The sequence below is a fragment of the Lonchura striata genome, chromosome 25 (genome assembly GCF_050655825.1).
Source record: "Lonchura striata isolate lonStrDom1 chromosome 25, ASM5065582v1, whole genome shotgun sequence".
Taxonomy (NCBI): domain Eukaryota; kingdom Metazoa; phylum Chordata; class Aves; order Passeriformes; family Estrildidae; genus Lonchura; species Lonchura striata.
Genome location: NC_140727.1, coordinates 5,029,242 through 5,160,177, shown reverse-complemented (window position 1 = coordinate 5,160,177; position 130,936 = coordinate 5,029,242). Strand labels below are relative to the sequence as shown.

Here is a 130,936-nt window from a genome sequence, read left to right as displayed (position 1 = left end):
TTTGGGAATTTCGGGAGTTCGGGATTTCAGTTTTGGGGTTTCTGGAGTAATTTCGGGATTTCGGGAATTTTTCGGGGTTTGGGGATTTCAGGAGTTTCGGGATTTCGGGAATTTTTCGGGATTTCGGGACCAGCGGGGACGGGGCGGGTCCCTCCCGGGTCCCTCCCGCCGTGGGGACATTCCCGGTGTCCCCTCCCGGTCCTGTCCCGATCCTGTCCCGGTCCTGTCCCGGTCCTGTCCCGATCCTGTCCCGATCCTGTCCCGGTCCTGTCCCGGTCCTGTCCCGGTCCTGTCCCGGTCCTGTCCCGATCCTGTCCCGATCCTGTCCCGGTCCTGTCCCGGTCCTGTCCCGGTCCTGTCCCGGTCCTGTCCCGATCCTGTCCCGATCCTGTCCCGGTCCTGTCCCGGTCCTGTCCCGGTCCTGTCCCGGTCCTGTCCCGGTTCCACCCGGGCGGCGCTCGCTGCGAGCCCCGCTTGGCCCGGGCTCCATTCCCGCTTTTCTCGGGTTTAATTCCCGCTTTTCCCGGGCTCCATTCCCGGTTTTCCCAGGTTTGATTCCTGCTTTTCCCAGGTTTAATTCCTGCTTTTCCTGAGTTTCATTCCCGCTTTTCCCAGGTTTCATTCCCGCTTTTCCCTGGCTTGAGGTTTGCTTTTCCTGAGTTTGATCCCTGCTTTTCCAGGATTGGATTCCTGCTTATCCCAGGTTTCATTCCCACTTTTCCCTGGTTTGATTCCTGCTTTTCCCAGGTTTCATTCCCACTTTTCCCTGATTTGATTCCTGCTTTTCCAGGATTGGATTCCTGCTTATCCCAGGTTTCATTCCCACTTTTCCCTGGTTTGATTCCTGCTTATCCCAGGTTTCATTCCCACTTTTCCCTGGTTTGATTCCTGCTTTTCCAGGATTGGATTCCTGCTCATCCCGGGTTTCATTACCACTTTTCCCAGGTTTCATTCCCGCTTTTCCCTGGTTTGATTCCTGCTTTTTCCCAGGTTTCATTCCCGCTTTTCCCAGGTTTCATTCCCGCTCATCCTGGCTTTGATTCCCGTTTTTCCCGGCTTTCATTCCCACTTCTCCGGGATTTGAGTCCTGCTCATCCCGGGATCGATCCCTGCTCACCCCGGGATCGATCCCTGCTCATCCAGCTTTTATCCCTGCTTTTCCCGGCTTTCACTCCTGCTTTTCCAGGGTTTGATTCCCGCTTTTCCACCTTAGATCTGAGGGGATTTTTCGGCGCTCGGTGAAGTTTTTTGGGGGTGAAGCACCCCCCGACCCCGGGGGGGGATGCTGAGAGCGGGGAGGGGCTGGGGAGGGGCTTCCCAAAATCCCCAAATCCCCCCGCAATTCCAAAATCGGCGCCCTCGCTCCCCCTCGGGGATCGTCTCCGGCGCTCCCGGAGCCTTTCCCGGGATTTTCCCTTTTCCCAGGCCGGGAAAAGCGGCCGGGGGGGTCCGGGCCCCTCCCGCTGCAAGCGCCTCCCCGCTCAGGCTGTTTATCCCAGATTTTGATGGTTTTTGGGAGCACGGGGAGGAGGGAGGAGGAGCAGCGGGATCCATCCCTGCTCCCGCTGCCTCCCAGAGCGCCCCGCATTCCCAAATTCCCAACTCCAGCCTCGCTCTCAGCCCCGCGCCTCGTCCCCCCCGGCCGGGTTCTGCTTTTCCTCGCTTCCCACGCTCCGGGCTGCGATCCCGGCGCTCCAAATCCCGGGAATTCGCGCTTTTCCCACCTCTCCCGGCCTGATTTGGGGGCATCACCTGGCGGCAGCATCGGCGCCCGGCCCCGCGAGGCCGATTAATCGCCGAGGCTAATGAACCCTTAATTAACCTGCCCGGCCGGCGGGACGCTTTGCCCGCAGGAATCCCGCCGGAGGGGATTTGCGGGAATTCAGGAATGCTTGGGAATTCCGGGAGGGGATCCCTCGCTCCCGGGCTTTACGTAAGGAGCCGCTTCGCAACCCCGGGCGAGGGGAGGAAAAAAAAATCGCAGCGCCCCCCAAATCCAATGAAACCCCCCCAAAATCCGCGTCGGGAGGGGCGGCGGGAGGAATTCCAGAGGTTTCCCGGGATCGGGGCTCCCCGCACTCACCTGGGCCGAGCCCCAGCAGCGCCAGGAGCAGCGGGGGCAGCCGCGCTCGGCCCCGCCGCTCCCGCCCCATCCCGGCTGCTGCTCGGCTCGGCTCGGCTCGGCTCGGCTCGGCTCGGCTCGGCTCGGCTCGGCTCGGAGCGGGAATCAGCGGCCGGAGCGGCGAGGAGGAGGAGGAGGAGGAGGAGGAGGAGGAAGGAGGAGCGACCACCCCGGGGCGCGGAGCATCGCGGGGCTCAGAGCGAGCGGCTCCCCATGGGGAAACCCGGGAACGGGGGGGGAAAAACGGGAACGGGGGGCGGAAAAAACCGGGAATGGGGGGGGGGATAACGATGGGAAGGGGGGAAAAATCCGGGAATGAGGGGGAAAATCCGGGAATGGGGAAGAAAATCCGGGCTCGCGGGCGGGCGGAGCGCGCTGACCCCCGACCCCGCCCGGAGCGGAGCCCGGATCAGCGGCGGCCGCGCCGGGCACGGCCCGCGGAGATTCCCGGATTCCCGATTCCCGATCCCGATTCCCGATTCCCGCGGCTCCAGAGCCCCCGGGGCCGCGGGAGGTTTGGGGGGAGAGAAGCCGGAATCCATCCCTGCCCCCCTCCCTCCCTCCCTGCTGCCGCTTTTCCAGCCGGGAATGCGCGGAGAGCGCGGCCAGCCGGATTTGGGAATCCCGTTTGTCCCGGCTGGAATTCCCGGTGGGGCTGGAAAATAGGGAATGGGTTTGGGAATCCTGTTTGTCCCGCCTGGAATTCCCGGTGGGAATGGAAAATAGGGAATGGGCTTGGGAATCCCATTGATACTGCCTGGAAGCCGGATTTGGGAATCCCGTTTGTCCCGGCTGGAATTCCCGGTGGGGAGGGAAGACAGGGAATGGGTTTGGGAATCCCATTGATCCTGCCTGGAATTCCCGGTGGGAATGGAAAATAGGGAATGGGTTTGGGAATCCCGTTTGTCCCGCCTGGAATTCCCGGTGGGAATGGAAAATAGGGAATGGGCTTGGGAATCCCGTTTGTCCCGCCTGGAATTCCCGCTGGGACTGGAAAATAGGGAATGGGTTTGGGAATCCCATTGATCCTGCCTGGAAGCCGGATTTGGGAATCCCGTTTGTCCCCGCTGGAATTCCCGGTGGGACTGGAAAATAGGGAATGGGTTTGGGAATCCCGTTTGTCCCGGCTGGAATTCCCGGTGGGGAGGGAAGATAGGGAATGGGCTTGGGAATCCCATTGATCCTGCCTGGAATTCCCGGTGGGAATAGAAAATAGGGAATGGGTTTGGGAATCCCATTGATCCTGCCTGGAATTCCCGCTGGGAATAGGAAACAGGGAATGGGTTTGGGAATCCCATTGATCCTGCCTGGAATTCCCGGTGGGAATAGAAAATAGGGAATGGGTCTGGGAATCCCATTGATCCTGCCTGGAATTCCCGCTGGGAATGGAAAATAGGGAATGGGTCTGGGAATCCCATTGATCCTGGGTAGAATTCCCGCTGAGGGGTTTGGGAATCCCATTGATCCTGCCTGGAATTCCCGCTGGGAATGGAAAATAGGGAATGGGTTTGGGAATCCCATTGATCCTGCCTGGAATTCCCGCTGGGACTGGAAAATAGGGAATGGGTTTGGGAATCCCGTTTGTCCCGCCTGGAATTCCCGCTGGGGGATTTGGGAATCCCATTGATCCTGCCTGGAATTCCCGGTGGGGGATTTGGGAATCCCATTTATCCTGGGTAGAATTCCCGGTGGGGGATTTGGGAATCCCATTGATCCTGCCTGGAATTCCCAGCGGGAATGGAAAATAGGGAATCGCGGGCTTGGCACCCAAGGGGTTAATCCCATCCGTCTTTTTCCTTTTTTCCCGGATTTTTTTGAGGAATTCCCACGGGAGCATCCAGGGCTGCCAAAAAGTCGATTTTTGGCGCCTTTGGGTGCCCCAATCCCTGCGGGATTCCCCTTTTCCGCCTCTCATCCCCAAAAAAAACTCCGGGAAAACGGGAAAAATCTCCGGGAAAACGGGCCCGAGGGGTCCTGCCTTAATGAGCGGGTTAATTAACAGCAATTAAGGGTTAATGAAGGGGGAATAAAACCTCTGGAATTAAAGGGAAGGGTTTGGAGCCAAACCCAGCCTGGGAAATTCGGGATGCGGAGAATTCCTGGAAGGAAAATTGAAATTTTTCCCAAAAAATTTGCAGGGATCTTGTGGTGGAAGGACGCAGGAAATTGGGAATTCTTTGGGATTTTATTGGATCAGAGCCGGAAAAAAACAGGGAAACCAGAAAAGGATCCAGGGAAAAGTTCCCTCCCAGGGCCAGGAGTATCCCGGATTTTTAGGGAATGCTGGAATAATTTGGGTTGGAAGGAGCCGCAATTCCATGGGCAGGGAGAGTCCCGGCGGCCCGGGATGCTCCCAGCTGGAATTCTGAGGAATTCTGAGAAATTTTGAGGAATTTTGAGGAATTCTGAGGAATTTTGAGGAATTCTGAGGAATTTTGAGGAATTCCCGATTTTTTCCAGCCCCGTTTCCTTGGATCACGCTGGTGGGCGATCCGGTCATGTGGAAATGAGGGGATTTTCAGGGATTTTCAGGGATTTTCAGGGATTTTCAGGGATTTTCAGGGATTTTCGGGAGTTCTAAGGGATTTTAGGGGATTTTATGGAATTCGGAGGCATTTAAAAGAATTTCGGGAAATTTTAAGGGTTTTTCAGGAGTTTTCAGGGATTTCAAGGAATTTTCAGGAATTCTAAAGGATTTTAGGGAAATTTCAAGAGTTTCCAGGTATTTTAGGGAATTTTCAGGGATTTTAGGGAATTCTCAGGTGTTTTCAGGAATTCTAAGGGATTTTAGGAAATTTTCAGGAGTTTTCAGGGATTTTAGGGAATTTTCAGGGATTTTAGGGAATTCTCAGGTGTTTTCAGGAATTCTAAGGGATTTTAGGGAATTTTCAGGGATTTTAGGGAATTTTCAGGAGTTTTCAGGGATTTTAGGGAATTTTCAGGTGTTTTCAGGAATTCCAAGGGGTTTTAGGGAATTTTCAGGGATTCTAAGGGATTTTTGGGAACTTTCAGGGACTTTCAGGGATTTTCAGGAATTTTCAGGTGTTTTCAGGAATTTTCAGGTGTTTTCAGGAATTCTAAGGGATTTTTAGGGAACCCAAATCGAGGGTTTGGGACCCAAATCCAGAGTTTGGGAATCCCAAACCCAGGGAACGGGGACCCCAAATTTAGGGATGGGGATCCCAAATCCAGGAGCGGGAACCCCAAATCCAAGAATGGGGGACCCCATATTTCGGGATGGGGACCCCAAATTTAGGTTTTGGAACCCGGGACCAGGAGTGGCCCCCAAACCCCGGGAAGGGGGGGACACCCCCAAACCCCCAGAATTTGGGGGGACCCCCAAACCCCCCCGGGGCCGCTCCCCGAGGCCGCGGCGCTGCCGGGGCCGCACGCGGGGGTCCCAAGGGGGACAAAAAGGGAATTTTTGGTGTTTTTTGGTTTTTTTTGTCACCCCCGGCCCCTCCCGGGGTCCCCAAATCCCCTCGGGACCCCAAACCCCCGATGACGTCACGGGGCGGAGCCACGCCCACGACGCGCCGGCGGGCCGGGAAATCTCGCGAGATCCGCGGGGTCGCCGAGGTTATAAATAGCCCCGCCTGAGGCCGCGGCGCTCAGAGCCCGCCCAGCCGGGGGCGGGCGCGGGGGGGGGGAGGTGCTGCGCTGCGGGGCCGGGCAGGCCCCTCATGGCGGCCAAATCCCGGGAATTCGCTCCGGGAATTCGGGAATTCGCTCCGGGAATTCGGGAATTCCTCCTCGGAGCCACCCCGCTGTGCCCCTGTCCCGCCGTGCCCCGCCTCGGGGGTCGCTGGCCGGGGGAAACTGAGGCACGGTGGATCCCGCTTTTCCATTCTTTCGATGAAATCCGGGACAAATCCCGCCCGATTCCTCCTTGTCCCCTTCCAGCAGCTCCCGGCTGGAGGAGGATTCCAATAAAATTAATGAATTTGTCTCCAAGGCGGGGAATGGAAGGGCTGGAAGGTGAAATTCCAGCGGGATGGGGGGGGAAAAAAAAAAGGGAATTTTGCTTCTTAAGCCAAATTCCGGATTCCGTGAGGGAATCCCGATTTAATTTTTGGATTAAAACTGTTTTTGTATAAAAGGAAGCGCAAGGAAGGATGAGGCGAGGGATTTGTGGTGAAAATTCCCGGGGAATAAATCGGGATAAAGGCAGGAATAAATCAGATAAATCCCTGGAATAAATGGAAATCTGTTTGTTTGGAAATGTGGTTGCCACCAAAACCCCTCCAGGGATTTGGGAATGCTGGAATTGTGGGAATTACGGATGGAAAAGGAAAATATTCCTCCCTCCCTCCATCCGTTCCTCAATTCTCCCAGAAAAACTATTGAGGGATGACAAAAATCCCCCTTCTTTAGGTAAAAATCCCCCAAAAAGTTAAAAGGAAAACTCTGAGCTGCTGTAATTTCTTTTTTTTAACCATTTATATTTATATATATATATATAAAAAAATTAAATATATATAATATATCATGTTTAAGACTAAAAATATAGTACAGAATATTTAAAAAAACAAAAAAGGAAAATGCAACATAAAAAAAAAAAAATCGGGGAGAAATGGCGGAATTTTGGGGGGAAAGGGACGGGGGAGGGTCTCTAAACCAACCTGTGCTAAAAAACAAAAGGGGGAAATTCCATTTTCCAGCCCCAAAGTGGGGTTGGAATGTTAAAGCTTCCCGTGGCCGGGCGGGGCTCCCCCTTTTCCCGCGGGATATTGCTCTGGAATTTGGGGTGCAGCACCTGGAGCGGGAATTCCCTCCCCCCTCGGGGCTTTTGGGGTGAATTCAGGCACCTTTGGGCCTTTCGGGACCTTCTGTGTTGGTTTTGGGGAATTTCGGCAGAGGGAAATGAGATCCCACGGCTCGTACCGGGATTGGCCACTGGGAATTCGGGAATTTGGGGATTTGGGGGATTTTGGGGAAGATCCTGATCCCGAGGCAGCCCCCGGAGGGGTGGGCAGGGGTCTCGTACCAAATCCTTGAGGGGTTTTTGGGAATCAGCCAGGAATTCATCCCCCCAAAATTCATCCTCCCCAAATTCCCCCATCCCGAATTGGGACCCCTTCAGGAATTTGGGAATTGGGGCTGGGAATTCCCTCCAAAATTCATCCCCCCAAAATTGTTCCTCCCCAGATTCCCCCACGCCGAATTGGGGCTGGGAATCCTCTGGGAATTCCCCCAAAAATTCATCCCCCAAAAATTCCCCCATCCCAAACTGGGACCCCTTTGGGAATTTGGGAATTGGGGCTGGGAATTCCCTCCAAAACTCATCCCCCAAATTCCCCCACGCCACGCTGGGGTCCCCGGTTCCCCCCGGTGCCCGGAACTGGGATTCGGGGCAGGGCCGAGCTCCCGATCCCAAAGTTTCGGTCGGAATTCCCGGAATTCCCGGGAACGCGGGGGTTCAGGGGGGACCCCGATCCCAGCTCTGGGATCCCGTGCTGCCTCTCCCGAGGGATCGCTGTGCGTGCGGGGCGGCTCCGAAAACCCCAAATTCCCGGCGCCGAGGGAAAACGGGGGGAGCCGGCCCTGAGCCAGGGGCGGCCCCAAAATCAAGGCACAGGGAATGGGAATGGTGCGGGATGGGTTGTTTTGGAATTGGTGTGCCCCTCTGGATTTGGGAACACACGGATCCCAGTGGGAATGGTTCGGGATGGGTTTTTTTGGAATTGGTGTGCCCCTCTGGATTTGGGAACACACGGATCCCAGTGGGAATGGTTCAGGATAGGGCTGGTTTTGGGGTTCACGTGCCCCTCTGGATTTGGGAACACACGGATCCCAGTGGGAATGGTTCGGGATGGGGCTGGTTCTGGGATTGGCGCATCCCTCGGGATTTGGGAATGCATGGATCCCAATGGGAATGGTTTGGGATGGGGCTGGTTCTGGGATTGGCGCATCCCTCGGGATTTGGGAGTGCACGGATCCCAACGGGAATGGTTCGGGTTGGGATTTTTTGGGATTTGTGTCTCCCCTGTGGATCTGGGAACACACAGATCCCAGTGGGAATGGTTCGGGATCGGGCTGGTTCTGGGATTGGTGTGCCCCTCTGGATTTGGGAATGCACGGATCCCAGTGGGAATGGTTTGGGATGGGGCTGGTTCTGGGATTTGCACATCCCTCTGGATTTGGGAGCATGCTGATCCCAGTGGGAATGCTTTGAGGAATGGGAATGATTCGAGATGGGTTTTTTAGGGATTTGTGTCTCCCCTGTGGATCTGGGAACACGTGGATCCCAACGGGAATGGTTCAGGATAGGGCTGGTTTTGGGGTTCATGTGCCCCTCTGGATCTGGGAACACACGGATCCCAACGGGAATGGTTCAGGATGGAACTGGTTTTGGGGTTCACACACCCCTCTGGATCTGGGAACACACAGATCCCAACGGGAATGGTTCAGGTTGGGTTTTTTTGGGATTTGTGTCTCCCCTGTGGATCTGGGAACACACAGATCCCAACGGGAATGGTTCGGGTTGGGCTGGTTTTGGGGTTCACGTGCCCCTCTGGATTTGGGAACACACGGATCCCAACGGGAATGGTTTGGATGGAACTGGTTTTGGGATTGGTGTGCCCCTCGGGATTTGAGAACACGCAGATCCCAACGGGAATGGTTTGGGGAATGGTTTGAGGAATTGGAATGGTTCGGGATGGGGCCGTTTTTGGGATTGGCGTGCCCCTCTGGATTTGGGAACACACGGATCCCAACGGGAATGGTTCGGGTTGGGCTGGTTTTGGGGTTCATGTGCCCCTCTGGATTTGGGAACACACGGATCCCAACGGGAATGGTTCGGGTTGGGTTTTTTTGGGATTTGTGTCTCCCCTCTGGATCTGGGAACACGTGGATCCCAATGGGAATGGTTCAAGATGGGTTTTTTTGGGATTTGTGTCTCCCCTGTGGATCTGGGAACACACGGATCCCAATGGGAATGGTTTGGGATGGGCTGGTTTTGGGGTTCACGCGCCCCTCTGGATTTGGGAACACACGGATCCCAATGGGAATGGTTTGGGTTGGGCTGGTTTTGGGATTGGCGCATCCCTCTGGATCTGGGAACACATGGATCCCAATGGGAATGGTTCGGGTTGGGCTGGTTTTGGGGTTCACGCGCCCCTCTGGATCTGGGAACACACGGATCCCAGTGGGAATGGTTCGGGTTGGGCTGGTTTTGGGGTTCACGCGCCCCTCTGGATTTGGGAACACACGGATCCCAATGGGAATGGTTCGGGATGGGGCTGGTTTTGGGGTTCACGCGCCCCTCTGGATTTGGGAACACACGGATCCCAACGGGAATGGTTTGGGTTGGGCTGGTTTTGGGGTTCACGCGCCCCTCTGGATCTGGGAACACACGGATCCCAACGGGAATGGTTCAGGGTTGGGCTGGTTTTGGGGTTCACGCGCCCCTCTGGATCTGGGAACACACGGATCCCAATGGGAATGGTTCGGGTTGGGCTGGTTTTGGGGTTCACGCGCCCCTCTGGATCTGGCACAGAGCTGCTCCCTGGGAAAGCTCCGGGAACGGCGCCGGGGCCGCAAGGGGCACGAGGAGCGCGGCGCCGACCCCTGCCCGCGCCCCGCGGGGACGGGAACGTACCGGCGAGAGAACCGGGGCGACGAACGGAAGCTCCGAGGAGAGGCCGGGGGGGAAATCGGGGCGAACCCCTGAATATCAGGGGGACGCTCGTGAGGTACCCGCGGAGCCCTCCCCGCCCTAAACGTGCGTCTGCATGCGCTGCTGGAAGCGCTGCCCGTAGTCCGAGTGCTGCGAGGTGTACGAGAAGCGCGCCGCGCCGCCGAACTTGCCCGCCACGTCGAAGGGCTCGTAGGCGCCGCGCTCCAGCCCCGCGGCCGCGCCGCCGAAGCCCAGCCGGTAGGGCGGGAACGCGGCGCCGCCCGCGAAGCCGCCGCCGCCGCCCGCGAAGTTCTCGTAGGAGAGCTGGCTGGCCGTGTCCGCCGGTGCCGGTGCCGGTGCCGGTGCCGCCGCCTCGGCCGGGAATTCGGGGCCGCCGCGGGGGTAGGAGCTGAGCTGGGCGTAGCCGCTGGAGTGCGAGAGCCGCGAGGGCGGCCGCGCCTCGAAGCGGCCGGGGCCCGGCACGCGGTAGTCGCCGTAGAGGACGGAGCGCGAGGCCGGCCGCTCCTCGTGGGCGCGGACGTTGTAGTAGCCGTTGGTGGGGTCCTGCGAGGAGACGGGGGAAAGGTCCGGCGGGATCCGGGAATTCTGGGGTTGGACTCGGGAGAGGACGTGGAGGCGCGTGGGGCGGCGGGAATGGAGGGTGGGAATTCCTCGGCATTCCCTGGGAGGGTGGGAATTCCTTGGGAGGGTGGGAATTCCTCGGCATTCCTTGGGAGGGTGGGAATTGGGATTCCTTGGGAGGGTGGGAATTCCTTAGGATTCCTTGGGAAGGTGGGAATTCCTCGGCATTCCCTGGGAGGGTGGGAATTCCTTAGGATTCCTTGGGAAGGTGGGAATTCCTCGGCATTCCCTGGGAGGGTGGGAATTCCTTAGGATTCCTTGGGAAGGTGGGAATTGGGATTCCTTGGGAGGGTGGGAATTCCTTAGGATTCCTTGGGAAGGTGGGAATTCCTCGGCATTCCCTGGGAGGGTGGGAATTCCTTAGGATTCCTTGGGAAGGTGGGAATTCCTCGGCATTCCCTGGGAGGGTGGGAATTCCTTAGGATTCCTTGGGAGGGTGGGAATTCCTTGACATTTCTTGGGAGGGTGGGAATTCCTTGGGAGGGTAGGAATTCCTTGGCATTCCCTGGGAGGGTGGGAATTCCTCGACATTCCCTGGGAGGGTGGGAATTGGGATTCCCTGGGAGGGTGGGAATTGGGATTCCTTGGGAGGGTGGGAATTGGGATTCCTTGGGAGGGTGGGAATTCCTTGGCATTCCTTGGGAGGATGGGAATTCCTTAGGATTCCTTGGGAGGGTGGGAATTCCTTGGGAGGGTGGGAATTCCTTGGCATTCCTTGGGAATCCTTGGGGATTTCCTGGGAGGCAGCACTAGGGCAGGGCTGGATTTCATGGAATTCCGGATCTCTTGGAATCCCGGAATATCGAGGTTGGAACGGACACACCAAGACCATCCAAGTCCAAAGTCCCACCCTGTCCCTTGGGAGCCTTGTCCAAACGCTCCCGGAATTTTTGGGGCCGTGCCCATTCCCCTGGGAGCTGCTCCAGAGCCCGACCGCGCTTTTTTCCCTAAAATCCATCCCAAATCCCTCCCTGGAACATCTCCATCTGATGAGATCCCTGCGATCTCATCCCTGATCCCGGAGATCCAAGCTGCACATTCCCAAAATCTCCTCTCCATCCCAACAATTCCAGCTCCCCACGCCTGAAATCCCAGGAGTTTTCCACCCATTCTAGGGGGAAAAAAGAAAAATTTGGGATCTGCCCCTCTTTTCCCACCCTCAAACCCCGGCGGGACCGGACCTTGAGCTCGTACTCCTCGCGGGTGTCGATGGTGTCGCAGCGCAGGTCCTGCTTCAGGTCCACGTCGTCCTTGAACGACTGCAAAACCCGTGGGATTATGGAATTATGGAGTTATGGAATTACGGAGTTATGGAATTACGGAGTTATGGAATTATGGAATTACGGAATGGGATGGGTGGGGAGGAACCTTGAGAGCCATCCCGTGGTGGGAAGGGGCGGCTCCCGCTAGCCCAGGTGGACCCAAGGTGGAGTTGGGCGCTCCCAGGGATGGGGAATCTGTGGGATCAGGGACACTGGAATTCCTTGGGATGGGAAAAACCCCAAAGATCCGGGGCAGGGACGTTCCCACCATCCCAGGTGCCTCCAGCCAGTCCCTGGGGACACTCCCAGGGCTGGGGACAACCTCTGCCAGCAGCTCCCGGCCGTCCCAGGTGACAATTCCCTGGCCTGGTCCAGGTGACAGTTCCCTCCCAGGTCCCATCCCGGCTGTCCCAGGTGACAATTCCCTCCCAGGTCCCATCCCGGCCGTCCCAGGTGACAATTCCCTGGCCTGGCCCAGGTGACAATTCCCTCCCAGGTCCCATCCCGGCTGTCCCAGGTGACAATTCCCTCCCAGGTCCCATCCCGGCCATCCCAGGTGACAATTCCCCGGCCATCCCAGGTGACAATTCCCTCCCAGGTCCCATCCCGGCTGTCCCAGGTGACAATTCCCTGGCCTGGCCCAGGTGACAATTCCCTCTCCAGGTCCCATCCCGGCTGTCCCAGGTGACAATTCCCTCCCAGGTCCCATCCTGGCCATCCCAGGTGACAATTCCCTCCCAGGTCCCATCCCGGCTGTCCCAGGTGACAATTCCCTGGCCTGGCCCAGGTGACAATTCCCTCCCAGGTCCCATCCCGGCCGTCCCAGGTGACAATTCCCTCTCCAGGTGCCATCCCGGCCATCCCAGGTGACAATTCCCTCTCCAGGTCCCATCCCGGCCATCCCAGGTCCCATCCCGGCCATCCCAGGTGACAATTCCCTCTCCAGGTCCCATCCCGGCTGTCCCAGGTGACAATTCCCTCCCAGGTCCCATCCTGGCCTGGCCCAGGTGACAATTCCCTCCCAGGTCCCATCCCGGCCATCCCAGGTGACAATTCCCTCCCAGGTCCCATCCTGACCATCCCAGGTCCCATCCCGGCCATCCCAGGTGACAATTCCCTCCCAGGTCCCATCCCGGCCATCCCAGGTCCCATCCCGGCCATCCCAGGTGACAATTCCCTCCCAGGTCCCATCCCGGCCATCCCAGGTCCCATCCTGGCTGTCCCAGGTGACAATTCCCTCCCAGGTCCCATCCCGGCCATCCCAGGTGACAATTCCCTCCCAGGTCCCCGGCCGCTGTCCCCGCTGTCCCTCACCGAGTAGATGGCCTTCATGACGCGGGTGGCCGTGGACACGCTGGCCGTGTCCTCCTCCCTGTCCGCGTGCAGCGTCAGCGGCTCCCGGTTGACCGTCTCCACCTTGATGTCCAGCTTGCGCAGCGTGACGTCCTTGCGGCCTGCCAGGCGACCACAGAGTGACCACTGAGTGACCACTGAGTGACCAGTGAGTGACACCCATAGAGACACCCAGAGTGACCATGGAGGGACCCCCATAGAGACACCCTGAGTGACCCCTGAGTGACCCCAGAGTGACCAGTGAGTGAGCACAGAGTGACCACAGAATGACCATGAAGTGACCCCCACAGAGACACCCTGAGTGACCACAGAGTGACCATGGAGTGACCACTGGGTGAGCACAGAGTGACCATGAAGTGACCCCCATAGAGGCACCCAAGGTGACCAATGAGTGACCATGAAGTGATGCCCACAGAGACCCCCAGAGTGACCACAGAGTGACCATGAAGTGACCACAGAATGATCATGAAGTGACCCCCACAGAGACACCCTGAGTGACCACAGAGTGACCATGGAGTGATCCCCACAGAAACCCCCAGAGTGACCATGGAGTGATCCCCACAGAGATCTCCAGAGTGACCATGGAGTGATGCCCACAGAGACCCCCAGAGTGACCACAGAGTGACCATGAAGTGACCACAGAATAACGATGAAGTGACCCCCACAGAGACACCCAAGGTGACCAGTGAGTGACCATGGAGTGATCCCCACAGAAACCCCCAGAGTGACCATGGAGTGACCCCCACAGAGACCCCCAGAGTGACCATGGAGTGATCCCCACAGAAACCCCCAGAGTGACCATGGAGTGACCATGAAGTGACCACAGAATAACAATGAAGTGACCCCCACAGAGACACCCAAGGTGACCAGTGAGTGACCATGGAGTGATCCCCACAGAGATCCCCAGAGTGACCATGGAGTGATGCCCACAGAGACCCCCAGAGTGACCACAGAGTGACCATGAAGTGACCACAGAATAACGATGAAGTGACCCCCACAGAGACACCCAAGGTGACCAATGAGTGACCATGAAGTGATGCCCACAGAGACCCCCAGAGTGACCATGAAGTGATGCCCACAGAAACCCCCAGAGTGACCACAGAGTGACCACGGAGTGACCGCGGAGTGACCGCCAGGCCACCCGCTGTCCCTCACTCACTTCCTTTGCGGCGCCGGTAGAGGAAGCAGGCGAGGGCCACCAGGCAGCAGATGAGGAGGACGCTGGCGCCGATGGTGGCCCCGGCGATGATGCCCACGGGCAGGACCTCTGCGGGGACACGGGAGCTTGGGGTGGCGCCGGGGCCCTCGTCCCGGCACCCCCACAGAGCGGCCCCGAGGAGATTTGTGGGGTCACCAAGAGGGGCCCGTCCCCAGGTGGTCACCCGGAATTCCGGGAATTCCTCGGACACTCCGGGGATGGAGAACCCAACCCCTTCTGAGCCTGACCGCCCTTCCCAGAGGAATTCCTGCAAACTTCCAGCTCGAGGCCACCCAGACTGTCCCCAAGCTGTGTCCCGGGTCACCTTTCTCCTCCAGCTGGATGATGGCCATGATCAGTGTCCTAACGCAACCCAACCCAAGGTGTCCCAAGCTCCCTTCCATTGTCACCTTTCTCCTCGAGATGGATGATGGCCGTGCCAGGCCTGAAGCTGTCCCATCCCACCCCAAGCTGTCCCCAAGCTCCGTGCTGGTGTCACCTTTCTCCTCGAGCTGGATGATGGCCGTGCCCAACCCAGAGCTGTCCCATCCCAACCCAACCCAAGGCCACCCCAAGGTGTCCCCAAGCTCCCTTTTGGTGTCACCTTTCTCCTCGAGCTGGATGACGGCCGTTCCCAACCCAAAGCTGTCCCATCCCACCCCAAGCTGTCCCCAAGGTCCCTTTTGGTGTCACCTTTCTCCTCGAGCTGGATGATGGCCATGCCCAACCCAAAGCTGTCCCATCCCAACCCAAGCTGTCCCCAAGGTCCATTTTGGTGTCACCTTTCTCCTCGAGCTGGATGATGGCCATGCCCAACCCAAAGCTGTCCCATCCCACCCCAAGCTGTCCCCAAGGTCCATTTTGGTGTCACCTTTCTCCTCGAGCTGGATGATGGCCGTGCCGGGCCCGAAGCTGTTCCATCCCAACCCAAGGCCACCCAAGATGTCCCCAAGCTCCATTTTGGTGTCACCTTTCTCCTCGAGCTGGATGATGGCCATGCCCAACCCAAAGCTGTCCCATCCCAACCCAAGGCCACCCCAAGCTGTCCCCAAGGTCCCTTTTGGTGTCACCTTTCTCCTCGAGCTGGATGATGGCCATGCCCAACCCAAAGCTGTCCCCAAGGTCCCTTTTGGTGTCACCTTTCTCCTCGAGCTGGATGATGGCCATGCCCAACCCAAAGCTGTCCCATCCCAACCCAAGGCCACCCCAAGATGTCCCCAAGCTGTCCCCAAGCTCCGTTTTGGTGTCACCTTTCTCCTCGAGCTGGATGATGGCCATGCCCAACCCAAAGCTGTTCCATCCCAACCCAAAGCCACCCCAAGCTGTCCCCAAGCTCCATTTTGGTGTCACCTTTCTCCTCGAGCTGGATGATGGCCGTGCCAGGCCCGAAGCTGTCCCATCCCAACCGAAAGCCACCCCAAGATGTCCCCAAGGTCCATTTTGGTGTCACCTTTCTCCTCGAGCTGGATGATGGCCGTGCCCAACCCAAGGCCACCCCAAGCTGTCCCCAAGCTCCGTGCTGGTGTCACCTTTCTCCTCGAGCTGGATGATGGCCGTGCCCAACCCAAAGCTGTCCCATCCCACCCCAAGCTGTCCCCAAGGTCCCTTTTGGTGTCACCTTACTCCTCGAGCTGGATGATGGCCGTTCCCAACCCAAAGCTGTCCCATCCCACCCCAAGCTGTCCCCAAGGTCCATTTTGGTGTCACCTTTCTCCTCGAGCTGGATGATGGCCGTGCCCAACCCAAAGCTGTCCCCAAGCTCCATTTTGGTGTCACCTTTCTCCTCGAGCTGGATGATGGCCGTGCCGGGCCCGAAGCTGTCCCATCCCAACCCAAGCTGTCCCCAAGGTCCCTTTTGGCGTCACCTTTCTCCTCGAGCTGGATGATGGCCATGCCCAACCCAAAGCTGTTCCATCCCAACCCAAGCTGTCCCCAAGCTCCATTTTGGTGTCACCTTTCTCCTCGAGCTGGATGATGGCCGTGCCGGGCCCGAAGCTGTTCCAGGCCGTGCAGTTGTAGCGCGTCTGGAAGTCGGCGTCCACCACGTTGTTGATGGTCAGCGTGGACAGGACGCCGCTGCCCGTGCTGCTCCTCTCCACCGTGTAGCGCTCCAGCGTGCCGGCTTCCAGAACGTTCTCCTGCCACGCCCAGGCCTGCGGGGCGGGGCCGCGTCAGGGGCGGGGCCTGGGCGGGTCATTAACGATTCCGGGCCCTGGCCTTTGATTGGCTCTTGGGGATTGATTTGGTGCTGCTACGGCGATTATTGGTGTTTTGTTTTCTATTAGCGTGATTGTTTATTTATCATTTCAGTTGATAATGTTTGTAGTCAATATTTATTTTATTTAATTTTTGTACTATTATTATTAGATATTTATGTCATTGAATGTGATTTTTATTATGTCTTTCTTATTTTATTTTATATTATTTTTATTAAATATGATTTTTATTATTTATTTCTTTTACTTTTATCTTTATTATTTATTTATTATATTTTTTATACGTTATATATTATGTATTCTATATTATGTATTCTATATTGTATATTATTTATATTTTAATTTTTAATTTTTAATTTTTAATTTTTAATTTTTATATTTTTAATTTTTTAATTTTTAATTTTTATAATTTTATATTTTTAAATTTTAAATTTTAAATTTTTATTTTTATATTTTATATTTTTAATTTTTATATTTTTATTTTTATTTTTATTTTTATTTGTATTTTATTATTTTTAATTTGTAATTTTTAGTTTTTATATTTTTAATTTTTAATTTTTAATTTTTAATTTTTATATTTTTAATTTTTAATTTTTATAATTTTATATTTTTAAATTTTAAATTTTAAATGTTTATTTCTATATTTTATATTTTTAATTTTTATATTTTTATTTTTATTTTTATTTTTATTTTATTATTTTGAATTTTTAATTTTAAATTTTTATATTTTTAATTTTTAATTTTTTATTTTTATTTTTAATTTTTCCATTTTTAATTTTTAATTTTTATATTGTTATATTTTTAATTTTTAATTTTTATCTTTTTAATTTTTAATGTTTAATTTTTAATTATGTTTAATTTTTAATTATGTTTAATTTTTGATTTTTAATTTTTAATTTTTTAACTTTTATTTTTAATATTTAATTTTTAATATTTAATTTTTAATGTTTAATTTTTAATTATGTTTAATTTTTAATTTTTAATTTTTAATTTTTGATTTTTAATTTTTAATTTTTTAACTTTTATTTTTAATATTTAATTTTTAATATTTAATTTTTAATGTTTAATGTTTAATGTTTAATGTTTAATGTTTAATGTTTAATTTTTAATGGTTAATTTTTAATGGTTAATTTTTAATGTTTAATTTTTAGTTTTTAATGTCGAATGTTGAATGTCTGTATTTTGGATTGGAACCGTCAGTTTTGGGTTCCCGTGGCGGTGCCCGGGCGGGACTCACGATGCGGTCGGGCGGCGGCGTGCTGCCGATGAAACACTCGACCGAACCGCGGCCGCCGCGCGCCGCGAACTGCACCGGCCGGCTCGAGATGATGGGCGGCCCTGCGGGGACACGGGAACGGGATTTGGGATGGGGAATAATCGGGAATGGGAATGGGGAATAATGGGGAATGGGGATGGGGAATAATCGGGAATTGGGAATGGGGAATGGGGAATGGGGAATAATCGGGAATGGGAATGGGGAATGGGGAATGGGGAATAATCGGGAATGGGAATGGGGAATAATCGGGAATGGGGAATAATCGGGAATGGGAATGGGGAATAATCGGGAATGGGGATGGGGAATGGGAATGGGGAATGGGGAATAATCGGGAATGGGGAATGGGGAATAATCGGGAATGGGGAATGGGGAATGGGGATGGGAATGGGGAATGGGAATGGGAATGGGGAATGGGAATGGGGAATGGGAATGGGGAATAATCGGGAATGGGGAATGGGGAATAATCGGGAATGGGGAATGGGGAATAATCGGGAATGGGGATTGGGAATGGCGGCCCTGCGGGGAGACAGGCGGGATTTGGGATGGGGAATAATCGGGAATGGGGAATGGGGAATAATCGGGATGGGGAATGGGGAATAATCGGGAATGGGGAATGGGGAATGGGGAATGGGGAATGGGGAATGGGAATGGGGAATGGGGAATAATCGGGAATTGGGAATGGGGAATGGGGAATGGGAATGGGGATTGGGGAATGGGAATGGGGAATGGGGAATGGGAATGGGAATGGGAATGGGAATGGGAATGGGGGAATGGGGATTGGGAATGGGGATGGGGAATGGGGAATGGGGAATGGGGAATGGGGATTGGGAATGGGAATGGGGATTGGGGAATGGGAATGGGGAATGGGAATGGGGAATGGGGAATGGGGAATGGGGAATGGGGAATGGGAATGGGGAATGGGGAATGGGAAATGGGGAATGGGAATGGGGAATGGGGAATGGGAAATGGGGAATGGGGAATGGGAATGGGGAATGGGGAATGGGAATGGGGAATGGGGAATGGGGAATGGGAATGGGGAATGGGGAATGGGGAATGGGGAATGGGAATGGGGAATGGGAATGGGGATTGGGAATGGGGAATGGGGAATGGGAATGGGGAATGGGAATGGGGGAATTGGGAATGGGGGCCCTGTGGGGAGACAGGAGGGGATTTGGGGTTTTTGGGGGGGATTTGGGATTTTTGGGGGGGATTTGGGGATTTTTGGGGAGGATTTGGGATTTTTTTGGGAGGATTTGGGGTTTTTGGGGGGATTTGGGGTTTTTGGGGAGGATTTTGGGATTTTTGGGGTTTTTTTGGGGGGGATTTGGGTTTTTTGGGGGGGATTTGGGGTTTTTCGGGGGATTTGGGGTTTTTGGGGAGGATTTTGGGATTTTTGGGGTTTTTTTGGGGGGGATTTGGGTTTTTTGGGGGGGATTTGGGTTTTTTGGGGGGATTTGGGGTTTTTTGGGAGGATTTGGGTTTTTTGGGGGGATTTGGGGTTTTTTTGGTAGAATTTGGGGTTTTTGGGGGGATTTGGGTTTTTTTGGGAGGATTTGCGGTTTTTGGGGGGATTGGGGGTTTCTGGGGGGCTGACCGTTGACGAAGAGGGTGACCTCCCTCTCGCCCACGCCGATCCGTGGCACGATGGCCTTGCACACGTACTGGCCGGCGTCGGCCTGCGTCACCGACTTGAGGTACAGCTGGTTGCTGTTGCTCAGGACCTGGGGGACACGGGGACATGGGGGACACCCCTGGGGGACACTGGGGACACCCCGAGGGGACATTGGGGACACTGGGGACACCCGGGGGACACTGGGGACATTGGGACACTGGGGACACCCGGGGGATATTGGGGACATTGGGGACACCTGGGGGACACCGGGGGACATTGGGGACACCCCTGGGGACACTGGGGACACCCGGGGGACACCCGGGGGACACCCCGAGGGGACATTGGGGACATTGGGACACTGGGGACACCCGGGGGACATCCGGGGGACACCCCGAGGGGACATTGGGGACATTGGGACACTGGGGACACCCGGGGGATATTGGGGACACCCGGGGGACACCCGAGGGACACTGGGGACACCCCAAGGGGACACTGGGGACATTGGGGACACCCGGGGGGCACGGGGACACTGGGGACACCCCAAGGGGACACTGGGGACACCCGGGGGACACCCCTGGGGACACCCGGGGGACACCCGACGGACACTGGGGACACCCCGAGGGGACACTGGGGACACCCGAAGGGGACACTGGGGACATTGGGGACACCCAGGGGACACTGGGGACACCCGGGGGACACTGGGGGCACCCCGAGGGGACATTGGGGACACCCGGGGGACATTGGGGACACCCCAGGGAACACCTGGGGCACATTGGGGACACCCGGGGGACACTGGGGACACCCCTGGGGGACATTGGGGACACCCGGGGGACACTGGGGACACTGGGGACACCCCGGGGGACACCCGGGGGACACCCAAGGGACACTGGGGACACCCCAGAGACATTGGGGACACCCCAGGGAACACCTGGGGGACACCGGGGACATTGGGGACACCCAGGGGACACTGGGGACACCCCGAGGGGACATTGGGGACACCCGGGGGACACTGGGGACACCCCAACGCCCGGCAGCCCGCCCGGAGTCGTTCCCGGGGGAATCCCAGTCCCGGGCCCGGCTTTGGGGGGATTTGGGGTGCGGAGGGGGCACGGAGGAACGGTGGGGAACTTCTGGGGTCACGTTTGACCCCAATCCCAAACCGAACCCCAATGCAAATCCCGAATCCCAATCCCAAACCGAACCCCAATCCCAAATCCCAACCCCAAACAATCCCCAATCCCAATCCCCAATCCCCAATCCCCAATCCCAAACCCAATCCCCAATCCCCAATCCCCAATCCCCAATCCCCAATCCCAAACCCAATCCCCAATCCCCAATCCTGAATCCCAACCCCAAACCCAATCCCCAATCCCCAATCCCCAATCTCCAATCTCCAATCCCCAATCCCCAATCCCAACCCCAATCCCGAATCCCAATCTCAACCCCAACCCCAATCCCGAATCCCAACCCCAATCCTGAATCCCAACCCCAACCCCAAACCCAATCCCCAATCCCCAATCCCCAATCCCAAACCCAAACCCCAATCCCCAATCCCCAATCCCAACCCAATCCCAACACCAATCTTGAATCCCAATCCCCATTCCAACTCCAATCCCAACCCCAACCCCAACCCCAAACCCAATCCCCAATCCCCAATCCCCAATCCCCAATCCCAAATCCCCAATCCCCAATCCCCAATCCCCAATCCCAATCCCAATCCCAACCCCAACCCCAAACCCAACCCCAAACCCAATCCCCAATCCCCAATCCCCAATCCCCAATCCCCAATCCCCAATCCCAACCCAATCCCAACAGCAATCTTGAATCCCAACCCCAACCCCAACCCCAACCCCAAACCCAATCCCCAATCCCCAATCCCAACCCCAATCCCGAATCCCAATCCCAACCCCAACCCCAACCCCAAACCCAAACCCCAATCCCCAATCCCAACCCCAACCCCAATCCCAACCCCAACCCCAAACCCAAACCCCAATCCCCAATCCCAACCCCAATCCTGAATCCCAACCCCAATCCCAACCCCAATCCCCAATCCCCAATCCCCAATCCCCAATCCCCAATCCCAACCCAATCCCAACAGCAATCTTGAATCCCAATCCCCATTCCAACTCCAATCCCAACCCCAACCCCAACCCCAAACCCAATCCCCAATCCCCAATCCCAACCCAATCCCAACACCAATCTTGAATCCCAATCCCCATTCCAACCCCAATCCTGAATCCCAACCCCAATCCCAATCCGGGATTTCTTTGGGGATTTCTTTTGGAATTTCTTTTCCGATAGTTCTGTGGATTTCTTTTGGGATTTTTTTTTTGGGATTTCGGGACACGCGGAGTGCCCCTGACCCCGAGGGGATGGGGAACGTTCCGGAATCCCCGGGAAGGGGGTCCTACCATGTTGGATTCCTTCTTGGTCCAGGTGAGGGTCAGCGGGGGGTTCCCCGACCACACGCAGGTCAGGGTGACGTCGGAGCCGATGTCGGTCACCGTGGGCTTGGGGTCCACCACGATCCGGGGGGCGACTGCGGGACACCCGAGGAGCGGGTGGGAGGGGTTCGGGGTCACTTTTGGGGGTTTGGGGTCAGTTTTGGGGCCAGTTTCGGGGTTTGGGGCCGGTTTTGGGGCCGGTTTCAGGGTTTGGGGCCGGTTTTGGGGTTTGGGGCCAGTTTTGGGGCCAGTTTTAGGGTTTGGGGCCATTTTTAGGTTTGGGGCCAGTTTTGGGGCCAGTTTTAGGGTTTGGGGCCATTTTTAGGTTTGGGGCCAGTTTTGGGGTTTGGGGCCGGTTTTGGGGCCAGTTTCGGGGTTTGGGGCCAGTTTTGGGGTTTGGGGCCGGTTTTGGGGCCAGTTTTGGGGTTTGGGGCCGGTTTGGGGGAATTTGGGTCACTTTTGGGGTTTGGGGCCGGTTTTGGGGCCGGTTTTGGGGCCGGTTTTGGGGTTTGGGCCCAGTTTTGGGGTTTGGGGCCGGTTTTGGGGCCGGTTTTGGGGCCGGTTTTGGAGTTTGGGCCGGTTTGGGGTCACTTTTGGGGCCGGTTTTGGGGTTTGGGCCCAGTTTTGGGATTTGGGGCCGGTTTTGGGGCCGGTTTCGGGGTTTGGGGCCGGTTTTGGGGTCACTTTTGGGGTTTGGGGCCGGTTTCGGGGTTTGGGGCCGGTTTTGGGGTTTGGGGCCGGTTTGGGGGGATTTGGGTCACTTTTGGGGTTTGGGGCCGGTTTTGGGGCCGGTTTCGGGGTTCGGGGCGCTTTGGGGGATTTGGGCCGGTTTTGGGGCCGGTTTTGGGGCCGGTTTTGGGGCCGGTTTTGGGGCCGGTTTTGGGGCCGGTTTTGGGGTTTGGGGCCGGTTTTGGGGCCGGTTTCAGGGTTCGGGGCGCTTTGGGGGATTTGGGCCGGTTTTGGGGCCGGTTTTGGGGCCGGTTTCGGGGTTCGGGGCGCTTTGGGGGATTTGGGCCGGTTTTGGGGCCGGTTTTGGGGCCGGTTTCGGGGTTCGGGGCGCTTTGGGGGATTTGGGCCGGTTTTGGGGCCGGTTTTGGGGCCGGTTTCGGGGTTCGGGGCGCTTCGGGCTCACTCACAGTGCACGTCCACCAGCGTGCTGACGTTGGTGCTGCCGATGTCGTTGTGCACCTCGCAGGACACGGGCTCCGTGAAGAAGGTGTAGTCCACCTGCGTGTCGTACCTGTTCTCCTTGGCCTCCTCGATGATCACCCCCCCTTTGGCCCACCTGGGACAGCCGGGACACCGTGGCACCCCGGCCCCCGTCCGAGATCCCGATCGGCATCCGAAATCCCGATCCGCATCCGAAATCCCGATCCCCATCCGAAATCCCGATCCGCATCCTAAATCCCGATCCTGATCCTAAATCCCAATCCCCATCCGAAATCCCGATCCCCATCCTAAATCCCGATCCTGATCCTAAATCCCAATCCCCATCCGAAATCCCGATCCCCGTCCGAAATCCCGATCCCCATCCGAAATCCCGATCCGCATCCTAAATCCCGATCCTGATCCTAAATCCCAATCCCCATCCGAAATCCCGATCCCCATCCTAAATCCCGATCCTGATCCTAAATCCCAATCCCCATCCGAAATCCCGATCCCCGTCCGAAATCCCGATCCGCATCCGAAATCCCGATCCCCATCCGAAATCCTGATCCCCATCCTAAATCCCGATCCCCATCCGAAATCCCGATCCCCATCCGAAATCCCAATCCTGATCCGAAATCCCAGTCCCCATCCGAAATCCCGATCCGCATCCGAAATCCCGATCCCCATCCGAAATCCCAATCTTGGTCCTAATTCCCAATCCCCATCCTAAATCCCGATCCCCATCCGAAATCCCGATCCCCATCCGAAATCCCAATCTTGGTCCTAATTCCCAATCCTGATCCTAAATCCCGATCCCCATCCGAAATCCCGATCCCCATCCGAAATCCTGATCCGCATCCGAAATCCCGATCACCATCCGAAATCCCGATCCCCATCCGAAATCCCAATCTTGGTCCTAATTCCCAATCCTGATCCTAAATCCCGATCCGCATCCGAAATCCCAATCCCCATCCGAAATCCCAATCCCCATCCGAAATCCCGATCCTAAATCCCGATCCCCATCCGAAATCCCGATCCCCATCCGAAATCCCGATCCCCATCCGAAATCCCGATCCCCATCCAAAATCCCAATCCCAATCCGAAATCCCGATCCCCATCCGAAATCCTGATCCCCATCCTAAATCCCAATCCTGATCCTAATTCCCAATCCCCATTGCCATTTCCAGGGGGTTTTGGGGAGGGGACTCAGAGCCATGGTGGGGACCTTTGACCCCAATCCCAATCCCAATTCCCAATCCCAATTCCCAATCCCAATTCCCAATCCCAATTCCCAGTCCCAGGAGGTTTGGGGTGGGGAGGGGACGCAGAGCCATGGGGGGACACTGAGTGACCCCAGGTGATCCCAGGTGACCCCAGGTGGCCCCAGGTGACCCCAGGTGGCCCCAGGTGACCCCGAGTGATCCCGGGTGACCCCAGGTGACCCCCGGTGGCCCCAGGAGACCCCAGGTGATCCCAGGTGATCCCAGGTGACCCCAGGTGACCCCCGGTGGCCCCAGGTGACCCCAGGTGATCCCAGGAGACCCCAGGGGACCCCAGGTGACCCCAGGAGGCCCCAGGTGATCCCAGGTGATCCCAGGTGGCCCCAGGTGACCCCCGGTGGCCCCGGCGCGGTCGCGGCGGTTTCGGGGTCACCTGTATCCCTTGATCTCGGGGTTGGCCGTGGCCATGCAGGTGAACACGACCCTCTCGCCCTCCTGCACCGTCTGCGGCTGGATGGACAGCGTGACCGTCGGGGGATCTGCGGGCACCGGCCGGGCTCAGGGGGGCGCGGGGGGTCCCCAAAACTCCGGGCTGGGGCAGCGCCCGCCCCGGGGCTGTCACCCGCTGGGGGCCGCCCCTGCCGCAGCAGCCAGCGAGTCCCGGCCCTGCCTCCTCCTCCTCCTCCTCGTCCTCCTCCTCCTCCTCCTCCTCCTCCTCCTCCTCCTCCTCCTCCTCCTCCTCCTCCTGCTCCAGCAAATCCCTTCCACCAGCACCGCTCCCGCCTGCAGCACCCCGAAAATCCCCCCAAAGTCCCCAAAAATCCCCCAAAATCTCCATCCAGCCCTGGTGTCCTCTGTCCCTGTCCGCATTTACAGTGGACATTGAGCCTGTCCCCAATGTCCCCGTGTCCCTGTCCCTGTCCCTGTCCCCTGTCCCTGTCCCTGTCCCTGTCCCCGTCCCCACTGACGGTGCACATTCAGCCGGACGAAGGTCTCCCATCTCCCATGTCCCCCTGTCCCTGTCCCCCTGTCCCTGTCCCATGTCCCTGTCCCTGTCCCTGTCCCTGTCCCCATGTCCCTGTCCCTGTCCCTGTCCCTGTCCCCCTGTCCCTGTCCCATGTCCCTGTCCCTGTCCCTGTCCCATGTCCCTGCCCCTGTCCCTGTCCCCCTGTCCCTGTCCCCGTCCCCACTGACGGTGCACGTTCAGCCGGACGAAGGTCTCCCATGTCCCCCTGTCCCTGTCCCTGTCCCTGTCCCCGTGTCCCCCTGTCCCTGTCCCCGTCCCCGTCCCCGTCCCCACTGACGGTGCACGTTCAGCCGGACGAAGGTCTCCCATGTCCCTGTCCCTGTCCCATGTCCCTGCCCCTGTCCCTGTCCCCGTCCCTGTCCCTGTCCCCACTGACGGTGCACGTTCAGCCGGACGAAGGTCTCCCATGTCCCCCTGTCCCTGTCCCTGTCCCTGTCCCTGTCCCCGTGTCCCCCTGTCCCTGTCCCTGTCCCCTGTCCCCGTCCCCATCCCCACTGACGGTGCACGTTCAGCCGGACGAAGGTCTCCCATCTCCCATGTCCCTGTCCCTGTCCCCGTGTCCCTGTCCCTGTCCCCTGTCCCTGTCCATGTCCCTGTCCCCCTGTCCCCTGTCCCCTGTCCCCCTGTCCCCTGTCCCCGTCCCCGTCCCCACTGACGGTGCACGTTCAGCCGGACGAAGGTCTCCCATGTCCCCATGTCCCTGTCCCCCTGTCCCCCTGTCCCTGTCCCTGTCCCTGTCCCCCTGTCCCTGTCCCCCTGTCCCCTGTCCCCGTCCCCGTCCCCACTGACGGTGCACGTTCAGCCGGACGAAGGTCTCCTTGCCGGCCGGCGCGGCCTCGTTGGAGCTGCGGCAGGAGAAGACGCGGCCGATGTCCAGGTCCGTGGGGTTGATGGCCAGCAGGCTCGTGGTGCTCTCGCGCTTCCCATCGGCCAGCAGCTCCTGCGGGGGGGACACGGGAGTGGACACGGGGAGGGGACAGCTCCAGCGGGGCTGGGGACAGCTCCAGCGGGGCTGGGAACATGGGGAGGGGGACAGAGGGGCTGGGGACACGGGGACAGCTCCAGAGGGACTGGGGACACGGGGAGCGGGACAGAGGGACATGGGGACAGCTCCAGACGGGCTGGGGACACGGGGACAGCTCCAGAGGGGCTGGGGACATGGGGACAGGTCCAGAGGGACTGGGGACAGCACGGGGTGGGGGACAGAGGGACAGCACGGGGCGGGTGGCAGCGGGCACAGGGACAGGGTGGTGGCAGCAGGGACAGCACAGGGTGGTGGCAGTGGGCACAGGGACGGGGTGGCAGCAGGCACAGGGACAGGGTGGTGGCAGGCACAGGGATGGGGTGGTGGCAGCGGGCACAGGGTGGTGGCAGTGGGCACAGGGACGGGTGGTGGCAGCGGGCACAGGGAAGGGGTGACAGCAGGGACAGCACAGGGTGGTGGCAGCGGGCACAGGGTGGTGGCAGCGGGCACAGGGACAGGGTGGCAGTGGGCAGAGGGATGGGGTGGCAGCAGGGACAGCACAGGGTGGTGGCACCGGGCACAGAGACGGGGTGGCCGCAGGGACAGCACAGGGTGGTGGCACCGGGCACAGAGACGGGGTGGCAGCAGGGACAGCACAGGGTGGTGGCAGCGGGCACAGAGACGGGGTGGCAGTGGGCACAGGGTGGTGGCAGCGGGCACAGGGACGGGTGGCAGTGGGCACAGGGTGGTGGCAGCAGGCACAGGGACAGGGTGGCAGTGGGCACAGGGACGCGTGGCCGCAGGGACAGCACAGGGTGGTGGCAGCGGGCACAGGGACGGGGTGGCAGCAGGCACAGGGACAGGGTGGTGGCAGCGGGCACAGGGACGGGTGGCACCGGGCACAGGGACGGGGTGGTGGCAGAGGGCACAGGGATGGGGTGGTGGCAGCGGGCACAGGGATGGGGTGGTGGCAGCGGGCACAGGGTGGTGGCAGTGGGCACAGGGACGGGGTGGCAGCAGGGACAGAGACGGGGTGGCAGTGGGCACAGAGACGGGGTGGCAGTGGGCACAGGGACAGGGTGGTGGCAGCGGGCACAGGGACAGGGTGGCAGCGGGCACAGGGTGGTGGCAGCGGGCACAGAGACGGGGTGGCAGCGGGCACAGGGACGGGTGGCAGCGGGCACAGGCACAGGGTGGTGGCAGCAGGCACAGGGTGGTGGCAGTGGGCACAGGGACGGGTGGCAGCGGGCACAGGGTGGTGGCACCGGGCACAGGGTGGTGGCAGCGGGCACAGGGACAGGGTGGCAGCAGGCACAGGGACAGGGTGGCAGCAGGGACAGCACAGGGTGGTGGCAGCAGGCACAGGGACGGGTGGCACCGGGCACAGGGATGGGTGGCAGCGGGCACAGGTTGGTGGCAGCGGGCACAGGGACGGGGTGGTGGCAGTGGGCACAGGGACGGGTGGCACCGGGCACAGGGTGGTGGCAGCAGGCACAGGGACGGGGTGGTGGCAGCGAGCACAGAGACGGGGTGGCAGTGGGCACAGGGATGGGGTGGTGGCAGCGGGCACAGGGTGGTGGCAGCGGGCACAGGGACAGGGTGGCAGCGGGCACAGGGACGCGTGCCCGCGGGGACAGCACAGGTTGGTGGCACCGGGCACAGGGACGCGTGCCCGCGGGCACAGCGCGGGGACGCCGTACCGTGCTGGTGACGGCGCCGTCCTGCTGCAGCCCGTCGCGGAACCAGGCGATGGTGGCCGCGGGCTTGGCGCTGCGGGCGCGGCACGTCAGGTTGTAGGGGGTCCCTGCCCGCAGCAGGATCTCGGGGGCGCCGTCGATGGTGGGGTCCTCCGGGGGGACTGCGGGGGGACAGAGGGGACACCGGCTCGGGGGCACGGCCTGGGGGCGGGGAGGGGGCACTGGGGACCGTGTGGGGCACTGGGGAGAGTGTGGGGCATTGGGGACAGTGTGGGGCACCGGGGACAGTGTGGGGCATTGGGGACAGTGTGGGGCACCGGGGACAGTGTGGGGCATTGGGGACAGTGTGGGGCACCGGGGACTGTGTGGGGCACTGGGGAGAGTGTGGGGCACCGGGAACCGTGTGGGGCACCGGGAATCGTGTGGGGCACCGGGGACCGTGTGGGGCACTGGGAATCGTGTGGGGCACCGGGGAGAGTGTGGGGCACCGGGAACCGTGTGGGGCACTGGGAATCGTGTGGGGCACTGGGGAGAGTGTGGGGCACCGGGGACCGTGTGGGGCACCGGGGACCGTGTGGGGCACTGGGGAGAGTGTGGGGCACTGGGGAGAGTGTGGGGCACCGGGGACTGTGTGGGGCACCGGGGAGAGTGTGGGGCACCGGGGACTTTGTGGGGCACTGGGAAGTGCGTGGGGCACTGGGAACCGTGTGGGGCACCGGGAATCGTGTGGGGCACTGGGAACCGTGTGGGGCACCGGGGACTTTGTGGGGCACCGGGGACCGTGTGGGGCACTGGGGAGAGTGTGGGGCACCGGGGACTTTGTGGGGCACTGGGAAGTGTGTGGGGCACTGGGCACTGTGTGGGGCACTGGGCACTGTGTGGGGCACTGGGAACCGTGTGGGGCACCGGGGACCGTGTGGGGCACCGGGGACTGTGTGGGGCACCGGGAATCGTGTGGGGCACCAGGGATTGTGTGGGGCACCGGGAACCATGTAGGGCACCGGGGAGCACATGCGTGGGGCACCGGGCACCGCGTGGGGCACCGGGAACCGTGTGGGGCACCGGGAACCATGTAGGGCACCGGGAACTGTGTGGGGCACTGGGCACCGCGTGGGGCACCGGGAACTGTGTGGGGCACCGGGAACCGTGTGGGGCACCGGGCACCATGTAGGGCACCGGGGAGCACATGCGTGGGGCACCGGGCACCATGTAGGGCACCGGGAGCACATGGGGCACCGGGCACCGTGTAGGGCACCGGGAACCGTGTGGGGCACCGGGAACCATGTAGGGCACCGGGAGCACGTGGGGCACCGGGCAGCGCGTGGGGCACCGGGAGCACATGGGGCACCGGGCACCGCGTGGGGCACCGGGCACCGTGTAGGGCACCGGGAGCACATGCGTGGGGCACCGGGCACCATGTAGGGCACCGGGCACCGCGTGGGGCACCGGGAACCGTGTCGGGCACCAGGAGCACATGCGTGGGGCACCGGGCACCGCGTGGGGCACCGGGAACCGTGTGGGGCACCGGGGAGCACATGCGTGGGGCACCGGGAACCATGTAGGGCACCGGGGAGCACATGCGTGGGGCACCGGGCAGCGCGTGGGGCACCGGGAGCCGCGGGGCCGGCGGGGCAGGCTCACTGAGCACGGTGAGCTTGGCGCGGCGCGAGCGCAGCGCGGCCTCGGTGGCCTGGCACTCGTAGACGGCGTCATCGGAGAGCTCGGCGTCGCGGATCTCCAGGTTGTACTGGCCCGAGTCGGCCGTGCCCACGATGCGGTACCGCGGCCACGCTGCGGGGACACGGCGCGTCACCGGGGACAGCCCGGCCCCACCGGGACACCGCGGGCACGGGGGGACGGCCCAAACCCACCGGGACACCGCGGGCACGGAGGGACATCCCAAACCCACCGGGACACGGCGGGCACGGAGGGACACCAGGGGCTCAGAGGGACAGCCCGGCCCCACCGGGACATCGCGGGCACGGGGGGACACCATGGGCACGGAGGGACAGCCCAAACCCACAGGGACACCATGGACCCAGAGGGACACCACAGGCACGGAGGGACACCACGGGCACGGAGGGACAGCCCAAACCCACAGGGACACTGCGGGCACAAAGGGACACCGCGGGCGTGGAGGGACACCATGAACCCAGAGGGACACCGCGGGCACGGAGGGACATTCCAAACCCACTGGGATACCATGGACCCAGAGGGACACCGCGGGCACGGAGGGACACCAGGGGCTCAGAGGGACACCAGGGGCACAGAGGGACACCAGGGGCTCAGAGGGACACCGCAGGTGCGGAGGGACAGCCCAAACCCAGAGGGACACCACAGGCACGGAGGGACACCATGGGCATGGACAGACACCGTGGGCACGGAGGGACAGCCCAAACCCACAGGGACACCCCAGTCCCATGGGTCACACAGGGGGACACCCCCATCCCACAGGGACACCCCAATCTCACAGGGACACCCCAATCCCATGGGTCACACAGGGGGACACCCCCATCCCACAGGGACACCCCAATCCCATGGGTCACCCATGGGACACCCCAACGACACAGAGACACCCCAATCCCACGCCCAGGCTGTGGGGACAGCACTGGGGAGTCACACGAGGACACCCCCAGGGCCACCCTCCCTTTCCCGGGTACCTTTCAGCCCCTGCCCTGGGGTGCCACCCCCAAAGCCACCCGTCCCCAGTGGTGTTCCCCAGGGCCACCCGTCCCCAGTGGTGTCCCCAGAAGCCACCCGTCCCCAGTGGTGTCCCCCAGGGCCACCCGTCCCCAGTGGTGTCCCCAGAAGCCACCCGTCCCCAGTGGTGTCCCCCAAGCCACCCGTCCCCACCGCAGCCCCCAGCCCCCGTGGCACCTTTGAGGCCCTGGCCCATGCCCAGGGCCAGCCCGTCCTTGGTCCATTGCACGATGCCGGAGTAGTTGAGCACCACGCAGGACAGGACGATTCTCTGCCCGGCCACCACCGTCCGGTCCTCGGGCTCCTCCACGAAGCGCGTCTGCACCGCTGCGGCCACGGCGCCGCCGTCACCGCCCGGCGCCCGGCACCGCGGCGCCGCGTGCCCCGCCATCCCGGGAACCCCGGGATCCCCCCGAGAACCCCCGGGATCCCCCTGAGATCCCCCCAAGAACCCCCTGAGAACGCCCAGGACCTCCCTGAAATCCCCCAAGATCCCCCCCAGGACCTCCTGAGATCCACTGAGATCCCCCTGGAATCCCCCAAGATCCCCTGAGATCTCCCCAAGACCCCCCAGGACCCCCTGAGACCCCCCAAGGATCCCCTGGAATCCCCACAGGACCCCCACAGGACCCCCTGAGACCCCTCAGGATCCCCTGGAATCCCCCCAGGACCCCCTGAGACCCCCAAGGATCCGCTGGGATCCCCCCAGGACCCCCCCAGGACCCCCTGAGACCCCTCAGGATCCCCCAGGGTCTCCTGGAGCTTCTCAGGATCCTGCGGAGCTGCCCGGATCCTCCTGGAGGTGCCCAGGATCCTCTCCGGGTCCCCCCGGAGCTCCCGGGACCCCGGGATCTGCCCAGGATCCCCCCAGGATCCCCCCGAGACCCCCCCAGGACCCCCCGAGACCCCTCAGGATCCCCCAGGATCTCCTGGAGCTTCTCAGGATCCTGCAGAGCTGCCCGGATCCTCCTGGAGGTGCCCAGGATCCCCCCGGGATCCCCCCGGGACCCCGGGATCTGCCCAGGATCCCCCCAGGATCCCCCCGGGACCCCCGGAGCCGCCCCAGCCCGGCCCCGCCGCTGCTGCCGGCGGCTCCCGGGGATCGATCGGTGCCGGTCGGGGATCGATACCGGCCCCGCTCCGCTGTCACGCGGCCCGCGGGGATCGAGCGGGACGTGACCGGGACAGGGACGGGGGGAGGGACGGGGAGGGGACAGCGCGACCCCCGCCCCCCCCGCTCCCAGCCCAGGCTTTAGTTCTGGAATAACGGCAATAAATATTCACGGGACGGCACGGAACGGCACGGAACGGCACAGAACGGCACGGGAATGGCACGGGAATGGCACGGGAATGGCACGGAATGGCACGGGAATGGCACGGAAGGGAATGGGAATGGCACGGGAATGGCACGGAATGGCACGGAAGGGAACGGGAATGGCACGGAACGGCACGGGAATGGCATGGGAATGGCACGGGAATGGCACGGAAGGGAATGGGAATGGCACGGGAATGGCACGGAATGGCACGGAAGGGAACGGGAATGGCACGGAACGGCACGGGAATGGCACGGAATGGCATGGGAATGGCATGGGAATGGCACGGAAGGGAATGGGAATGGCACGGGAATGGCATGGGAATGGCACGGGAATGGCACAGAATGGCATGGGAATGGCACGGGAATTTCGGGGAGACCGAGGGGAAACGGGCACCGGGCTGGCACCGGGATTTTGGGGACATCGAGGGGAAAACGGGCACAGCTCGGGAAGTCGTGCCCTGCGCCACCCGTGCCACCATTCCCCGTGTCACCGTCCCCTGCCCGGCCAAATTCCAACCCGAACTGGCACTGGTGGCACCCGCCCGGCGTGCCACCATCCCTTTGTCCCCACACATTGTCCCCAACCCCGGAACGGCAGCGCCGGGTCCCCGCAGTGCCAGTGCCACCCCCGGTGCCACCATCCAGTGCCACCATCCAGTGCCACCCCCGGTGCCACCCCCGGTGCCACCATCAGTGCCACCATCCAGTGCCACCATCCAGTGCCACCCCCAGTGCCACCATTCAGTGCCACAATCCAGTGCCACCATCCAGTGCCACCCCCGGTGCCACCATCAGTGCCACCATCCAGTGCCACCATCCAGTGCCACCCCCAGTGCCACCATTCAGTGCCACAATCCAGTGCCACCATCCAGTGCCACCCCCGGTGCCACCTCCAGTACCACCCCCGGTGCCACCATCCAGTGCCACAATCCAGTGCCACCATCCAGTGCCACCCCCGGTGCCACCCCCAGTGCCACCATCCAGTGCCACCCCCAGTGCCACCTCCAGTACCACCCCCGGTGCCACCATCCAGTGCCACCATCCAGTGCCACCATCCAGTGCCACCATCAGTGCCACCATCCAGTGCCACCCCCCCGTGTCCCCCCGTGTCCCTCCCGTGTCTGTCCCCGTGTCCCCGTGTCCCCCCGTGTCCCCGTGTCCCCCCGTGTCCCCGTGTCCCCCGTGTCCCCGTTTCCCCCCGTGTCCCCCCGTGTCCCCGTGTCTCCCCGTGTCTGTCCCCGTGTCCCCCCGTGTCCCCGTTTCCCCGTGTCCCCGTGTCCCCGTGTCCCCCCATGTCCCTCCCCGTGTCCCCGTGTCCCCCCGTGTCCCCGTTTCCCCGTTTCCCCGTGTCCCCGTGTCCCCGTGTCCCCCCATGTCCCTCCCTGTGTCCCCCCGTGTCCCCGTGTCCCCCCGTGTCTGTCCCCGTGTCCCCGTGCCCCCGTGTCCCCCCGTGTCCCCCCGTGTCCCCGTGTCCCCCCGTGTCCCCCGGCCCGTCGGAGCTCTCGCTTCCCGCATTCCTCCCCCTTTTCTCCCTGTTTTTTCCCTTTTCCCCCCATTTTTCCCCATTTTCCCCATTCTCTTCCCCCCTTTTTCCCATCCTCCCATCCTTATTTTATCCCTCCCTCGTCCCTCCCCTCTCCTTTCAGATCTGAATCCTTTCCCCTCTTCCCTTCCCGAGTTCTTCGCTGCTATTTTTACGTGAAACAACAACAAAAAAATTCAAATAAAACCCAACTCAACCCAAACCCCGAAGCAGGCGAGGAGGGAGGGGAGCGCTAAAAAATCCAATCATGAAATAAAAAATCCAGGTTTTTCCCCCTTTCTGCGGGGAAGGAAAGAGGATTTGGGAAGGGAAGAGGCCGGGGCTGCTGCGGGTGCCGCCGCTGTCCCCTCGAGTCACTCGTGTCCCCTCGTGTCCCCTCGTGTCCATCGTGTCCCCTCGAGTCCCCTCGTGTCCCCAGGGGACACCGGGGGCACCTCCGGGGGTGGCACCGCGGGGCGGGGACAGCGAGGGGATGGGGCGGGATCGGTGGGATCCATGGGGTGGGATTTATGGGATTTATGGGATTTATGGGATGGGATTTATGGGATGGGATCAGTGGGATCCATGGGATGGGATTTATGGGATTTATGGGATCCATGGGGTGGGATTTATGGGATCCAGGGGATGGGATTTATGGGATCCATGGGGTGGGATTTATGGGATCCATGGGGTGGGATTTATGGGATCCAGGGGATGGGATTTATGGGATTTATGGGATCCATGGGATGGGATTTATGGGATCCATGGGGTGGGATTTATGGGGTGGGATTGATGGGATGGGATCAGTGAGATCCATGGGGTGGGATTTATGGGATTTATGGGATTCATGGGATGGGATTTATGGGATGGGATCAGTGAGATCCATGGGGTGGGATTTATGGGATTTATGGGATCCATGGGGTGGGATTTATGGGATTTATGGGATCCAGGGGATGGGATTTATGGGATGGGATCAGTGGGATCCATGGGATGGGATTTATGGGATGGGATTGATGGGATGGGATCAGTGAGATCCATGGGATGGGATTTATGGGATGGGATCCATGGGATGGGATTTATGGGATCCATGGGGTGGGATTTATGGGATCCATGGGGTGGGATTTATGGGATGCATGGGATCGGATTGATGGGATGGGATCAGTGGGATCCATGGGGTGGGATTTATGGGATTTATGGGATCCATGGGGTGGGATTTATGGGATCCGTGGGGTGGGATTTATGGGATGCATGGGGTGGGATTTATGGGATCCAGGGGATGGGATTTATGGGATCCAGGGGATGGGATTTATGGGATGGGATCAGTGGGATCCATGGGATGGGATTTATGGGATCCATGGGGTGGGATTTATGGGATCCATGGGGTGGGATTTATGGGATCCATGGGGTGGGATTTATGGGATCCAGGGGATGGGATTTATGGGATCCATGGGGTGGGATTTATGGGATCCAGGGGATGGGATTTATGGGATCCATGGGGTGGGATTTATGGGATCCAAGGGATGGGGTGGGATCAGTGGGATCCATGGGATGGGATGGGATGGGATTTATGGGATCCATGGGATTGATGGGATGCGGAGGGATCCCAAACTGGAGACCCCGGCAGGGCTGGGAGTGGGGGTCCCGTCCTGCCGGGAATTTGGGGTCCCACCCTGACAGAAGAGCGGGATCACATCCTGCTGGGAATGGGGGACGACATCCCGATGGGAATTTGGGGTCCCACCCTGACAGAAGAGCGGGATCACATCCTGCTGGGAATGGGGGACGACATCCCGATGGGAATTTGGGGTCCCACCCTGCCGGGGAATTCTCGGTAACTCTGGCCCCCATTCGGCCGGGATTTGGGATCCCATTTTAGCAGGGATCGATCCCGTTTTCCCAGGAATTCTGTCCCTGTTTTCCCAGGAATTCCGGCCCTGTTTCCCCAGGATTTCCAGCCCTGTTTTTCCAGGAATTCTGTCCCTGTTTCCCCAGGAATTCTGTCCCTGTTTCCCCAGGAATTCTGTCCCTGTTTCCCCAGGAATTCTGGCCCTGTTTTCCCAGGAATTCTGGCCCCGTTTTCCCGGCAATTCCGGCCCTGTTTCCCCAGGATTTCCAGCCCTGTTTTCCCAGGAATTCCGGCCCTGTTTTCCCGGGAATCCCAGCCCCGTTTTCCCGGGAATCCCGGCCTATTTTCCCGGGAATTCTGTCCCTGTTTCCCCAGGATTTCCAGCCCCGTTTTCCCAGGATTTCCAGCCCTGTTTTCCCGGCAATCCCGGCCCTATTTTCCCGGGAATTCTGTCCCCGTTTTCCCAGGATTTCCAGCCCTGTTTTCCCGGGAATCCCGGCCCCGTTTCCCGGGAATTCTGTCCCTGTTTCCCCAGGATTTCCAGCCCCGTTTTCCCAGGATTTCCAGCCCCGTTTTCCCGGCAATCCCGGCCCCGTTTCCCGGGAATCCGCCCCGCGCCGCCCGGGCTCGCAGACGAGATCAGCCCTGGCACATCCGCGCTCCCCCGCCCCGCCGGGAACTATTTTGGGATGCGGAATTTGGGATTCCAGCTCGGCTCCGGGCGGGGACACGAAGCCACGGCCGCGTCCCGGGCTCCCCGTTCCACCCAAGCCCGCCGGGATGAGAATTCCAGAGGGAAACGGCGCATCCCGGCCTTGGGGGCGCCCCCGAAAGCCCCGGTCCCTCCCCGCTTCCCAAAATTCCCGGCCCCGGGAGATTCCCGGCGCCTCTTCCCTCTGGAAAAGCGCCCGGGGGGAGCTGTGGGGTCACGGAATTCCAGGATTTTCTGAGCTGGGGAAGGAATTCCGGGTTCCAAACTGTCCCCGCCTTGTCAGCAGCCGGGTGATGCCGCCCGTCTGTCCCGGGGATTTCGGGGTTCGGGGATCCCGGGGTTTCGGGGATCCCGGGAGTTTCGGGGATCCCGGGAGTTTCGGGGATCCCGGGAGTTTCGGGGCTCGGGGATCCCGGGAATTTCGGGGTTCGGGGATCCCGGGAGTTTCGGAGATCCCGGGAGTTTCGGAGATCCCGGGAGTTTCGGGGATCCCGGGAATTTCGGGGTTCGGGGATCCCGGAATTTCGGGGTTCGGGAATTTCAGGGATCCCGGGAGTTTCGGGGATCCCGGGAGTTTCGGGGATCCCGGGAGTTTCGGGGTTCGGGGATCCCGGGAATTTCAGGGATCCCGGGAGTTTCGGGGTTCGGGGAATTTCGGGATCCCGTGAATTTCGGGGTTCGGGGGTCCAGCCCCCGGTGCTGGACGCGCCCCCGGTGTCCCCCCGGCCCCGGTGTCCCCCCTTTTTCCCCCTCGCCGCTCTGGCCGCAATCGCCGTCCCCAATCCCGCCGTCATTAAATATTCCAGCCTTAATTCCTCCTTAATTGCGGCCGCAGCCCCGATCCCCGCCGGGCCGGCCCGGGCGGTGTCCCCGCGGTGCCACCGGGCACGGCCGGTCCCGCCGTGGCCCCGTCCCTGGCCCCGTGGCCCCGTCCCTGCCATGAGGGGAAACGGAGGGGGTCATTCCATGGGGAAACTGAGGCACGGCTGGGGTTATTCCATGGGGGAAACTGAGGCACGGAGGGGATTTCTAAAGGGAAACTGAGGCACGGCTGGGGTTATTCCATGGGGGAAACTGAGGCACGGCGGGGGTTATTCCGTGGGGGAAACTGAGGCACGGCTGGGGTTATTCCGTGGGGGAAACTGAGGCACGGAGAGGATTTCCATGGGGGAAACTGAGGCACGGCTAGGGTTATTCCATGGGGGAAACTGAGGCACGGAGGGGATTTCCATGGGGGAAACTGAGGCACGGAGGGGATTTCCAAAGGGAAACTGAGGCACGGAGAGGATTTCCATGGGGGAAACTGAGGCACGGCTGGGGTTATTCCATGGGGGAAACTGAGGCACGGAGGGGATTTCCATGGGGGAAACTGAGGCACGGAGGGGATTTCCAAAGGGAAACTGAGGCACGGAGAGGATTTCCATGGGGGAAACTGAGGCACGGAGGGGATTTCTAAAGGGAAACTGAGGCACGGCGGGGGTTATTCCGTGGGGGAAACTGAGGCACGGCTGGGGTTATTCCATGGGGGAAACTGAGGCACGGCTGGGGTTATTCCATGGGGGAAACTGAGGCACGGAGAGGATTTCCATAGGGGAAACTGAGGCACGGCGGGGGTTATTCCGTGGGGGAAACTGAGGCACGGAGGGGATTTCTAAAGGGAAACTGAGGCACGGCTGGGGTTATTCCGTGGGGGAAACTGAGGCACGGAGGGGATTTCCAAAGGGAAACTGAGGCACGGCTGGGGTTATTCCATGGGGGAAACTGAGGCACGGCTAGGGTTATTCCATGGGGGAAACTGAGGCACGGAGGGGATTTCCATGGGGGAAACTGAGGCACGGCTGGGGTCATTCCATGGGGGAAACTGAGGCACAGATGGGATTTCCAAAGGGAAACTGAGGCACGGAGAGGATTTCCATGGGGGAAACTGAGGCACGGAGGGGATTTCTAAAGGGAAACTGAGGCACGGCTGGGGTTATTCCATGGGGGAAACTGAGGCACGGCGGGGGTTATTCCGTGGGGGAAACTGAGGCACGGCTGGGGTTATTCCATGGGGGAAACTGAGGCACGGAGGGGGTTATTCCATGGGGGAAACTGAGGCACGGCTGGGGTTATTCCGTGGGGGAAACTGAGGCACGGAGGGGGTCATTCCATGGGGGAAACTGAGGCACGGCGGGGGTTATTCCGTGGGGGAAACTGAGGCACGGGCGGTGCCGCTCCTCCCCCCGCGGCCCCGGGGCGCCTCTGCCGCGACCCGGGGCCGTTATTGCCATTAATTAGCGCTGTCTCATTAAGACATCTGCTAACGAGGCCGCAGCTCCGGGGGGGCGGGGAGGGGGGGGAACGGTTCCAGCGCTTTTTTAAAATTTATTATTTTTATTTTTTAATTTTCTCCAGTTTCCCTCTCATTAAATTCGGGATTTTTATTTCTTTTTTTTTTTTTTAATTTTTTATTTCCCCCCCCCCGCTCGTCCCAAAAAATCTCCCCATCCCCCCCCCGCTCAAGCGAACGAACAAAAGTCTTAATTAGAGATTGTTCCTGCGCTAATTAATGAAACGGCGCCAGTGGGAGCGCGAGGGGCGGGGGGAGGGGCGGGTGGGGGGGTCACGGGGAATTTGGGGGGTCAGGTCCAAATTCTGGGGGGGTCAGGGCGGTTTTTGGGGGGGTCAGGGCGGTTTGGGGGGTCAGGTCCAAATTTTGGGGGGGTCAGGGCGGTTTGGGGGGTCAGGTCCAAATTTTGGGGGGGTCAGGGCGGTTTTGGGGGCTCAGATTTGGGGAGGGGTCCCTGGAGCCTCTAGCAGCTCAATTTTGGGGGCTCAGGGGGAATTTGGGGGGGTCAGGTCCGTGTTTTTGGGGGGTCAGGGCAGTTTTGGGGGGTCAGGGCAGTTTTGGGGGGTCAGGTCCGTGTTTTTGGGGGGTCAGGGCAGTTTTGGGGGGTCAGGGCAGTTTTGGGGGGGTCAGGGCGGTTTGGGGGGCTCAGATTTGGGGAGGGGTCCCTGGAGCCTCTGGGCGGCTGAATTTGGGGGCTCAGGGGGAATTTGGGGGGTCAGGTCCGCGTTTTTTGGGGGGTCAGGGCAGTTTTGGGGGATCAGGGCGGTTTTTGGGGGGGTCAGGGCAGTTTTGGGGGGTCAGGTCCGCGTTTTTTGGGGGGTCTGGGCAGTTTTGGGGGGGTCAGGTCCGCGTTTTTTGGGGGGTCAGGGCGGTTTTGGGGGTTCAGATTTGGGGAGGGGTCCCTGGAGCCTCTGGGCGGCTGAATTTGGGGGCTCAGGGGGAATTTGGGGGGGTCAGGTCCGCGTTTTTTGGGGGGTCAGGGCAATTTTGGGGGATCAGGGCAGTTTTTGGGGGGTCAGGGTGGTTTTGGGGGCTCCAAATTGGGGAGGGGTCCCTGGAGCCTCTGGCAGCTCAGTTTTGGGGGCTCAGGGGGAATTTGGGGGGGTCAGGTCCAAATTTTGGGGGGGTCAGGGCAGTTTTGGGGGCTCTGATTTGGGGAGGGGTCCTGGGGGCCTGCGGGGGACTCAGTTTGGGGGGGTCAGGGGGAATTTGGGGGGTCAGGGCGTTTTTTCGGGGGGTTTGGTTCAGGATTTTTTAGGATGGGAATCTGGTTTTTTTGGGGTGGGATTCGGGTTTTTTTTTTTGGGTGGAATTCGGGGTTTTTCGGGGTGGGATTTGGGATTTGTTTGGGGTGGAATTCGGGTTTTTTTGGGGTGAGATTTCAGGATTTCTTGGGGTGGAATTCGGGAGTTTTCGGGTGGGATTTTTTGGGGTGGAATTCGGGGTTTGTTTGGGGTGGAATTCGGGATTTTTCGGGACGGAATTCGGGATTTTTCGGGATGGAATTCGGGATTTTTCGGGGTGGGATTTGGGATTTGTTTGGGGTGGATTTCAGGATTTATTTGGGGTGGAATTCGGGGTTTTTCGGGGTGGAATTCGGGGTTTTTCGGGGTGGGATTTGGGATTTGTTTGGGGTGGAATTCGGGTTTTTTTGGGGTGGAATTCGGGGTTTTTCGGGTGGGATTTTTTGGGGTGGAACTCGGGGTTTGTTTGGGGTTGGATTCGGGATTTTTTGGGGTGGAACTCGGGGTTTGTTTGGGGTTGGATTCGGGATTTTTTGGGGTGGAACTCGGGGTTTGTTTGGGGTTGGATTCGGGATTTTTCGGGATGGAATTCGGGTTTTTTCGGGTGGGATTTTTTGGGGTGGAACTCGGGGTTTGTTTGGGGTTGCATTCGGGAATTTTTTTGGGGTGAAATTCGCTTTTTTTGGGGTGGGCTCCGGGTTTTTCGGGGTGTCCCGAGCCCTCCCGCCCCGCTCCCCTCCCGCCGCGCGATGATCCCACACTCCTGGAATTTCAGGAATTTCCTGCCAAGGCTCCTCTGGAAAGGCAAAAACGCCGAATTTTTAACCCCCTGCGCGCCGGGCCGGCCCCTCGCGTCCCTCTGAGGATCAATTCGGATTTTTCCCCGATTTTCCGGGCGGGGATCGCCGCTGTCCATGGAAAACCCGACAATTCCTGCCTCAGTTTCCCTCTCCTTGATCCCAAGGGTTCCGTTCCTGCCCCAAATCCACCTAAAAACCCCCAAAAACCGCCCCAAAAACCGCCCCGGGGGAGCTCTGCCCATCCCAAATCCCAATTTGGGTGGGAAATTCCCTTTTCCCCAACTTTACTTAAATTAAATCCGCTCTGAATTCTTTCTTTCTTTCTTTCTTTCTTTCTTTCTTTCTTTCTTTCTTTCTTTCTTTCTTTCTTTCTTTTTTCTTTCCTTTCTTTCTTTCTTTCTTTCTTTTTCTTTCCTTTCTTTTTTCTTTTTTTTTTTTTTTAATTGAAATTTCACCAAAATAGGGGAAAAGAGAGGAAAAAGGAGCCTGGAATTGTCCCCCCCAGAGCGGCCCCAGCATCGGGATATTCCCATTTCCAGCCCCGGAGAGGGGGAAAAGTTGGAAAAATGTGAATTTTGGGGGGAAAATCCAAATGGGGAAAGGAGAAAAAAAAGTGGAATTTGGGCAAAATCCAACTGGAGATGGGGAAAATGTGGATTTTGGGGGAAATCCAACTGGGGAAAGGGAAAAATGTGAATTTTGGGGGGAAAACGTGGATTTTGGGAAAAATCCGCATGGGGAAAGGTGGAAAATGTGAATTTTGAGGAAAATCCATTGGAGGAAGGGGGAAAAAAGTGGAATTTGGGCAAAATGCACCTCGGGGTGGGGAAAAAAGTGGATTTTGGGGAAAATACAACTGGGGAAAGAAGAAAAATGTGGATTTTGGGGGGGAAAAGGTGGATTTTTGGGAAAACCTCACCTGGCTGAAGGGTGAAAATGTGAATTTTTTGGGGGAAAATCCAGCCGGGCAAGGCTCCCACGGGACACCCCAAGGATCGATCCCGATCCCGATCCCGATCCCGGAGCCTTCCTCGCGCTCCTCCTCCCCCTGCCCGCCCCTTCCCATTCGCGTTTAATTTAAATTAAAAAAAAAAAAATTACAAAAATTAAATTTTTCCCCCCCCCGTTCCCATGGCAACGCCTCCGAGCGCTCTCGCCTTGGAAATAAAAGTTGTTTTTTCCTTCCCCCCTCCTCCTCCTCCTCCTTTTCCTCCTTCCCTTCCCATTCCCATCCCAAACCCCCCCGGATTTTGATTTCCATTTGGATCATAATCCGCCCGTTGCCATGGCAACGCCGCCAGCCTTCCCGGCCAGCCCGTGCAGACACGGCTCCTTCCCTTTTTCCCCTTTTTTCCCCTTTTTTCCCCTTTTTTCTCCTTTTTCCTCCTTTTTTCCGCCCCCCTTTCCCCCCTTTTCCCCATCTTCCCTTCTTTTCCCCATTTCCCCTCAATTTTTTCCCATTTCCCCTCATTTTTTCCCATTCCCCCCCCTTTTCCCCCATGTTTTCCTCTTTTTTCCCCATTTTTCCTCATTTTCCCCCATTTCCCCCCATTTTTCCCCATTTCCCCCCATTGTTTCCCATTTCCCTCCATTTTTTCCCATTTCCCCCTCCATTTTTTCCCATTCCCCCCCCTTTCCCCCCATGTTTTCCTCTTTTTTCCCCATTTTTCCCCATTTCCCCCATTTTTCCCCATTTCCCCCCATTTTTTCCCATTTCCCCCCTTTTCCCCCCATTTTTCCCCTCCTCCCTCCCTGCCCGGGCTCCCGGTGTGGCTTTTCCCAAATCCCAGATCCCAAATCCCAAACCCCAAATCCCAGATCCCAAATCCCTGATCCCAAATCCATGATCCTTGATCTGAAATCCCAAATCCCTGATTCCAAATCCCAAATCCCAAACCCCAAATCCCAAATCCCAAACCCCAGATCCCAAATCCCAAACCCCAAATCCCTGATCCCAAATCCCAAATCCCAAACCCCAAATCCCTGATTCCAAATCCCAAACCCTAAACCCCAAACCCCTGATCCCAAATCCATGATCCTTGATCTGAAATCCCAAATCCCTGATCCCAAATCCCAGATCCCAAATCCCAAATCCTAAACCCCAAATCCCTGATTCCAAATCCCAAATCCTAAACCCCAAACCCCTGATCCCAAATCCCTGATCCCAAATCCCTGATCCCAAATCCTAAACCCCAAATCCCTGATCCCAAATCCCAAATCCCAAACCCCAAACCCCAAACCTCAAATCCCGGACCTCAAATCCCAAATCCCCATCCCAAATCCCAAATCCCAAAGCCCCGCTTTATGCAAATGAGCCGCGTGCCCAAGAGAGCGCAATTAACGCTAAAACCAGAGCGATTAATTAGAAGATAATGAAGAGAGAAGGAGCCGGGAGAGGGAAAAGGGGCGGGGCTTGGCGGCAGCGGGGGGAGGGGGAGAATTCCCAAAAATTCCCAAAAATTCCTGAGAATTCATGAAAATTCCCAATAATTCCCCAGAATTCCTGATAATTCCTGAGAATTCCCGAGAATTCCTGATAACTCCTCATAACTCCCAAGAATTCCCCAAAATTCCCAATAACTCCCAAGAATTCCCCAAATTCCCAGTAATTTGGGATATTAATTCCCAATAATTCCTGAGAATTCCTGATAACTCCTGAGAATTCCCCAAAATACCCGATAATTCCCACAAATCGGGGGCGTGAACTGAGGAAACCATTAATGACTGAAGGAATGAATGAGTAAATGAATAAATTAATGAATTAATGAGCTGGGACATTAATGAGCTCAGGGACACTCCAAAATCATCCTGAAATCACAAAAATTCACCCCAAATCACCCAAATTCACAAAATCACACGAAATCACGCTGAAATCCCCTCCAATCACCCCAAATCAGCCCAAACCCACCCCATTATCACCCCAAATCACAAAAATCACCCCAAAACTCACCAAGGAAACCCCCAATGACCCCAAATCACCCCAAAATCTCCCAACTGGCCCAAATCACCCCAAAATCACCCAAATCACCCCAAAATCTCCCAAATCACCCCAAAATCAGCAGCCCCCCCCCCTCAGTTCCCGGGCCCTGGCCCCGCCCCCCAGAACCGAACCTGGGGTCAAGGGTCACATCCCAGTTCAATCCCAGTCCATCCCAGTTCATCCCAGTCCATCCCAGTCCATCCCAGTTCATCCCAGTTCATTCCAGTTCAATCCCAGTCCATCCCAGTTCAATCCCAGTTCATTCCAGTTCAATCCCAGTCCATCCCAGTTCAATCCCAGTTCATTCCAGTTCATCCCAGTCCCTCCCAGTTCAATCCCAGTTCAATCCCAGTCCATCCCAGTTCATCCCAGTCCATCCCAGTTCAATCCCAGTCCATCCCAGTTCAATCCCAGTTCATTCCAGTTCAATCCCAGTCCATCCCAGTTCAATCCCAGTTCAATCCCAGTCCATCCCAGTTCAATCCCAGTCCATCCCAGTTCATCCCAGTTCATCCTGGACAAGTCCCTGACCAAAGGGGCCACAAATCCACCAGATCCCAAATCCTCTGAGATCCCAAATCTCTGGGATCCCAAATCCCACAGGATCCCAAACCCCCCAGGATCCCAAATCCTCTGGGATCCCAAATCCCCCGGATCCCAAATCCCCCAGATCCCAAATCCCACAGGATCCCAAATCCTCCAGATCCCAAATCCCCCAGATCCCAAATCCCACAGGATCCCAAATCCCCCGGATCCCAAATCCCCCAGGATCCCAAATCCCCCGGATCCCAAATCCTCTGGGATCCCAAATCCTCTGAGATCCCAAATCCTCTGGGATCCCAAATCCTCTGAGATCCCAAATCTCTGAGATCCCAAATCCCACAGGATCCAAAATCCTCTGAAATCCCAAATCTCTGGGATCCCAAATGTCACCTCTCTTATGCGAGGGAAGGAGGAAAAGGTGGGAAGATGAAAATAAAATATAATACAATACAATACAATGCAATATAATACAATAAAATAAAATAAAACAAAGTAAAACAAACCAAACCAAAAGAAAAGAAAAGAAAATGTAAATATAAAATAAAATATGAAATAATAAAAAAACCTAAAAACATAAAGTAAAATAAAATAAAATAAAATAAAATAAAATAAAATAAAAAGTAAAATAAAAAGTAAAATAAAATAAAATAAAATAAAATAAAAATAAAAAGTAAAATAAAATAAAATAAAATAAAATAAAATATCAAATAAAAATAAAAAGAAAACAAAAGAAGAAATAAAATAAAAACTAAAGAAAAGAAGAAATGAAAGAAAAGGCCCAATGAGATCAATAAAAGCCCCGCAGGAGGCAGAGGGCGGCCCAGGAACGAATGGATATTTGGAATATCCATTGGATATTTGGTCTGGGGCGCAATCCCGGCGAGGACGAGCGGCTTCCTTTCGGATCCAGGAAAGGATTGAACGAGAGCCCGGCCGGAGCCACCCCAGATCCCGGCCTGGCCCGAGTGGGAACCCCACGTTTGCCTGAAATCCCCAACATTTCCCGGAAAATCCCCAAAATTGCCTGAAAACCCACATTTTCCTGAAAAAAAACCCTAAAAATTTCCTGAAAAAAACAAATTTTCCTGAAAAAAAACCCGCAAATTCTGGCCCGGCGCGTTGGGAGCCAGGCTCGTCTCAGAGGTGATGGAGGAGCAAAAGAGGGATTGGGATGGGATGGGATGGGATGGGATGGGATTGGGATGGGATGGGATGGGATGGGATGGGATGGGATGGGATGGGATGGATTTGGGATGGATTTGGGTTTGGGATTGAAGAGATGGGATGGGATGGGATGGGATGGGTTTGGGATGAGTTTGGGATGGATTTGGGATGGGTTTGGGATGGATTTGGATGGATTTGGGATGGATTTGGGATGGGTTTGGGATGGATTTGGGATGGGTTTGGGATGGATTTGGGATGGATTTGGGATGGGTTTGGGATGGATTTGGATGGATTTGGGATGGATTTGGGATGGGTTTGGGATGGATTTGGGATGGGTTTGGGATGGATTTGGGATGGATTTGGGATGGGTTTGGGATGGATTTGGATGGATTTGGGATGGGTTTGGGTTTGGGATTGAAGAGATGAGATGGATTTGGGATGGGATGGGTTTGGGATGGGTTTGGGATGAGTTTGGGATGGGTTTGGGATGGATTTGGGATGGGTTTGGATGGATTTGGATGGATTTGGGATGGGTTGGGATGGGATGGGATGGGATGGGATGGGATGGGATGGGATGGGATGGGATGGGATGGGTTTGGATGGGTTTGGGATGGATTTGGGATGGGTTTGGGTTTGGGATTGAAGAGATGAGATGGATTTGGGATGGGATGGGTTTGGGATGGATTTGGGATGGGTTTGGGATGGGTTTGGGTTTGGGATGGATTTGGGGATCACTGGGATTGTCACGTAGGGACATTGAGCCCTGATCCCAACGTGAGCCATTGATCCCAAACCGGATCCCTCCCATCCCAAACTGGAGCCATTGATCCTAAAACAGATCTCTCCCATCCCAATCGGAGCCATTGATCCCAATCGGAGCCATTGATCCCAAACCGGATCCCTCCCACCCCAAACCGGATCTCTCCCATCTCAAACTGGAGCCGTCCCAAACCGAAGCCATCGATCCCAAAGCAGCCCTGGCCCACCCCAATCAGAGCCATCGATCCCGATCGGAGCCATTGATCCAAAACCAGATTCCTCCCATCCTAACTGGAGTTGTCCCATCCCAAACTGGAGCCATTGATCCCAAACAGAGGCATTGATCCCAATCGGAGCCATTGATCCCAGACCGGATCCCTCCCATCCCGATCGGAGCCATCCCACCCCAAACTGGAGCGATTGATCCCAAACAGAGCCATTGATCCCAAAACAGCCCTGTCCTGTCCAATCGGAGCCATTGATCCCAGACCGGATCCCTCCCATCCCGATCGGAGCCATCCCACCCCAAACTGGAGCGATTGATCCCAAACAGAGCCATTGATCCTAAAACAGCCCTGTCCCATCCCAATCGGAGCCATTGATCCCAGACTGGATCCCTCCCACCCCAAACTGGAGCGATTGATCCCAATCGGAGCCATTGATCCCAAAACAGCCCTGTCCCGTCCAATCGGAGCCATTGATCCCAGACCGGATCCATCCCATCCCAATTGGAGCCATTGATCCCAAACAGAGCCATTGATCCCAAAGCAGCCCTGTCCCATCCCAATTGGAGCCATTGATCCCAGACCGGATCCCTCCCATCCCAATCGGAGCCATTGATCCCAAACAGAGCCATTGATCCCAAAACAGCCCTGTCCCGTCCAATCGGAGCCATTGATCCCAAACTGGATCCCTCCCATCCCAATCAGAGCCATTGATCCCAGACCGGATCCCTCCCACCCCAATCGGAGCCATTGATCCCAATCGGAGCCATTGATCCCAAAACAGCCCTGTCCCGTCCAATCGGAGCCATTGATCCCAAACTGGAGCCGTCCCACCCCAAACTGGAGCCCCCCTCCCCACACCGGAGCCCCCTCCCCACACCGGAGCCCCCGCCCCACACCGGGCTCCCGGAGCCCCCCGGCGCTCGGGGCCGCTCCCGCCGCTCCCCGCGTGGCCCCGGGGCGGGAGCGCGGCCGCTTTTTGTTCCCGGGGGTCCCGGTGCTGCCCCGGGCCTCGGGGGTCCCGGGGGTCCCGGGGGTCCCGGTGCTGCCCCGGGGGTCCCGGGGGTCGCGGCCCCTCGGGGGTCCCGGTGCTGCCCCGGCCCCTCCGCTCGCTCCTCCTCAAACCGCGGTCCCGGCGGTTTTTTTTTTTGGTGTTTTTTCCTTTTTCCCCCCTTTTCTCTCCCTTCCCCTCTCTCCTCCCGGCATCTTAGCAACGCCGCCCCCTTAATTAAAAATTAGATTGGATTTTGGAGCGGGGAAGCGCCGGAGGCCGCGCCGGGGCTGCCCGGGCGGGGGGCACAGCCCGGCCCCGGCCCCGCGGACGGGGGGAGACCCCCCAAAATCCCGCGGGGATGGGGGTGCCCCCCACCCTTCCCTCCGAGAGGTTTTGGGGACCCCCAGCCCCCCCCCCAGGCTCGCAGCTTTTCCTCAGCGTGACCTTGGCAGAGCAGCTCCCCGTGCCTCAGTTTCCCCCGGGGAGGGCACGGCGCGGGTTTTGGGGGGTCGTGGGGGGGGGGGGTCGGGTTGCTCCGAACCCCCACGCCGGGTGGGGGCTCGGGGTGGGCACGGGGTGGGCACGGGGTGGGCCAAGGCAGCTCCGGGCTCCCCCAGACCCATTTCCAAGGAACGGCTGGACTGGGGTCCTGGGGCCCCCCGGAGGTGGCCCCTGCTCTCGCCACGGACGGACGGACGGACGGACGGACGGATTTGGGGTCAGACCCCCCCGGCCGGGTCAAGCCCCCCCATCACCCCCAGCCCCGTCCCCCCCGTGCCCCCCCCGGGGGTCCCGTTTGACCCCCGGGTCCCCGAACCCCCCCCGGAACCGGCCCCGGGCACCGGGATGGGGGCCCGAAACCCCGGTGCCGCCCCGGGGGCTCCAGCAGGACCGGAACCGGGCGGAACGGAGCGGCACCGGGCGGGGAGAACCGATGGAACCGGGCCCGGTTCCGGCGGGACCCCCGGTACCGGAGCGGGGTGGTCCCCGAGAACCGGGCCCGGTTCCATCGGGACCCTCCGGTAGGGAACGGGGGTCCACGAGGAGCAGTCCCAGGACCGGGGAGAACCGGGCCCGGTTCCACCGGGATCTCCCGGTACCGAGGGGGGGGCTCACGAGGAGCAGCCCCGGGGTTTGGCAGAACCGGGCCCGGTTCCACCGGGACCCCCCGGTACCGGAGGGGGTGATCCAGGAGGATCGGCCCGGTTCCATCAGGGCCCCCCGGTACCGAAGGGGGGTCCACAAGGAGCAACCCTGGGGTTTGGGAGAACCGGGCCCGGTTCCACCGGGATCTCCCGGTCCTGGATCGGGGGAACCCACGAGAACCCACCCCGGGATTTGGTAAAACCGGGCCCGCGACGGAGGCGAACCGGCCGCGATTGCATCCGAACCCTCCGGTACCACAACGGCGGCTCCAGAAGCACCGAGCCCGGGCCCGCCAGCACCGCCCGGTACCCCCCGGTACCCCCCGGTACCCCCGAGCCCCGGGCCCGGCCGGAGCCGCTCTCATCCCTCCGGGAACGGGCGGGACCGGCGGCGAGCGGGGCTGGAGCGATGCCCGCGGAGTTGGGAACGGCGCCGCCGCCGGTGCCGCTCCCGGTGCCGCTCCCGGTGCCGCTCCCGGTGCCGATCCCGGCGCCGCTCCCGGTGTCCAGCGCCCGGTCCCGTGCCCGCGGCGGTGCCCACCTTGCCCGCGGGTCCCGGCGAGAGTCAGCACGCACAGGAGGAGGATCCGCATGCTCCCGTCCCGTGCGGCGGCCGCGCTCCGGGGCAGGGCCCGCCGGGGGTCCCGGGGCTCCGGGAGGGGCTCGGGCCCGGCCGATCGCCGCCCCTCCGGGCCCCGCGCCGCCCCCGGGACCGGCAGCGCTGCTCGGGAGCCGGGCCCGGCCGGGCCGGGGCCGGGCAGGGGCCGGGAAGGGCCACGGAGCTCCGGCGGCTCCGCTGCGCGCCGAGCCCCGAGCGAGCGGCGGCGGAGGCGGGGCGGGCGGGGGCGGGCCGGGGGCGCGGAGGGGAGAGGGAGGGAGGGAGGGAGGGGAGAGGGAGGGAGGGGAGGGAGGGGAGAGGGAGGGGAGGATGAGGGAGGGGGAGGGAGGGGGAGGGAGGGGGAGGGAGGGGGAGCGGGACGTGCGCGCGTGTCACGCGTGGGGCTGCGCGGGGGAGCCGCTGTGGGGCGGCGGGAGGAGGCGCGCTGGGGCGGGCGAGGGGGATTTGGGGGGTGGGAGGGGGATTTGGGGTGTGAGAGGAGGATTTGGGGTGTGAGAGGGGGATTTGGGGTGTGAGAGGGGGATTTGGGGTGTGAGAGGGGGATTTGGGGTGTGAGAGGGGGATTTGGGGTGAGCGAGGGGGATTTAGGGTGTGAGAGGGGGATTTGGGGTGTGAGAGGGGGATTTGGGGTGAGCGAGGGGGATTTGGGGTGTGAGAGGGGGATTTGGGGTGAGCGAGGGGGATTTGGGGTGTGAGAGGGGGATTTGGGGTGTGCGAGGGGGATTTGGGGCTTGCGAGGGGGATTTGGGGGGTGAGAGGGGGATTTGGGGTGTGAGAGGGGGATTTGGGGTGTGCGAGGGGGATTTGGGGTGTGCGAGGGGGATTTGGGGCGAGCAAGAGGGATTTGGGGTGTGAGAGGGGGATTTGGGGTGTGAGAGGGGGATTTGGGGTGTGAGAGGGGGATTTGGGGTGAGCGAGGGGGATTTGGGGTGTGAGAGGGGGATTTGGGGTGTGTGGGAGGGGGATTTGGGGTGTGAGAGGGGGATTTGGGGTGTGTGGGAGGGGGATTTGGGGTGTGAGAGGAGGATTTGGGGTGTGAGAGGGGGATTTGGGGTGTGAGAGGGGGATTTGGGGTGTGAGAGGAGGATTTGGGGTGTGCGAGGGGGATTTGGGGTGTGAGAGGGGGATTTGGGGTGTGGGAGGGGGATTTGGGGTGTGTGGGAGGGATTTGGGGTGTGCGAGGGGGATTTGGGGTGTGAGAGGGGGATTTGGGGTGTGGGAGGGGGATTTGGGGTGTGCGAGGGGGATTTGGGGTGTGTGGGAGGGATTTGGGGTGAGCGAGGGGGATTTGGGGTGTGAGAGGGGGATTTGGGGTGTGAGAGGGAGATTTGGGGTGAGCGAGGGGGATTTGGGGTGCGAGAGGAGGATTTGGGGTGTGAGAGGGGGATTTGGGGTGAGCGAGGGGGATTTGGGGTGTGCGAGGGGGATTTGGGGTGTGTGAGGGGAATTTGGGGGGTGAGAGGGGGATTTGGGGTGTTGGAGGGGGATTTAGGGTGTGAGAGGGGGATTTGGGGTGTGAGAGGAGGATTTGGGGTGTGAGAGGAGGATTTAGGGTGAGCGAGGGGGATTTGGGGTGTGAGAGGGGGATTTGGGGTGTGAGAGGGGGATTTGGGGTGTGAGAGGGGGATTTGGGGTGAGCGAGGGGGATTTGGGGTGTGAGAGGGGGATTTGGGGTGTGAGAGGGGGATTTGGGGTGTGCGAGGGGGATTTGGGGTGTGTGAGGGGAATTTGGGGGGTGAGAGGGGGATTTGGGGTGAGCGAGGGGGATTTGGGGGGTGAGAGGGGGATTTGGGGTGTGAGAGGGGGATTTGGGGTGTGCGAGGGGGATTTGGGGTGTGAGCGAGGGGGATTTGGGGTGAGTGAGGGGAATTTGGGGTGTGAGAGGGGGATTTGGGGTGTGAGAGGGGGATTTGGGGTGTGGGAGGGGGATTTGGGGTGTGGGAGGGGGATTTGGGGTGAGCGAGGGGGATTTGGGGTGTGAGAGGGGGATTTGGGGTGTGAGAGGGGGATTTGGGGGGTGAGAGGGGGATTTGGGGTGAGCGAGGGGGATTTGGGGTGTGTGAGAGGGGGATTTGGGGTGTGAGAGGGGGATTTGGGGTGAGTGAGGGGGATTTGGGGGGTGAGAGGGGGATTTGGGGTGTGAGAGGAGGATTTGGGGTGTGCGAGGGGAATTTGGGGTGTGAGAGGGGGATTTGGGGTGTGAGAGGGGGATTTGGGGTGAGCGAGGGGGATTTGGGGTGTGCGAGGGGAATTTGGGGTGTGAGAGGGGGATTTGGGGTGTGAGAGGGGGATTTGGGGTGAGCGAGGGGGATTTGGGGTGTGCGAGGGGGATTTGGGGTGTGCGAGGGGGATTTGGGGTGAGCGAGGGGGATTTGGGGTGAGTGAGGGGGATTTGGGGTGTGAGAGGAGGATTTGGGGTGTGAGAGGAGGATTTGGGGTGAGCGAGGGGGATTTGGGGTGTGAGAGGAGGATTTGGGGGGTGAGAGGGGGATTTGGGGTGTGAGAGGAGGATTTGGGGTGTGAGAGGAGGATTTGGGGTGAGCGAGGGGGATTTGGGGTGTGAGAGGGGGATTTGGGGTGAGCGAGGGGGATTTGGGGTGCGAGAGGAGGATTTGGGGTGCGAGAGGGGGATTTGGGGTGTGTGAGAGGGGGATTTGGGGTGTGTGGGAGGGGGATTTGGGGTGTGTGGGAGGGATTTGGGGTGAGCGAGGGGGATTTGGGGTGTGCGAGGGGGATTTGGGGTGAGCGAGGGGGATTTGGGGTGAGTGAGGGGGATTTGGGGTGTGAGAGGGGAATTTGGGGTGTGCGAGGGGGATTTGGGGTGAGCGAGGGGGATTTGGGGTGAGTGAGGGGGATTTGGGGTGCGAGAGGGGGATTTGGGGGGTGAGAGGGGGATTTGGGGTGTGTGAGAGGGGGATTTGGGGTGTGTGGGAGGGGGATTTGGGGTGTGAGGGGGATTTGGGGCGAGCAAAGGGGACTTGGGGTGTGTGAATGCGGTTTTGGGGCGAGCGAGGGGAGTTTGGGGTGTGCATGTGTGGTTTTGGGGTGCAAACGTGCGGTTTGGGGTGTGCACACACACGTTCGGGATGTGTGAGCGCATTTTGGGGTGCAAACGTGCGGTTTGGGGTGTGCACACACACGTTCGGGATGTGTGAGCGCATTTTGGGGTGCAAACGTGCGGTTTGGGGTGTGCACACACGCCTTTGGGATGTGTGAGCCCATTTTGGGGTGCAAACGTGCGGTTTGGGGTGTGCACACACGCCTTTGGGATGTGTGAGCGCATTTTGGGGTGTAAGTGTCCGGTTTGGGGTGTAAATGTGAGTTTTGGGGTGTTCATGAACAGCTGCTCTCATGCCTCACCCACGTTTGCACACCGGCTGGGCACACATCTGCATTTGGGGGGTTCACATCTGCATTTTGGGGCTCATACCTGCATTTTGGGGGGCTCACATCTGCATTTTGGGGCTCACACCTGTATTTTGGGGGGCTCACATCTGCATTTGGGGGGTTCACATCTGCATTTTGGGGCTCATACCTGCATTTTGGGGGGCTCACATCTGCATTTTGGGGCTCACACCTGTATTTTGGGGGGCTCACATCTGCATTTGGGGGGTTCACATCTGCATTTTGGGGGCTCACACCTGCATTTTGGGGGGCACATCTGCATTTTGGGGGGCTCACAGCTGCATTTGGGGGGCTCACACCTGCATTTTGGGGGGCGCACATCTGCATTTTGGGGCTCACATCTGCATTTTGGGGCTCACACCTGCATTTTGGGGCTCACACCTGCATTTTGGGGCGCACATCTGCATTTTGGGGGGCACATCTGCATTTTGGGGCTCATACCTGCATTTTGGGGGGCACATCTGCATTTTTGGGGCTCAAAGCTGCATTTTGGGGCGCACATCTGCATTTTGGGGGGCTCACATCTGCATTTTGGGGCTCACATCTGCATTTTGGGGGCTCACATCTGCATTTTGGGGCTCACATCTGCATTTTGGGGGGCACATCTGCATTTTGGGGCTCACATCTGCATTTTGGGGGCTCACACCTGCATTTTGGGGCTCACATCTGCATTTTGGGGGGCACATCTGCATTTTGGGGGGCACACATCTGCATTTTGGGGGGCACATCTGCATTTTGGGGGGCTCACATCTGCATTTTGGGGGCTCACACCTGCATTTTGGGGGGCTCACACCTGCATTTTGGGGCTCACACCTGCATTTTGGGGGGCTCACACCTGCATTTTGGGGGGCTCACACCTGCATTTTGGGGCTCACACCTGCATTTTGGGGGCTCACATCTGCATTTTGGGGCTCACATCTGCATTTTGGGGCGCACATCTGCATTTTGGGGGACACACATCTGCATTTTGGGGGGCACATCTGCATTTTGGGGCTCACATCTGCATTTTGGGGGGCTCACATCTGCATTTTGGGGCTCACACCTGCATTTTGGGGGGCTCACACCTGCATTTTGGGGGGCTCACACCTGCATTTTGGGGCTCACACCTGCATTTTGGGGGCTCACATCTGCATTTTGGGGCTCACATCTGCATTTTGGGGCGCACATCTGCATTTTGGGGGACACACATCTGCATTTTGGGGGCTCACATCTGCATTTTGGGGGGCTCACATCTGCATTTTGGGGCTCACATCTGCATTTTGGGGCTCACACCTGCATTTTGGGGGGCTCACATCTGCATTTTGGGGGGCTCACATCTGCATTTTGGGGCTCACACCTGCATTTTGGGGCTCACACCTGCATTTTGGGGCTCACACCTGCATTTTGGGGGGCACATCTGCATTTTGGGGGGCTCACACCTGCATTTTGGGGGGCTCACATCTGCATTTTGGGGGGCACATCTGCATTTTGAGGGGCTCACATCTGCATTTTGGGGGACACACATCTGCATTTGGGGGGCTCACAGCTGCATTTTGCGGGGCTCACATCTGCATTTTGGGGGGCTCACACCTGCATTTTGGGGGGCACATCTGCATTTTGAGGGGCTCACATCTGCATTTTGGGGGACACACATCTGCATTTTGGGGGCTCACATCTGCATTTTGGGGGCTCACACCTGCATTTTGGGGGGCTCACATCTGCATTTTGGGGGCGCACATCTGGGCGCGTGCGCATCTGGCCACGTCTGTGCACACCTGGGCACACCTGGAGAGGCGCGCGCACATCTGGCCACCTCTGTGCACATCTGGCCACCTCTGTGCACATCTGGCCACCTCTGTGCACATCTGGCCACGTCTGGGCGTCCCGGCCCCTCCATCTTCCCGCAATTTCTTCAGCGCTGGAATTTCCACCCCCTCCCCGTTCCCCTTTTTGAGCTTTTCCTGTTTTCCCTCTCTCTCCCTCTCTCCCTTTTTTTTTTTTTTCTCTTTAATCTTAAATAGAATTTTTTTTTTTTTCTTTTCCCGCCTGGAGGGATTTGGAGGAAACCTGGGAAAATCGGGAAGCGGCGCCCGACCCGGCCCGGCCCGGAGCTGGGCCAGGGGGGTCGGAGAGCAGATTTTTCCTGAGCAGCAGAAATCCTTCCCAGATTTTTTTTTTCCATGGAAAAGACCATTTTTTCCCCCCTCTCTCCCGGGGATTTCCAAACGTTGTTTTTTTTCCCTGCCCTGGCTGCGATCCCGGCCTCGTCCCGGCGGCCGCACATTCCCGGGACACACCGGGGGCTCCCTCCTCTCTTTTCCGTGCATCCCCCAGCCCCAGGAATTCCCAAATTCCCGGGGGGCACCGGAAGCTTCCAGCTCCGAGGCGCCCGAGATGGGCTGCGGCAAAAAGGGGTGGAAAAAATGGGATTTTGGTCAAAACCAATGCCCTGAGAGCCACCCGCGGGGGAACCCAGGCTGGGACACCGCCGTGCCCGCGGGGTTCTGGTGGGTGTTCCCCAAATCCGCCCGAATTCCCTGCTCCAGGGTCCCTGGAGCGGGAGAGGCCCCGGAGCTGCCCCCGCTGCCAGGAATGCGAGGAGGAGGAGGAGGAGGAGGAGGAAGTCAGGGCTCAGGGAGGAGCCGGGAATTTGCTGACGGATCCGATCGGGACCAGCCGCGCTCAGGGGCCGCCGTGGGGCCGGGAGAGGCAGCGGAGACCCCAAAATCCGGGAAGAGCGGGAGGAGAAGGCGTCGCGGCCTGGGCAGCCCAGCCGCAGCCGTTATCCCGGTGTTTGGTCCCTTATCCCGGTGTTTATTTGATCCGTTATCCCGGTGTTTGATCCGTTATCCCGGTTTTTGATCCGTTATCCCGGTGTTTGATCCGTTATCCCGGTGTTTGGTCCCTTATCCCGGTGTTTGATCCGTTATCCCGGTGTTTGGTCCGTTATCCCGGTGTTTGATCCGTTATCCCGGTGTTTGGTCCGTTATCCCGGTGTTTGGTCCCTTATCCCGGTGTTTGGTCCGTTATCCCGGTGTTTGATCCCCTATCCCGGTGTTTGATCCGTTATCCCGGTGTTTGATCCGTTATCCCGGTGTTTGATCCGTTATCCCGGTGTTTGGTCCCTTATCCCGGTGTTTGGTCCCTTATCCCGGTGTTTGATCTGTTATCCCGGTGTTTGATCCCTTATCCCGGTGTTTGATCCCTTATCCCGGTGTTTGGTCCGTTATCCCGGTGTTTGATCCCCTATCCCGGTGTTTGATCCCTTATCCCGGTGTTTGATCCGTTATCCCGGTGTTTGATCCGTTATCCCGGTGTTTGGTCCGTTATCCCGGTGTTTGGTCCCTTATCCCGGTGTTTGATCCGTTATCCCGGTGTTTGGTCCCTTATCCCGGTGTTTGGTCCGTTATCCCGGTGTTTGATCCGTTATCCCGGTGTTTGGTCCGTTATCCCGGTGTTTGATCCCCTATCCCGGTGTTTGATCCGTTATCCCGGTGTTTGATCCGTTATCCCGGTGTTTGGTCCCTTATCCCGGTGTTTGATCCCTTATCCCGGTGTTTGATCCCTTATCCCGGTGTTTGGTCCCTTATCCCGGTGTTTGGTCCGTTATCCCGGTGTTTGATCCGTTATCCCGGTGTTTGATCCGTTATCCCGGTGTTTGGTCCCTTATCCCGGTGTTTGATCCGTTATCCCGGTGTTTGGTCCCTTATCCCGGTGTTTGATCCGTTATCCCGGTGTTTGATCCCCTATCCCGGTGTTGGATCCGTTATCCCGGTGTTTAGTCCCTTATCCCGGTGTTTGGTCCCTTATCCCGGTGTTTGATCCCTTATCCCGGTGTTTGATCCCTTATCCCGGTGTTTGATCCGTTATCCCGGTGTTTGATCCCCTATCCCGGTGTTTGATCCGTTATCCCGCTGTTTGATCCGTTATCCCGGTGTTGGATCCCAAATCTTGACACTGGATCCCAAATCCCAGCCTTGGATCTCAAATCCCATCACTGGATTCCAAGATCCCATTACTGGATCCCAAATCCCACCACTGGATCTCAGATCCCACCACTGGATCCCGGATCCCGACATTGGGAAGTGTCGAATGGGAAATCCCCCACATGAGCCGCTCCCCAGTCCCAAAATCCCGGACCCGATCCCGGAACAGCCGGGGGGACACGGCCCCAGAAGTGACCGAGCCGGGACTGGCACCCGAATTCCAGGATTGGCACCTGGAGATCTGGGATTGGCACCCGGAATTCTGGGATTGGCACCTGGAATTCCAGGATTGGCACCTGGAGATCTGGGATTGGCACCCGGAATTCCAGGATTGGCATCCCGAGTTCTGGGATTGGCACCAGGAATTCCAGGATTGCACCCTGAGTTCTGGGATTGGCACCAGGAATTCCAGGATTGGCACCTGGAGATCTGGGATTAGCACCTGGAATTCCAGGATTGGCACCTGGAGATCTGGGATTGGCACCCCAAATTCCGGGATTGGCATCCCGAGATCTGGGATTGGCACCCTGAGTTCTGGGATTGGCCTCTGGAATTCCGGGATTGGCACCCCGAGTTCTGGGATTGGCACCCGGAATTCCAGGATTGGCACCGGCCGCGCCATCCTCCCGCCGGAGCGCCAGGATCTCCGGCGGGCCGTGAAATCCCGATCTGTGCCGGGAATTATCGGGATATTCACCCGGAGCCTCGTGGCTCCCGGCAGCTCCCAGAGCTTCTCCCGTTCCCGGTTCTGCCGGAGCGGGATGGACGAGGACATTTGGGATGGACGAGGAGAAAATCTGGGATGGATGAGGAGAACATTTGGGATGGACAAGAACATCTGGAATGGACAAGGAGAACATCCGGGATGGATGAGGAGAACATTCGGGATGGACGGGGAGAACGTCCGAGATGGACAAGAACATCTGGAATGGACAAGGAGAACATCCGGGATGGACAGGGAGAACATCAGGGATGGACAAGAACATCTGGGATGGACAAGGAGAACATCCGGGATGGACAGGGAGAACATCCGGGATGGACAAGAACATCTGGAATGGACAAGGAGAACATCCGGGATGGACAAGGAGAACATCTGGGATGGACAAGGAGAACATCCGGGATGGACAGGGAGAACATCCGGGATGGACAAGAACATCTGGAATGGACAAGGAGAACATCCGGGATGGACAGGGAGAACATCAGGGATGGACAAGAACATCTGGAATGGACAAGGAGAACATTCGGGATGGACGGGGAGAACATCTGGAATGGACAAGGAGAACATCTGGAATGGACAAGGAGAACATTCGGGATGGACGGGGAGAACATCTGGAATGGACAAGGAGAACATCTGGGATGGACGGGGAGAACATCCGGGATGGACAAGAACATCTGGAATGGACAAGGAGAACATTCGGGATGGATGAAGAAAACAATTGGGATGGATGAAGAAGATCCTTGGGATAACCAAGGAGGTTCCTTGGGATGGATGAGGAGAACCTTTGAGAACTTTGGGGTGGCCGAGACAAACACTCCTGGCCAGCCCCAGGATCTCCCTCAGGATTCCCTGGGGAGCTGCGACCCCGGGATTGGGATGGAGGGGAGGAATTCCATGATTTCCGTGGTTTTTTTGGAATTCCGGGACAGGGGAAGGAGCAGCCGGGCTGGAGGAGCCCCGGCCCAGCCCTTCCCACCCAAGCGCAGCTCTTTGCGATCCCTTCTTTACATTTTTCATTTTTCCCCCCAAAAATCAATTCCCAAATCCCCGAGCTCCATCCCGCGGGAATGATCTCCCTGCCGGGAAAAGCCGGGATTGGCAGGAGCTCCATTTCCCGGGAAAAATTGGGATTTTCAGGAGCTCCATTTCCCGGGAAAAGCCGGGATTTCAGGAACCCCATTTCCCGGGAAAAATTGGGATTTTCAGGAGCTCCATTTCCCGGGAAAAATTGGGATTTTCAGGAGCTCCATTTCCCGGGAAAAATTGGGATTTTCAGGAGCTCCATTTCCCGGGAAAAGCCGGGATTTCAGGAACCCCATTTCCCGGGAAAAATTGGGATTTTCAGGAGCTCCATTTCCCGGGAAAAATTGGGATTTTCAGGAGCTCCATTTCCTGGGAAAAATTGGGATTTTCAGGAGCTCCATTTCCCGGGAAAAGCCTCTCCAGCCCCAGAAGAGCTCCTGAGGGGAGGGAGACCTGAGGGGCACTGGAATTCTGGGGTCTTGGGATTCTGGGATTCTGGAATTCTGGGGTTCCAAAATTCCGGAATTCTGGGATTCTGAGATTTGGGGTTCCAGAATTCAGGAATTCTGGCATTCTGGGATTCAGGAATTCTGGGGTTTTGGGATTTTGGGGTTCTGGGGTTCTGGGATTTTGGGTTTCCAGAGTTCAGGAATTCTGGGATTCTGAGATTTTTGTCATCTGGAATTCAGGAATTCTGTCATTCTGGGATTCAGGAATTCTGGGGTTTTGGGATTTTGGGTTTCCAGAATTCAGGAATTCTGGGATTCTGAGATTTTTGTCATCTGGAATTCAGGAATTCTGTCATTCTGGGATTCAGGAATTCTGGGGTTTTGGGATTTTGGGGTTCTGGGGTTCTGGGATTTTGGGTTTCCAGAATTCAGGAATTCTGGGATTCTGAGATTTTGGTCATCTGGAATTCAGGAATTCTGTCATTCTGGGATTCAGGAATTCTGGGGTTTTGGGATTTTGGGGTTCTGGGGTTCTGGGATTTTGGGTTTCCAGAGTTCAGGAATTCTGGGATTCTGAGATTTTGGTCATCTGGAATTCAGGAATTCTGGGATTCAGGAATTCTGCGGTTTTGGGGTTCTGGGGTTCTGGGATTTTGGGTTTCCAGAATTCAGGAATTCCGGGATTCTGGACTTCTGGGATTTTGGGGTTCCAGAATTTGGAAATTCTGGGATTGTGGATTTTGGGATTGTGGGATTTTGGGATTCTGGCTTCCCGGGAGTCTGGGGTTTTGGGGTGCTGTCCCATCCCGATCCTTTTCCCATGGGAACCGGCTCGGACACGGCTCCAGGATTTTATCCGGGGCTGGGGGAGGCTCGGGCACCCCGCAAGGCGCAGCTGCATCCCGGCTCCTCCTTTCCCGCAGGAATTCGGGATCTGGGGGGGCTCGGGGACCCCCCGGCCGCTCGCGGTCTCCTGCTGCCACCTCCCGGCCTTGGGCTTGCCAAGAATTCCCTGGATTTTCCCTCCCTGCCGGAGGCTGGAGCAGCGAATCCCACACAAACCGCTCGCCTGGGAGCTCGGGGGCGTTTTGGGGCTGGGACGGCGATTTTGGGGCCGAAGGAGGAGAATTCTGGAGTGAGAACGAGAAGGATTTTGGGGCCGAAGGAGGAGAATTCTGGAGTGAGAACGAGAAGGATTTTGGGGCCGAAGGAGGAGAATTCTGGAGTGAGAACGAGAAGGATTTTGGGGCCGAAGGAGGAGAATTCTGGAGTGAGAACGAGAAGGATTTTGGGGCTGAAGGAGGAGAATTCTGGAATGAGAACGAGGATTTTGGGGCCGAAGGAGGAGAATTCTGGAGTGAGAACGAGAAGGATTTTGGGGCCGAAGGAGGAGAATCCTGGAGTGAGAACGAGAAGGATTTTGGGGCTGAAGGAGGAGAATTCTGGAGTGAGAACGAGAAGGATTTTGGGGCCGAAGGAGGAGAATTCTGGAGTGAGAACGAGATGGATTTTGGGGCTGAAGGAGGAGAATTTTAGGGCTGGAACAGGGAGGTTTTTGGGGCTGGAACGGGGATTTTGGGGTTGGAAAGTGCATTTTGGAGTTGGATATTCGTCCCCAGAAGTTTTTGGGGCTGGAACGGAGATTTTGGGGTTGGAAAGTGCATTTTGGGGTTGGATATTCGTCCCCAGAGGTTTTTGGGGCTGGAAGGGGGATTTTGGGGTTGGAAAGTGCATTTTGGAGTTGGATATTCGTCCCCAGAGGTTTTTGGGGCTGGAAGGGGGATTTTGGGGTTGGAAAGTGCATTTTGCGGTTGGATATTCCTCCCCAAGGTCCCGGCCCTGCTGCTGGCGTGTCCGAGCTGGGGACAGCGGAGCCGTCGCCGTGTCCCCGAGTGTCCCCGGCGCTGGCGGCAAAGGGAAAGCAAAACCCCCCCAAAAACCCGCGCCCTGCCGGGGCAATTAAAATGAATTCCCTCCGAGCTGCGGGGCTGAGAGCGCCGCAGCCCGGCAGGTCCTTGTCCCCTCTGCCGGAGGGTGGCCCGGGCAGGAGGAGGAGGAGGAGGAGGAGGAGGAGGAGGAGGAGGAGGAGGAGGAGGGGGAGGAAGGAGCCGCCCGGAGCGGGGCAGAGCAAGTCCCCGGCGGTCACCCGCAGCCCCGAGGGGTCCCCGCGCCTCCCGCTCCGCGATGTCCCCGCCCGGGGGTCGCCGCTGCCCCCCGGCGCTGCTGGCGCTGCTGCTGGGGCTGGCGGGGAGCCGAGGTGAGGAGGGGGCGCGGGGCGGGGGGCGCCGGCCCGGGCAGCGAGGATGCGGCGCCGCGGCAGTGCCGGGGCGCGGAGGGGCTCGGGGGGCGCGGAGGGGCTGCCGGCGGCTTCGGGGCCGTTCTCCTCGCTTCTCTCGGCCCGCCGTGCCCAGGGACAGCCGGGCCGAGCCGCGGGGCCGGTTCCCCTTCCTGGGCAGCGCTTGGGCTGCGCCTTCGCCCCGAAGTCGCGACTTCCCTCTCACGAGCTCCCGACCCCACAGCTGTGAGCGTTCCTCTTCCCAAGCCCAAATCCCTCTGCCGAGCCAGCACAGCCCCCTTCTCCCGGGCTTTTCCCAGGGTTTTCCCGGGATTTTGGGGCAGCTGGTGCCGGCCGAGGGTCTTTTTTCCCCCTAACAGCAGCGATTTCTGGTGCGGGGAGCAGGGAAACAGCGGGATGTGGGAGGTGGATCCAGCCTGGAGCGTCTCCAAGTGCCTGGAGCATCTTCTGGCCGCACCTTGGCGGGGTTTGGCGTCGCTGTTTTCCTGGCAGCTCCAGGATTCGCAGAATCCCAGGATTTTCGAGGCTGGGAAAGAGCTCCGAGGTCATCCAGCCCGGGCTGGGACCAAGCCCCGCCTGGTCCCCCGGAATTCCAGGAATTCCTCGGACACCTCCAGGGCTGGCGATCCGACCCTCCCTGAGCCCCTTCCAAAGCTTTGTCTCTTTTCCAGGAGGGATTTCCCCAAATTTCCAGCCCTGGCACAGCTCGAGGCCGTTCCCTCTTGGCCTGTTCCATTCCCTGGGATCAGATCCCAAATTTCCCCCGGATCCCCTTCCCCCAGCCCCCTCAGGAGAACTGGGGACCCTCTCACACCCCCCGGCAGCCCCGGAGCAGCAGGAAAAGACAATTCCCGTGGCCTGCAGGAATTTTGGGCCCTTTCCACACCCCGCAGGTCCCACTGATCCATAATCCCGGGAAGGATTTCCCGCCTCTCCCTGCTCCAGCCCCTGGAATTCCCGAATTCCCCGAGCCTCGGGGTGTCCCCACGCCTGCAGCTCTGGAGCCGCTGGAACTTTGGGAGCTTCCAGAGCAGAGCCAGCGGCTCTGGATGCGCCCGGGCAGGAATTTCCTGGCGGAAAACACCCGGGAAGGGCGGGATTGGGGCTGGGAAGGGGCGATTTTGGGGGCTGGGCCGTGCAAAGGAGCCCCCAGAGCCGCCCTGACCACACGGAGCCCCAGGAAGCGGCGTCGGCCCTCCGGATGTTCCGCGGGTTTTATTTTGGGGGCCTTCCACATCCGGGGCTGCTCTCGAGAAGAGAAAGCCAGAAAGTTGAGAGGAAAGGGGGCAGGGGGTGAAATTCCCTGGGATTGGGAGCGGGGACGGGAACTGGGGTGGGATGGAGAGAGAGGAACCCCGGGATGGGGAATGGACACAGAACCAATCTGGGATAATGGAGAGAGGGAAATTTGGGATGGGGAATGGACACAGAACCAGTCTGGGATAATGGAGAGAGGAGAAATTTGGGATGGGAAATGGGGAATGGACACAGAACCAGTCTGGGATAATGGAGAGAGGAGAAATTTGGGATGGGGAATGGGGAATGGACACAGAACCAGTCTGGGATAATGGAGAGAGGGAAATTTGGGATGGGGAATGGACACAGAACCACTCTGGGATAATGGAGAGAGGGGAAATTTGGGATGGGGAATGGGGAATGGACACAGAACCAGTCTGGGATAATGGAGAGAGGGAAATTTGGGATGGGGAATGGACACAGAACCAGTCTGGGATAATGGAGAGAGGGGAAATTTGGGATGGGGAATGGGGAATGGACACAGAACCAGTCTGGGATAATGGAGAGAGGAGAAATTTGGGATGGGGAATGGACACAGAACCAGTCTGGGATAATGGAGAGAGGAGAAATTTGGGATGGGGAATGGGGAATGGACACAGAACCAGTCTGGGATAATGGAGAGAGGGAAATTTGGGATGGGGAATGGACACAGAACCAGTCTGGGATAATGGAGAGAGGAGAAATTTGGGATGGGGAATGGGGAATGGACACAGAACCAGTCTGGGATAATGGAGAGAGGGGAAATTTGGGATGGGGAATGGACACAGAACCAGTCTGGGATAATGGAGAGAGGGAAATTTGGGATGGGGAATGGGGAATGGACACAGAACCAGTCTGGGATAATGGAGAGAGGAGAAATTTGGGATGGGGAATGGGGAATGGACACAGAACCAGTCTGGGATAATGGAGAGAGGGGAAATTTGGGATGGGGAATGGACACAGAACCAGTCTGGGATAATGGAGAGAGGGAAATTTGGGATGGGGAATGGGGAATGGACACAGAACCAGTCTGGGATAATGGAGAGAGGGAAATTTGGGATGGGGAATGGACACAGAACCAGTCTGGGATGGTGGAGAGAGGGAAATTTGGGATGGGGAATGGACACAGAACCAGTCTGGGATAATGGAGAGAGGAGAAATTTGGGATGGGAAATGGACACAGAACCAGTCTGGGATAATGGAGAGAGGAGAAATTTGGGATGGGAAATGGACACAGAACCAGTCTGGGATAATGGAGAGAGGAGAAATTTGGGATGGGGAATGGGGAATGGACACAGAACCAGTCTGGGATAATGGAGAGAGGGAAATTTGGGATGGGGAATGGACACAGAACCACTCTGGGATAATGGAGAGAGGGAAATTTGGGATGGGGAATGGACACAGAACCAGTCTGGGATAATGGAGAGAGGGAAATTTGGGATGGGGAATGGACACAGAACCACTCTGGGATGGTGGGGAGAGAGAGGAAATTTTGGGAAGGGGGTGGAGAATGGGCCCAGAGGTGGCCCCAGCAGTGACCAGGTCCCCTCCGGAGCCACGGGGCCTCTCCTGGGGTCACAGCCTCACGCGGGGCTCTGCTTTAGGATCCCCGGAATGCCAAAACCTGGCGGTGGCCGCGGGAGGATCGCTGTGCCTGGTGCCGGATAAAACCCTGCGGAACTGGATAATCATCCAGTGGAAGATGGAAATTACTCCAACATCGTTGCAGCAGATCCTGACGGCCAGCAGGGATGGAGCTGTCTCCTCTCCCAGAGGTCCTTTCCATGGGAGAGCGAAATTCCAGCCGGGAAACTTCTCCCTGTGCATCTCCCCCGTTCACAGGGCAGACAACGGGGTCTATAGGGTCGAGTTCCAGAGTTCCTCACGGATTTTCTCCCGGTGCTTCCGAGTGTCCGTGTGGGGTGAGTGGCTGGCTGCTGGTGTGCCCGTGTGCCCGTGTCCCTCTGTCCCCTGTCACCCTCGCTGTCCCCGCAGAGCCCATCGCGCCGCCGGAGCTGAAATCCCAAATCCTGCAGCGGGACCGGGGCTGGTGCCGCCTGGCCCTGCTCTGCTCCAGCCCCGGGAATGTCTCCTACAGCTGGGCCTGTCCCGGGGAGCCGCCGGGGCAGATCCCGGGGCAGATCCCGGGGGAGGACCCGGGGCAGATCCCGGGGCAGATCCCGGGGCAGATCCCGGGGCAGATCTCGGGGGAGGACCCGGGGCAGATCCCGGGGCAGATCCCAGGGCAGATCCCGGGGGAGGACCCGGGGCAGGTCCCCGACCCGATCCCGGGGCAGATCCCGGGGCAGGTCCCCGACCCGATCCCGGGGCAGATCCCGGGGCAGGTCCCCGACCCGATCCCGGGGCAGATCCCGGGGCAGATCCCGGGGCAGGTCCCGGGGCAGATCCCGGGGCAGATCCCGGGGCAGGTCCCCGACCCGATCCCGGGGCAGGTCCCGGGGCAGGTCCCCGACCCGATCCCGGGGCAGATCCCGGGGCAGATCCCGGGGCAGGTCCCCGACCCGATCCCGGGGCAGGTCCCGGGGCAGGTCCCCGACCCGATCCCGGGGCAGATCCCGGGGCAGGTCCCCGACCCGATCCCGGGGATCCCCTCCCGGCTGCTCCGGAGGCTCCCCGAGGGCGCGGAACCCCAAATCTGCCTCTGCAACGTCAGCAGCCCCGCGGGCTGGAGCGCGGCCCGCGCCCTGCTCACCTGCCCAGGTGATCTTCCCGCGCATCCCGGGATTCGGGGAGCCGGGAGGGACCCGCGGGGTGGGCTGAGCGTTCCGGCTTTTACACTGGGAAAATAATGGTGGTTACAGCGCTGGAAAATATCAGGGAAGAAGCGTTTACGGAGGCGTAAACTGTGTCATTTTGAAATTAACTTTTGTATATAATATGCATAATTTTTGTATGTATTCTGTGTAAAATCTATAGTTGTATATATAAAATCCATTTATATCTGTAAAAGATATACTTACATATATATATAATATATTTATATACTATACTTACTTCCATATATAATGTATATTTATTTTATATAGAAATATACCTGGTTTTATATACTAAATAGATATTTTATATACATAAAATATAAACTTATTTTTATATCTTGAATACATTATTATTTATACATTTTAATTTGATATAAGGCAAAAATATCAAGTTAGAGATTCAGGGAATCCTGGGACAGTTTGGGTGGGAAGGGACCCCAAATCCCAGCCCAGTTCCAGGATTCTGGGATTCTTTTCCAGAAATTCCAGACAATTTTGGCCACTGGACGCTGCTGGCCGTGGCCCTGGCCGTGGCCGTGGGGCTGGCGCTGCTCCTCGTGGGCGGCTGCTGCTGGTGGAGGGAGAGGAGGAAGAACTCCCGGGAAGGTTTGTCTGGAATGTCAGAGCAGGATCCCAAATTTGGGGGTTCTGACCCCACGCTGACCCTTGGAATCCCAAAATCTGGGAGTTCTGACCCCACATGGACCCTTGGAATCCCAAAATCTGGGAATTCCGGCCCCACAGAGACCCCCGTTGCCCCCCCGGGACCCCCGGTGCAGGAGCTGACCGTCTACGCCGAGGTGGGAGAGAAGAAACCCCGCCAGGACCCCGTGAGTGCCGGGATTGCCCCTTCCCACCCAAAATCCGGGAATTTTGGGGTCGGGAAAACCCTCCAAGGTCCTCGAGTCCACCCTGGGCCTGAGCCCAGCCTGGTCACTCAGCGTCCGGCCACTCCTCGGACACTGCCAGGAGTGGGAACCCAAACCTGGGGCAGTTCCCCGGCCTGACCGCGCTTCCCGTGGGGAAATTCCCTCCACGTGGGAATTTCGGGAGCCCCAGGTTGATCCCTCCAACCATTCCCGGCTTTTTTGGTGTCCCCAGGCCGGGACCGGCGAGGCCACCCAGGAAGGAGCCACCGTCTACGCCGTGGTCAGTCCCAGGACACTGGTAGGGTCATTCCCATGGGATCCCCGCTGGTTCCCAGGCTGGATCCATGTTTTATCCCCAAATTCCCCTTTTTTGGTGCATCCCAACCCTTCTTCCCTGGCAGGAGCACCCCAGGCACCGGGAGGAACCCGGGAATTTCACCGTTTACTCCACGGTCCAGTTCAGCCGGACGGTGAGGCTGGCCTGGAGCGTCCCCAAGCCTTGGGGACACCAAATCCGTGTCCCACGAGGTTCTGGGATCGCCATCCCGCTTTTCCCAACGGGAATTTTCCCCTTTTTCCCGCAGCCTTCCTCCATCAAGAGGAAGAGGCTGGACCCAGCTTTGGTCTCCACCGCCTACTTGGAGGTAACGGAGAATCCATGGGGGGGTTTTTTGGGATCAAAAAATCCCAAAAATGCCCCAAATCCCACCCTTTTCCTTGCAGGATAACGGGGGTTACAGGCGCCTGGGCTTCCCAAATCCTGCTGGCCACCAGCGCCCCTAAAACCCCGGAATTCCCATCCCTGTGGAATTCTTCTCCTGGAAACTCCAGCGGCTGCTGAGATCCCACCCGATGGAACAGAAATTTCCAGAAATTTGGGATTTTTCCCCAAGATTCAACCCCTGGCTGTGCCTTGGAGCGAAGATCTGGGGATGGGAAACTGTGAAGAGATGGATTTGGGATTGGACAGGCGGGATGGGCGGGGATGGGAATTCTGTGGGGTTTTAGGGCTCGGAAAGTTTGGGAATCCTTGTCTTTTCTTTTTCTTGGTGCAAATACTGCTGAGGTGCACAATGAACCTGTTTAATTAATTAACTGGCTGATTAGAGCCTGAATAACACCTCAGGATTGGGGAAAAGGGTGGAAAACCCTTTGGAAAAAACGCTGGGAATGCCTGGGTGACATCTCGCGGAATCGTGGAAAATCCCGGCGGAAAAGGACCCCCCAGGATCATCCCAGCCACCCCAAAATCCAGAATTTTCCTAAAATCCATCCCAAATTTCCCCTAAAACGAAGAATTTCCCCTAAAATCCATCCCAAACTTCCCCCTAAAAAGGAAAATTTCCCCTAAAATCCATCCTGAACTTCCCTCTAAAAGGAATATTTTTCCCTAAAATCCATCCCAAATTTCCCCCCAAAATCCAGAATTTCCCCTAAAATCCACCCCCAACTTCCTCCTAAAAGGAATTTTTCCTAAAATCCATCCCTAACTTCCCCCTAAAAAGAAGAATTCCCCCTAAACCCCATCCCTGGAGCAGCTCCAGCCCCTCCCCACCCCACAGCACAAGCGCGGGCGCGCTGTAATGTATTCTAATGACCCTCATTTGCATATCATGATTAATTTCCCGCCACTTCGCCGTTCCCGTTTCTCCGTCTCGGCCCCGGGGCCCCGCGGGGGTGGCGGGGGTCGCTTTGTTGGCCGCCCCCCGCCCGTGGTCATCCATTGATCATCCATTGATCATCCATTGGTCATCCATTGGTCATCCATTGGTCATCCATTGATCATCCATTGGTCATCCATTGGTCATCCGTTGATCATCCATTGGTCATCCATTGATCATCCATTGGTCATCCATTGAACATCCATTGGTCATCCATTGGTCATCCATTGGTCATCCGTTGATCATCCATTGGTCATCCGTTGATCATCCATTGGTCATCCGTTGATCATCCATTGGTCATCCATTGATCATCTATTGGTCATCCAGTGCTGATCCAGGAATCCCTCGGACACCTCCAGGGATGGGATCCAGCCCTCCCTGAGCCCCTTCTGGCGCTTCCAAACCCTTTTCCCATGGAAAAATCATCCCAAATTTCCCACCCTGGCACAGCTCGAGGCCGTTCTGGTTCCCTGGGATCAGATCCCAAATCCCCCTGGCAGATCCCAAATCCCCGCTGGGATCAGATCCCAAATCTCCCCTGGCAGATCCCAAATCCCCCCCGGGATCAGATCCCAAATCCCCCCAGGATCAGATCCCAAATTCCCCCTGGGATCAGATCCAAAATCCCCCCAGGATCATATCCCAAATCCCCCCTGGGATCAGATCCCAAATCCCCCCTGGGATCAGATCCCAAATCCCCCCTGGGATCAGATCCCAAATCCCCCCTGGGATCAGATCCCAAATCCCCCCTGGGATAAGATCCCAAATCCCCCCTGAGATCAGATCCCAAATCCCCCCGGGATCAGATCCCAAATTCCCCCTGGCAGATCCCAAATCCCCCCTGGGATCAGATCCCAAATCCCCCTGGGATAAGATCCCAAATCCCCCCTGGGATCAGATCCCAAATCCCCCCGGGATCAGATCCCAAATTCCCCCTGGCAGATCCCAAATCCCCCCTGGCTGTCCCCAGGCTTTGGGGTCACTCTGGTCGCCCCCAGTGAGGGGTCCGTGTCCCACTGTTCATCTGGACAACGGAGGTGGATCTCGGATGGATTTGGGGAGATTTGAGACATTCTGGGGAGTTTGGGTCGATTTTATGGGGATTTGAGGGGTTTGGGGAATCTTGGGGGGTTTTCAGGAGATTTGAAAGGTCACTCCAGTGAGGATGTGGGGCATGAACGTTGCAACGTCAGACACGAAAACTGCGCGGAACAGGAACCTCCATCACGTGCGCTGTGCCCACTTCCCTTCAGAACCTCCAGCTCCACTTTTGGGGGGTCTCGGGGGGCTCTGGCTTCGGGGGTCCTCGAGGAGCAGCCGCCCCGCGAGCAGGGTCCCACCCTGAGGAGGGTCCCACCCTGAGGAGGGTCCCAGCCCGGGTTTGGCCCCGTCCCACCCGTGGAGGTGACACTGGGGACAGAAGATGGTGCCGGGGCTGACGCGGAACCTTCTGCTCGTCCTCCTCTTCCTCGCGCCAGGTACGGGGCTGGGGTGGGGACGCGGCTCTGGGGACAGTTGGGGACCTCGGGGTGACCCCACCCTGTCCCCACAAGGTGGGACCCTCCCCACGGGAGCCGCCGTGCCCGGGGAGAGGAACGGAGTGACCCACAGGAGGTCCCAGAAAAATAGAAACAAGGGAAAAACGAATCCCTGAGGGATTTGGGGTGGGAAAATCCGGAATCCTGGTCCTGCCCCTCTGCGTGCAGAGGGCCCCAGGAAGGGTGAGGTTATTGAAATTTTATTTTCAACAACTGAGCGATTTCCGTTTTGAACGTGGTGGGAACGCCAAGACCTGGGGAGGGACCAGCGTCCCAACTCCACCATCCCCAATTTTTTTGGCAGCCTGGGCAGGAGAGCCCCAAACCTCGCAGGTGACCGGAGCCGTGGGCGGGGTGGCGCTTCTGAACCCCCGCAGCCCAAAAAACCCCTTTAGATATTCCCAAATCCATTGGCGCTGGGAAAACGAGCTGAGAATCGCCGGCTGCGGACGCGGGGAGCAGCCCCGCTACCCCCAGAGCCGCTTCCGGGGCCGCCTGGAGCTCCTGGAGAACGGCACGCTCCGGATGGGCCCGCTGGAGCTGGCCGACAGCGGCCAGTACCACCTGTACCTGGAGGATGACACGGGCAGGGAGAGCATCGAGAAGGTCCAGCTGAAGGTCTACGGTGAGTTCGGCGATGGGGAATTGTCCCACAGCTCCAGGAGGACGTTGGGACATCCTGGGGGTTGTCCCACAGCTCCACGGTGGGAGTTGGGGAGGTTGTGATGTCATTGAGAGAACGTCCCAGAGCCTCACTGGGAATTTGTGACGTCCTGGTTGTCCAAGAACCTGGTGGGGACATTGTCCCAGAGCTCCAGGGGGACATTGTGACATCCTGGGGGTTGTCCTGCTGCCCCACAGGGACTTTGTGACATCCTGGTTGTCCAAGAACCTGGTGGGGACATTGTCCCAGAGCTCCAGGGGGATGTTGGGACATCCTGGGCATTGTCCCAGATCTCCAGGGGGACGTTGGGACATCCTGGGGGTTGTCCCACAGCTCCAGGGGGACGTTGGGACATCCTGGGGGTTGTCCCACAGCTCCACGGTGGGAGTTGGGGAGGTTGTGATGTCATTGAGAGAACGTCCCAGAGCCTCACTGGGAATTTGTGACGTCCTGGTTGTCCAAGAACCTGGTGGGGACATTGTCCCAGAGCTCCAGGGGGACGTTGTGACATCCCGGGCATTGTCCCAGAGCTCCAGGAGGACATTGTGACACCCTGGCTGTTGTCCTGCTGCCCCACAGGGACTTTGTGACATCCTGGTTGTCCAAGAACCTTGTGGGGGTTGTCCCAGAGCTCCAGGGGGACATTGTGACATCCTGGGGGTTGTCCTGCTGCCCCACAGGGACTTTGTGACATCCTGGTTGTCCAAGAACCTGGTGGGGACATTGTCCCAGAGCTCCAGGAGGATGTTGGGACATCCTGGGCATTGTCCCAGATCTCCAGGGGGACGTTGGGACATCCTGGGGGTTGTCCCACAGCTCCAGGGGGACGTTGGGACATCCTGGGGGTTGTCCCACAGCTCCACGGTGGGAGTTGGGGAGGTTGTGATGTCATTGAGAGAACGTCCCAGAGCCTCACTGGGAATTTGTGACGTCCTGGTTGTCCAAGAACCTGGTGGGGACATTGTCCCAGAGCTCCAGGGGGACGTTGTGACATCCTGGGGGTTGTCCCAGAGCTCCAGGAGGACATTGTGACACCCTGGCTGTTGTCCTGCTGCCCCACAGGGACTTTGTGACATCCTGGTTGTCCAAGAACCTGGTGGGGACATTGTCCCAGAGCTCCAGGGGGACGTTGTGACATCCTGGGCATTGTCCCAGAGCTCCAGGGGGACGTTGTGACATCCTGGGCATTGTCCCAGAGCTCCAGGGGGACGTTGTGACATCCTGGGGGTTGTCCCAGAGCTCCAGGAGGACGTTGTGCCATGCTGGCCTCTCCTGCAGACCTGGTCCCGAAGCCCCGCGTGGTGGCCACCACCAACGGTGACCCTCGGCAGTGCAACGCCACCCTGAACTGCTCCGTGGCCCTCCAAGGTGTCACCTACGAGTGGATCCCACCCCAGAAGCCCCTGATGAAGGAGGGCCCGGTCCTGAAGGTCTCCTTCAACCCCGCGGTGGAAACCTACGTGTGCAAGGTCAGCAACCCCGTGTCCTCCAGCAACGCCTCGCTGACCTTCCGCCACCCCTGCAGCTGGACAGGTACGGCCACGGCTGGACACAGCTCCGGGCAGGGGTGGCCTGGGCTCTGGGGGGCCCCAGAGTGGCTCTGGGGGGGATTTGGGGATTTTGGAGGGATCCTGCAGAATTGTTTGGGTTGGGGAAGAGCCCTGAGGTCATCGGTCCAAGGTGGGGCTGACCCTGTGAGGTCACCCAGAGGGATCTGCAGGGGTTCTTCGGACACCTCCAGGGGTGGACACCCCGAATCTCCCTGAGCCCCTTCCAAGGCCTTTTCCCCATTCCCAGGAGGAATTTCCCCAAATTTCCCACCCTGAACCTCCCCTGGCATAGCTTGGGGCTGTTCCTCTGTCCTGATTTTGGATTCCACCTCAAAATTGATTCCACTGTGGTGTCAGAAGATCCCTCAACACCAAAACTGAGCCCAGAGGTGATCTGGAGGTCCCTAAACCCAAAAATCAGCCCAGGAGCGGTCAGGGGTCCCTTTTTCCCTGGGAGCAGATCCCAACCCCGAGGTGGATCCCGGGGGTGGTGGATCCCTTTTCCCTCTGCCCCAGGTGGGTCTGGGGAGGGATTTGGGGACCATCCCAGAGCTCCTGGATCTGCCTCTGCCTCCAGATGAGAACTCGTCTGTCGCCTGCGCCACGCCCAGCAGCCGCGTGGTCCTGGGAGCCTTCGTCCTCCTCTTCCTCCTGCTCAGCGTGGCCTGAGGGTCCCACGGGTGGCACCTCCGCTCATCTCCTCCCGTTCCACCACCACGGGGCCGGCGTCTGGACCCAGATCCCAAAATCCTCCGGGCACGGAGAACCAAAATCTGCGGGGAGACCCAATCCAAGATCCCGAAATCCTCCGGGCACGGAAAACCAAAATCTGCGAGGAGACCCAATCCAAGATCCCGAAATCCTCTGCGCACGGAAAACCAAAATCTGTGGGGAGACCCAATCCATGATCCCGAAATCCTCCGGGCATGGAAAACCAAAATCTGTGGGGAGACCCAATCCAAGATCCCAAAATCCTCCGGGCACGGAGAACCAAAATCTGCGGGGAGACCCAATCCAAGATCCCGAAATCCTCCGGGCACGGAAAACCAAAATCTGCGAGGAGACCCAATCCAAGATCCCGAAATCCTCCGGGCACGGAAAACCAAAATCTGTGGGGAGACCCAATCCGAGCCTGTCCTGGGGTTTCCTGGAATTTTGGGGGGATCATTCTTTTTTTGGGATGGCCTCGAAGGGCGGGGCCTTTGGCGCTCCCAAAGGTTAATTTATACATTAAATTCCATCTGAACACCACATTTTTAGGGTTTTCTGGATTTTTCCCTGGGCTGGGACATCCCACGGCTCGGGGATCGGGGGATGATGGAAAAAGCTCGGAGGTGTTTCCTCCCAGCCCCGTTTTTGGGGACAAAATCCCTTCCTTTGCCCCCCAGAGGAGGACCCGGCTCCGGAGGGTGGGACACGGATCCAGCGGGATGGGAAGAAATCTTGGGAATGACGGAGATGATCCCTCAGACTCCAAAAAAAATGTGGAAAAGTTCTAGCTCCACCAACCCAGCCCAAAAAAGGGGGAATATCAGGGGTTTCACCTCCATAAATCCCAAAAATTTCCACTTTAAGCAAGGATTCCCAAGGCTGGAATCCTAAGGGTCAACAGGGACCTCTTTGGAAAATTCCGAGTAATTTTTGGGGTCTTGGTCCATTCCCATGTGGAGATTTTGAGCTTTTATTCCACTTAGAAAATCCAGGATATATCCAAAAAACCTCTGGAAATTAATAAGCATTGATCCTGCTGCTGAATCTCGGGCGAGTTTCCAGCCAGAAAATTCCAGGATGAGTTGATGGGGAGAAGAAAGGATTTAGGGTCATTATTTCCACTTAAAAGAGGTTTTTCCTGCTATTTTATGCTCCTTGTTCCCAAACATGCTTCCCAAAAGGAATTTTCTTCTGGATAATTTCATTCATTTTTCCCGCCTGGTGCCAGCCAAGCCCAGGTGGGGAAAATTGCTTTTTGGGGGGATTTTTTGGCTTTTCTGGACCATTTCCTGGTTCAAAATTCTCCTTTTGGGATCTGGGGGTTGAACTGGTGGAGAAATCCATGGAGAAATCCAGCCTGGCCAAGGGAATTCCAGGTGGGATTTGTGCCTCTAAACACACCCCAAAAAAACCCCCCAAAAATCCCCAAATACCCCCAAACACGCCAGACCCAACAACTTTGCCACCCCAAAATCCTTCCGAGCTCCCATTCCAGAAGTTTCCAGGAGGAACCACGGCTGTTTTTCCTGGATTAATTCATCCTGCTCTTTCCCGTCCATATTTTTTCTGTAAAAGTCTGATTTTTGGGAAATGATGGCTTTGGGTTTTTACCTCATCAGGTGCTTTCTCAACAAGGAAGGAGGAGCCTCACAGGATGTTCCGGGTGGGTTTTTTTGGGGTGGTTTTGGGTTTTTTTTTTGCTGTTTAAAAATCATTTCCCGGCAGCAAAACCTCGTGGAAAACTCCGAGCTGGACTTCCCTGGAAAGCAGCGGGATGTGACCCAATCCTGGGATTGGATTTGGGCTGAAATCCTGGAATTTTCATCCCTGGATGTGTCCAAGGAGCTGCAAGGTGGGAGTTGGAGACATCTTGCATTGTTGGATCCTGGAGCTCTTCTCCAGCCTCAGGGATCCTGGAATTCACACTCAGAAAATTGGGAAAAGCGGTGAAATTCGGAGAAAGAAAAAGGCAAAACCCCTTGGATTTCAAAGCTGTTCCACCAAAACCAGCCAAGATTTTCCAGCAGGAGATCCACAACTGGATTTTTTCCTGGTTTTTCCCAGCCATTCCACCAGAAAGGACCATCCCACCCCCAGCGAATCCCAAATCCACCCAAATCCACCGACAGCGAGGATTTGGCTTCTCCCAGGTGAGTTTTTGGGGACTTCCCATCCTTCTCCTCCTTCTGTGGATCCCGTGGAGCTCCAAGCTGGGATATTCCCAGGAAAATTGGGGTTTTCTCACCTTTCTGGGTGGTCCCACCCCTGGGGAGATGGAGCAGATTTTGGGATGCTCCGAGGAGCCGCCCGCATCCTTTAGCGGGATCGCTTTGAAGCTTCCACCCCTCCAGAGCTGGAAAAATCCACGAAATTCCTTCAAAACCGAGTTTTCCCTGCTTTTTTTCAGAGCGGTTTGAGGACGCCCAGCAGGATGAGGGAATTCTGGCCGAAAAACCAAACCCAAATTTTCTGCTTTTCTCCGCAGCTTTTTTGGGGCACGAAGCACAACCCCGCGCTTTGAATAATTTCCGACCGAAGAGGATAAAAGGCAAAAATTTGACTCGGTCGGCCCCCAAAAAACAGGAAATGAGAGGCCTGGAGGTGAAGGTCTTCCTGTCACCACTTGCCCGGAGCTCCGGAGCGCCGGAGGCTCCGTGAGCCCGGGATGGGCTCCGGCGCTTGGCTCCGGCTCCTCCTCACCCTCGGAGCTCTTTGGGGTATGTGGCGTTTCCTCCCCAGTTTTGGGGGGTTTTGGGTGGTTTTTATCTTAAATTGTGGTTTTTTTGGGTGGATCTGAAGGGGGTTTAGGGGTTTGGGGCAGAGGTGCTGCAGGTGGGATGTGAGGAGAGTCCCTAAAAATCTGCCAGAGGGAGGAGGGGATTAAAAGGCGATGGGAAAAAAATCCAGCTGGAAAAGTGAAGGATTTGGGTGAATTTTAGCGGGTTTGTGGGAGCCCTGAGGGATTAATTCAGGGAGGGAGGGAGGCTCCAGAGGAAGATTCCTGGAGGATTGGCTCAAATCACTGGGCTGGGAGATTCCCAAGGAACAAAATCATGGAATGGTTTGGGTTGGAAGACCTTGAGGATCGCCGGCTTCCAAGCCTTTGCCATGGGACAACTTCCATGAAAATGGGGCCAATCCCTGGTTTTGGGGGTCTGGAAAGGCAAAATTCCCTCTGGGCTTCCAGTTGAAATTCCAGGCTCCACCTGTAGGAGGTAATTTCCCTTTTCCTTTTTCCTTTTTCCCGTTTCCCTTTTCCCTTTTCCCTTTTTCTTCCTTTTTTTCCTTGCCTTTTTCCTTTCCTTTCCTTTCCAGGGCAAAACCGATGGAAAAAATACTTTGGGAAAAGTGGGGGTGGCACAATGGGGACCCTTCTCTGCTTTTAGGAGCTCCAGATTTGGCTCCTCCTCCTCCTCTTCCTCCTCCTCCTTTTCCTCCTCCTCTTCCTCCTCCTCGTCTCACAATTTCCTACAAAAACAAAATTTGTTTGCCCAGAAATGAGGGAAAATCTGAATGGAGGAAAATTTGAATCGAGGAAAACCTGAATCATTGGCTTGGAATAAAAATCAGCAAAGGGGTTTTGGGAGGAAAAAATCCTCCCATGGGGAATCCTGGGGTGTGGGAGATGAAACCCCTCAATTTTTCCAAAAAAAATAACCCAGCTGTGGGATTTGTACCTGAGCCTGCTCCCAGGTGGCTGCAATTCCCAAATTCCAGGATATTTGAAGTTGGGAAAGAGACTCTTTTGGATTTGGGGTCTCACCTTTGGATTTGGGGTCTCACCTTTGGATTTGGGATCTCACCTTTGGATTTGGGGTCTCACCTTTGGGTTTGGGGTTTCTGTCTTGGATTTGGGGTCTCTCCCTTGGACCTGGAGGTTTCTCCCAAGGATTTGGGATCCTGTGGATCACCAGGCTGGATCCAGCATCATCCCTGACTCGATCCCAGAGGATTCCTGGGATTGGGATGAGGATGGATCCCAACCATTCCAGGGCTGGGATGAGGACGATCCCCGCGAGCCTCAACCCTCCTCCCTCCCCTCTTCCCAGGGATCGGAGCCAGGGAAAAGGTGCTGGGAATTCTGGGGGAGGCGACGCTCCTGCGGATCCCCCACGAGCTCCGGGAACGCACCGAGGAATTCGGGGAAGCCTCCTGGAAAAAAACCATGGAGGAGCCGCTGAAGAAGAAATTCCTGCTGAAGATTTCCGGCGGGAATTACACGGAGTTCGAGCCGGAGCGGATGCGTTTCCACAAGGAGGACTTTTCCCTGGAAATCCTCAACACCAGCCGGGATGATCAGCGGCTCTACGAGTACAGCGTCAGCAAGGGGCCGGAGGAGGAGGTCTGGCAGATCCAGCTGGAAGTGTTCGGTAAAAAATTCCTCTGGGAATTGCCGTGATGGCGATCCCGGCTTTTTCCTGGATGATTCTGGCCATTTCCTGGATGTCCCAGGCTTTTTCCTGGATTTTCCTCCAGGCTTTTTCCTGGATGTTCCTCCAGGATTTTTCCTGGATGTTCCTCCAGGATTTTTCCTGGATTTTCCTCCAGGCTTTTTCCTGGATGTCCCTCCAGGCCTTTTCCTGGAGGTTCCTGGCCCTTTTCTTGGATGATTCTGGCTTTTTCCTGGATGTTCTTCCAGGCCTTTTCCTGGAGGTTCCAGGTTTCTTCCTGGATGTTCCAGGACTTTTCCTGGATGATTCTGGCATTTTGGGAGCAGGTCTGGGAGGTGTGAAATCTGTCAGGTCAAAGGGCTGTGAAATGCCCACTTTGATGTCCAAAAAAATCCTGGAATTTTCATTTCTCCCTTTTCCAGAGCTGGAGGCCGATCCCAGCCTTTTGCTGGAATCTCCCGGCTTTCTGTTGGATATTCCCAGCCTTCCCCTGGAATTTCCCGCTGTTTTCCTGGATGCTGCTGGGTTTTTTCTGGGCTCTGGGGTGCGGGCGGCGATCACGGAGGTGGAAAACGCCAACTTCCATTCCCAAATCCTGGAATTCCCATCTGTCCCCAGAGCCGGTGGCCGATCCCATCATCCGGATCCTCCGTCGGGAATCCTCCAACGGCAGCTGCTCCCTGGAGCTGCGCTGCTCCTCGGAGCGGGGGGATGAGGTTTCCTACAGCTGGGCCAGCCGGGACAACGGCACCGGGGGGATCTGCGCCGGCAGCGGCGGCGGCCTGAACCTGTCGTACGCGCTGCGGAGCGCGGCCTTCGGCTGCGTCTGCACCGCCAGCAACGCCGTCAGCCGCCGCCACGCCGCCTTCCACGCCGAGCAGTGCGGCTCCGAGCACTGGGGTAGGTCCCGGAACCCCGGGATGCCAGAACCCCAGAACCCTGGGATCCCAGAACCGCAGAATCCTGGAACCCCAGAACCCTGGGATCCTGGAGCCCAGGAACCCTGGAACCCCAGAACCCTGGGATCCCAGAACCCAGGAATCCTGGAACCCCAGAACCCTGGAGTTCCAGAACCCAGGAATCCTGGAACCCCAGAACCCCGAGATCCCAGAACCTCAGAATCCTGGAACACCAGAATCCTGGAACCCCAGAACCCTGGGATCCTGGAACCCCAGGATGCCGGAACACCAGAACCCTGGGATCCCAGAACCGCAGAATCCTGGAACCCCAGAACCCTGGAACCCCAGAACCCTGGGATCCTGGAGCCCAGGAACCCTGGAACCCCAGAACCCCGGGATCCCAGAACCCAGGAATCCTGGAACCCCGGGATCCTGGAACCCCGGGATCCTGGAACCCCGGGATCCTGGAACCCCAGAACCCTGGGATCCCAGAACCGCAGAATCCTGGAACCCCAGAACCCTGGAACCCCAGAACCCTGGGATCCCAGAACCCCAGGATCCTGGAATTCCAGAGTCCTGGGACCCCAGAATCCTGGAATTCCAGAATCCCAGAATCCTGGAGTTCCAGAACCCCGGGATCCAAGAACCATGGAATCCTGGAACCCCCGGATCCTGGAACCCCAGAACCCTGGAATCCTGGAACCCTAGAATATTGGAATTTGAGAACCCTGGAACCCTAGAATCCTGGATTCACAGAATCCTGGGATCCTGTGAACCCAGAATTCCAAAACCCTAGAATCCTGGAATCCCCAGAATCCTGGAATCCCCAAGTCCTGGGATCCCCAAATCCTGGGATGCCAGAACCCCAGAATCATGTAATTCCAGAACCCTGGAACTCCAGAACCCTGGGATCCTGGAACCCCGGACCCCCAGAATCCTTGAACCCCAGAACCCTAGAATCTTGGAATTCCAGAATCCTGGGATCCCGTAAACCCAGAATCCTGGGATCCCAGAACCCTGGAATCCTGGAACCTCAGGATCCTGGAATTCCAGAACCCTGGAATCCCATACAAGAGATTTATTTGCCCAATAAGGCAAATAAAGAGAGCTCAGAGGTGTTTCCTGTTCCTCTGTGCTTCCTGTTCTGCAGCAAGTCAACCCCAAATTAGGTGACAGAGGTGACAAATTCAGCCTCCGAGTCCGGTGATGAAATGACAAAAATCAGCCCCAAAATCAGATGACAAAAATCAGCCCCAAAAATAGGTGGCAGAGGCGGCAAAAGGCTCAGGGTGACCCGGGGCCACCTCCCCTGTGTGTCCCCTCCTGTCCCAGATGTCCCCAGGGTGAGGACAGAGCTCCTGGTGCCTCTGGTGGTGCTCGGTGTCATCATCATCATCATCATCATCATCATCGTGGTCATTGTCACCTTCAGGGCCACCCGCTCGGCCAAATGTGAGTTTGGGGGTTCCTGGAGTGGGTGGGGGTCCCCAGGGGCTGATCCCCAAAATCCCAGAGGTTGGGAAGGAATTCTGAGGCCATCGAGTCCAAGCTGTGACCGGTGCCCACACGGTCACCCGGTGTCCCCAGGGACGGCAGCTGGACACGGGAGGAACTGGGATGGGGAGCACTGGGATCTTCTCCCGGCCCCACCCCGAGGGACCAAGGATGAGTTTTTGGGAGAGGAAATCCTGAAAGGAGAATTCCTGAGGGAGCTGGGGGGGCTCAGCCTGGAGAAAAGGGTGATCCAGGGGGATTTGGGATCTGATCCTGGGGGGGATTTGGGATCTGATCCTGGGGGGAATTTGGGATCTGATCCTGGGGGAATTTGGGATCTGATCCCAGGGGGCATTTGGGATCTGATTCCACGAGGGATTTGGGATCTGATCCTGGGGGAATTTGGGATCTGATCCTGGGGGGGATTTGGGATCTGATCCTGGGGTGATTTGGGATCTGATCCTGGGGGGGATTTGGGATCTGATCTCAGGGGGGATTTGGGATCTGATCTCAGGGGGATTTGGGATCTGATCCTGGGGGGGATTTGGGATCTGATCCAAAGGGGGATTTGGGATCTGATCCCAGGGGGATTTGGGATCTGATCTCAGGGGGATTTGAGATCTGATCCTGGGGGGATTTGGGATCTGATCTCAGGGAATGGGACAGGACAACAGGGAGAGGCCTCGAGCTATGCCAGGGTGAGAAATTAGGGAAAATCCCTCCTGGAAAAGGGTGGCCAGGCCTTGGAAGGGTCTCAGGGAGGGTTGGAGTGGCCACCCCTGGAGGCGTCCGAGGAATTCCAGGAGATTCCTCGGGATGACCAAGGGGGAACCAGACACCGGTCGGACTCGGTGCCCTTGGAATTCTTTTCCAACCTGGCTGATCCCAGGATTGTGAGACACCTCCCCACCCCACAGGTGACCCAGACCCCTCCCAGGTCACCCCGGACCCCACCCAGGTCACCCCCGCCAGCGCCACCATCTACGCCCAGGTGCAGCGGGTGCAGGTGAGGGGGAAAAAGGGGGAGATGGGGAAAGAGGGGAGAAAAGGGTGAGGAAAAGGGAGAATAAATCTGAGCGACACAACCTGCAGAGTCCCCCGTGTCCCACGGTGGCTTTGGGGACATTTCCCCCTTTTCCGAGCCCCACTGGGCACAGCCCCGGCAGGAATGGGCGGTGGCAGGACCGGGGTGGCCCCGCGGGGACCCCCGGGTCACCGCCCACCCTTTGTCACCTCCCTCAGAAGCCCAAAGGGACCGTCCCCAGCGCCACCCCCCTGTCCTGCACCACCATCTACGCCACGGCCACCGGGCCACCCGCGGACCCCGACGGAGCCCCCCGGTCCCCGGCCGTGTCCCCAGCCCCGCGGGGACGTCCCCCGCTGTCCCAGGTAAGGGCCACCATCCCCAGGCCCTGCCCGTGGCCACCTCCGGTCAGGCCACCTCGCTGACCCCCCATTTTTGTGCCCCCCAAGGAGCCCACGACGGTTTACGCCAGCGTGACCCTCCCGGTGGCCTGAGCCTCCCCGGGATCCGCGGTCCCGGCTGGAATCGCCGCCGATCCCGGGGGAATCCTCTGGGGATCCCGGAGCAAGCCCAGAGGAATTGCGGGAATTCTCCGGAGCGAGGGAGCAGCGGTGGCCCCGACGTGATGTGGGATGGTCACGCGAGGGCTGATCCCAATTAACACCACGAGGATTTTTGGGATGAGAAGAGGACGTGCCACCCGTTTTGATCCCGATCCCAAAGAAAATCCCCATCCTGGGATCGCCTCTCCCACCCCATCCCCACCCGCAATTCCAGCCTGGAATTCCTGATTGGAGTAATCCAGGCTCTAATCAGCCAGTTAATTAATTAAACAGGTTCATTGTGCACCTCAGCAGTATTTGCACCAAGAAAAAGAAAAGACAAGGATTCCTAAACTTTCCGAGCCCTAAAACCCCCACAGAATTCCCATCCCCGCCCATCCCGCCTGTCCAATCCCAAATCCATCCCTTCACAGTTTCCCATCCCCAGATCTTCACTCCAAGGCACAGCCGGGGGTTGAATCTTGGGGAAAAATCCCGAATTTCTGGAAATTTCTGTTCCATCGGGTGGGATCTCAGCAGCCACTGGAGTTTCCAGGAGAAGAATTCCACAGGGATGGGAATTCCGGGGTTTTAGGGCCGCTGGTGGCCGGCAGGATTTGGGAAGCGCAGGCGCCTGTAACCCCCGTTATCCTGCAAGGAAAAGGGTGGGATTTGGGGCATTTTTGGGATTTTTTGATTCCGGAACTCCTGGATTTTGGTGTTCCAAGGGTCAGCGTGGGGTCAGAACCCCCAAATTTGGGATCCTGCTCTGACATTCCAGACAAACCTTCCCGGGAGTTCTTCCTCTTCTCCCTCCACCAGCAGCAGCCACCGATGAGGAGCAGCGCCAGCCCCTCGGCAAGGGCCACGACCAGCGGTCTCCAGTGGCCAAAATTGTCTGGAATTTCTGGAAAAGAATCCCAGAATCCTGGAACTGGGCTGGGATTTGGGGTCCCTTCCCACCCAAACTGTCCCAGGATTCCCTGAATCTCTAACTTGATATTTTTGCCTTATATCAAATTAAAATGTATAAATACTAATGTATTAAAAATATAAAAATAAGTTTATATTTTATGTATATAAGATATCTATTTAGTATATAAAACCAGGTATATTTCTATATAAAAATAAGTATACATTATATATAGAAATTAGTATATAAATATATTATATATATATGTAAGTATATCTTTTACAGATATAAATGGATTTTATATATACAACTATAGATTTTACACAGAATACATACAAAAATTATGCATATTATATACAAAAGTTAATTTCAAAATGACACAGTTTACGCCTCCGTAAACGCTTCTTCCCTGATATTTTCCAGCACTGTAACCACCATTATTTTCCCAGTGTAAAAGCCGGAACGCTCAGCCCACCCCGCGGGTCCCTCCCGGCTCCCCGAATCCCGGGATGCGCGGGAAGATCACCTGGGCAGGTGAGCAGGGCGCGGGCCGCGCTCCAGCCCGCGGGGCTGCTGACGTTGCAGAGGCAGATTTGGGGTTCCGCGCCCTCGGGGAGCCTCCGGAGCAGCCGGGAGGGGATCCCCGGGATCAGGTCGGGGACCTGCCCCGGGATCTGCCCCGGGATCGGGTCGGGGTCCTGCCCCGGGATCTGCCCCGGGATCTGCCCCGGGATCGGGTCGGGGACCTGCCCCGGGTCCTGCCCCGGGATCTGCCCCGGGACCTGCCCCGGGATCTGCCCCGGGATCTGCCCCGGGATCTGCCCCGGGATCTGCCCCGGGATCTGCCCCGGGATCGGGTCGGGGACCTGCCCCGGGATCTGCCCCGGGATCGGGTCGGGGACCTGCCCCAGGACCTGTCCCGGGATCGGGTCAGGGATCTGCCCCGGGATCTGCCCCGGGATCTGCCCCAGGACCTCCCCCGGGATCTGCCCTGGGATCGGGTCGGGGACCTGCCCCGGGATCTGCCCTAGGATCTCCCCCGGGATCTGCCCCGGGACCTGCCCCGGGTTTGGGTCAGGGACCTGCCCCGGGTCCTGCCCCGGGTCCTGCCCCAGGATCGGGTCGGGGACCTGCCCCGGGATCTGCCCCGGGATCTCCCCCGGGATCTGCCCCGGGATCTGCCCCGGGACCTGCCCCGGGACCTGCCCCGGGACCTGCCCCGGGATCGGGTCGGGGATCTGCCCCGGGACCTGCCCCGGGATCTGCCCCGGGATCTGCCCCGGGATCTGCCCCGGGACCTGCCCCGGGTTTGGGTCAGGGACCTGCCCCGGGTCCTGCCCCGGGATCGGGTCGGGGACCTGCCCTGGGATCTGCCCCGGGACCTGCCCCGGGATCGGGTCGGGGATCTGCCCCGGGACCTGCCCCGGGATCTGCCCCGGGATCGGGTCGGGGACCTGCCCCGGGATCTGCCCCGGGATCTGCCCCGGGACCTGCCCTGGGATCTGCCCCGGGATCTGCCCCGGGTCCTGCCCCGGGATCTGCCCCGGGACCTGCCCCGGGACCTGCCCCGGGATCTGCCCCGGGATCAGGTCGGGGACCTGCCCCGGGATCTGCCCCGGGATCTGCCCTGGGATCTGCCCCGGGACCTGCCCCGGGACACGGGCACACGGGCACACCAGCAGCCAGCCACTCACCCCACACGGACACTCGGAAGCACCGGGAGAAAATCCGTGAGGAACTCTGGAACTCGACCCTATAGACCCCGTTGTCTGCCCTGTGAGCGGGGGAGATGCACAGGGAGAAGTTTCCCGACTGGAATTTCGCTCTCCCATGGAAAGGACCTCTGGGAGAGGAGACAGCTCCATCCCTGCTGGCCGTCAGGATCTGCTGCCACGCTGTTGGATAAATTTCCATCTTCCACTGGATCCTTATCCAGTTCCGCAGGGGATTCTCCGGCACCAGGCACAGCGATCCTCCCTCGCCCACCGCCAGGTTTTGGCATTCCGGGGATCCTAAAGCAGAGCCGCGGGAGTCGCGACTTCGGGGCGAAGGCGCAGCCCAAGCGCTGCCCAGGAAGGGGAACCGGCCCCGCGGCTCGGCCCGGCTGTCCCTGGGCACGGCGGGCCGAGAGAAGCGAGGAGAACGGCCCCGAAGCCGCCGGCAGCCCCTCCGCGCCCCCCGAGCCCCTCCGCGCCCCGGCGCTGCCGCAGCGCCGCATCCTCGCTGCCCGGGCCGGCGCCCCCCGCCCCGCGCCCCCTCCTCACCTCGGCTCCCCGCCAGCCCCAGCAGCAGCGCCAGCAGCGCCGGGGGGCAGCGGCGACCCCCGGGCGGGGACATCGCGGAGCGGGAGGCGCGGGGACCCCTCGGGGCTGCGGGTGACCGCCGGGGACTTGCTCTGCCCCGCTCCGGGCGGCTCCTTCCTCCCCCTCCTCCTCCTCCTCCTCCTCCTCCTCCTCCTCCTCCTCCTCCTCCTCCTCCTCCTCCTCCTCCTCCTCCTCCTCCTCCTCCTCCTCCTCCTCCTCCTCCTCCTCCTCCTCCTCCTCCTCCTGCCCGGGCCACCCTCCGGCAGAGGGGACAAGGACCTGCCGGGCTGCGGCGCTCTCAGCCCCGCAGCTCGGAGGGAATTCATTTTAATTGCCCCGGCAGGGCGCGGGTTTTTGGGGGGGTTTTGCTTTCCCTTTGCCGCCAGCGCCGGGGACACTCGGGGACACGGCGACGGCTCCGCTGTCCCCAGCTCGGACACGCCAGCAGCAGGGCCGGGACCTTGGGGACGAATATCCAACCCCAAAATGCACTTCCCAACCCCAAAATCCCCCTTCCAGCCCCAAAAACCTCTGGGGACGAATATCCGACCCCAAAATGCACTTTCCAACCCCAAAATCCCCCTTCCAGCCCCAAAAACCTCTGGGGAGGAATATCCAACCACAAAATGCACTTTCCAACCCCAAAATCCCCCTTCCAGCCCCAAAAACCTCTGGGGACGAATATCCAACTCCAAAATGCACTTTCCAACCCCAAAATCCCCGTTCCAGCCCCAAAAACCTCTGGGGACGAATATCCAACTCCAAAATGCACTTTCCAACCCCAAAATCCCCGTTCCAGCCCCAAAAACCTCTGGGGACGAATATCCAACTCCAAAATGCACTTTCCAACCCCAAAATCCCCCTTCCAGCCCCAAAAACCTCCCTGTTCCCACCCTAAAATTCTCCTCGTTCCAGCCCCAAAATCCTTCTCGTTCTCACTCCAGAATTCTCCTCCTTCAGCCCCAAAATCCCCGTTCCAGCCCCAAAAACCTCTGGGGAGGAATATCCAACCCCAAAATGCACTTTCCAACCCCAAAATCCCCGTTCCAACCCCCGAAGCTCCTTTCCAGTCCCAAAACGTTGTCCTTAAGATTCCTTCCAGCCTGAACTAGGCTGGGCCAGCAGCTCCCCGTTCCTCACTGCGGCAGAGGAACCAGGGGTTGTTTTTAGGATTTTTAATCCATATCGAAAGTACCTTTAAAATACATTTTTAGAAAATTTTAAGATCACTTTTTAATCTGCTCCAGCTCACTTCCCCCTTGCTCCAAAATTTCACCAGGACCGTCGGCATGTGACCTCAGTCATTGGGATTGGGGAAGTTCTGCTTCCCCAGAGTTGTCATTGTCCCACTTTCGGGTGTGGCTTTTTGGGGGTTTGGGGGGTCTGGAGCTCCTTTATGGCCCAGTCTGGGTGTTGTGGTTTTTCATAATTTATTGTATTTTTAAATTTTTTTTGCAGCTGGTGCATGGTAGGGAATATGGTATATTTATTTAATATTATGTTCCCTAGCTTAAGTGTTGATAAGGTTGTTTTTGAAATGAGTATTATTGTTTGATTTAATTTTTAGGGGTATTATGGTATTATGGTCCCACGGAGCACCTGAGCTGTTCACACACAGCCACGGTGACTCTCTTGGTCCACCCTCATCTTTCCGTGGAAATTCTGGCGGTTTTTCCCCCAACAACACCTCAAATATCCATGACTGTGCCTGTCAGAAGTCATTTGCTTGACGTCATTTCCATCCCAACCACACCAAAACCCCTTGCGCCAGGCAGGCAAAGAAAAGCGAGGTTCGCTTCTTCTTCCTGTTCGTGGCGCAAAGTTTTTGCGTGCCGATGGCCCCAAATCCTCTCCGTTTCTGGATGCCCATGGACATGTCCTGGATCCCTCTTCTCACCATCCTCATGCACCTCCAGCAAACCGGTGAGTGCCAGGTGCTCCTGGAAGGAGATCTTGGGGTGCTTTGAGGGTTTTTGGGATCAGGGGAGAGTGGAGAAAGATGGGACCACCCGAGCAGCACCACGGGGTGGATCCGTGCCCAGAGTTGGGATCCACGGATCTCCCGCTGCCATGGAAACCTGCTGGGAGAGGGCTGGTGTCCATCTCTGGTCCAGCCTCTGGCCAGCTGTCCCGGGGAGCTCCTGGCAGAGGTTATCCCGTGGATTTGCCATCCCTGCAGTGACCGAGGCTGGGATGGACCCACCTGGGACGCCGGAAGCTTCCAGGAGGTGGAATGGGATAATTTTAGGTTCCCTCCCAACCCAAACCTTTCCAGAATTCCCCGATTCTCCTCCAAGGAACAGCTGCACGTCTGGCCAGGAGCTCCCTGTCCTGCTCGGGTCACTGAGCTTGGACTTTGGTGCTCGGAGCAAACCTTTCTGACCTTTCCAAGCCATCTCCAACTTTCTCCCTTTCGCTTTCACCTCCAGGCTCCCTCCTCGTGCTCCTCCGCACGTGCCAGGCGCTCCTGGTCCCTTGGCAAGGAGCTCGTGGTGGGTTTGGGGTGGTTTAGGGACCCGCGGGAGGGTGGGGACGTGTGGGATCGGCTCCGCAGGGGTGGAGAATTGGGCAACCTCTCAGAGATGGGACAGCCAGGGGGAAAGATACCCAGGCCACTCTCCTGGCCATGGGACCCCTCTGAAAAGGAGCCATCAGGCCCACATCTGGTCCAGATGTTCTCCAGACATCTGCTCTGCCTTCAGCTCCTGCTCCTCTGTGTGTTGCCTGACGATTTTTTGCAGGTCTCATCTTGGGGTGTTTTTTGGCTGAAAAGAGGGAAATTGGGCAAGGTTGGGGCCCAGCCCTTCCCCGCAGCCTCTGGGGGTGTTTATCGCATGAACCATCCCGTGGCTTCGTTATTCAGCAGATTTCCCACGGGTTTATCTTCCCCAGCAGCGTTTTCCTGCCACACGCTCTGCTGTCCGTGTCCCAGAGGACCTTGAGGATGAGTGAGACAGAAATTCCGAGCCCGACCTCGGGGCCGAGCCGGGGCCAGTTCCCTGTTAGAAAAACCGGGAAGAAAAACTCCATTCCCAGTATAAATCAGGTGGCGCGGTTGATTGGAAATGGGAAGTCACGAAAGCGATTAAAACAACTCCTTCCTCCTTGAACCACTGACCAAGGCCATGGAGGGAAGGGATGGGACCTTGGACCTTGTCCGGGGCTGCATCCAAAGGAGTGTGGGAGGGTTCTCATCTCTGGAATGGTGAGAGTCCACCTGGAATGGTGAGAGTCCACCTGGAATGGTGGGAATCCACCTGGAATCACCAGAATCCACCTGGAATGGTGAGAGTCCACCTGGAATGGTGGGAATCCACCTGGAATCACCAGAATCCACCTGGAATGGTGAGAGTCCACGTGGAAAGGTGAGATCCCACCTGGAATGGTGGGAATCCACCTGGAATCACCAGAATCCACCTGGAATGGTGAGAGTCCACCTGGAAGGGTGAGATCCCACCTGGAATGGTGAGAATCCACCTGGAATGGTGAGAGTCCACGTGGAATGGTGAGAGTCCACCTGGAATGGTGGGAATCCACCTGGAATCACCAGAATCCACCTGGAATGGTGAGAGTCTACCTGGAATGGTGAGATCCCACCTGGAATGGTGAGAATCCACCTGGAATGGTGAGAGTCCACGTGGAATGGTGAGAGTCCACGTGGAATGGTGGGAATCCACCTGGAATGGTGAGATCCCACCTGGAATGGTGAGATCCCACCTGGAATGGTGAGAGTCCACCTGGAATGGTGAGAGTCCACCTGGAATGGTGAGAGTCCACGTGGAATGGTGGGAATCCACCTGGAATGGTGAGAGTCCACCTGGAATGGTGAGAGTCCACCTGGAATGGTGAGATCCCACCTAGTCTCATGAGATCCCACCTGGAATCGCCAGAATCCACCTGGAATGGTGAGGTCCCACCTAGTCTTGTGAGATCCCACCTGGAATCGCCAGATCCCATCTGGAATCGCCAGATGCCACCAGGCCTGGTGCCCCCAGCATGGGGAGGTCATGGAGCTGCTGGAACAGGTCCACAGTCTCAAAGGGGCCCTTCCCTGCAGCCACCGGGAATCTTCAGCCAGGAGATGTGGTGGAGCTGCCCCATGCACCCCTGGCAGTGTCCAAGGCCAGGCTGGACAGGGCTGGGAGCACCCCAGGGTGGTGGAAGGTGTTGGGATTTTAGGGGAGCGGAATGAGAGGGGTTTGGGGTCCTTCCCAACCCAAACCTTTCCAGAATTCCCTGATTCTCCTCCAAGGAGCAGCTGCACATATGGCCAGGAGCTCTCTGTCTTCTCGGTGACCCTTCCTGACCTCCCCATCTGCAACTCCTCGTTCTTCTTCCCCTTTCCGTTCCTGTCTGGACTGTGTCCTCCGCACGAGGCTGCGGGGGCTGAGCCTGGGGGTGGCCTCGTGCTCTTCCTTCACCCAGGGACCCTTCCAGGAGCTCCCTGTGAGCCTTCACACAGCCCCAGCCCTGATGGGCTTCGTTCTCCAGGTGCAGCAGCTTCATCCCACCTTCATCCCACCTTTTCATCCCACCTTTTCATCCCACCTTCATCCCACCTTCATCCCACCTTTTCATCCCACCTTTTCATCCCACCTTCATCCCATCTTCATCCCACCTTCATCCCATCTTCATCCCACCTTCATCCCACCTTCATCCCACCTTTTCATCACACCTTCATCCCATCTTCATCCCACCTTTTCATCCCACCTTCATCCCATCTTCATCCCACCTTTTCATCCCACCTTCATCCCACCTTCATCCCACCTTTTCATCCCACCTTCATCCCATCTTCATCCCACCTTCATCCCACATTTTCATCCCACCTTCATCCCATCTTCATCCCACCTTCATCCCACCTTCATCCCACCTTCATCCCACCTTCATCCCACCTTTTCATCCCACCTTCATCCCATCTTCATCCCATCTTCATCCCATCTTCATCCCACCTTTTCATCCCATCTTCATCCCACCTTTTCATCCCACCTTCATCCCACCTTCATCCCACCTTTTCATCCCACCTTCATCCCACCTTCATCCCACCTTTTCATCCCACCTTCATCCCATCTTCATCCCACCTTCATCCCACATTTTCATCCCACCTTCATCCCATCTTCATCCCACCTTCATCCCACCTTCATCCCACCTTCATCCCACCTTCATCCCATCTTCATCCCATCTTCATCCCACCTTTTCATCCCACCTTCATCCCATCTTCATCCCATCTTCATCCCACCTTCATCCCACCTTTTCATCCCATCTTCATCCCATCTTCATCCCACCTTTTCATCCCACCTTTTCATCCCATCTTCATCCCATCTTCATCCCACCTTTTCATCCCACCTTTTCATCCCACCTTCATCCCATCTTCATCCCATCTTCATCCCATCTTCATCCCACCTTCATCCCACCTTCATCCCACCTTCATCCCATCTTCATCCCACCTTTTCATCCCACCTTTTCATCCCACCTTTTCATCCCACCTTTTCATCCCACCTTTTCATCCCACCTTTTCATCCCACCTTCATCCCACCTTCATCCCATCTTCATCCCATCTTCATCCCACCTTTTCATCCCACCTTCATCCCATCTTCATCCCACCTTTTCATCCCACCTTTTCATCCCACCTTCATCCCATCTTCATCCCACCTTCATTCCATCTTCATCCCACCTTTTCATCCCACCTTTTCATCCCACCTTCATCCCACCTTTTCATCCCATCTTCATCCCACCTTTTCATCCCACCTTTTCATCCCATCTTCATCCCATCTTCATCCCACCTTTTCATCCCACCTTTTCATCCCACCTTCATCCCATCTTCATCCCACCTTCATCCCACATTTTCATCCCACCTTCATCCCATCTTCATCCCATCTTCATCCCACCTTCATCCCACCTTCATCCCATCTTCATCCCACCTTCATCCCATCTTCATCCCATCTTCATCCCACCTTTTCATCCCATCTTCATCCCACCTTCATCCCATCTTCATCCCACCTTCATCCCACCTTCATCCCACCTTTTCATCCCACCTTCATCCCATCTTCATCCTACATTCCCCCAGCTCCATCCCACCCCATCCCAAGTTTCCTCCCCGTTTTCTCTCCCCAGTGAGCGCCAGCAACACCAAGGAGGTGGTCGGGGTCCTGGGCGGGTCCGTGACCTTCCACAGCCACAACAGAGACAAGAAAGCAGCATTCTGGATTTTTGAGAATGATCCCATCGTGACTGTGCCATTTGGGAATTCTTCCCCGCCCATATTTTCAGACGAAAAGTTCAAAACCCATTTTGCCGTCTCCGAGAACGGCCGCGCGCTCAGCATCTCCCCGCTGAGGATGGAGGATGCCGGGATCTACTCCGTGAAAATCAATGGGAAAATCTCCACCTTCATCCTCCAGGTGTTCAGTAGGTGCTTCTCGTGCTCTTTTGGGGTTTCCACGCTAAAAGAGAGGTTTGTGACACCCCTGTGCCCCCAGGGGAGCTGGCAGAGCCCACGGTGACCTGCGAGGCCCAGAACTGCTCGGGCGGGATCTGCAGCTTCTCCCTGCGCTGCTCCGCGCGCGGCGCCGGCTTCGGGAACGTCTCCTACACCTGGAGGGTGCGGGATCGGCTGCGGGCCGAGGGCTCCGTGCTGCCGTGGGGGAACGGATCAGGCCGGGACGAGCCGGAGGCGCTGACGTGCCTGGCACGGAACGCCGTCAGCAGCAGGAACGTCACCGTCACCACCCCCGGCGTGCTCTGCAACGGTGAGAGCCGGGAAAGGTGGGACGGGCTGATCCCGATTCCCTGAGAAACACGGGAATGTTGGGGTTGGGATGGGCTGATCCCGATTCCCTGAGAAACACGGGAATGCTGGGGTTGGGAAGGGCTGATCCCGATTCCCTGAGAAACACGGGAATGTTGGGGTTGGGATGGGCTGATCCCGATTCCCTGAGAAACACGGGAATGTTGGGGTTGGGACGGGCTGATCCCGATTCCCTGAGAAACACGGGAATGTTGGGGTTGGGACGGGCTGATCCTGATTCCCTGAGAAACACGGGAACATCAGGATTTGGGGATGGGATGGGAATGTTGAATTTGGGATGGGATAGGATGGGATGGGATGGGATGGGATGGGATGGGATGGGATGGGATGGGATGGGATGGGATGGGATGGGACGGGATGGGATGGGACGGGATGGGATGGGATGGGATGGGATGGGATGGGATGGGATGGGATGGGAATGTTGAATTTGGGATGGGATGGGATGGGAATGGGATGGGATGGGATGGGATGGGATGGGATGGGATGGGACGGGATGGGATGGGACGGGATGGGATGGGATGGGATGGGATGGGATGGGACGGGATGGGACGGGACGGGCTGGGATGGGATGGGATGGGATGGGATGGGATGGGATGGGATGGGATGGGACGGGGATGGGATGGGATGGGATGGGATGGGATGGGATGGGATGGGATGGGATGGGATGGGATGGGATGGGATGGCAATGTTGAATTTGGGATGGGCTGGGATGGGATGGGACGGGATGGGATGGGATGGGATGGGATGGGATGGGATGGGATGGGATGGGATGGGATGGGATGGCAATGTTGAATTTGGGATGGGCTGGGATGGGATGGGACGGGATGGGATGGGATGGGATGGGATGGGATGGGATGGGATGGGATGGGATGGGAATGTTGAATTTGGGATGGGATGGGATAGGATGGGATGGGATGGGATGGGATGGGATGGGATGGGATGGGATGGGATGGGATGGGACGGGGATGGGATGGGACGGGCTGGGATGGGAATGCTGAATTCGGGGTGGGCTGGATGGGCTGATCCTGCTCCCCTGAGATCTCCTGCATCTTCTCCCTTTTCCAGGCGCCCTCTCCAGCAGCCAGGCCGGGGCCGGGCTCAGGGTCGGGCTCGGGGTCACAGCCGTGGTTGTAGCCGTGGTGCTTTTATCGGTGTCCTCCTTGTTCTTCCGGAGATCCAAAGGTGAGCGTGGAAAACCATCCCTGGAGCCCTGGGAAGCAGGAGGGGGGAACCTGGGAGGGGGCACAGAGGCAGGACGGGGCAGATTTGGGGTGGATTTGGGGTGGATTTGGGGTGGATTTGGGGTGGATTTGGGGTGGATTTGGGGCAGATTTGCTGTGGATTTGGGGCAGATTTGGGGCAGATTTGGGGCAGATTTGGGGTGGATTTGGGGTGGATTTGGGGCGGATTTGGGGTGGATTTGGGGCAGATTTGGGGTGGATTTGGGGTGGATTTGGGGTGGATTTGGGGCAGATTTGGGGTGGATTTGGGGTGGATTTGGGGTGGATTTGGGGCAGATTTGCTGTGGATTTGGGGTGGATTTGGGGTGGATTTGGGGCAGATTTGGGGTGGATTTGGGGTGGATTTAGGGCAGATTTGGTATCAGTTTGCTGTGAATTTGAGCCAGATTTGGGGTTCTGATTCTGTCACATCTCCCCCAGGCTGGAAGAAATTCCATCTCTCCAAATCCAAGCCTGCGGACACAGGTGGGATTCTGGGGCAGTTCCCTGCCCCTTTTCCTGGTGGGAATATCCAGGGAATTGCATTTCGGATCGGGGGAATCATCCCCAGTGCCGTGGTTTGGGATCGGAGCTGAAGGACCCCGACCCCTCTGTCCTGGTGGGAGTGGGAGGGGCTGATCCCGGGGGATGAGCCCAGACTCCTGAAATCCCATTTTCCCTTTTTTTTTTTTGCTGGAAAATTTCATCCCAGACCCAGGCTGGGAGCGCAGCCACGGGACCATGAGAAAAAGAGGGAATTCAGGGAAAAATAAAAGCTGGCAAGAGACATTTGGGGGGAAAAGCCAGGAATTCCACCTGGTGACGCAGGGTTAGTCCAGAAAAGAATTCCAGAATCCCTGGACTGGAAAAACCCTCCAGACACCGAGTCCAAGCTGTGCCCGATCCCCACCTGCTCCAGGAATTCCAATGGGAAACTTAGACCCCCAAATGGGATTTTAAAGGATTTAAATCCCCCTTCCCCCCCCACTCTGTTCCATGAGCAATAGGGGGGATGACATAAAGGAGAAATAAATGGATTTTGTTCTCCAAAAGCGGCCAGGAATTTGGGATTTAAAAAAAAAAAAAGAGAGAAAAGCGGATTTTTCCCTGTCCTTGGTGCTGGAAGCTCATCCCAACCTCGCAGCACCAGGGAGGGTGGACGAGAAGCAATTCCCACCTCCAGCAGCTCCGAGGGGTTTTGGCCTCGAGGTTTTACCCAAGCCTGGACTCCTGAGGTTGGGATTGCCTCCACCCCCCGGCCAGGAGCACCCAGGCAGAATTCCCTGCATCCCAAAGCCCCAAATTCCTGCTTTTCTCCCCAATTGCAGCGGCCACAGCCGAGTACACGACCGTGTACGCCGAGGTGGGCTCCTCCCAGCCGGTGAGTCCGGGGCTGGGGACACCCTGGGGACACCCTGGGGACACCCTGGGGACACCCCGGGGACAGCTGGACAATCCCTGGCTCCTCTTGAGAATTCCAAACGGGATGTGCCACAGCTGGAGGTGGCCCAAGGGCACCTGAACTTGCCCAAAAAAAAAAAAAAATTCGTGCCCAGCCCCAAAATCTTGGTTTTAGCGGGATCAGAGGGAAATGGGGATTTTGGGGTTGGAGGTGGCCCAAGGGCACCTGAACTTGCCCAAAAATTCGTGCCCAGCCCCAAAATCTTGGTTTTAGTGGGATCAGAGGGAAATGGGGATTTTGAGGTGGGAGGTGGCCCAGGGGCACCTGAACTTGCCCAAAAATTCGTGCCCAGCCCCAAAACCTTGGTTTTAGTGGGATCAGAGGGAAATGGGGATTTTGGGGTTGGAGGTGGCCCAGGGGCACCTGAACTTGCCCAAAAATTCGTGCCCAGCCCCAAAACCTTGGCTTTAGCGGGATCAGAGGGAAATGGGGATTTTGGGGTTGGAGGTGGCCCAAGGGCACCTGAACATGCCCAAAAATTCGTGCCCAGCCCCAAAACCTTGGTTTTAGTGGGATCAGAGGGAAATGGGGATTTTGGGGTTGGAGGTGGCCCAGGGGCACCTGAACTTGCCCAAAAGTTTGTGCCCAGCCCCAAAACCTTGGTTTTAGTGGGATCAGAGGGAAATGGGGATTTTGGGGTTGGAGGTGGCCCAGGGGCACCTGAACTTGCCCAAAACTCAGTGCCCAGCCCCAAAACCTTTGTTTCAGTGGGATCAGAGGGAAATGGGGATTTTGGGGTTGGGAGGGAGTTTAAAATCGTCCCATTCCAAGGGCGGGACACTTCCCACTGTCCCAGGAGGCTCCAGCCTGGCCTTGGGACGGGCAGCAGCTCCACAATTGGATCTTCGTGGGATCTCTGGGTTTGGGATCTTTTCTCCAGCACCGAGCCCTGAAACTCTTCCCAAATCCTCTTCCCGCAGCGCGTCCCTACAGGAGCTAAAGCCGAGCCGGCGGACGGGGGGTCCCCCAAAACCGTTTATTCCCTGGTCAAGCATCCGGAGCAGGTGGGCTGGGTGAGCCCGGGGTGGGGATGGAGCTCTGGAGCCGGGCCAGAGTGGTCCAGAGCCCTAAACCAAGCCCCGGATCAGCTCCCACCATCCCAAACCGAGCTCCTGTCCCTCTGTCCTCGCAGGCGGATGATGGGACGGCAGAAAACGCCACCAGGACCGTCCTGGAGCTGGTCTAGAAGGACCTGGGATGGTCTAGAAGGAACTGGGACCGAACGAGAAGGACCCAGAACTGGCTTAAAGAACACAAAACTGGTTTAAAGGACACAAAACTGGTTTAAAGGACATGAAACTTTTCAGAACATGAAACCAGCTTAGAAAAATCTGGAAGTGATTTAAAAGTCTGCAGCTGTTTTAATGAGTCTGAACCTGGTTTACAAGAAACCATAAGTGGTTTAAAAGAACCTGGAACTGGTTTAAAAGACCTGGAACTGGTTTAGAAGATCCAGAACTGGTTTAGAAGACCCAGAACTGGTTTTAAAGACCTGGAACTGGTTTAGAAGACCCAGAACTGGTTTAGAAGACCTGGAACTGGTTTAAAAGACCTGGAACTGGTTTAGAAGATCCAGAACTGGTTTAGAAGACCTGGCGCTGGTTTAGAAGACCCAGAGCTGGTTTAGAAGGATCTCCATTCCCCGCTCAGAGAGATGGAGCCCACAAGGTGACTCTGGAACAGCTCCAGGATCCCCCATCCTGCTCTGGACCCGGATCTCACGGATCTCACCCTCCCAGGATCTCCCCTTCTCATTGCTGCTGCCTCAGTTTCCCTCTCAGCAGCCTCACTTTGGGATTTCAGGGAGGATTTTTGGGATCTCTCTCCGTGTTTTTGGGATTCAGGCTCCTTTTGCCACCCTCTCCCACCGGGATCCTGGGCTAAAACTCTGCAAAGCTGCAGGGACTCCAAGACAAGCTGGAGGAGACTCTGAAACGACGTTTGCTATGGAATCTCAGAATTCCCGAGGTTGGAAAAGCCAATTCCAGCCCGGGACCAATCCTGGTCACCCAGACCAACGTCCAGTGGGTTCCTTGGACACCTCCAGGGATGAGTTTTCCACACTGGCCCCTTTTGTGTGGAAAACTCATCTCATGTTTTTTTTTTTTTTAAAAGGAATCATCTCAGGGAATCTTTGGAAATTATTATTAGTAAACGATTGTGCCTTCCAAACAACTTTTCTGTAAATGATTTTTGGCTTTTCTCTTCTGCTGCTTTCTGAGCCTCGCAAAGCTTCAGCTTCTGGTTTGGCCAAAACCAATCAAAAATAACTTCAGGAAGCCAAAACAAGAACAAACAGGAGCCGCTTCCCCTGCGATGTTTGTGTGGTTTTTGCACCTGTTCCCTCCCCCCACCTCCAGAACTTTCTAAATCGTGCAGCACCCACCCCCCCCCAAAACCCCCCAAACCTCAGCCCCACCAATCCCTGCAGGGCCAGGGGCTGGGATCCGGGATCCGGGATCTGGGACCTGGGATCCGGGATCTGGGATTTGGGATTTGGGCTGGATCTGAGGCAAAACGGGACATGGAGAGTGACCTTGGGGTGTTTGGGTTTTAATTTTGGGTGAGGGATTCGGGCTGCGCTGGGTGGATTCCCAGCAGGAATCTGGGAATGCCAGCAGGAATTTGGGGATCCCAGAAGAAATCCCAGCAGGAATTTGGGGATCCCAGCAGGAATTTGGGGATCCCAGCAGGAATTTGGGGATCTCAGCAGGAATTTGGGAATCTCAGCAGGAATCCCAGCAGGAATTTGGGGATCCCAGCAGGAATCCCAGCAGGAATTTGGGAATCCCAGAAGAAATCCCAGCAGGAATTTGGGGATCCCAGCAGGAATTTGGGGATCCCAGCAGGAATTTGGGGATCCCAGCAGGAATCCCAGCAGGAATTTGGGAATCTCAGCAGGAATCCCAGCAGGAATTTGGGGATCCCAGCAGGAATTTGGGGATCCCAGCAGGAATCCCAGCAGGAATTTGGGAATCTCAGCAGGAATTTGGGGATCCCAGCAGGAGTCCCAGCAGGAATCTGGGGATCCCAGTGGGAATTTGGGGATCCCAGCAGGAATCTGGGGATCCTAGCAGGAATCGGAATCCCAGCAGGAATTTGGGGATCCCATCAGGAATTTGGGGATCCCAGCAGGGATTTGGGAATCCCAGCAGGAATTTTGGAATCCCAGCAGGAATTTGGGGATCCCAGCAGGAATTTGGGGATCCCAGCAGAAATCCCAGCAGGAATCTGGGGATCCCAGTGGGAATTTGGGGATCCCAGCAGGAATTTGGGGACCCCAGCAGGAATTTGAGGATCCCAGCAGGAATTTTGGAATCCCAGCAGGAATTTGGGGATCCCAGCAGGAATCTCCAGGAGCAGAATTCCTTCGGGATGTGCGTCCTGCTGGGGGACAAGGACCCGGCGGGGGGACACGGGACACGTTCCCCCTTTCCCTGCTCCCCAAATCCACCTGGAAAGGGCAGAAATCACCCCAAAACCACAACCTGGCCTGGATTTTCCAGCACGCCTCCGGAATTCTGGGAATTCCCTTCCCGCTGCTCTTTGTCTGTGCCTTGGTGAATTATTCACGGATGGAACCGGAGCCGCCTTTGAAGTGTCTGGAATAAAAATTCCAGGCGCATCCCAGGGCCCGTCCTGCCTGCACTTTATTTTTTGGAATAAAACCAGCATTGCTGTGGAATAATTTGTGTTTTCCCCGTGTTTTTTTGAATATTTATTCAATTTTTGGAATGTTATTTTGAGTTGAAAGCAACTCAGGTTTCGCAGGGGAGGGATTTGCCCACGGGACTCCAAATCTGCCCCTGGAATTCCGATCCTTGGCTTGGATCGGGATTTAAACAACTCCAGGGATTGTCCTGAAGGGATTTTGGGAACTCCTGGAGCTTCTCCTCCTCCTCGGGTTGGGTTTGGGACAGCTCTGGTGGCACCAAATCCTTGGATTGGGGTTGGAACAACTCTGGAGGCTCCAAATCCTTGGATTGGGGTTGGCACGGCTCTGGTGGCTCCAGGGATTGTCCTGAAGGGATTTTGGGAGCTCCTGGAGCTTCCCCCACTCCTTGCCCAGACCTCAAACTGTTTCCCTGCCCCTTCCCATGGAGAAACAAATCCATGGGGTGGAGAGATGAACCCATGGATTGGAGAGATGGACCCATGGATTGGAGAGATAATTCCATGGGGTGGAGAGATGATCTGTGGGGTGGAGAGATGAACCCATGGGGTGGAGAGATAATTCCATGGGGTGGAGAGATGAACCCATGGATTGGAGAGATGGACCCATGGATTGGAGAGATGAAACCATGGATTGGAGAGATGAACCCATGGATTGGAGAGATGATCCATGGGGTGGAGAGATGATCCATGGGGTGGAGAGATAATTCCATGGGGTGGAGAGATGAACCCATGGATTGGAGAGATGAACCCATGGATTGGAGAGATAATTCCATGGATTGGAGAGATGAAACCATGGATTGGAGAGATGAACCCATGGATTGGAGAGATGATCCATGGATTGGAGAGATAATTCCATGGATTGGAGAGATAATTCCATGGATTGGAGAGATAATTCCATGGGGTGGAGAGATGAACCCATGGATTGGAGAGATAATTCCATGGATTGGAGAGATAATTCCATGGGGTGGAGAGATGATCTGTGGGGTGGAGAGATGAACCCATGGGGTGGAGAGATAATTCCATGGGGTGGAGAGATGAACCCATGGATTGGAGAGATGGACCCATGGATTGGAGAGATGAAACCATGGATTGGAGAGATGAACCCATGGATTGGAGAGATGATCCATGGGGTGGAGAGATGATCCATGGATTGGAGAGATGAACCCATGGATTGGAGAGATGAACCCATGGATTGGAGAGATAATTCCATGGGGTGGAGAGATAATTCCATGGGGTGGAGAGATGATCGGTGGGGTGGAGAAACGACCTCGTGGACGATTTGGAGCCGTTCCTGGCCCGGTTTCACCACCTTGGCTGCCCGGCGGCCGCTTCCTGCGCGTGGAAAGGGGAAGGAAGGCAGGGAGGAGGCCCCGAGGGGCCGGGGCGGGGATGGGGCGCGGCGGGATGGGCCCGAGGGGCTTCGGGGGGCTCTGCCTCGCCCTGCTCTGCTCCGGGGCCGGTGAGTGGGGCCGGGGGCGCCGCGGGCGCGGGGCCGGAGCGAGGATGAGGAGCACGAGGAAGAGGAAGGGGCGGGAGGCAGCGGGGGCAGCTCGGGGAAGTCGCTGCAGGGTTTCTTCTGGTGGTTAAGTCAGGTTTGGGTTGAGCCCGGCCTTCCTGAGCCTGGGTTGTGTTCCCAGGAGGGATTTGGGGTCTTCTGAGCTGTCCCAGCTCCCCAAATCCATCCCGGCCCAGGAGGGGCTTTGGAACCATTTTGGGTTGGTTTGGTCGGTTTTAATTTCGGCAGAGCCATGGATGGGACTTGGATGATCCCGGTGGGTCCTCCCGCCTCACGTCCCACGATTCCGTGCCCCAGACCAGGATATTTTGGGGTATTTTACAATTCCCTGCTGGTGACCCCAAAATCTCCCGGGTTTTGGAACAGGGACAGCCCCAGCCCCCATTTCCACGGCAAAAACTTGACAAAATTTGGGTTTTCGGTTGTCGGGGGCGAGGTGTGAGTTCCACAGGATGTGGGGCCGCTGCTCTGCTCGAGCTCAGCCCCCTCGGAGAGTTGTGGGACCTCCTGAGCTGGAGAAACCCGCCCGGATCACCCAGCCCAGCCCCAGGACACCCCGAAATCCCCCAAATCCCGCCCAGAACGCCTCTGGAAGTGCTTCCCAAACCCTCCCGGAGGTTTTGGGGTCGGGGTCATTCCCTGGGAGCTGCTCCAGAGCCCCAAAACCCTCTGGGGGCAGAACTGTCCGGGTCTCCATCCCAAATCCCACCCGGAACACCTCTGGCCGTTCCTGGGATCCTGTCCCCGCTCCCTCGGAATTCCCGGGATTTCCCTCCCTCGCCTCTTTTCCAGAATTTCCTTCTGGGGCCCCTCCTGAGCTTTTCACCCCCTGATGTCCCCAGACTCTGTCCCACCTCCCCTGAGGCGTCACTGGGGTGGGTTTTCCCATTCCCGACCCCTGAATTTGGGGGACAAATCCCAAATCCCACAAATTCCCAGCGCTCGGCTTCCAGGAAGAGGAGCCGGGGAACGGGAACGTCACCGAGGAGACCCCGGAGGGGACACGAGACCCCCTGGAGCCACCAGGACAGCCCAGCACGGCCACCGGGGACGCGGTGACAACGTGGCCAGGGGCCACCACGAGCCCTCCCCGGAGCCTTGGGGACCTCGCGGTGACGCCGGCGGGGAACCAAACCCGTGAGTTCCACGGAGAAGGGAGGGAGGTGGCACTGTCCCTGGGAATGGTCACCAACCTGGGGAGGTGGCACTGTCCCAGGGAATTGTCACCATCGTGGGGAGGTGGCACTGTCCCTGGGAATGGTCACCATCGTGGGGAGGTGGCACTGTCCCTGGGAATGGTCACCATCATGATGAGGTGGCACTGTCCTCTGGGAATTGTCACCATCGTGGGGAGGTGGCACTGTCCCTGGGAATGGTCACCAGCCTGGGGAGGTGGCACTGTCCCTGGGAATGGTCACCACCCTGGGGAGGTGGCACTGTCCCTGGGAATTGTCACCAACCTGGAGAGGTGGGACTGTCCCTGGGAATGGTCACCATCCTGGGGACGTGGCAGTGTCCCCTGGGAATGGTCACCAGCCTGGGGAGGTGGCAGTGTCCCTGGGAATGGTCACCATCGTGGGGAGGTGGCACTGTCCCTGGGAATTGTCACCATCATGATGAGGTGGCACTGTCCTCTGGGAATTGTCACCAACCTGGGGAGGTGGCACTGTCCCAGGGAATTGTCACCATCATGATGAGGTGGCACTGTCCCTGGGAATGGTCACCATCGTGGGGAGGTGGCACTGTCCCAGGGAATTGTCACCAACCTGGGGAGGTGGCACTGTCCTCTGGGAATGGTCACCATCATGATGAGATGGGACTGTCCCTGGGAATTGTCACCAACCTGGGGACGTGGCACTGTCCCTGGGAATGGTCACCATCATGATGAGGTGACACCATCCCTGGGGGACCTGTCACCCTTTCAAGGGACCTGCCACCACCCTGGGGACTTGTCACCCACCCTGGAGGATGTGCCACCATCCCGGGGGATTTGTCACCCTCCTGGGGAGGTGTCCCCACCCTGGGGGAGGTGTCCCCACCCTGGGGGAGGTGCCACCACTGTGGAGGACCTGAACCTCTCCTGGGGACCCTGCCACCACCCCGGAATGTCCCGAAGCCGCTCGGGTCCCCTCTGTCCCCTCAGGAACCTCCTGGGGTGTCCCGGCCCGGTTCTGGTCGCCCGTCATCTTCGTGCTGCTGGCCCTGCTCGTGCTCTTCGTCACCTACCAGAGGACCAAGGACAAAGGTCAGAGCCCGCTCCGAGCTCCCCAAAACCCCAAAACACCAAAAACCCCAAAGCACCAAAACCCCAAAACCCCAAAACCCCAAAACCCCAAAACCCCCAAAGCACCAAAAACCCCAAAACCCCAAACCCCAAAACCCCAAAACACCAAAAACCCCAAAACCACAAAAACCCCAAAACCCCAAAACCCCAAAACCCCAAAACCCCCAAACCCCAAAACCCCAAAAACCCCAAAACCCCAAAGCACCAAAAACCCCCAAACCCCCAAACCCCAAAACCCCCAAAACCCCAAAAAACCCCCAAACCCCAAAACCCCCAAACCCCAAAAACCCCAAAAACCCCAAAAACCCCAAAACCCCAAAAACCCCCAAAACCCCAAAGCACCAAAAACCCCAAAACCCCAAAACCCCAAAACCCAAAAAAACCCAAAACCCCCAAAACCCCAAAACACCAAAACCCCAAAACCCCCAAAGCACCAAAAACCCCAAAACCCCAAAACCCCCAAACCCCCAAAACCCCCAAACCCCAAAACCCCCCAAAACCCCAAAAACCCCAAAACCCCAAAACCCCAAAACCCAAAAACCCCAAAACCCCCAAAAACCCCAAAGCCCCAAAACCCCAAAACCCAAAACCCCCCCAAAACCCCAAAACCCCAAAGCACCAAAAACCCCAAAAACCCCAAAACCCCAAAAACCCCAAAACCCCCAAAACCCCCAAAACACCAAAACCCCCAAACCCCAAAACCCCCCAAAACCCCAAAAACCCCAAAACCCCAAAACCCCAAAAACCCCAAAACCCCCAAAACCCCCAAAACCCCAAAACACCAAAACCCCCAAACCCCAAAACCCCCCAAAACCCCAAAAACCCCAAAACCCCAAAACCCCAAAAACCCCAAAACCCCAAAAACCCCAAAACACCAAACCCCCAAAACCCCAAAGCCCCAAAAACCCCACAACCCCAAAAACCCCAAAACCCCAAAAACCCCAAAACACCAAACCCCCAAAACACCAAACCCCCAAAACCCCAAAACCCCAAAAACCCCAAAACCCCCAAAACCCCAAAACCCCAAAGCCTCCCGAAGCCACAACCCCAAAATAATGAGAAATGCATCGCAAAATCTCTCAAATTCATCCCCAAATCCCCCAAATTCATCCCCAAATCCCCCAAATTAATCCCAAAATCCCTCAAATTAATCCCAAAATCCCTCAAATTCATCCCCAAATCCCCCAAATTCATCCCAAAATCCCCCGAATTCATCCCAAAATCCCCCGAATTCATCCCCAAATCCCTCAAATTCATCCCCAAATCCCCCAAATTAATCCCAAAATCCCTCAAATTAATCCCAAAATCCCTCAAATTCATCCCCAAATCTCCCAAATTCATCCCAAAATCCCTCAAATTAATCCCCAAATCCCCCAAATTAATCCCAAAATCCCCCAGATTCATCCCAAAATCCCCCGAATTCATCCCAAATTTCCCACCTGACCTGAAATTCCTCTTTGGGGTCACCTCTGCCCTTTCCTGCTCACACAAATTTTTGGCCTTTTGGGTTTTTCCCGCTCCAAACCCGAACTGGGGCTCGGCCGCTCCGATTTGGGGTTTGCCGAAGGGGATTTGGGGTGGAAAATGCAGATTTTGGGTCTGTTCTGTCACAGGGATCCGGGACCAGCTCAGGAGTGGCAGCGACTCCTCAGGTGAGCGCTGGGGAAACTGGTTTTACTGGTTTTGATTCATTGCGGTGTTTGATTTTATTGGGATATTTTGGTTTTACTGGAATATTGTCTTTCACATTTAGAAAAAATATTTTATTTTATTTTATTTTATTTTATTATATTTTATTTTATTTTATTGTATTTTATTTTATTTTATTTTATTTTATTGTATTTTATTTATTTTATTTTATTTCATTATTTTATTTTATTTTATTTTATTTTATTTTGCTTTATTTTATTTTATTTCATTTTATTTTATTTTATTTTTTTTGCTTTATTTTATTTTATTTTATTTTATTTATTTTATTTTATTTCATTATTTTATTTTATTATTTTATTTTATTTTATTTTATTTTATTTTATTTTATTTTATTTCATTTTATTTTATTACTTTTTTTTTATTTTATTTTATTTTATTTTACTTTATTTTATTTTATTTTATTTTATTTTACTTTATTTTATTTTATTTTACTTTTTATTGGGATTTAATTTTATTGGAGTGGGTAATTTTTTTTTTTCTTCTGGGATATTTAATTTTGTTGGAATATTTAATTTTTTTCCCCGGGATATTCAATCTCATTGGGATATTTCGTTATTCCATCCTTGGAAGTGCCCAAGTTTGGGATGGCGGGAATGCTCCTAAAGCTCCTCCCATCCCAAACCTTTCCAGAATTCCCAAATCCCGGGAATTCCCAGATCTCATCCCAACCTTCCCTTGCAGATTTGGGAGCTCTGGTGCAGCCCCAGCTCCGTGACCCCATCCCAAAATTCCCGGAGCAAAGCGAGACCCCCGTGGAGCAGCCGGAAGCGCCGCAGCCCCTGGTACGGCTGGGAAAGGGAAATTCCAGGAAAAGGGAAATTCCAGGGAAAAGGGAAATTCCAGGGGAAAGGGAAAATTCCAGGGAAAAGGGAAAATTCCGGGGGAAAGGGAAAATTCCGGGGGAAAGGGAAAATTCCAGGGAAAAGGGAAATTCCAGGGAAAAGGGAAATTCAAGGGAAAAGGGAAAATTCTGGGGGAAAAGGGAAAATTCCAGGGAAAACAGAAAATTCCAGGGAAAAGGGAAAATTCCAGGGAAAAGGGAAAATTCGGGGGGAAAAGGGAAAATTCTGGGGGAAAGGGAAAATTCTGGGGGAAAGGGAAATTCCAGGGAAAAGGGAAATTCCAGGGAAAAGGGAAAATTCCGGGGGAAAAGGGAAATTCAAGGGGAAAGGGAAAATTCCAGGGGAAAAGGGAAAATTCCAGGGGAAAAGGGAAAATTCCGGGGAAAAGGGAAATTCTGGGGGAAAGGGAAATTCCAGGGAAAAGGGAAAATTCTGGGGGAAAGGGAAATTCCGGGGAAAAGGGAAAATTCTGGGGGAAAAGGAAAATTCCAGGGAAAAGGGAAAATTCCGGGGGAAAAGGGAAATTTCCGGGGGAAAAGGGAAAATTCCAGGGAAAAGGGAAATTCCAGGGAAAGGGAAAATTCTGGGGGAAAAGGGAAAATTCCAGGGAAAAGGGAAAATTCCAGGGAAAGGGAAATTCCGGGGAAAAGGGAAATTTCCAAGGGAAAAGGGAAAATTCCAGGGAAAAGGGAAATTCCGGGGAAAAGGGAAATTCCGGGGAAAAGGGAAAATTCCGGGGGAAAAGGGAAAATTCCGGGGAAAAGGGAAAATTCTGGGGGAAAAGGAAAATTCCAGGGAAAAGGGAAAATTCCGGGGGAAAAGGGAAATTTCCGGGGGAAAAGGGAAAATTCCAGGGAAAAGGGAAATTCCAGGGAAAGGGAAAATTCTGGGGGAAAAGGGAAAATTCCAGGGAAAAGGGAAAATTCCAGGGAAAGGGAAATTCCGGGGAAAAGGGAAATTTCCAAGGGAAAAGGGAAAATTCCAGGGAAAAGGGAAATTCCGGGGAAAAGGGAAATTTCCAAGGGAAAAGGGAAAATTCCGGGGAAAAGGGAAAATTCCGGGGGGAAAAGGGAAAATTCCAGGGAAAAGGGAAAATTCCGGGGGAAAAAGGAAAATTCCGGGGGAAAAGGGAAAATTCCAAAGGAAAAAGGGAAAATTCTGGGGGAAAGGGAAAATTCCGGGGAAAAGGGAAAATTCCGGGGAAAAGGGAAAATTCTGGGGAAAAGGGAAAATTCCGGGGGAAAGGGAAAATTCGGGGGGAAAAGGGAAAATTCCAGGATAAAAGGGAAAATTCCGGGGGAAAGGGAAAATTCCAAGGGAAAAGGGAAAATTCCGGGAGAAAAGGGAAAATTCTGGGGGAAAAGGGAAAATTCCAAGGGAAAAGGGAAAATTCCGGGGGAAAAGGGAAAATTCCAAAGGAAAAAGGGAAAATTCCAGGGAAAAGGGAAAATTCTGGGGAAAAGGGAAAATTCCAGGATAAAAAAGCAAAATTCCGGGGGAAAAGGGAAAATTCCGGGGGAAAGGGAAAATTCCGGGGAAAAGGGAAAATTCCAGGGAAAAGGGAAAATTCCGGGGGAAAAAGGAAAATTCCGGGGGAAAAGGGAAAATTCCAAAGGAAAAAGGGAAAATTCTGGGGGAAAGGGAAAATTCCGGGGGAAAAGGGAAAATTCCAGGATAAAAGGGAAAATTCCGGGGGAAAGGGAAAATTCCAAGGGAAAAGGGAAAATTCCGGGGGAAAGGGAAAATTCGGGGGGAAAGAGAATTCCTGGGATAAAGGAACAATTCCCGGGATCCAGGGACAATTCCCGGGATAAAGGAACAATTCCCGGGATCCAGGGGCAATTCCCGGGATAAAGGAACAATTCCCGGGATCCAGGGGCAATTCCCGGGATAAAAGGACAATTCCCGGGATCCAGGGACAATTCCCGGGATCCAGGGGCAATTCCCGGGATAAAGGGACAATTCCCGGGATCCAGGGGCAATTCCCGGGATAAAGGGACAATTCCCAGAATAAAGGGACAATTCCCGGGATCCAGGGGCAATTCCCGGGATAAAAGGACAATTCCCGGGATCCAGGGGTAATTCCCGCGATAAAAGGACAATTCCCGGGATCCAGGGGCAATTCCCGGGATCCAGGGACAATTCCCAGGATCCAGGGGCAATTCCCGGGATCCAGGGACAATTCCCAGAATAAAGGAACAATTCCCGGGATCCAGGGACAATTCCCAGAATAAAGGGACAATTCCCGGGATCCAGGGGCAATTCCCGGGATCCAGGGGCAATTCCCGGGATCCAGGGACAATTCCCGGGATCCAGGGGCAGTTCCCAGGATCCAGGGACAATTCCCGGGATCCAGGGACAATTCCCGGGATAAAGGGACAATTCCCAGAATAAAGGGGCAATTCCCAGGATAAAGGGACAATTCCCAGGATCCAGGGACAATTCCCGGGATCCAGGGACAATTCCCGGGATAATGGGCCAATTCCCGGGATCCAGGGGCAATTCCCGGGATCCAGGGACAATTCCCGGGATAAAGGGACAATTCCCAGAATAAAGGGACAATTCCCGGGATCAAGGGACAATTCCCGGGATCCAGGGGCAATTCCCGGGATCCAGGGGCAATTCCCGGGATCCAGGGGCAATTCCCGGGATCCAGGGGCAATTCCCGGGATCCAGGGACAATTCCCGGGATCCAGGGGCAATTCCCGGGATAAAAGGACAATTCCCGGGATCCAGGGGCAATTCCCAGGATCCTGGGACAATTCCCGGGATCCAGGGACAATTCCCGGGATCCAGGGACAATTCCCGGGATCCAGGGACAATTCCTGCCTCTCCCAACTCCCGGTTCTTCTCTCCGCAGCCGGACTCGCCCCCGGGTGGCTCCTGAGGTTCCTCGTGCGAGGAACAGCACGAAAAGCGGGATTTTATCCCAGAAATCCTCGGAATTTCCCAGCCGGGAGGCGCAGCCCCCTGGGCCGTTGTTCCCCGCGAGTTTTGGAGAGGAGCTGGGCATTGACCCAAACCCTCAGCCCCAAAAATTCCAAGTTTTTGGCCCTACAGATCCCAAAATTTTATCCCGGTAGATCCCAAAACTTTAGCGGCAAACACCCCAAATCCTGCTCTCCAAAATTGCAAATCCTCGGCCCCAGCGACCCCAAAGCCTTGGCCCCACAGCCCTTAAGCTGAAATAAATTTAAAAAAAAATTAGTCAAAACAGATTTATTTCATTAAAAAAACAAAATTGTACAATTTTAGTTCCTCTATGAAAAAAAAAAAAAAAACCAAACCAAAAACAAAAAGAAAAAAACCCGAAAAACAACCAAACACCAACGGAAAAAAAATTCCTACCACTGCCGGAACGCTCCGATCCACTGCGAAAATCCGGGAAAATCCAAACTTTTTTTTATATATTAAAAACCATTAATTTGACATTTTACAACTTTCTACACGCATGCACAAAACTCTCGGCTCTGCGGGAAAACAAATTCCAAACCCAACCCCGAAAACTGAACCAAAAAAAAAGGGAATTTTGATCTCCCAAAATTCCCCAATGGAATTCTGAATTCCCCACCCTTCCCAGGAAGATCCATCTGCTTTTTTTTTTTTTTTTTTTTTTTTTTTTTTTTCAGGAAAATGCCCCAAAATGGGCTCCAAGTTGAAATTCCCCCCAAAAAGTCCCAAAAAAAGGGGGGATTTCCTGGAATTGGGGATGGATCCCCCCATTTTGCTACTGGTGCTGGTGGGGAAGCCTCCCCTGGCTCCAAACTCTCCTTTTTTAGTGCTCAGGACAAAATCGGCCCCAAAATCCGACCCCAAAACTCTCCCTGGAATGAAATCCGGCACTTCCAGCCCCACCAGGGTGGAGGTGGAAGCTGGAGAAGGGGAAAAAATAAAAAAAAGGGAATAAAATTCCAAATCCATCCATGAGGTATTTGCGACCTTAAAAGCAAAACCAGGAGGAGGCAAAAAAAAAAGCGTTTTCCGTGGGATTCCCATGGGAATTCTGTGGGAATTCTGTGGGAATTCTGTGGGACCTCGCTGACCTCTCCCAGGAGCTCCTCAGGGTTACGGACCCAGGATTGCCCCGCTGGAATTTGGGACACGGATCCTCCCCGGAGCAGCAAAATCCACCCAAAAAACCCCCAAAAACCTCAATGCGACCTTCGCCTCCTCCAAAAAAACCCCAAATTTCCGCTGTTTTTTCCTAAAAAACCGTCGGCGGAGGGAGGCGAGGAGGACGCTCCCGAAACCCGGGATGCACCACGGGAGCTTTTCCATAGCAGCCACGGATCCTGGAGATGCTTCCAAAATCCTTCTCCTCGCCCAAGGAATTCCCTTGGGATTCCAAACCCGGCAGGGGTTTAAGGCCGGAGCCAGGACAGATGTCCAGGAGAAAACGGACGGGAGCAGGAGGGACCCGGAGCTGCTCCAGGACGCTGGTGAAGAAGGAAGTTGGGAATTCTTGGAATTAGCCCTTGAGTTACGGCTCCGAAGGATCCGGATTTGGGGAATGATGATGAGGAGGAGTTGGAGGAGGAGGAGGAAAAGGGGCTCAGCCACCTCAGGAAAGGACGAGTGGTCATGATCCCAGCAAGGCGCCGGAGCCGGGAGCGGCGTTCCCGGTTTTCCGCAGCCTGGCGGCGCCGGAGGAGCCAAATTCGGAGATTCGGAGCCGGAAGAATTCGGGGAAAAGTCCCGTCCCGGCCGGTCACACCGAGGTCTCCGACTGCAGCCTCATGATGAACTTGTGCGACTTGGGGTCCACGAACTCCTCGGAGAGCTTGAAGAACGGGATCTTCTTGGTGGACACCACCAGGCTGAAGTCCTGGCGCTTCAGCACGAAGACCACGCCGTCCTTGAGGCCGTTGGTCACCGGCTCCTCGCTGACCAGCGTCCACTGCTTGGCCAGCCAGCGGTCCTTGTGGTACTGGATGGTGGGACCGGCCGTCAGGTACCGCTCCAGGAAGGCCTTGGGAAAGGGGGAGGACACAAGGTCAGCTCCGCCCGGCTCGGCCCACGGTTTGGTTTGGGAGGGGGAAAAACGGCCCCGCGGCGCCGTGGGGATTTCTGGGGCTGGATCCTGGGATTGTCCAGCTTGGGAAAGAGCTCTGAGGGCATCGAGTCGGAGCTGAGGCCAATCCCCGCCTGCTCAGCCAGAATTCCAGGAATTCCTCCAGGGGTGGCCACTCCAACCCTCCCTGAGGCCCTTCCAAACCCTTTCCAGGAGGGATTTTCCCAAATTTCCCACCCTGGCACAGCTCGAGGCCGTTCCCTCTTGTCCTACCCCCATTCCCTGGGATCAGATCCCAAATCCCCCCTGGCAGATCCCAAATCCCCCCTGGATCCCCCTTTTCTCCAGGCTGAGCCCCCCCAGCTCCCTCAGGATCCTCCATTCCCTTCTCCAGCTGCTCCAGCTCCATTCCCAGTTCCCCGCGAGAAGAACCCAGCCCCACCTCGCTCCAGCCCCTCGTTTTCCCGACGGGATGATCCCAAACGGGACGAAACCCACCCAAATCCCGCTTGGACGACCCCCACGCACCTTGGGGGTCATGTCATGGGTGATGCAGAACTCCAGGTGCTGCAGGATGCTCTCCATGGTGTGGTAGGGCTGCTGCTTGGTGGTCCTCAGGTACTTCTGCATGGCGCGGGCCATGGAGGCGAAGATGGCCTGGGCGGCCTCGCGCGGGTCCATGATCTCCCGCGGGTTCTTCTGGTCGTCCTCCTGCAGCCGCTTGATGTGGGTGAAGGCCTCTTCCACCGCCACCACCAGCCTGCCGGGAGAGATGGGAAACCCGTGGGTTTGGGGTGGGAAACCCCATGGATTTGGGATGGAAACCCGGTGGATTTGGGATGGGAAACCCCTTGGATTTGGGATTGAAACCCCATGTATTTGAGATGGGAAACCCCATGGATCTGGGGTGGAAATCCACTTGGATTTGGGATGGAAACCCGGTGGATTTGGGATGGGAAACCCGGTGGATTTGGGATTGAAAACCCCATGGATTTGGGATGGAAATCCACTTGGATTTGGGGTGGGAAACCTGGTGGATTTGGGGTGGAAACCCCATGGATTTGGGATGGGAAGCCTGGTGGATTTGGGATGGAAACCCCATGGATTTGGGGTGGGAAACATGGTGGATTTGGGATTGAAAACCCCATGGGTTTGGGATGAAATCCACTTGGATTTGGGATGGAAACCCGGTGGATTTGGGATGGGAAACCCAGTGGATTTGGGATTGAAAACCCCATGGATTTGGGATGGAAATCCACTTGGATTTGGGATGGAAACCCGGTGGATTTGGGATGGAAAACCCCGTGGATTTGGGATTGAAAACCCCATGGATTTGGGATGGAAATCCACTTGGATTTGGGATGGAAACCCCGTGGTTTTGGGATGGAAATCCACTTGGATTTGGGATGGAAACCCCATGGATTTGGGATGGAAATCCACTTGGATTTGGGATGGAAACCCCTTGAATTTGGGATGAGAAACCCCTTGGATTTGGGGTGGGAAACCCGGTGGATTTGGGATGGAAATCCCCTTGGATTTGGGATGGAAAATCCATTGGACTTCAGATGGGAAACCCGGTGGATTTGGGATGGAAACCCCTTGGATTTGGGATGGAAATCCACTTGGATTTGGGATGGAAAATCCATTGGATTTCAGATGGGAAACCCCTTGGATTTGGGATGGAAAATCCATTGGATTTCAGATGGGAAACCCCTTGGATTTGGGATGGAAAATCCATTGGATTTCAGATGGGAAACCCCTTGGATTTGGGATGGAAACCCCCTTGGATTTGGGACAGAAATCCCTTGGATCCGGGATGGAAATCTTGGATCTGGTGGGATTTGCTCAAATGGATGAAGGAACCCAAGCTTCAACCAACTTGGCTGAAGACCCACCCAAAGGACCGCCCTTGGGACGAGCCGGGATCGCCCCCTGGAATCTCCCCACCCGTGGAAGAGCCGGGAGGAGCCCACCACGGCATTCCCGACACGGGGGATCCGCGGATTTCTCCGCACCTGGCGCGGCGTTTCCGCACCCGGCGCTCGTGCTCGGCCTCCTCGTAGTAGAACTCGTTGTGGCTGTTGTCGCGCCGCCGCGCCGCCGCCGCGATCACCGCCCGCGACTGCCCCGTGGAGTTGTTGGTGGAGTTCTCTGCGCGGCCGGCCGGACCGGGGATGAGCTCGGGTTCCGCACCCGGAGCTCCCCCCGAAAAATTCCCGACAGGAACACAGGGATGGGGACGGAGAAACGGGAGGAAAAGGAGAGGAGAGGCCACGGCAAAAGGGGAATCTCACCCTCGCCGAGGGAATAGACCTTAAAGCCGGACATTTTCTTGGAAAGGACGGATTTTGGAAGGTTGAGGAGGGCGGGGTTGTAGACCGGGAAGTCGTGGTAGTAATTCTCCAGGATCCACACGGCCGCTCGCTGGATGCTGGCAGGGGAAAGGTGGGGCACGGGGAAGGTGTGAGGCACAGGAGGGGCTGGAATGGAATTCCCGGGAAAAACCGTGGCCGCCCCATTCCTGGAAGTGCCCAAGGTCGGGTTGGAGCCACCTGGGATGGTGGGAGGTGTCCCTGCCCATGGATTCTTTAAGGTCCTTCCAACCCAAACCGTTCCATCAATTCCCAGAGAAAAGAGCTCCAGGATCTGAACGGTGGCCGAGTCCCACTTGGTCATCCCGAGGGCTCTCCAGGAACTCCTTGGACACCTCCAGGGGTGGCCACTCCAAACCTCCCTGGTCAGCCCTGTCCAAGGCCTGGCCGCCCTTTCCAGGAGGGATTTTCCCAGATTTCCCACCCTGGCACAGCTCGAGGCCGTTCCCTCTTGTCCTGCCCCCGTTCCCTGCGATCAAACCCCCCTTGGAGGACCCCCAAACCCCCTGGGATCCCCCTTTCCTCCAGGCTGATTCCTTGCAGCTCCCTCAGAACTTCTCCACGCCGCCCCTCACCACCTTTCCCATGAAAAACTCCCCATTCCCACCACGGGAACGCCCACCCGGCCACCGCAGCCGTCCCCACCTGAGGTGGCCGACGTTGTAGAAGCGGCTGGCGCCGTCGGCCGAGCGCACGGCCTTGAGCGTGAACTGGGGCTGGAGCTGCCGCAGCTCCAGCAGCACCACGGCCAGGTAGTGGACGAAGAGCAGAGCGTCCACCAAGGAGACGGCGAACTGCACCACGCCGCGGTAGTTGCGGTCCCGCGAGTCCAAGATCCGCACGCCGTAGAAGAGCCAGTAGGACACGAGCAGCAGGAAGACCAGCACCATGAGCAGGGCGCGGAAGACGAAGACGCGCGGGAAGAAGGCTTTGGGGCGGCGGAAGAACAAGGCCCAGCTGCCCAGCAGGAGGATGAGGAGTTTGAAGGCCACCGAGATGAAGAGCCCCTCGCAGGGCGTCCCGCAGGGCTCCAGCTCCTCCCGCCACAGCAGCTGCGGGAGGAGGAGGAAGGCCAAGGGCGTGAGGAAGGCCAGGAGCGCCAGGGCCACGCCCAGGGCCACGCCCAGGTGGCGGGAGCAGTCCAGGTGGGCGCTGTCCTCCATGTCCTTGGTGATGCGCGTGAGGTCGTCGTGGGAGATGCTGTGCTCCGACGTCCCCGTCACCACCGTGGTGGTCTCGCCCCAGTTGTCGTCCTGGGGAGGGGACAGGGGATGTTGCCGGGGGTGGCTCCGTGTCCCACCCGTCCCAGGTGGCCACCTCACCTCCAGGACTCCCATCCTTTGCACCTCCGAGCCGAGAGTGTCCCCACTGTCACCCTGGGGAGGGACATTTCCAGGGCTGGCTCCGTGTCCCACCTGTCCTCACCTCCAGGACCTCCCACCCACCGCAGCTCCAAACCAGGAACTGTCACCCTGGGGAGGTGACAGGGGACATCCCAAGGGGTGGTTCCCCAATTCCTTCAATCCCAGAGGAGCATTCCCTGCTCCAAACCCCCCTCCAGCACCTCCCACCCGTGACACCTCCAAGCCAGGAGCGACCCTGGGGAGGGCCCGGGCCACATTCCGACTGGTGGCCCCAAATTCCTCCAATCCCAGAGGGACATTCCCAAACCCCCATCCCACCTCCACGCCGGGAGCACTCCCCGGAGCCATCGCTCTCCTCGGGGTGGTGGAACCTCAGCCTGGGACTGGGAGAGCGGCGATTCCGCCGGGAATTTTCCCTCCGGGAAAGCTCCGGCTCCGGCAGGAGCAGCTTTGGGATCGGGCAGCTCCCGGCAGGAGCAGCTTTGGGATCGGGAAGCTCCCGGATTTCCTGGCAACCCCCCCGCCTGGCAGGGCCAGAAGGAACATGCCCGGCGCGCCCCCGCACCTCTGCCCGTGCCAGCGAGGCTGGGAATGGTTGGGAATTGTTGGGAATTGCCAGGAATTGTCGGGAATGGCTCCGGACAGGCCCTTCCCTGCTCCAGAACCCATTCTCCCAGCCAGAGAGGTGCCAAAAATCCCGGAATCCTTCCCAGCTGGATTCCTTCCCACACCCCGTGGGTGTCTTTCCCTCACCCTGCTTTTGGGCACTTGGACGTTCCTGGAATTTGGGGTTTTTTTCCCGTTTCGGAACTTTCCCCACCAATTTCTGCCGGAAAACCAGGAAATTCCTCCCTGTGAGGGCGCCTGGTTTTTCCATGGATCCCCCACCCCTGGAAGCGCCAGTCCCAGCTCGGAGCAGCCCGGGATAGTGGGAGGCGTCCCTGCCCATGGGACGATCCTCGAGGCCCCTTCCAGCCGATCCCACGGCTCCACGAATTTCATTCCAAAGGGAAAGCGGAGCCCGGGGCTCTCCAGCAGGACGGGAAGGGCGGCTCCGGGAGCCCATTCCCGGGAAAAGCCGCCGGAGAGGGAACATGAAAAGCGCCGGAGCCGCCGGCGTGGGCGGACTGGGAGAGGATGAAAGGCCGGGATCGGTCTCCGCGGAGCCCGGAGGAATTCCAAAATTCGGGAACGAGGGGCACCAGGGGCGTGGCGGCCTCCCCGGTTCCATCCGGGTGGGAATTTGGGGGCAAATCCTCGAGCTTTGGCTCCGTCGGGATCAGATCCCGGGGCCGTTTTCCAGCCCTGGCTTTTCCCGAGGCGCCGCCGGAGCCGCCGCCGCGTCTCCTTTCATTTTCTCATTTTCTCCTTTTCCCGGGACCGGCCCGACCGGCCGGACCGCTCCGCCGGGAAATTCCGCCGGGATCCCCCGTCGGGCTTCCAGCCCTTTCCCCGCTCACCCTCTCGTCCCCCCGCGTGGATTCGTTGTCCAGCAAAGGTTCTCCCGGCGCTTGGATCGTCACCGATTTGTCCCCGCGCGTCCCATCCCGGCTCTTGGAGCGGTGCCGCTCCCGCCGATCCCTGGGAAAAGCGGGAAATGGGGGGAAAAGCGGGATAAAGCTGGGCCACGCACCGGGATGGGCGCGCCCACCAAACGTGGGGACGGGCAGCGCGGGGCGCCCCACCTGTGCTTGCGGGAGCCGCGGGAATGGCCGGATTTGTAGGAATATCCGGAATACTGCGACTCGTTGTCCATGGCGTCGGAGCGCCGGGCTTTGCGCCGCTCCAGGATTTGGGATTTGGGTTTTCCCGGGAGAGCGGCCAGGGCCTCCTTCAGCGGGGGCTTCTTCAGGCCCAGGGGCGCCGTCAGGAAGTCGACCGTGACCTTGAGGGGCTCAATTTTGTCACCTTGGGGTGGCCTCGCTCAGGAGAAAAGGACGCGCCCGCCTGCGGGGACACGCGGGGACGTCACTGGGGCCGGCCCAGTATGGCCCAGTATGGCCCAGTACGGCCCGGTAGGGCCCAGTATGGCCCAGTATGGCCCAGTACGGCCCGGTAGGGCCCAGTATGGCCCAGTACGGCCCAGTACGGCCCAATAGGCCCCAGTAGGGCCCAGCAGGGCCCAGTATGGCCCAGTACGGCCCAGTAGGGCCCAGTAGGGCCCAGTACGTACCAGTATGGCCCAGTACAGCCCAGTACGGCCCAGTACGGCTCAGTACAGCCCAGTACGGCCCAGTACGGCCCAGTACGGCCCAGTACGGCCCAGTAAGGCCCAGTACGGCTCAGTACGGCCCAGTACATACCAGTATGGCCCAGTACGGCCCAGTACGTACCAGTATGGCCCAGTACGTACCTGTAAGGCCCAGTACGGCCCAATACGGCCCAGTACGTACCAGTACAGCCCAGTACGGCCCAGTAGGGCCCAGTATGGCCCAGTATGGCCCAGTACGGCCCAGTACGGCCCAATAGGCCCCAGTAGGGCCCAGTATGGCCCAGTACGGCTCAGTAGGTACCAGTACGGCTCAGTACGGCCCAGTACAGCTCAGTACGGCCCAGTACGGCCCAGTATGGCCCAGTACGTACCAGTAAGGCCCAGTACGGCCCAATACGGCCCAGTACGGCCCAGTACGGCCCAGTAAGGGGGGAAGGGTCCCAGAGCCCCTCCTGTCCCTGCAACCCATTGCCCAATGGGAAATGGGGCAGGAAAAGGGGATTTGGGGTTGGGATGGAGAGGGAATTTGGGATGGGCAGGGAAAGGGGATTTGGGGTCGGGAGAGGGAATTTGGGATGGGTTGGGAGAGGGAATTTGGGATGGGCAGGGAAAGGGGATTTGGGGTTGGGATGGAGATGGAATTTGGGATCTGGGGCTGTGTCCCCACCCCTGGAAATCTGGGAATTGCGCCGGGGTGATCCTGCCGAACCCCGCCGAGTTTTCCCGAGGGTTTTGGGGGAATCCGGCCGCCCCAATCCCAATTCGGGAGGCCCCGGCTGCCTCTGGGAGCCGTCCCAGCTTCCCGGGTTCCCATGGAAATCCCATTCCCACCGAACCAACCCCGAAAAAGCCTCGGGCCCCTTTCCCAAGGCCCCGGGAAAGGGGGGAAGGGGTCAAGGAGGCGAAAACAATTCCTTTGTCCGGAATTCCGGATGATCCCGCACGGATCTCCATGGAAACCGAGGCCTTTCCCCGCTCCCGCCATTGTCTGGGAGACGGGAATGGGGCCAGGAGACACTGGGGGTCCCAGTATGGCCCAGTATCCCCAGGAAGGGCTGGATCCTTCCCAGTATGGCCCAGTATCCCCAGTAACGGGTGGGTCCTGTACCAGTGTGTCCCAGTTATCCCAGTAATGGGGTTGATCCTATCCCAGTGTGTCCCAGTACCCCCAGTAATGGGATTATCCTGTCCCAGTATGTCCCAGTATCCCCAGTAAGGGGCAGATCCCATCCCAGTATCCCCAGTAACGTGCTGATCCCATCCCAGTATGTTCCAGTAAGGGGCAGATCCCATCCCAGTATGTCCCAGTATCCCCAGTAACAGGCGGATCCCATCCCAGTATCCCCAGTAAGGGGTGGATCCCATCCCAGTATGTCCCAGTATCCCCAGTAAGGGGCGGATCCCATCCCAGTATCCCCAGTAAGGGGCGGATCCCATCCCAGTATATCCCAGTATCCCCAGTAAGGGGCGGATCCCATCCCAGTATCCCCAGTAAGGGGCGGATCACATCCCAGTATGTCCCAGTATCCCCAGTAAGGGGCGGATCCCATCCCAGTATCCCCAGTAAGGGGCGGATCCCATCCCAGTATCCCCAGTATCCCCAGTAACGGGCGGATCCCATCCCAGTATCCCCAGTATCCCCAGTAACGGGCGGATCCCATCCCAGTATGTCCCAGTAAGGGGCGGATCCCATCCCAGTATCCCCAGTATCCCCAGTAAGGGGCGGATCCCATCCCAGTATGTCCCAGTATCCCCAGTAAGGGGCGGATCCCATCCCAGTATCCCCAGTATCCCCAGTAAGGGGCGGATCCCATCCCAGTATCCCCAGTATCCCCAGTATCCCCAGTATCCCCAGTATCCCCAGTATCCCCAGTAAGGGGCGGATCCCATCCCAGTATCCCCAGTATCCCCAGTATCCCCAGTAACGGGCAGATCCCACCCCAGTATCCCCAGTAAGGGGTGGATCCCATCCCAGTATCTGCAGTAACGGGCGGATCCCATCCCATTATCCCCAGTATCCCCAGTAACGGGCGGATCCCATCCCAGTATCCCCAGTAAGGGGCAGATCCCATCCCAGTATGTCCCAGTATCCCCAGTAAGGGGCGGATCCCATCCCAGTATCCCCAGTAAGGGGCGGATCCCATCCCAGTATCCCCAGTAAGGGGCGGATCCCATCCCAGTATCCCCAGTATCCCCAGTATCCCCAGTATCCCCAGTATGCCCAGTATCCCCAGTATCCCCAGTATGAGGGCTCGCTCACCGGCGGCTCCGGCTCCGTCCCGGCGCTCTCCGGGGCCTGTGGAGCGTCCGGCGCCTCCGGAGGGGCCGGCATGGGACACGGGCCGGGCATGGGGGGCTGCTCACGGCACGGGGGGGCCGCCCTGGAGCCGAGGAGCCGAGGAGCGGGAATTCGGGAACTCCTCCCAAATTCCCGAGCCCCGGAAATTCCCCCGTCCCGCCGGACCCCAAATCCAGCTCCCAAATCCAGTTCCCAAATCCCGCCAGTTCCCGAATCCCACTAATTCCCAAATCCAGTTCCCAAATCCCACCAGTTCCCAAATTCAGTTCCCAAATCCAGTTCCCAAATCCAGCTCCTGAATCCAGTTCCCAAATCCAGTTCCCAAATCCAGTTCCCAAATCCCACCAGTTCCCAAATTCAGTTCCCAAATCCAGTTCCCAAATCCCACCAGTTCCCAAATTCAGTTCCCAAATTCAGTTTCCGAATCCAGTTCCTGAATCCAATTCCCAAATCCAGTTCCCAAATCCCACCAGTTCCCAAATCCAGTTCCCAAATCCCACCAGTTCCCAAATTCAGTTCCCAAATCCAGTTCCCAAATCCCACCAGTTCCCAAATTCAGTTCCCAAATCCAGTTCCCAAATCCCGCCAGTTCCCGAATCCCACTAGTTCCCAAATCCAGTTCCCAAATCTCGCCAATTCCCAAATTCAATTCCCAAATCCAGTTCCTGAATTCAGTTCCCAAATCCAGTTCCCAAATCCCACCAGTTCCCAAATTCAGTTCCCAAATCCAGTTCCCAAATCCCGCCAGTTCCCGAATCCCACTAATTCCCAAATCCAGTTCCCAAATCCCGCCAGTTCCCAAATTCAATTCCCAAATTCAGTTCCTGAATCCAGTTCCCAAATCCAGTTCCCAAATCCCACCAGTTCCCAAATCCAGTTCCCAAATCCCACCAGTTCCCGAATCCCACTAATTCCCAAATCCAGTTCCCAAATCTCGCCAATTCCCAAACCCTGCCAATTCCCAAATCTCGCCAATTCCCAAATCTCGCCAATTCCCAAATCTCGCCAATTCCCAAATCCCACCAATTCCCAAATCCAGTTCCCAAATCCCACCAGTTCCCAAATTCAATTCCCAAATCCAGTTTCCGAATCCCACCAGTTCCCAAAATCCAATTCCCAAATCTCGCCAATTCCCAAATCTCGCCAATTCCCAAATCCAGTTCCCAAATGCGCCAATTCCCGAATCCCGGCGCTTGGGAATTCCTTGGGAGCACCGTGGAGAAGCGATTGGACCCCACCCCAGGCATCCCAAAACTTTTGGGAATCATCATCCTGAATGATCAGCTGGGATCAATTTGGGATTCTCCAGGAATCCCTGAGTTTTCCAGGAATCCCAGTGTCTCCAGCTGAAGTGAACTTGGGATTTTCCAGAAACCCTGGGGTTTTCCATGAATCCTGGGATTTTCCGGGTATTCCGAGGTCTCTTGGGCCCAGCTTGTGGATTCAGCCAAAATACATTTGGGATTTTCCAGGAATCCAGGAGTTTGCCAGCACTTTTCCAAAGGGAATTCAGGAATCCCAGCAGGAATCTGGGATCCAGGAGCTCCTCATCCTCTGGTTCCAGCAGGAAAAAAAAAAAAAGGGACTTTTCTTGGGATCTTTTCCAGCAGAGCCGGTTCCACAGCCCTGGAAAAGTCAGGAACGGATTCCCGGACTCTGGGAGACGCCGGGAGCCAGAGCAGGATGCAAAACAGGAGGAGGAAAATTCCTATTTTTTAATCCTGGGATGATCAAAGCTCCCAAAAAATCCCCCCAGGGCCGGAGAGGCTTCGCCATTCCCAACGTCTTCAAGTCCAGGCTGGAATTTTTCCTGGGATGGGGCTCGGGATCAAAGTCCTGAACCTCAAATCCAATGTTTGGGATTCAAATATTCCCAAAAGAATGAAAATAATTAAAAATAAAAAGTAGATCCAAGCGTTTCCAGAGGTAAAACTTCTTCTCAATGGCTCCAGAGGGAGAATTCCAAGACGAAAATCCTCTCCTTCTTGATCCGGGGTTCTGGGAATGAATTTTCCTTGGAAAAATCCCACTTGGAGAGGGAGAATCCGGCGGATGAAGGATCTGGGATTCCATCCTGGAGGGAATGGGGTGGGAGCATCCCAAGGCTCCTTTGCCAGGAGAATCCAACTCCGGGATCCAGTCGGGAATCTGGGATGTGCTTCCAAAGGGAGTGAGAATCCTGGGATTGTCCAGGCTGGGAAAGATCTCCGAGGTCACCGAGTCCGAGATGGGATGGATCGACATCCGAATTCCAGGAATTCCCTCCAGGGATGGGATCCAGCCCTCCCTGAGCCCCTTCCGGCGCTTCCCAGCCCTTTTCTCATGGAAAAATCATCCCGAATTTCCCACCCTGGCACAGCTCGAGGCCGTTCCCTCTTGTCTGGACCCCGTTCCCTGGAATCAGATCCCAAATCCCCCTGATCCCACTTTTCTCTGGGATCACCCCCCAGGTCCCTCAGGATCCTCCGTTCCCTTTTCCAGCGGCTCCAGCCCCGTTCCCATCCATGGAATTTCCCACTTCCCTTCCCAGCCCCTTTTTCCATGAGGATCCAAACCTGGAAAACCGAATTCCAGAGCTGGAATCCCAAATTCCCAGCAAAAAAATTCCTGGGGATTCTGGAATTCCCACCCCACATCTCTAAACTCCCCCATCCCAAATTCCTGGGGAGCGCTCAGGATTCCCTGGAGAAATCCCAAATCCAAGCTCCCCGTCCCTTCCAACAATCCCAAGGACGCCCCAAAGCCGCTTCCAGGTGGCTCCACAGGATTTGGGAAGGACGATCCCAGAAATCCACGTCCTCGCTCGGAATTCCGATGTTTTCTCCAGGAGAAACCCCAAAACCCCAATTCCTGCCCCGAAAGGACACCCGGCTCGCCCAGGACTGGGGCTGTGGATCCGTGAGAACTCTTCTCCAGCAGCTGCCGATCCTTTGGGATGCTCCCAATCCAATATCCACGTCCAGGATCCCGGAGAAGCGGCCGGGACGGGATCCGGGCGGGATCGAGGAACGCTGCGGATGTTTTCATCCAGTCCCGGGATCCGCAGGGAACTCCTTGGATTTGGGGCGGTGCTGGCCGGAATTCCGAGCCGGGAATTCCCAAATCCCTTCCCAGGATCTTCTTCCCGGACAATAAATCCACAAAAGCTCCGCTTGGAAAAACGATCCCAAATCCCGAATGAAGCCGGATCCCTCGGGCCCCATTGTCTGCCGGCAGCCGGGGAAAACAAGGAGCATCCCATGGGATCATTCCCAAGGCTGGGATGTCCCCGGCCCCTCTGGAATTCCGGGCGGGGGACACGGGGTGACCTCACCCCGGAGCGGCCGCCCCCAGGTCGCCGCCTGTTAATTGTTGATTGTTCATTAATTAAATCATCCCAGCTTCACAAAGCCCCTGGAAAATCCTCGGGATCCTGTCTGATTCCAGCCCCATCCTCGGATTTCTGGGATGGAGAAAATCTTCTTTTCCAGGAGATCCGAATTATTCCCAAATCTCCTTTTTTGTGTGTGTGCGTGTGTTTTGATTTCTTTTTGTCGTTCTGTTGCGTTTTCACCTCCGCCCGCGGCGGGGGAAAAGGATCCCAAAGGAAAAAAATCATCCCAGGCCGGGCTCCTCCCGGGAACTCCCGGCGGCTCCGCCAGGAACCGGCTCGGGATGCAGGAACCGGCTCCGGATCCAGGAACCGGCTCGGGATCCAGGAACCGGCTCGGGATCCAGGAACCGGCTCGGGATCCAGGAACCGGCTCGGGATCCAGGAACCGGCTCGGGATCCAGGAACCGGCTCGGGATCCGGCCCGGGCTGTCCCGGAGCCGGGGGCACCGGGCGCGCCCGGCCCACGGAGCCCCGGGCACCGGGCAGGGCCGGGGGACACCGGGAGAGAGGGGGACACGGGACACGGGACACGGGACACGGGACACGGGACACGCGGGACACGGGACATGGGACACGGGGAGAGAGGGGGACACGGGGGACACGGGGGACACGGGACACGGGGGACACGGGGGACAGCGGGGAGAGAGGGGGACACGGGGACACGGGGGACACGGGGACACGGGGAGAGAGGGGGACACGGGGGACACGGGGGACACGGGGAGAGAGGGGGACACGGGGGACACGGGACACGGGACACGGGACACGGGGAAACGGGGGACACGGGGACACGGGGACACGGGGACACGGGGGACACCCCGCCCCAGGGACCCCCGGGACGGCCCCGCCGCGCCCGGACACCGGCGAGGGGATGGGGACAGCGGGGACAGCGCGGGGGACACCGGGGACACCCTAATGGGGACGGGAACACCGGGGACACCGGGGACACCCCGCAGGTGAGGGGATGGACACACTGGGGACACCGCGGGGGGACACACAAGGGACACCGGGGCACACCCCGAGGGTGCCGGGGACACCCCGGGGACGCCCCGAGGACATCCCGAGGGTGCCGGGGACACCGGGGACACCCCGGGCACATCCCGAGGGTGCCGGGGACACCGGGGGACACCCCGGGGACATCCAGAGGGTGCCGGGGACACCGGGGGACACCCTGGGGACATCCCGAGGGTGCCGGGGACACCCCGGGGACGCCCCGGACACATCCCGAGGGTGCCGGGGACACCGGGGGACACCCCGGGGACATCCCGAGGGTGCCGGGGACACCGGGGGACGCCCCGCAGGTGCCCCGGGATGGGCTCAAAGCGCTCCGCCGCCGCCGCCGCCGCCGCCGGGGGGGATTCGGGGGTCCCGGGGGTCGCATCGCGCCCCGAGGAGGCTCCGGCGGAGCCCCGCAGCCCCTCGGGGTCCCGGGGAGGTGCCGGGGGGGGGTCCCGGGGGTCCCACCGCCCCCTCCCCAGCCGGGACCCCCGGCCCAGCGCCGGGCTCGGGGCTCCCGCAGCCGCCGCCGGCCCGGGCAGAGCGGCGGTGCCGGGGCCCTTCCCGCAGGGAGCGCGCCCGGCGCGGCCCCGGCGCGGCCCCGGGGCCGGTTCGGCATCCCGGGATCGCCCCGGCAGCGGCCCCAGCCCCCCGGTGCCCCCGCACTCACCATCGCCGCCGCACCTTTGTGCGCGTCCCCCCCGCACCGAAACCCCGGCGGCGGCGGCGGCGGCGGCGGCGGAGGAGGAGGAGGAGGAGGAGGAGGAGGAGGAGGAGGAGGAGGAAGAGGAGGAGGAGGCGGAGGAAAGCCCGGCTCCCCCGGACCCCCCCGAGCCCGGCCCCGGCCCCGCCGCTCCCGCCCATTGTCTGCGCGGCGCGCTCCCGGCGCCGCCGCGGGGCCATTGTTTGGGGCGGGGGGACACCCGGGGACCCCCGAACCCCGCGGACCCCCCCCCCCGACAGCCAGAGACCCCCCCCCAGCCGGGGGGATTCGGGGTGAGGATGCGCTTTTTTGGGGGAGGGGGCGCTTTTTGAGGAGAGCCCCCCCCATTTTTGGGCGCACGGGGCGTTTTTTGGGGAAGAATCCCCCGGTTTTTTTGGGGTTTTTTTTGGGGGGGGGCAGTGAGGGTTGAGCCCCACCTCGTGTCCCCCCCCCCCGGCCCCGCATGGGCTCCCAAAAGGTCTCGGGACCACAAAGGGTTCTCAGCCCCCCAAAATTGCCCCCAGGGGGTCTCAGCCCCCCAAAATTGCCCCCAGGGGGTCTCAGCCCAGGGGGGCGGGGCACAGCCCAGCTGCTCCCACCTTGTTTTGGGGTTTGGGGAAGGATTCTGGACCCCATAAACACCCCCCCCCCCGAAATAAGATGGGGTCCGGGTCCTACATCCGGCCGGGTTTGGGGTGCCCTGGGGGGGGGTCTGGCCGAACCCCCCGGGTTTGGGGTCACCCCCAGCCCCAGCGGTTCCGGGGTGCGTGGGAGCGGCTGGAAGACCCCAGCCCCATCCCTGCGCAAATGGGGGGGACCCCCGGCCCGCAGGAGAGCCAGGGCGGTGGGAGGGAGTTTTTGGGGGGCGCTGAGGGCCAGCAGCACCCCTCGAGCCAGAAGAGGTCTCTGGGGACACACGGGGGGCTCCAGGCCTTCATCTCCCCAGAGGGAGGGACCCCAAATCCCCCCGAGCCCCCCAAAGCCGCCCCACGGCGTGCGGAGCGCGGGGGGGGCGCGGCCGCTGCCCGGAACAGCCGAGCGCTCAATGGGCGAGGGTGGGAACGCGCGGGCCACGCCCCCGTCGGCGCTGGCCAATGGCGTGAGGCGGGGGCAGAGAGCCGCGCTGCCATTGGTGGGATTGAAATGCGTGTGGGGGTCAATGGGGAGGAGGGGCCGGGAGGGGAAAGGAATTGGGGAGGGGGCTTGGGGGGATTTGGGGGGAATTGGGGGGGATGTGGGGGGTATTGGGGGGTATTGGGGGCATTGGGGGGATTTGGGGCGAGGGGAGATGGAGGTCGGGGGATTTGGGGGATTTTGGGGGGGTTGGGGGGATTTGGGGTGAGGGGAGATGGGGGTCGGGAGGATTTTCGGGGGATATGGGGGGTATCGGGGGTTTGGGGGAGTTTGAGGGGTGACCCGGTGGCTGTGGGGTCTGTGCCGGGGGTCCCTGGTGACCCCATGGCTGTGGGGTCTGTGCCGGGGGTCCCGGGGGTCTCTGGTGACCCCATGGCTGTGGGGTCTGTCCCGGGGGTCCCTGGTGACCCCACGGCCTTGGGGTCTCTGCCGGGGGTCCCTGGGCCGCCCCCGCGGCTGCCCCGGGGCGCTCCCGCCCCGCTCCGGGGATGATTTATGGGGTCGGGGTCGTTCCCGGGGTGATTTATGGGGTCGGGGTCGCTCCCGGCAGATGGAGCTGCGGCAGCTGGGAAGGGGCGCTGTTTATGGGGCCGCCCCTCCCCTCCGAGGGCTGCGGGAGGGGGACACGGCCCTGAAGGGTTTGGGGACAATAGACCCTAAAGGGGTTTGGGGACAATAGACCCTAAAGGGATTTGGGGACAATGGACCCTGAAGGGTTTGGGGACAATGGACCCTGAAGGGGTTTGGGGACAATGGACCCTAAAGGGGTTTGGGGACAATGGACCCTGAAGGGTTTGGGGACAATGGACCCTGAAGGGTTTGGGGACAATGGACCCTAAAGGGGTTTGGGGACAATGAGCCCTGAAGGGTTTTGGGGACAATGGACCCTGAAGGGTTTGGGGACAATGGACCCTAAAGGGGTTTGGGGACAATGAGCCCTGAAGGGTTTTGGGGACAATGGACCCTAAAGGGGTTTGGGGACAATGAGCCCCGAAGGGTTTGGGGACAATGGACCCTGAAGGGTTTGGGGACAATGAGCCCTGAAGGGTTTGGGGACAATGGACCCTGAAGGGTTTGGGGACAATGGACCCTGAAGGGATTTGGGGACAATGAGCCCTGAAGGGTTTGGGGACAATGGACCCTGAAGGGGTTTGGGGACAATGGACCCTGAAGGGATTTGGGGACAATGGACCCTGAAGGGTTTGGGGTTCCCAAGGTGAGGGGGGGATGTCCCCGCAGCAGGGGGGGGACGGGGGGGGACAGGGGACGATGTCCCCAAACTGGGGGGGGGCAGGGCTGGGGGGCCCGGTAGGGGGCGCTGCTGGCCCGGCGGTGATTGGGGACAGGGGACAAACCCTGGGGACATTGGGGACACCCCCGGGGACATTGGGGACACCCCCGGGGACATTGGGGACAACCCCGGGGGGACATTGGGGACACCCCTGGGGGAACACTGGGGACACCCCCGGGGGACATTGGGGACACCCCTGGGGACATTGGGGACACCCCTGGGGGGACATTGGGGACAACCCCGGGGGACATTGGGGACACCCCTGGGGCATATTGGGGACACCCCCGGGGACATTGGGGACACCCCTGGGGGGACATTGGGGACAACCCCGGGGGACATTGGGGACAAGCCCGGGGACATTGGGGACACCCCTGGGGGGACATTGGGGACACCCCTGGGGACATTGGGGACAAGCCCGAGGACATTGGGGACACCCCTGGGGACATTGGGGACAAGCTTGGGGACATTGGGGACACCCCCGGGGGGACATTGGGGACACCCCTGGGGACATTGGGGACAAGCCTGGGGACATTGGGGACACCCCCGGGGGGACATCCCTGGGGGGACATTGGGGACACCCCTGGGGCATATTGGGGACATTGGGGAAAACCCTGGGGGGACATTGGGGACACCCCTGGGGACATTGGGGACACCCCCGGGGGACATTGGGGACACCCCCGGGGAACACTGGGGACACCCCTGGGGACATTGGGGACACCCCTGGAGCAATTCCCGGATTTTTCTCCCAGTCCCAGGTGGATTCTCCCAAGGAATGGGATTTTCCCGAGGGATGGAGAGGATGGAAAGGGCTGGAAAGAGGGAAAAATGGGAAATAGGGGAAAATGGGAATGGGGGGAAATGGGAATGGGGGAAAATGGGAATGGGGGGAAATGGGAATGGAGGGAAATGGGAAATAGGGGAGAAACGGGAATGGGAAAAAAAAAATGGGAATAGGGATAAAAGCTAGGAATAGGGAGGAAAAAGTGGGAATAGGGGGAAAAAAAGTGGGAATTGTGCCGGGACAGCCCTGGAGAGGCCCAGGCCGAGGGGCCGGAATGTCAATGAGCAGAGAGCTCCCATTGTGAGGGACAATGGGGCCAGATGGGGCCGGGGCCCCAACGGGGTTTGGGGTCTGCCGGGGTGGGAACGCCACCGTAACGGGATTGGGAATGGGAAAAGTGACCCTGAAGGGGATTGGGAATGGGAAAAGTGACCCTGAAGGGGTTGGGAATGGGAAAAGTGACCCTAAAGGGATTTGGGAATGGGAAAAGTGACCCTGAAGGGGTTGGGAATGGGGACAGGATCCTAAAGGGGTTTCGGAATGGGAAAAGTGACCCTGAAGGGGTTTGGGAATGGGAAAAGTGACCCTAAAGGGGTTTGGGAATGGGAAAAGTGACCCTAAAGGGATTGGGAATGGGGACAGGACCCTGAAGGGGTTTGGGAATGGGAAAAGTGACCCTGAAGGGGTTTGGGAATGGGGACAGGACCCTGAAGGGGTTGGGAATGGGGACAGGCCTTTTCCTTTTCCCCCCAGAACTGCACAAGGACACTGTGGATAAGTTCATAGTAGTAATCATAATAAATAGTGATAATAATAATTAATGATAATAATAAATAATAAATAATCATAATTCTCAATAAATAAATCAATTCCATAAATATCCTCATGGCACAGAGACGGGGGGAGGGGAGGGAAGGGTCTGGGGGAAAAGGAGGAGCCGGCCCCGGGAATTCCCGCTCCAGTTCTCCGGGAATTCTGGTCCCAGCTCCTCTGGGAACTGCAGCTCCAACCTTTTGGGATTTGCTGTCCCAGCTCTCTGGGATTGGCAGCTCCGTCCCTCTGGGAATTTTGGCTCCATCCTTCTGGGAATTGCTGCTCCAGTTCCTCAGGAATTGCTGCTCCAGTTCCTCAGGAATTGCTGCTCAAACCTCTGGGAATTGCGGCTCCACTCTCTGGGATTTGCTGCTCCAACATTTTGGGATTTGCTGCTCCATCCCTGTGGGATTTGCTGCTCCATCCCTGTGGGATTTGCTGCTCCAACCTTTTGGGATTTGCTGCTCCATCCCTCTGGGATTTGCCGTCCCAGCCCGCCAGGATTGGCTCTTCCTTCCCTCTGGAATTGCGGATACAAAGCCGTGGGAGCAGGGCTGGGGGGGGCAGGGTGGGCACACGGATGGACGGATGGATGGACACAGGGATGGACAGAGGGACACAGGGATGGACACACAGACACAGGACGGACACACGGACACAGGACGGACACGGGGACGGACACACGGACCCCTCAGACGTCCAGGACGTGGTTCAGGTAGGAGATGTAGCAGATGGCCAGGCGCAGGATCTCGATCTTGGACAGCTTCTTGTCGGGGGGCAGCGTGGGCAGCAGGGATGGACACGGGGATGGACACACGGACACAGGACGGACACAGGATGGACAGACAGACCCCTCACACGTCCAGGACGTGGTTCAGGTAGGAGATGTAGCAGATGGCCAGGTGCAGGATCTCGATCTTGGACAGCTTCTTGTCGGGGGGCAGCGTGGGCAGCAGGGACGGACACACGGACACGGGGACGGACACACGGACACAGGGACGGACACATGGACACGGGGACGGACACACGGACCCCTCAGACGTCCAGGACGTGGTTCAGGTAGGAGATGTAGCAGATGGCCAGGCGCAGGATCTCGATCTTGGAGAGCTTCTGTCGGGGGGCAGCGTGGGCAGCAGGGACGGACACAGGACAGACACACAGACACAGGACGGACACGGGGACGGACACACGGACCCCTCACACGTCCAGAACGTGGTTCAGGTAGGAGATGTAGCAGATGGCCAGGCGCAGGATCTCGATCTTGGACAGTTTCTTGTCAGGGGGCAGTGTGGGCAGCAGGGACGGACACACGGACACAGGACGGACACGGGGACGGACACACGGACACAGGGATGGACAGACGGACCCGTCAGACGTCCAGGACGTGGTTCAGGTAGGAGATGTAGCAGATGGCCAGGCGCAGGATCTCGATCTTGGACAGTTTCTTGTCAGGGGGCAGTGTGGGCAGCAGGGATGGACACACGGACACGGGGATGGACACACGGACACAGGATGGACAGACAGACCCCTCACACGTCCAGGACGTGGTTCAGGTAGGAGATGTAGCAGATAGCCAGGCGCAGGATCTCGATCTTGGACAGTTTCTTGTCGGGGGGCAGCGTGGGCAGCAGGCGCCGCAGCTCGCCGAAGGCCGCGTTGAAGGCCTCCACGCGGACGCGCTCGCGCGTGGCGTGCGCCGTGCGGTACTTGGCCGTGGCGCGCCGCCGCCGCCGCCGCTCCTCCCGGCTCAGCGCCTCCTTCCCGGCCGGGCCCGCGGCCCCGGCGCCCGGCGCGGGCTCGGGGTGCGCCGGCGGCACCGCCGGGGCGGCCGGCTCCGAGGTCAGCATCATGGCCAGGGCAGAGGGGACGGCGACGGAGGGAGCCCGGGGGTTTGGGACGGTGACAAAGAGACCCGGGGGCTTGGGGACAGAGACAAAGGGACCTTGGGGACAGAGACAAAGGGAACTTGGGGACTTGGGGACAACGACAAAGGGAACTTGGGGACAGAGACAAAGGGAACTTGGAGAGTTGGGGACAGATCCAGAGGGACCTTGGGGACAGAGACAAAGGGAACTTGGGGACTTGGGGACAATGACAAAGAGACCCAGGGACTTGGGGACAGAGACAAAGGGACCCCGGGGGTTGGGGATGGTGACAAAGGGAACTTGGAGAGTTGGGGACAGATCCAGAGGGACCTTGGGGACTTGGGGACAACGACAAAGGGACCTTGGGGACTTGGGGACAACAACAAAGGGAACTTGGGGACTTGGGGACAACGACAAAGGGAACTTGGGGACAGAGACAAAGGGAACTTGGGGACTTAGGGACAACGACAAAGGGAACTTGGGGACTTGGGGACAATGACAAAGAGACCCGGGGACTTGGGGACAGAGACAAAGGGAACTTGGAGAGTTGGGGACAGATCCAGAGGGACCTTGGGGACTTGGGGACAACAACAAAGGGATCCCGGGGACTTGGGGACAGATCCAAAGGGATCCCGGGGGTTGGGGACGGCAACAAAGGGACCCCGGGGACAGCGACAAAGGGACCTCAGGGACTTGGGGACAGATCCAAAGGGACCCCGGGGACTTGGGGACGGCGCTGAAGGGACCTCAGGGACTTGGGGACAACAACAAAGGGAACTTGGGGAGTTGGGGACAATGACAAAGGGACCCCAGGGTTTGGGGACAGCTCTGAACTGATCCTGGGGTTTGGGGACAGATCCAAAGGGACTTTGGGGGTTTGGGGACAGATCCAAAGGGACCTTGGGGGTTTGGGGACAGATCCAAAGGGACTTTGGGGGTTTGGGGACAGCACCGGAGGGATCCCAGGATCAGCTCTGAACTGACCTGGGGGTTTGGGAACAATTCCAAAGTGATCCCGTGGATCTGGGGACACCTCCAAGCTGGTCCCAGGGACCTGGGGACACCTCAGGAGAAGCTGGCCCCGCTGTTTTGGGGTCACCCCCGAGCCGATCCCAGTGTTTTGGGGTCACCCCAAGCTGATCCCGATGTTTTGGGGTCACCCCAAGCCGATCCCGATGTTTTGGGGTCACCCCGAGCCGATCCCGATGTTTTGGGGTCACCCCAAGCCGATCCCGGTGTTTTGGGGTCACCCCGAGCCGATCCCGATGTTTTGGGGTCACCCCAAGCTGATCCCGATGTTTTGGGGTCACCCCGAGCCGATCCCGGTGTTTTGGGGTCACCCCAAGCCGATCCCGCTGTTTTGGGGTCACCCCCGAGCCGATCCCGATGTTTTGGGGTCACCCCTGAGCTGATCCCGCTGTTTTGGGGTCACCCCGAGCCGATCCCGCTGTTTTGGGGTCACCCCCGAGCCGATCCCGATGTTTTGGGGTCACCCCTGAGCTGATCCCGATGTTTTGGGGTCACCCCAAGCTGGTGTCACTGTTTTGGGGTCACCCCAAGCTGGCCCCGATGTTTTGGGGTCACCCCAAGCTGGCCCCGATGTTTTGGGGTCACCCCCGAGCCGATCCCGATGTTTTGGGGTCACCCCAAGCTGGTGTCACTCTTTTGGGGTCACCCCGAGCCGATCCCGATGTTTTGGGGTCACCCCGAGCCGATCCCGATGTTTTGGGGTCACCCCAAGCTGGCCCCGCTGTTTTGGGGTCACCCCCGAGCTGATCCCGATGTTTTGGGGTCACCCCGAGCCGATCCCGATGTTTTGGGGTCACCCCAAGCTGGTGTCACTGTTTTGGGGTCACCCCCGAGCCGATCCCGATGTTTTGGGGTCACCCCGAGCTGATCCCGATGTTTTGGGGTCACCTCAGCAGGAGAAGTCCCCGGATCTGGGGTGTCCCTGCCCAGCTCCCAGCAAGGCCCGTGCGGATCCTCCTCCTGCTCCTCATCACATTCCAGCCGGGAATTGGGGCATTTTCCTTGGGAATTCCGCGTTCCCGCAGAAAACTTCCCCGGGGGCCGGAGCCGGGAGCGCAGCCGGAGGCATAAAATCCAACTCGAGATTTTCCGTGGATTTGGGGCTCCCAAATTTGGGGTCAGGACGTGGCTCCGGAGCCCTCAGGGGTCAGATCCCGCCGGGTCTGGAAAAGAAGGATTGGGAATTTCAGCTCCCGGTGGGAAAGGAGCCGGCAGAGGCATCTAATAAAATAATAAAAATTAAACGATGAAATTTTTTAAAAAAATTAAAAATCAATAAAATAAATAATATTAAAAATAACAAAAAAGTAAAGTAAAAATTAAAAGGAAGTAAAATAAAGTAAAAGGAAGTAAGAGCAAATAAAAATAAAAATATAAAAAAGAAAAGGAAAATCGAGGATTTTCCAGCTTTTCCCCGTCAGGTCCTGGTGACTTTGGGAGACAAACTCAGGGAATTGCAGCTGCCGGATGGAGCAGGACCCACTGGGGAGCTCGGCAGGGTCGGAAATTTGGGGTGCGGGGGGATTTTGGGGTGCGGGGGGATTTGGGGTGCGGGGGGATTTGGGGTGCGGGGGGATTTGGGGTGCGGGGGGAATTTGGGGTGCGGGAGGATTTTGGGGTGCGGGGGGAATTTGGGGTGCGGGGGGATTTGGGGTGCGGGGGGAATTTGGGGTGCGGGAGGATTTTGGGGCCGCCGGGGGGGATTTGGGGTGCAGGAGGATTTTGGGGTGCGGGGGGATTTTGGGGCCGCCGGGGGGATTTTGGGGTGCGGGAGGATTTTGGGGTGCGGGGGATTTTGGGGTGCGGGGGGATTTTGGGGCCGCCGGGGGGATTTTGGGGTGCGGGGGGATTTTGGGGCGCGGGGGATTTTGGGGTGCGGGGGGATTTGGGGTGCGGGGGGACTCTGGGGTGCGGGGGAATTTGGGGTGCGGGGGATTTTGGGGTGCGGGGGGATTTTGGGGTGCGGGGGGAATTTGGGGTGCGGGGGATTTTGGGGTGCGGGGGGAATTTGGGGTGCGGGGGGATTTTGGGGTGCGGGGGGATTTTGGGGTGCGGGGGAATTTGGGGTGCGGGGGATTTTGGGGTGCGGGGGGATTTTGGGGTGCGGGGGGATTTTGGGGCCGCCGGGAGGATTTTGGGGTGCGGGAGGATTTTGGGGCGCGGGGGGATTTTGGGGTGCGGGGGGATTTTGGGGCCGCCGGGAGGATTTTGGGGTGCGGGGGGATTTTGGGGTGCGGGGGGATTTTGGGGTGCGGGAGGATTTTGGGTGCGGGGGGATTTTGGGTGCGGGGGCTCTCCGCAGGCGGCAGGTGGCGGATGCGCGGCGGGGGCGGGGCGGCCTTTGTGTCGCAAATGAGCGCCGGCTGTCCGTCTGTCCGTCTGTCCGTCTGTCCCCCTGTCTGTTTGTCCCTCTGTCCCCCTGTCCGTCTGTCCATCTGTCCCTCTGTCCCCCTGTCCCCCCCGTCTGTCCCCCTGTCCGTCTGTCCCCCTGTTCCCCTGTCCCCCCCGTCTGTCCCTCTGTCCCCCCTGTCCGTCTGTCCATCTGTCCCTCTGTCCCCCTGTCCCCCCCGTCTGTCCCTCTGTCCGTCTGTCCCCCTGTCCGTCTGTCCCCCTGTCTGTTTGTCCCTCTGTCCCCCTGTCCGTCTGTCCGTCTGTCCGTCTGTCCCTCTGTCCGTCTGTCCCCCTGTCCCTCTGTCCCCGTGTCCCTCTGTCCCTCTGTCCCTCTGTCCCTCTGTCCCCCCCGTCTGTCCCCTGTCCATCTGTCCGTCTGTCCCCCTGTCCCCCTGTCCCCCTGTCCCCCCCGTCTGTCCCTCTGTCCGTCTGTCCCCGCTGGCTCCGCTCCCGGCAGATGGAGCGGCCGCAGCTGCTCCCGGGAATCCGCCGGGAATTCCCGAGCGCCGGGAGCGCGCCCCGCCCCCCGCTCCTCCTCCTCATCCTCCTCTTCTTCCTCCTCCTCATCCTCATCCTCCTCCTCCTCCTCCTCATCCTCCTCCTCCTCCTCCTCATCCTCCTCTTCTTC

The 130,936-nt window shown here is 57.8% G+C and overlaps 10 protein-coding genes across 26 annotated transcripts in view; 5 read left to right on the top strand and 5 right to left on the bottom strand.

The window, feature by feature from the left end:
* Nucleotides 1-2,577, bottom strand: part of LOC144248395 (SLAM family member 8-like) — a 14,951-nt gene extending 12,374 nt beyond the window's left edge. Inside the window, exon 1 of one of the 2 annotated variants that reach the window (XM_085560889.1) lies at nucleotides 2,084-2,577. In XM_085560889.1, coding sequence (XP_085417015.1) covers nucleotides 2,084-2,153 — 70 coding nt within the window. In that variant the 5' untranslated portion in view covers nucleotides 2,154-2,577. The remainder of the gene's footprint in view (nucleotides 1-2,083) is intronic. The other variant, XM_085560890.1, reaches the window with a different exon arrangement.
* A 7,115-nt stretch (nucleotides 2,578-9,692) lies between these two features.
* On the bottom strand, nucleotides 9,693-48,876 carry KIRREL1 (kirre like nephrin family adhesion molecule 1). 2 transcript variants are annotated; one of them, XM_085560883.1, is made up of 15 exons: nucleotides 48,619-48,876; nucleotides 30,678-30,827; nucleotides 29,442-29,591; nucleotides 27,804-27,961; nucleotides 25,929-26,079; nucleotides 24,546-24,651; nucleotides 22,880-23,028; nucleotides 21,711-21,838; nucleotides 19,282-19,408; nucleotides 17,649-17,749; nucleotides 16,150-16,348; nucleotides 14,157-14,264; nucleotides 12,959-13,098; nucleotides 11,564-11,641; nucleotides 9,693-10,304 (listed from the first exon to the last, which is right to left on the bottom strand). In XM_085560883.1, the coding sequence occupies exons 1-15, from the start codon at nucleotides 48,668-48,670 to the stop codon at nucleotides 9,840-9,842; spliced, it is 2,262 nt and encodes a 753-aa protein (XP_085417009.1). In that variant the 5' UTR covers nucleotides 48,671-48,876; the 3' UTR covers nucleotides 9,693-9,839. The 2 variants fall into 2 exon arrangements, with proteins under 2 accessions (XP_085417009.1, XP_085417010.1); XM_085560884.1 differs by lacking the exons at nucleotides 25,929-26,079; nucleotides 27,804-27,961; nucleotides 29,442-29,591; nucleotides 30,678-30,827; nucleotides 48,619-48,876 and adding an exon at nucleotides 25,307-25,579.
* A 9,891-nt stretch (nucleotides 48,877-58,767) lies between these two features.
* On the top strand, nucleotides 58,768-66,652 carry LOC146765441 (uncharacterized). 4 transcript variants are annotated; one of them, XM_085560885.1, is made up of 8 exons: nucleotides 58,768-59,748; nucleotides 63,432-64,548; nucleotides 65,085-65,210; nucleotides 65,349-65,434; nucleotides 65,706-65,771; nucleotides 65,875-65,943; nucleotides 66,058-66,117; nucleotides 66,197-66,652. In XM_085560885.1, the coding sequence occupies exons 2-8, from the start codon at nucleotides 63,530-63,532 to the stop codon at nucleotides 66,199-66,201; spliced, it is 1,431 nt and encodes a 476-aa protein (XP_085417011.1). In that variant the 5' UTR covers nucleotides 58,768-59,748; nucleotides 63,432-63,529; the 3' UTR covers nucleotides 66,202-66,652. The 4 variants fall into 4 exon arrangements, with proteins under 4 accessions (XP_085417011.1, XP_085417013.1, XP_085417014.1 ...); XM_085560887.1 differs by lacking the exon at nucleotides 58,768-59,748 and adding an exon at nucleotides 60,330-60,513; XM_085560888.1 differs by lacking the exon at nucleotides 58,768-59,748 and adding an exon at nucleotides 60,581-61,822.
* A 1,669-nt stretch (nucleotides 66,653-68,321) lies between these two features.
* On the top strand, nucleotides 68,322-72,137 carry LOC110476888 (SLAM family member 8-like). Its single transcript, XM_021542179.3, has 4 exons — nucleotides 68,322-68,612; nucleotides 68,977-69,297; nucleotides 70,615-70,869; nucleotides 71,464-72,137. The coding sequence occupies exons 1-4, from the start codon at nucleotides 68,558-68,560 to the stop codon at nucleotides 71,553-71,555; spliced, it is 723 nt and encodes a 240-aa protein (XP_021397854.3). The 5' UTR covers nucleotides 68,322-68,557; the 3' UTR covers nucleotides 71,556-72,137.
* Nucleotides 72,138-73,479: 1,342 nt separating this feature from the next.
* Nucleotides 73,480-81,238, top strand: SLAMF1 (signaling lymphocytic activation molecule family member 1). Of its 2 annotated transcripts, XM_085560898.1 has the most exons (8): nucleotides 73,480-73,747; nucleotides 74,083-74,314; nucleotides 75,647-75,967; nucleotides 76,607-76,888; nucleotides 78,220-78,339; nucleotides 79,299-79,387; nucleotides 79,624-79,770; nucleotides 79,855-81,238. In XM_085560898.1, the coding sequence occupies exons 2-8, from the start codon at nucleotides 74,263-74,265 to the stop codon at nucleotides 79,897-79,899; spliced, it is 1,056 nt and encodes a 351-aa protein (XP_085417024.1). In that variant the 5' UTR covers nucleotides 73,480-73,747; nucleotides 74,083-74,262; the 3' UTR covers nucleotides 79,900-81,238. The 2 variants fall into 2 exon arrangements, with proteins under 2 accessions (XP_085417024.1, XP_085417023.1); XM_085560897.1 differs by having other exon boundaries at nucleotides 79,624-81,238.
* Nucleotides 80,230-83,305, bottom strand: LOC110476890 (uncharacterized). The gene is made up of 4 exons (XM_085560899.1): nucleotides 83,125-83,305; nucleotides 82,555-82,872; nucleotides 80,735-80,854; nucleotides 80,230-80,598 (listed from the first exon to the last, which is right to left on the bottom strand). Exons 1-4 carry the CDS (start codon nucleotides 83,195-83,197, stop codon nucleotides 80,594-80,596), a joined length of 516 nt encoding a protein of 171 aa, XP_085417025.1. The 5' UTR covers nucleotides 83,198-83,305; the 3' UTR covers nucleotides 80,230-80,593.
* A 1,550-nt stretch (nucleotides 83,306-84,855) lies between these two features.
* On the top strand, nucleotides 84,856-96,338 carry LOC110476891 (SLAM family member 9). 8 transcript variants are annotated; one of them, XM_085560891.1, is made up of 9 exons: nucleotides 84,875-85,086; nucleotides 86,056-87,654; nucleotides 89,275-89,568; nucleotides 89,640-89,909; nucleotides 91,034-91,150; nucleotides 91,630-91,674; nucleotides 92,517-92,569; nucleotides 93,571-93,663; nucleotides 93,783-96,338. In XM_085560891.1, exons 2-9 carry the CDS (start codon nucleotides 87,171-87,173, stop codon nucleotides 93,834-93,836), a joined length of 1,410 nt encoding a protein of 469 aa, XP_085417017.1. In that variant the 5' UTR covers nucleotides 84,875-85,086; nucleotides 86,056-87,170; the 3' UTR covers nucleotides 93,837-96,338. The 8 variants fall into 8 exon arrangements, 6 of the variants coding, with proteins under 6 accessions (XP_085417022.1, XP_085417021.1, XP_085417017.1 ...); XM_085560894.1 differs by having other exon boundaries at nucleotides 84,927-85,086; nucleotides 93,571-93,654; XM_085560892.1 differs by having other exon boundaries at nucleotides 84,941-85,086; nucleotides 86,059-87,654.
* A 1,319-nt stretch (nucleotides 96,339-97,657) lies between these two features.
* On the top strand, nucleotides 97,658-105,926 carry LOC144247785 (uncharacterized). Of its 2 annotated transcripts, XM_085560882.1 has the most exons (6): nucleotides 97,658-97,784; nucleotides 98,781-98,978; nucleotides 99,985-100,086; nucleotides 101,739-101,777; nucleotides 102,517-102,617; nucleotides 105,538-105,926. In XM_085560882.1, the coding sequence occupies exons 1-6, from the start codon at nucleotides 97,715-97,717 to the stop codon at nucleotides 105,562-105,564; spliced, it is 537 nt and encodes a 178-aa protein (XP_085417008.1). In that variant the 5' UTR covers nucleotides 97,658-97,714; the 3' UTR covers nucleotides 105,565-105,926. The 2 variants fall into 2 exon arrangements, with proteins under 2 accessions (XP_085417008.1, XP_085417007.1); XM_085560881.1 differs by lacking the exon at nucleotides 102,517-102,617 and having other exon boundaries at nucleotides 105,538-105,891.
* VANGL2 (VANGL planar cell polarity protein 2) lies at nucleotides 105,844-121,026 on the bottom strand. 3 transcript variants are annotated; one of them, XM_085560879.1, is made up of 9 exons: nucleotides 120,972-121,026; nucleotides 115,897-116,017; nucleotides 113,110-113,371; nucleotides 112,885-113,005; nucleotides 110,706-111,313; nucleotides 109,983-110,119; nucleotides 109,704-109,839; nucleotides 108,217-108,448; nucleotides 105,844-107,646 (listed from the first exon to the last, which is right to left on the bottom strand). In XM_085560879.1, the coding sequence occupies exons 3-9, from the start codon at nucleotides 113,178-113,180 to the stop codon at nucleotides 107,386-107,388; spliced, it is 1,566 nt and encodes a 521-aa protein (XP_085417005.1). In that variant the 5' UTR covers nucleotides 113,181-113,371; nucleotides 115,897-116,017; nucleotides 120,972-121,026; the 3' UTR covers nucleotides 105,844-107,385. The 3 variants fall into 3 exon arrangements, with proteins under 3 accessions (XP_085417005.1, XP_085417006.1, XP_077645494.2); XM_085560880.1 differs by having other exon boundaries at nucleotides 105,844-107,604; XM_077789368.2 differs by lacking the exon at nucleotides 115,897-116,017.
* A 2,924-nt stretch (nucleotides 121,027-123,950) lies between these two features.
* Nucleotides 123,951-129,429, bottom strand: NHLH1 (nescient helix-loop-helix 1). Its single transcript, XM_085560878.1, has one exon. It carries the CDS (start codon nucleotides 126,871-126,873, stop codon nucleotides 126,553-126,555), a length of 321 nt encoding a protein of 106 aa, XP_085417004.1. The 5' UTR covers nucleotides 126,874-129,429; the 3' UTR covers nucleotides 123,951-126,552.
* Between the last annotated feature and the right edge of the window lie 1,507 nt (nucleotides 129,430-130,936).

Excerpts from the sequence above, each read along its gene's own strand:
- VANGL2 (XM_085560879.1), bottom strand. The coding sequence starts at position 113,180 with ATGGACAACGAGTCGCAGTATTCCGGATATTCCTACAAATCCGGCCAT. Across the intron at positions 108,449-109,703 it reads GTGCGGAAACGCCGCGCCAG|GCTGGTGGTGGCGGTGGAAG; the intron begins GTGCGGAGAAAT and ends CTCTCCCGGCAG. Across the intron at positions 107,647-108,216 it reads CCCATGACATGACCCCCAAG|GCCTTCCTGGAGCGGTACCT; the intron begins GTGCGTGGGGGT and ends CCCTTTCCCAAG.
- LOC110476891 (XM_085560891.1), top strand. The coding sequence starts at position 87,171 with ATGGAGCTGCTGGAACAGGTCCACAGTCTCAAAGGGGCCCTTCCCTGC. Across the intron at positions 87,655-89,274 it reads TGATGGGCTTCGTTCTCCAG|TGAGCGCCAGCAACACCAAG; the intron begins GTGCAGCAGCTT and ends TTCTCTCCCCAG. Across the intron at positions 91,151-91,629 it reads GTTCTTCCGGAGATCCAAAG|GCTGGAAGAAATTCCATCTC; the intron begins GTGAGCGTGGAA and ends CATCTCCCCCAG.
- LOC146765441 (XM_085560886.1), top strand. The coding sequence starts at position 63,275 with ATGGACACAGAACCACTCTGGGATGGTGGGGAGAGAGAGGAAATTTTG. Across the intron at positions 64,549-65,084 it reads CGCCCTGCTCACCTGCCCAG|AAATTCCAGACAATTTTGGC; the intron begins GTGATCTTCCCG and ends ATTCTTTTCCAG. Across the intron at positions 65,944-66,057 it reads CGGTCCAGTTCAGCCGGACG|CCTTCCTCCATCAAGAGGAA; the intron begins GTGAGGCTGGCC and ends TTTTTCCCGCAG.
- SLAMF1 (XM_085560897.1), top strand. The coding sequence starts at position 74,263 with ATGGGCTCCGGCGCTTGGCTCCGGCTCCTCCTCACCCTCGGAGCTCTT. Across the intron at positions 75,968-76,606 it reads GATCCAGCTGGAAGTGTTCG|AGCCGGTGGCCGATCCCATC; the intron begins GTAAAAAATTCC and ends ATCTGTCCCCAG. Across the intron at positions 78,340-79,298 it reads GGCCACCCGCTCGGCCAAAT|GTGACCCAGACCCCTCCCAG; the intron begins GTGAGTTTGGGG and ends CCCACCCCACAG.
- KIRREL1 (XM_085560883.1), bottom strand. The coding sequence starts at position 48,670 with ATGCGGATCCTCCTCCTGTGCGTGCTGACTCTCGCCGGGACCCGCGGG. Across the intron at positions 30,828-48,618 it reads CGCCGGGACCCGCGGGCAAG|CGGTGCAGACGCGCTTCGTG; the intron begins GTGGGCACCGCC and ends CCGTGGCCGCAG. Across the intron at positions 14,265-16,149 it reads CATCCAGCTCGAGGAGAAAG|AGGTCCTGCCCGTGGGCATC; the intron begins GTGACACCAAAA and ends GTGTCCCCGCAG.
- LOC110476888 (XM_021542179.3), top strand. The coding sequence starts at position 68,558 with ATGGTGCCGGGGCTGACGCGGAACCTTCTGCTCGTCCTCCTCTTCCTC. Across the intron at positions 69,298-70,614 it reads GGTCCAGCTGAAGGTCTACG|ACCTGGTCCCGAAGCCCCGC; the intron begins GTGAGTTCGGCG and ends CCTCTCCTGCAG. Across the intron at positions 70,870-71,463 it reads CCACCCCTGCAGCTGGACAG|ATGAGAACTCGTCTGTCGCC; the intron begins GTACGGCCACGG and ends CTCTGCCTCCAG.
- NHLH1 (XM_085560878.1), bottom strand. The coding sequence starts at position 126,873 with ATGATGCTGACCTCGGAGCCGGCCGCCCCGGCGGTGCCGCCGGCGCAC.
- LOC110476890 (XM_085560899.1), bottom strand. The coding sequence starts at position 83,197 with ATGTCCCCGCCCGGGGGTCGCCGCTGCCCCCCGGCGCTGCTGGCGCTG. Across the intron at positions 82,873-83,124 it reads GGGGCTGGCGGGGAGCCGAG|GATCCCCGGAATGCCAAAAC; the intron begins GTGAGGAGGGGG and ends GCTCTGCTTTAG. Across the intron at positions 80,855-82,554 it reads CTTCCGAGTGTCCGTGTGGG|AAATTCCAGACAATTTTGGC; the intron begins GTGAGTGGCTGG and ends ATTCTTTTCCAG.
- LOC144247785 (XM_085560881.1), top strand. The coding sequence starts at position 97,715 with ATGGGGCGCGGCGGGATGGGCCCGAGGGGCTTCGGGGGGCTCTGCCTC. Across the intron at positions 97,785-98,780 it reads CCTGCTCTGCTCCGGGGCCG|CGCTCGGCTTCCAGGAAGAG; the intron begins GTGAGTGGGGCC and ends ACAAATTCCCAG. Across the intron at positions 100,087-101,738 it reads CCAGAGGACCAAGGACAAAG|GGATCCGGGACCAGCTCAGG; the intron begins GTCAGAGCCCGC and ends GTTCTGTCACAG.